The sequence below is a fragment of the Nycticebus coucang genome, chromosome 15 (assembly GCF_027406575.1).
Source record: "Nycticebus coucang isolate mNycCou1 chromosome 15, mNycCou1.pri, whole genome shotgun sequence".
NCBI classification, from domain to species: Eukaryota; Metazoa; Chordata; class Mammalia; order Primates; family Lorisidae; genus Nycticebus; species Nycticebus coucang.
The window spans coordinates 75,590,134-75,734,312 of record NC_069794.1 but is presented as its reverse complement, the minus strand read 5'-3'; the positions used below and the strand labels follow the sequence as shown (position 1 = coordinate 75,734,312).

Genomic DNA, 144,179 nt, shown 5'->3' with positions numbered 1-144,179 from the left:
GGAGGTGGGAGGTCAGGTTTATTAGGGATGGAGCAGCAATGAGGAAGAGAAGAAAATGCAAGGAGGCATGATGTGAATGGGTGGTGCCAAAGGGCACCGAGGAATCCTTGGCCTTTAGACCCATACTGCAACACAACAGTGTACTCTGTGCATCTTATTTTTGCCCTGTTCCCTGATCAACCACTGAGAATACACCTGTGACTGACTTTTTCTTACCTGCTTGCTCTGGAGTCACTCGTCCAGCACACACATTGTTGATTGAACCTAACGTTAACTTTGTAGATGTGTTGTACGAGAAACAACTCATCATTTCCCTACATTTTTTTTTACTGACAAAGTTGAACCAGACTGAACCATTGAACTGGTTCTGTGGTAACAAATGTCCACATTTTATTCTTCATTCCCCAGTCTGGAGGGAAGTGCTGCAAAGACCACTCTAAATACTCACTAGTGATTAGGGTCATGGATATCTGGAATGTACGAATTAAACGGTTCAGTGTTCAGGTACAGGACGTTTCTACTAATACAAGGTATTAGCTCTGATTAGTTGACACAACTGACTTGGGATAGATGACGTAGCTGAACGCACCCTGGCTGAGGTAGGTGAGCTCTGTTTCTTGGTTCAGCATACTCGTTGCAATCATGTGTTAAAATAGGCCTGAGCAATATTACGTTTTGGTGAAATATATAATAAAGTTTATTAATTAGAATATCTGCTAGTAAAGACTCATAAACTTTTAAATTCATATTCAGAATTTACTTTCAAATATATTTGTTTGCTTTTTTGTGTCTTACCTTTAATATTTTGAAAAAAGTTTTTTTTCAAAAAGTGTTATGTGGGTACGAATATGTTGTTTTACATGGATCATTGTTATAATGCCTGAATCACAGTTATCAGTGTGCCTGGCACCCCATTAGTCTTCCTTGCACCTTTCAGGTCTTAGTTACAAGAACATTTTAAGTCCGAACTGATGGTCCAGAGAAAAATAACTGTTAGCATGTTTTTTTTATGTACTGGAAACTTTTTCATTTGTTAGGATTAACCCATAGCTATATTGTAGCCTCTTCCCCCTTTTATGATAGAAGCGAGAGAAATATTTTTTTATTAGCAATTTCACTACCTTCTTCGAATAGTTCAGTGACCTTTGATTTCTCTCATACACACAACTCATAAAGGGCTACGAGTTCTATGTGTTTGAATAGAGCATTGGATGTACATGAAATTTTACGTGTTTACTGAAACAGCAGAGGAACTGCTTTGCATTTACCTGTGACTAAACTACGAACTGAATACTAAACTCCCAGTTTTCATCTACCTAGTAATTGCTCATACTTGCAGCTTAGAAATGCCTTATCTTGGACTTAAATTGTGAAGTGTGGTTGTACTTGTGGATAAGACACATTTATGTGCTATACGATTGAGTCAGTAGATGCTGTAAAGGCCTGTGTTAATTGACTCCCATGTCAGTAAGAGGCACTTTCAGAAGGAACAAGCACAGTGTTGTTACAGGGATCCTTGATCAGCTCTGCCCCTCAGGGGAAGCACATCTGAATGCTCAGGTAGTGTGTGTAGTGTTGGAACTTTCAGGCCAGTCCTCAGGGGTGGTGAGGCTGGTCAGGGCAATCTTTGGTTAGCTTGCGTGCAGGCTGGGACGATAAGCATCCACCACAATGCCTGGCTAGTTTTTTCTATTTAGTAGAGATGAGGTCCCACTCTTGCTCAGGCTGGTCTCAAACTTCTGAGCTCAGGCAACCCTTCCGCCTTGGCAGGAGGCTCTACAACAGCTTGTAAGGAATCTTTTATAGCTGGTGTCCAATGTGTGCTCCTAGTTTCTAGGAGAAACCGCCATGGAGAAGGTCTGGAAGGCCTCCAGCTCAAGAGCTTGCTGTTGGTGGGTGAGAACTGGGCATCTGTGATTCACAATGTGGCTGTCAAGAGAGCATTTGGGTCTTCCCCAACCCCACTCCCCTGTATCCCTCCAGTATCTCTCAAAATACCTCCAAAGTGGCCTGAATGTTAAATAAATTGAACGGCCAAAGAAAGGCTCTATAATGATAACTGTTATGCCTAACTCCCTTCCTCCTTCCTCCTTCCTTAACTTTCCACTCATCACACAAACACGTGCACAGCCCAGTCTCCCTCAGAAGTCTCTATGCCAAAACTGTTCCTTTAATTCCCAACACAATTCCTCATAATTTAACTTTTTGTGTCACCAAAGGATGTCAAGAAGAGCATCCTGATTGCCCTCCAAAATATCTGAGCTTATTTCCATACATATATTTTACTCTTTTATAGACTTGCAGAGGTCGTCGTCACGTCTCCAGTGACTCATGAAAATAATAATAGGTGAGTTGAATTGACTGAAATAATTGGTAAAAGGTTTTATGAGTATCCATGGCAATACCAGGTTTCTATCACAGTTAGAAGTTTCTCTCTGTAAATTTCATTTTTTTGGAGCAAAAGGAAAATAATAAGAACAGGTCAGTAGTTTATCCATAAACTGTTTATTCATAAACTGTTTGTAACCCTTGTACTAGTGGCCAAAATCCTGAGACGACTATCAGAATGAGTGCCTGTGTATGAGCCAAAAGCCTTAAGAGCCTATCCAAATGCGTATGTGGGAGGCAAGAGAGGAGAAAATCCTATTGGGAAGATGGGATGTGGTGGCATAGACTGAAAGCAGAGAAGCCCTCGGCACAAATAAAGGGGCTGAGAGACAGTACATCTGTGGCTCACGACCTAGAGTTCTATGTAATCATATGAGGTATTTTAATCCAAACCTGCCATCACTTTGGATGCAGCTCCTACCTCACTCTTGTAGTAACTTGATCCTATATGAGTGACAGGAGGATATCTATGACTTATCAAGAGCTGAAGAGTAAAGGAGGGACCAGAAATTAGGAAATTAAATGGGAAACAGAAATGATTATCTACAAACTGAACTTGAATTTGGACAACAATGAAGCTCAAAATTCCCTTATATGTGATGATTAGGTTGAGAAATTTTTAAAATAGTATTGAAATCTTGATCCATTCAACTTTTTTTATAGGACTGACAATTTTCATTACATATATAATAAGACTTAATTCTGGGGAAAAATGAAATATCAGGCTCTAAAAAACTGGTTTACTTCAGATGTTTTTTTCAGGGATGACAAATGTGTAATTTGTAGAGTAATGTTAGGCAGTTTGATTCAAAATAATTAAGCGTATGACTTACCATTATTCCTACTTATGTACAGATTAAAACTTTACCACATATCCAAATTAATTAGCTTCAGAAGTATCTGGAGTCAACAATGAAAAGTGATGTATATATAAATATGTATGAAAGGACCAAAGGGGTGGCAAGCCTGAGATTTATGGTACTAAGTCTCAGAATTATTCTTGCGAAAACAGATTCTTGGACACTGATTCTAATATTCATCTAAAATGGTAGACCTTCCAATGAGGTAAATCATGGTTACTGTCTCTTGTAGTCTCCATGCAAGTTACTGTCAAATACATTGTTCAGAATATGCCTTCCCGTGGAAAGTCTCTAAGGATATACTTTTGTATTTCTTCATGTTTATAGTGAAACAGAACAAGTCTCCACTTTTCAGAATCTTGATGAAGATATTCAACAACTTGCTTCCAATGAGTAAGTCAGTTTGAGGTTTTGGGGAAGAAGCTATTGATGTATCCTTCAACTTTGCAAAGACAGAGTTTGTGCTGAGGCAAGAAGGAACAAGGAGAACTGTAGGAAAATATCACAACGCACGGCAGGGAGAGTACACGATAATGACTCTAACTGAATTTGCACACAGGTGACATGTTTGCAAAAAGTGTCTCCATTTGTTACCCAGCAGTGGGTTCACTGTACAATTAGCACAGTTACCAATATTATAACCCCTCTTTCGGGAAAAGAAAAAAAACTTTTCTATTGACCAACTGGCAGAAAGAGGGCATCACTCAAATCTGTCTGTCCATGGAGGTGGGAGGTCAGGTTTATTAGGGATAGAGCAGCAATGAGGAAGAGAAGAAAATGCAAGGAGGCATGATGTGAATGGGTGGTGCCAAAGTGCACCCAGGAATCCATGGCTTTTACACCCATACTGCAACACAACAGTGTACTCTGTTCCTCTTATTTTTGCCCTGTTCCCTGATCAACCACTGAGATTACACCTGTGACTTTTTCTTACCTGCTTGCTCTGGAGTCACTCGTCCAGCACACACATTGTTGATGTGTGCACTGATTGAACCTAACTTGAACTTTGCGGATGTGTTGTACTGAGAAACAACTCATCATTTCCCTACATTTTTTTTTTTTTTTTTTTACTGACAAAGTTGAACCAGACTGAACTATTGAACTGGTTCTGTGGTAACAAATGTCCACATTTTGTTCTTCATTCCCCAGTCTGGAGGGAAGTGCTGCAAAGACACTCTAACTACTCCCTAGTGATTAGGGTCATGGATATCTGGAATGTAGGAATTAAACGGTTCAGTGTTCAGATACAGGCGTTTCTACTAATACAAGGTATTTAGCTCTGATTAGTTGACACAACTGACTTCTGATAGATGACGTAGCTGAACGCACCCCGGCTGAGGTAGGTGAGCTCTGTTTCTTGGTTCAGCACACTCTTTGCAGACATGTGTTAAAATAGGCCTGAGCAATTATACTTTTTGGTGAAATATATAATAAAGTTTATTAATTAGAATATCTGCCAGTAAAGACTCATAAATGTTTTAAATTCATATTCAGAATTTACTTTCAAATATATTTGTTTGTTTTTTTGTGTCTTACCTTTAATATTTTGAAAAAAATTTTTTTTCAAAAAGTGTTATGTGGGTACAAATATGATGGGTTACATGGATCATTGTTATAATGCCTGAATCACCAGTTATCAGTGTGCCTGGCACCCCAATAGTCTTCCTTGCACCTTTCAGGTCTCTGTTACAAGAACATTTTAAATCCTGTCTGATGGTCAACCGAAAAATAACTGTTAGCATGTTTTTTATGTACTGGAAACTTTTTCATTTGTTAGGTTAACTTATAGCTATATTGTAGTCTCTTCCCCCTTTTATGATAGAAGCGAAGAGAAATATTTTTTTATTAGCAATTTCACTACCTTCTCCGAATAGTTCAGTGACCTTTGATTTCTCTCATACATACATCTCATAAAGGGCTACGAGTTCTATGTATTTGAATAGTCCATTGGATGTACATGAAATTTTATGTGTTTACTGAAACAGCAGAGGAACTGCTTTGTATTTACCTGTGACTAAACGACGAACTGAATATTAAACTCCCAGTTTTCATCTGCCTAGTAATTGCTCATACTTGGACTTAAATTGTGAAGTGTGGTTGTACTTGTGGATAAGACACATTTATGTGCTATAGGATTGAGTCAGTAGATGCTGTAAAGGCCTGTGTTAATTCACTCCCATGTCAGTAAGAGGCACTTTCAGAAGGAACAAGCACAGTGTTGTTACAGGGATCCTTGGTCAGCTCTGCCCCTCAGGGGAAGCACATCTGAATGCCCAGGTCGTGTGTGTGGTGCTGGAACTTTCAGGCCAGTCCTCATTCTCTGTCCTAGCAGAAGTGAATGGGGTGGTGAGGCTAGGCAGAGCAATCTTTGGTGAGCTTGCCCACAGGTTGGGACTATAAGCATCCTCCACAATGCCTGGCTAGTTTTTTCTGTTTAGTAGAGATGAGGTCTCACTCTTGCTCAGGCTGGTCTCAAACTTCTGAGCTCAGGCAACCCTTCCGCCTTGGCAGGAGGCTCTACAACAGCTTGTAAGGAATCTTTTTTAGCTGGTGTCAAATGTGTGCTCCTAGTTTCTAGGAAAAACCGCCATGGAGAAGGTCTGGAAGGCTTCCAGCTCAAGAGCTTGCTGGTGGGGGGTGAGAACTGGGCATCTGTGATTCACAATGTGGCTGTCAAGAGACCATCTGGGTCTTCGCCAACCCCACTCCCCTGTATCCCTCCAGTGTCTCTCAAAATAACTCCAGAGTGGCCTGAATGTTAAATAAATTGAAAGGCCAAAGAAAGGCTCTATAATCATAACTGTTATGCCTAACTCCCTTCCTCCTTCCTCGTTCCTCACTTTTCCACTCATCACCAAACACGTGCACAGCCCAGTCTCCCTCAGAATTCTCTAAACCAAAACTGTTCCTTTAATTCCTAACACAATTCCTCATAATTTAATTTTTTGTGTCACCAAATGATGTCAAGAAGAGCATCCTGATTGCCTTCCAAAATATCTGAGCTTATTTCCATACATATATTTTACTCTTTTATAGACTTGCAGAGGTCGTCGTCACGTCTCCAGTGACTCATGAAAATAATAATAGGTGAGTTGAATTGACTGAAATAATTGGTAAAAGGTTTTATGAGTATCCATGGCAATACCAGGTTTCTATCACAGTTAGAAGTTTCTCTCTGTAAATTTCATTTTTTGGAGCAAAAGGAAAATAATAAGAACAGGTCAGTAGTTTATCCATAAACTGCTTATTCATAAACTGGTCAGAAGCTTATTATAAACTGTTTGTAACCCTTGTACTAGTGGCCAAAATCCTGAGACGACTATCAGAATGAGTGCCTGTGTATGAGCCAAAAGCCTTAAGAGCCTATCCAAATGCGTATGTGGGAGGCAAGAGAGGAGAAAATCCTATTGGGAAGATGGGATGTGGTGGCATAGACTGAAAGCAGAGAAGCCCTCAGCACAAATAAAGGGGCTGAGAGACAGTACGTCTGTGGCTCACGACCTAGAGTTCTATGTAATCATATGAGGTATCTTAATCCAAACCCGCCATCCCTTTGGATGGAGCTCCTACCTCACGCTTGTAGTAACTTGATCCTATATGAGTGACAGGAGGATATCTATGACTTATCAAGAGCTCAAGAGTAATGGAGGGACCAGAAATTAGGAAATTAAATGAGAAACAGAAATGATTATCTACAAACTGAACTTGAATTTGGACAATGAAGCTCAAAATTCTCTTATACGTGATGATTAGGTTGAGAAATTTTTAAAATAGTATTGAAATCTTGATCCATTCAACTTTTTTAATAGGACTGACAATTTTCATTAGATACATAATAAGACTTAATTCCAGGGAAAAATGAAATATCAGGCTCTAAAAAACTGGTTTACATCAGATGTTTTTTTCAGGGATGACAAATGTGTAATTTGTAGAGTAATGTTAGGCATTTTGATTCAAAATAATTAAGCGTATGAATTACCATTATTCCTAATTATGTACAGATTAAAACTTTACCACATATCCAAATAAATTGGTTTCAGAAGTATCTGGAGTCAACAATGAAAAGTGATGTATATATAAATATGTATGAAAGGACCAAAGGGGTGGCAAGCCTGAGATTTATGGTACTAAGTCTCAGAATTATTCTTGCGAAAACAGATTCTTGGACACTGATTCTAATATTCATCTAAAATGGTAGACCTTCCAATGAGGTAAATCATGGTTACTGTCTCTTGTAGTCTCCAAGCAAGTTACTGTTCAAATACATTGTTCAGAATATGCCTTCCCGTGGAAAGTCTCTAAGGATATACTTTTGTATTTCTTCATGTTTATAGTGAAACAGAACAAGTCTCCACTTTTCAGAATCTTGATGAAGATATTCAACATCTTGCTTCCAAGGAGTAAGTCAGTTTGACATTTGAGGGGAGGGAGCCATTGATTTATCCTTCAACTTTGCAAAGACAGAGTTTGTGCTGAGGCAAAAAGGAACAAAGAGAATTGTAGGAAAATATCACAACACACGGCAGGGAGAGTACACGATAATGACACTAACTGAATTTGCACACAGGTGACATGTTTGCAAAAAGGGTCTCCATCTATTTGTTACCCAGAAATAGGCTCAGTGTACGATTACCACAGACAGCAATATTATGGCACCTGTTCGGTGGTGGGGGGAGCTTTTTTGCTGGCCACGTGTTTGCTCTGAAATCACTTGTCCAGCCGGCATTGTTTGTATGGGTGCACTGATTTAACCTGATTTATACTTTGAGGGTGTGTTGTATTAAAAAACAACTCATCATTTCACTACATTTTTTTACTGACAAAGTTGAACCAGACTGAACTATTGAACTGGTTCTGTGGTAACAAATGTCCACATTTTGTTCTTCATTCTCCAGTCTGGAGGGAAGTGCCCCGAAGACCACTCTACTCCCTGCTGATTAGGGTCATGAATATCTAGGATATAGGAATTAAACTGTTCAGTATTCAGGTACAGGACTTTCCTACTAATACAAGATATTTAGCTCTGATTAATTACACAACTGAGTTCTGATAGGTGATATAGCTGAAAACTGATTGGCTGAGGTAGATGATCTCTGATTCTTGTTTCTGCACAATCTTTGAAGACATGGGTTAAAATAGGCCTGAGCAATTTTACTTTTTTGGGCCAGGTACAATAAGGTTTATTGATAAGTAATCCCTCCTAGTAAAGAGACCATAAAATCTTTTAAATTCACATTTTAGTTTTCCTTTTTTCTTTCTTTCTTTCTTTCTTTTCTTTTTGCAGTTTTTGGCTGGGGCTGCATGCCACCACCGGCATATGGGGCCAGCGTCCTACTCCTTTGAGCCACAAGAGCCACCCTTTATTTTCTAATATATTTATACTGAACATTAAACCTCCAGTATATACCTGCCTAATAATTGCTTATGCTTGCAGCTTAGAAATGGCTAATCTTGGGCTTAAATTGTGAAATGTTTTCTTCTTAATATTTGACACTAGTACTTAACAATTTGATCAAAACACAAATGATGACAATCTTGTAAGGTCAAGGAAAACATAGCATTTAAAAGTACCGACTGTTTTAAATTCCAGTTCAGCAAAGTCCACAACGTGACCTTGGGCATGGCACTTAACCTGCCTGAGCTTCCATGTCCTCATCTAAAATGGGGAATTAGTAATAGTAGCTATGTGAAAGGTTATAATAAGGACAAACTGAGGTCATATGTGTGAAGCATTTGGACAATGACTGGCATTAAATAAATACCATTTAAACATTATAGGAAATATCACTTCTGTGAAATAATTTAATTTTGAGAAATTAATTTTTATATTTTAAAACAGTCTCTCTTCTCCATTTTCATTTTTCACTTCTTAGAGTTCCATAATCCAGATGTTGGATTTCTTTTTCTATCGTTCACATCACTTAGTTTTTCTTTAATAGCTTCTCTCGTTATTCTGTTCAATTAGTTTGAAAGCACCATTTTTTGATAGCCAATTTGCATTATAGGAATCTGTGGAAAATTAGTCAGCTATAGTTGTGTGATGTTATTTCTTGGCTGTCTATTATTTTCCATTGATCTATGCACCTGCTTTTATCCTAGTACTATGCTGTTTTGAATACTGTAGCTTTGTAATATATTTAGAAATAAGGTAGTGTGATGTCTCTAGCTTTGCTCTCTCTGCTGAGGATTGCCTTGGCTATTTGAGGTATTTTGTGCTTCCATGTGAAATTCAGAATTGTTTTTTCAATTAATGTGAAAGGTGTCATTGGCTTTTGATAGGGATTGCAGTGAATTTATAGATCACTTTGGGTAGTATGGCCATTTTAATAATATTATCCTGTTTCCCCGAAAATAAGAGATCCTCTGAAAATAAGACCTACTTACAGGAAAGATAAGACGTCCCCTGAAAATAAGACCTAGCGTATCTTTGGGAGTACACCTTAAAATAAGACACTGTCTTATTTTTGGGGAAACAGGGTAATTCTTCTAACTCATGAACACTGCTACCCAAATTTTACTCTTGAACAAAACCTGGATAGTTGCTACTAATTTAAACTGAGAAAGACAATTATAAACTCTAATCCACTCCAAAGAAAATGAAGAACAGAACTTGAAAGTATTCCTTCAGGAGATACTGGCTTGGGTCACAAGAAGTCTTGATTTTGCATACTGTACCCAGATACATTTCTAAAAGTGCATATAGATAAAAGGAAAAAAAATCATCTTAACATACAGTCTACTTTGAGTTTACAAAGTCTTTGAAACATAATTCAGATGACCTTTGCTTACCTACTTGTTTCTTTACTACTGGGTGATGACCAGGAACTAGCCCTTAATATTAAAATATTCATTGTTTCAACATTTCAACATTTTCTTTCTATTTTTTGTACCCTTTCAGAAGATACTGCCTGGACCAGCTCCCCATATTTGTACTCTCTGGTCTCACTTGTTTTCTAAAAATTGATTCCTGAGTGGCCAGAGAGTAAATAAAATAAGAAAAAAGAAAGGCATTGTAATCATGAGTGTTATGTCTAACTTCCTTCCTTCTTCCTCACCTTTCCACTCATCTCCCCTAGCACATGCACTACCAGTCTGCCTCAGAAGTCATAATGCTGAACCTGTTTCTTTCATTTCATTCCCATCACAAATCCTCCTAATTTTACTTTTTGTATCATCAAATATTACCAAGAAAATCCTGATTGCTTTCTAAAATATCTGACCTTATTTCCTGTGTATATCTCTTACTCTTTTGTAGGCTTACGAAAGTAGTTGTCACCCCTCCTGTGACTCATGAAAGTAATGATAATAGGTGAGTTGACGTGACTGAAGTAAGTGGTAAAAGGTTTTATGAGTGTCCATGGCAATACCAGGTTTCTATCATATTTATAAGTTTCTCTGCGCAAATTTCTTTCTTCTTGGACCAAAGCGGAAAATAAGACCAGATCAGGTGAGGGACACATCTTACTCATATACTGTTTGTCACTAGTGAACCAAACCCTGATAAAATCAGAATGATTGCCTGTGTAGGAGCCAAAACCCTTAGGAACCTAACTAAACACCTATGTGGGACGCAAGAGAGGAGAAAATCCTACTAGGAAGACAGGATGTGGCAGCAGTAGACAGGGAGCAAAGAAGCCCTCAGAGCAAAGATAGGAGCTAAGAGACCCTATGTCTCTGGCTCACTACCCAGAGTTATTTCTCTGTGATCATATGAGTCTGGTATCCTAAACCCAAACCCACCATCACTTTAGATGGAACTCCTACCTCAAGCTTGCAATAACTTGATTCTATTTGAGTGGGAGGAAAGATATCTATGACTCATGAAGACCTTGAAGGTGAAAGAGGGACATGAGAATTAGGAAATTAAATGGAAAACAAATGATTATCTAAAAACTGAACTTGAATTTGGAGAACAATGAAGCTCAAAATGCTCTTATATGTTATAATTAGACATAATTAGGTTCAGAAATTTTTAAGTAATATTAAAATCATGATCTATTCAACTTTTTTACAGGACTGATATTTTTCATTACACATGTATAAAGACTTCTTTCGGGGGAAATATGAAATATCAGCTTCCAAATAACTGATTTATACAAGATGTTTTAAGGGAAAATAAATGTGTTATTTATAGATTAATGTTAGGCAGTTAGGCAGTCCAAAATAATTAAGTGTATGAATTTACATTATTCCTAATTATGTATATATTAAAACTTTAGCATGTATCCAAATAAATTGTTATCAGAAGTATCTGATGGAATCCACAATGAAAGGTGATGTATATATACACATGAATGAAAGGAGAGAAGGGGTGGCAAGACTGAGATTTATGATATTGAATCTCAGAATTATTCTTAGGAAAACAGATTCTTGGACACTGATTCTAACATTCATTTTAAAGAGGTAGAACTTCCAATGAGCTAAGTCATACTTACTGTCTCTTTTAGCCTCCAAACAAGTTACTGTTCAAATACATTGGTCAGAATATGCCTTCCTGTGGAAAATCTCTAAGGATATACTTTGTATTTCCTCATGTTTATAGTGAAACAGAACAAGTCTCCACTTTTGAGAATCTTGATGAAGATGTTCAACATCTTGCTTCAAATGAGTAAGTCAGTTTGAAGTTTGGGGGGAGGGAGCCATTGATGTATCCTTTAACTTTGCAAAGACAGAGTTTGTACTGAGGCAAGAAGGAACAAGGAAAACTGTAGGAAAATATCACAACACATGTCAGGGAGAGTACACAATAATGACTCTAACTGAATTTGCACACAGGTGACATGTTTGCAAAAAGTGTCTCCACCTATTTGTTACCCAGCAATGGGCTCACTGTACAATTGGCACAGATGCCAATATTATGACTCCTATTTGGGGAAAAGAAAAAGCTTTATTGCTAGCTAAGTGGCAAGGAGGCAGAAAACCATGCTCAAATCTGTCTGTCCAGGCAGGTGTGAGGTCAGTTTTTGTAGGGATAGGGCAGCAATGAGAGAGAGAAGAAAATGCAAGGAGGCATGATGTGAATGGGTAATGCCAAGATGCACCCGGGGATCTTTGGCTCTTACACCCATATTGCAAGTCAACAGTGTACTCTGCACATCTTAATTTTTCCCCTGTTCCCTGATCCAACCACTAACATCCACCTGTGATTCACTTTCTCTTACCTGCGTGCTCTGGAGTCACTTGTTCAGCAGGCATTGTTTATGTGTGTGTACTGATTTAACCTAACTTGTGTTTTGAGGGTGTGTAATACTTGAAAATAACTCATCATTTCCCTGCATTATTTACTGACAAAATTGAACCAGACTGAACTATTGAACTGGTTCTGTGGTAACAAATGTCCACTTTTTGTTCTTCATTCTCTATTCTGGAGGGAAAACGCAGCAGAGACCACTGCAACTACTCCCTACTTATTAGGATCATGGATATCTGGAATGTAGGAATTAAATTGTTCAGTGTTCATGTACAGGACTTTCCTGTTAATACAAGGTGTTAGCTCTGATTGATTACACAACTGACTTCTGAATGCTGATTGGCTGAGGTAGATGAGCTCTGATTCTTGGTTCAGCACAATCTTTGGAGACATGTGTTAAAACAGGCCTGAGCAATTTTACCTTTTTGGGCCAGGTACAATAAAGTTTATTAATAAGTAATCCCTCCTTGTAAAGAGCCATAAAATATTTTCGATTCATATTCTACTATTCATTTATGAATTTTTTATTTCCCTCTTCATTTAAATGCTTTTAAATTTCTATTTCTAAGTAATTATGGGGGTACAAGTATTTTGTGTTACATGGATCATTTATGTGTTGACTAAATCATTGTGTCATAAGTGTGCCTGGCACCCAGACAAGCTTCATTATATTTTTCTTGTCTTTCTGTCACAAGGACATTTTATTTATTTATTTTTCTATTTTTGTTTTAATTAAATCGTAGCTGTGTACATTAATGCAATCATGGAACACCATACACTGGTGTACATTTCATATACTATTTGAAATATTTTCATCAATCTGTTTAACCTCAGGTGCTTAATGGAGGCTGGGGCGGTTCACTCAATTCCAGCCCTGCCCCGATTGATGTTGCTGACAGAACGGAACAATTTTGCAGAATTTGTATCTGTCCCAGCTATATTTCCCTGTGGTTCAGATGCTGTTTGAGTTCACAGAAACTGTGACTCAGCCCCGGTCTGTGCTGTTGCCTGGAACTGGCATGTCTGTCTCGGCTGCAGTCTGTGTTGGGGTGGAGGTGGTTAGAGCTCCCACTCAGCTTTTGGTTTCCCACCTGCCTTTGTCTCAGCTATCATCCCCTGAGGGCTAGGTGCATCTTAGGCTCACTAAAGCAGTCCTTCTGCTTATCCCCACCCTGGGAGTATGCCATCTCTGTGCACACGTCTTGTATTCTCTGTTCCCACTGCACCTCACCCAGGTACCACCTCAGGCATACCCTTTACTCATGGGGCATGTTTCCATCCCAGATATGTTCCACCAGTGGCTGCCATCAGAGAAGATGCCCATCTTCCTCTGGGTACCCAGAGAGTCAGGGCAGTATCTCTTCAAAATATCCCCAGGGGTGTGAGCCCTATTGTTCCTTCTGCTGCTGCTGTTACTTTGTGCTGCAGGGCACTGCCTCTCCTTTTCCCATAGGGTTCCCTCAGCCTCAGTTCACCATCTTCTCCTTACTCCCGTGCCGTAGAATCAGCACAGACCAGCTACAGCCCATGCTCTGTACACACGTCTTGAGAAAATGCTCAAGAATTTGGACTCCATGGGGGCAGGCTTCCAGACCTCGGGGTGAGAGTGGAGGGGATTGCTGGGAGTTCAGAATTGCAGGTAGAGAATATATAGTTTTATACAGTGTTATACCTGGCAGAAGAGTGCCATGGCACATTTGTGTGTCCTCCCTAGGGAAGGAGTTCCAGTTTTTAGAGGGTCTCTCCCATGGGATAAAATAAGAGGGGATCTGAACTCTGCTCACTTATTTGTATAGAATATACTGTGAGCCATTCTCATGGGGGAGGGGACTCCTATCCCCTTGGCCTTGGATTTTTTACCTATTGTATGTTTCCTTGGGGTCACAGCTTGCCTCAGCAGGGTTGATGTGCATTCTTCAACCTTCTCTCTTGGCTCAGCTCCAAACTTCTGTCCTTTAAGTCTCCTTCTGGATGGGAGTCTCTGTGGAAAGCTGACTTCCATCAGCCAATTTGCCTCCGCGCACGCGCGCACACACACACACACACACCCCGAATCAGTTTTCATATACTTTGCAGTGTGTATTAGCTTCCTTGGGCTGCATAGCAAAACTGGGTGGCTTAAAATAGAAACTTCTTGTCTCTTTGGGTTGGAAATCTGAAATTAAGGGGTTGGCAGAGCCATGCTCCCTCAGAAACCTGCAAGGAAATTTTTCCTTGGCACTTCCTCACTTTAGCTGGTGGCTTACAATCCTTGGCCTTCCACAGCTTGTAGCTACATCACTCCTGTCTCTGTTTCCCTCATCACAGGTGTTCTCTGTGCACTGTGTATCACACATGTCCGTCTGCTCTCCCTAATATTTTTCTTTAGTCTTCTCACTAGCATCTTCAACTGGTTGAGTGGTCTTTGATTTGTCTCATACACACATCTTTATAAACTGCTAAGAGTTTTAAGTATTTTGAACAGTCTTTTAGATGCACATGTAATTTTATATTTTTACTAAAATCACTGGGGAGCTGTTTTTCACCTACCTATGAGAACCTAAAGACTGAATATTAAACTTCCAGTATATACCTGCCTAATAATTCCTTATACTTGTAGCTTAGAAATAGCCAGTCTTGGATGTGAATTGAGAAATGTTTTCTTCTTTATCAGTTTGCAGTAGTACCTAACAATTTGATTGAAGAGGAAATGAAGACATTTCCATAAGGTCAAGGAATAGCATAGTGGTTAAGAGTGCAGGCTGCTTCAAATTCCACTTTAGAATCAATGCAGTGTGACTTTGAACCAGGCACTTAACCTGCGTGTGCTTCAAAGTCCTCATCGTAACACAAGGAATTAATAACAGTAACTACCTCAAGGGTTGTAATGAGGACCAACTAAAGTCATATATGTGAAGTATTGCGATGTTTACTGGCACTAAGTAAATCTCATTTAAATGTTACAAGAAATATCAGTTCTATGAAATTCTTTAATTCTGAGAAATTAATCTTTATACATTAAAACAGATTTTGTCTTCCCCATTTTCACTTTTCATTTCTTATATTTTCATAACCTAGATGTTAGAGTTCTATTTCTAACCTTTGTATCACTAAGTATTTCTTTTTTTTTTTTCATTTTTTCTGCTTTTATTGATATGAAAGATGTTTTTATGCACATTCCTATACATGTCTTCTGATGCACACAAATTTAATAGTATACACATAAGAGTATCAGGTTCACAGAATATATGCATATATAAATTTACTGTGTAATGTCAAAGTATTTTCCAAAGCGATTATACCAACATAATTTCTCCACTTTTTAAAATTTATTTATTATTAAATCATAGTTGTGTACATTAATGCAATCACTAGGTATTTCTTTGATATGTACTCACTCTTTACTAATTTCAAGTATTTGGGGGGGTACAATTTATTGAAGACCCTGTCATTTCCCAATGTGTGTTTTTGACATCTCTGTGGATAATCAGTTAACTATAGGTATGCAACTTTATTTCGTGGTTGTGTATTGTTTTCCATTGATCTATGTGCCTCTTCTATGCTGGTACTATGCTGTTTTGATTACTATAGATTTGCAGTATATTGAGAAATCAAGTAGTGTTGTGTCTCCAGCTTTGCTCTCTCTGCTGATGACTGCCTTGGCTATTTAAGGTCTTTTGTGTTTCCATGTGAAATTTAAAATTGTTTTTTCTATTTCTGTGAAGGATGTCATTGGCTTTTGATAGGCATGGCAATGAATCTGTAGATTCACCCTGGGTATTATGGTCATTTTAATATTAATTCTTCTTGAAAACTGCTACTCCAATTTTACTCTAACAACACCTGACTAATTGCCACTAATTTAAACTGAGAGATGCAGTGATGGGCCCCAGTCCACTCCAGAGAAAAGGAATAACAGAACTCCTATCCCCCAGGAGATAGTGGTTTGGGTCACAGGAAGTCTTGATTTTGCACACTATACACAGATATCTTTCTAAAAGTAAATACAAATAAAACAAAAAAATTTTTCTTAATATATCATTTACTTTGAGTTTACAGAATCTTTGAAACTTCATTCAGACCACCCTTGCTTACCTACTTGTTTCTTTTCTACTGGTGATGACCAGAAACTAGCCCTTAATATTAAAATATTTATTGTTTTGACATTTCTTTATATTTTTTATACCCTTTCAGAAGCTACTACCTAGACCAACTCCCATACTTCTACTCTCAGGCCTTGCTTGTTTTCTCCAAATTGATTCCAGAGTGGCCAGAGAATAAATAAAAAGAGAAAAAGGAAAGGTGTTGTAATCATGAGTGTTATGCCTAACTTCCCTCCTCCTTCCTCACCTTTTCACTGATCACACAAACACATGCACAGCCAAGTCTCCCTCAGAAGTCTCTATGCCGAAACTGTTTCTTTAATTTCTTTAATTCCCAACACAATTCCTCATAATTTAACTTTTTGTGTCACCAAATGATGTCAAGAAGAGGATCCTTATTGCCTTCCAAAATATCTGAGCTTATTTCCATACATATTGTTTACTCTTTTGTAGACCTGCACAAGTCCTTGTCACGTCTCCAGTGACTCATGAAAATAATGACAATAGGTGAGTTGACTGAAATAAGTGGTAAAAGGTTTTATGAGAATCCATGGCAATACCAGGTTTCTATCACAGTTATAAGTTTCTCTCTGTAAATTTCATTTTTTATGGAGCAAAAGGGAAATAATAAGAACAGATCAGAAGAACAATATGTCTTATTCATAAATTGTTTATAACCCTAAGACAGCTGTCAGAATGATTGCTACTGCAGGAACCAAAACTCTTAGGAACCTGTCCGAATGCCTATGTGAGCGGCAAGAGAGGAAAACATCCTACTGGGCAGACAGGATTTAGTGGCACTGGACAGGGAGCAGAGAAACCCTCAGAGCAAAGACAGGAGCTGAGAGAACCTATATCTGTGGCTCAAAACCCAGAGTTCTGTGCGATCATATGAGGCTGGTACCCTAAACGCAAACCCACCATCACTTTGGATGGAGCCCCTATCTCAAGCTTGCAGTAACTTGATCCTTTATGAGTGGGAGGAAACATATCCATGACTCGTGGAGAGCTGGAAGGTGAAAGAGAGGCTTAAGAGTTAGGAAATTAAATGGGAAACAGAAATGATTATCTACAAACTGAACTTGAATTTGGAGAACAATTAAGCTCAAAATTCTCTTATATGTGATGATTAGGTTCAGAAATTTTTAAAATAGTATTGAAATCTTGATCCATTCAACTTTTTTACAGGACTGACAATTTTCATTACACACATAATAAGACTTAATTCCGGGGAAAAATGAAATATCAGGCTCTAAAAAACTGGTTTACATCAGATTTTTTTTCAGGGATGACAAATGTGTAATTTGTAGAGTAATGTTAGGCAGTTTGATTCAAAATAATTAAGCGTATGAATTACCATTATTCCTAATTATGTACAGATTAAAACTTTACCACATATCCAAATAAATTGGCTTCAGAAGTATCTGAAGGAGTCAACAATGAAAAGTCATGTATATATAAATATGTATGAAAGGACCAAAGGGGTGGCAAGCCTGAGATTTATGGTACTAAGTCTCAGAATTATTCTTGCGAAAACAGATTCTTGGACACTGATTCTAATATTCATCTAAAATGGTAGACCTTCCAATGAGCTAAGTCATGGTTACTGTCTATTTTAGTCTCCAAGCAAGTTACTGTTCAAATACATTGGTCAGAATATGCCTTCCCGTGGAAAGTCTCTAAGGATGTACTTTTGTATTTCTTCATGTTTATAGTGAAACAGCACAAGTCTCCACTATTCAGAATCTTGATGAAAATATTCAACATCTTGCTTCAAATGAGTAAGTCAGTTTGAAATTTAAGGGGAGGGAGCCATTGATGTATCCTTCAACTTTGCAAAGACAGAGTTTGTGCTGAGGCAAGAAGGAACAAGGAGAACTGTAGGAAAATATCACAACGCACGGCAGGGAGAGTACACGATAATGACTCTAACTGAATATGCACACAGGTGACATGTTTGCAAAAAGTGTCTCCATTTGTTACCCAGCAGTGGGTTCACTGTACAATTAGCACAGTTGCCAATATTATCACCCCTCTTTGGGGAAAAGAAAAAACTTTTCCACTGACCAACTGGCAGAAAGAGGGCATCACTCAAATCTGTCTGTCCATGGAGGTGGGAAGTCAGGTTTATTAGGGATAGAGCAGCAATGAGGAAGAGAAGAAAATGCAAGGAGGCATGATGTGAATGGGTGGTGCCAAAGTGCACCGAGGAATCCTTGGCCTTTAGACCCATACTGCAACACAACAGTGTACTCTGTGCATCTTATTTTTGCCCTGTTCCCTGATCAACCACTGAGATTACACGTGTAACTGACTTTTTCTTACCTGCTTGCTCTGGAGTCACTCGTCCAGCACACACATTGTTGATGTGTGTGCACTGATTGAACCTAACTTGAACTTTGCGGATGTGTTGTACTGAGAAACAACTCATCGTTTCACTACATTTTTTCTTACTGACAAAGTTGAACCAGACTGAACTATTGAACTGGTTCTGTGGTAACTAACGTCCACATTTTGTTCTTCATTCCCCAGTCTGGAGGGAAGTGCTGCAAAGACCACTCTAACTACTCCCTAGTGATTAGGGTCATGGATATCTGGAATGTAGGAATTAAACTGTTCAGTGTTCAGGTACAGGACTTTCCTAGTAATACAAGGTATTTAGCTCTGATTAGTTGACACAACTGACTTCTGATAGATGATGTAGCTGAACGCACCCCGGCTGAGGTAGGTGAGCTCTGTTTCTTGGTTCAGCACACTCTTTGCAGACATGTGTTAAAATAGGCCTGAGCAATTTTACTTTTTGGTGAAATGTATAATAAAGTTTATTAATTAGAATACCTGCCTGTAAAGACTTGTAAATCTTTTAAATTCATATTCAACTTTTAATTTCTCATATATTTGTTTCTTTTGTGTGTCTTACCATCAATATTTTAAAAAATAATTTTCAAAAAGTGTTGTGCGGGTACAAAAATCTTGGGTTACATAGATCGTTGTTATCATACCTGAATCACAGTTATCAGTGTGCCTGGCACCCCAATAGTCTTCCTTGCACCTTTCAGGTGTCTGTTACAAGAACATTTTAAATCCCGTCTGATGGTCAACAGAAAAATAACTGTTAGAGTGCTTTTTTATGTACTGGAAACTTTTTCATTTGTTAGTATTAACCCATAGCTATATTGTAGCCTCTTCCCCCTTTTATGATAGAAGCGAGAGAAATATTTTTTTATTAGCAATTTCACTACCTTCTTTGAATAGTTCAGTGACCTTTGATTTCTCTCATGCATACATCTCATAAAGGGCTACGAGTTCTATGTATTTGAATAGTCCATTGGATGTACATGAAATTTTATCTGTTTACTTAAACAGCTGAGGAACTGCTTTGTATTTACCTGTGACTAAACTACGAACTGAATATTAAACTTCCAGTTTTCATCTACCTAGTAATTGCTCATACTTGCCGCTTAGAAATGCCTTATCTTGGACTTAAATTGTGAAGTGTGGTTGTACTTGTGGATAAGACACATTTATGTGCTATAGGATTGAGTCAATATATGCTGTAAAGGCCTGTGTTAATTGACTCCCATGTCAGTAAGAGGCACTTTCAGAAGGAACAAGCACAATGTTGTTACAGGGATCCTTGGTCAGCTCTGCCCCTCAGGGGAAGCACATCTGAATGCCCAGGTAGTGTGTGTGGTGCTGGAACTTTCAGGCCAGTCCTCATTCTCTGTCCTAGCAGAGGTGAATGGGGTGGTGAGGCTGGGCAGGGCAATCTTTGGTGAGCTTGCCTGCAGGCTGGGACTATAAGCATCCACCACAATGCCTGGCTAGTTTTTTCTATTTTTAGTAGAGATGAGGTCTCACTCTTGCTCAGGCTGGTTTCAAACTTCTGAGCTCAGGCAACCCTTCTGCCTTGGCAGGAAGCTCTACAACAGCTTGTAAGGAATCTTTTTTAGCTGGTCTCAGATGTGTGCTCCTAGTTTCTAGGAAAAACCGCCATGGAGAAGGTCTGGAAGGCTTCCAGCTCAAGAGCTTGCTGTTGGTGGGTGAGAACTGGGCATCTGTGATTCACAATGTGGCTGTCAAGAGAGCATCTGGGTTTTCCCAACCCCACTCCCCTGTCTCTGTCCAGTGTCTCTCAGCAGGCAGGACCTCAAATAGACTGAGCTCCCCCACAATGGTCTTGTGGGATGAGTGTTTTCCTGTCCAAGTTCCCTTCCTGACTACGCATGGCCTTCCTGTGGGGGGAGAAGTGCTGTACGAGTGTCTTGTGGCCAGAAATCACACTGCACTCTTGTCCATTCAACACATGTGTGTTCCTTCATTTCCTGAGAGCAGTTCACCATTCTCACCTCAGTGCCCCGAAGCAACACTATCCAGTACCCGAGTGATGGGGTCTGGCCTGTGGGCCTGTCCCCAGGTCCCTGAAAATCAGTTCCTGACCTTGCCTGGGAGAAACATGCTGGTCCCACATGGGCCATGGGCTGGTCCCAAGCAGGCGTAAGCTTCCTCCACTCAGGGTGTGTCCTGCTCTGAATGAGCAGCTGGATAACAGTGCTGGGAGGGCTGGTGAACAGGGAGCTCACACTCCAAGCACCCCTCACTTCTCTACAGAACTTTAGGAGGAAGGTTTGAGCCCCCCCACCACAGAAGTCCTAGTGTGGGGTGTGCCCCAGCAGAGGAGAAGCTGCCGCTCCGAGAGCTCTGGCTCAGTTGCCTCTCTTGGCAGCCCTGGGAAGGATAGACAGAGGAAAGAGAAAGAGTCTGAATAGGGGAAATCTAGGACTCTGGTCATCTCTGTCCTTTTCTTCAGAAGGCAGCCTGCCCAGAAGTCCAGGCTCTTGGGTCATGCAGATACCCCCAAGCTTATGAGCCCCCTGTGGCTCCCACAGTCTGGGCTGGAGTCAGGAAATAATTATGTGAGAATGAGCAAGATGAAGACTGAAAACTGAGCTGAGGAAGCCCGTGGAGGGTGGGGACAAAGGTACACAGTGGGTGGACAGCCAATGGTGTCTGTCATCTAAACCAGAGTCTGTGGGAAGGAGGAGCATCCTGAGGGGAGCTGGCAGGCTTGTACTTTGTCCTCAAGCATCTCTCAGGTCACTCAGCGCAGCAGCTGTTTGGTCATGAGGGTAGAAAGAATGGCAGAGAACACTGGAGGGAAGGACCTTCATCATCGTTACTGCTTCTCCCTTGCTTCCTTCCTTTTATTTCTAGGGAACACATTCAACCACACTCACATACACATGCACATGTGCTCACACACACACACAAACACATGCACACACACACACAGAGACACATGCATTCCCCAGACGCTGGCTTACAAGTGTCACTACACTAACCTGCAGCTGTTCTTTAGCTCCCGTCATATCCTCTCAGGATTTGACATTTGTGACTTACATTTTGTGCCTTGAAATTCCTATCGGGAAAGATGATTTTGTCTACATTGTCTGACCGTATTCTTTGTGTATATTTTGTTTGTTGACAGAAATAAAAATGATTCATTAAACTTACCATCATCCTAGGAGGTCAACAATAGGGGAGTTGATTTTCTATCAACCGAGTTGAGAAACCCTTTTGGCGTGATCATGACAATACAGACTAACACAACAGCCTGGAATCCTCTGTATGTCTCCTATTTCAGCTTTGGATGTAGATGGGAAAAGGAGAAACAGGTCAAAAAACACTTATTCCTCATGGTCTGTTTGTGTACATTAGAGACCAGCAGCAACTGCCTGTAGGAAATTATCAAAGTACATGTGCATGAGACTCAGAGTGGGCCAAGGAGGGAGAGAGTCCTATGTGGAAGTAAACAGGTCATGACAGTGAGCAGGGAGTAGATGAGCCCTCAGCAGAAAGAAAGGAGTATCTGTATCTGTCCTGTATCTGTCCCTCACTCCGCAGAGCTCTGACATCATGTGAGCCTTGTGCCCCAAAGCCAAACCCACCATCACACTGGAAGGAGCACTCACTTCTAGCCTTCAGCTGCTTCAAGCTGTCTGGAAGGCAAGAAGGACAACCATGATGTGTGAATGTAAAGAGGTGACGGAGGGACTTATAAAGCAGGAAACCAGATGGGAAAACAGGGCTGGTCTGGCAAAAACATACTCAAATTCAACATGCTTTTTCTATTCTCTCAACAACAATCATGTCAGGAGACTTGTGTAAGCAAATCCATAGATGTTTCTCCCCACAAACCAAGCTAATAGTCACTTCTGCAGTGGACACCAGTACACATTCTCCAGTTCAATTCTGACACTACCTGGACATGGTGTCCAGATCTCACAGGGTGAGGGCTCAATTCCACAAGACTGTCTTCCAACCAGCTATAAGTTGGGTCTCCAGAAGTTCTGACTCAGCAGCTTCAAGTTGGGATTGCCATGATTCCAGTTTAGGTTTGGTAATTTACTAGAGTAGCTCACAGAACTCAGGTAACCACTTATTGTGCTTATCAATTTATTTTAAAGATATTCTTACAAAGGATACAGATGAAGAGATGTATAGGATGAGGTATGAGGAAAGGGACAGGATCTTGCATGAGTGCCATGCAGATGCCTCCCTGCAGGAACCTGCACAGCTTCAGCTACCCAGAAGCTCTCCAAACCACGTGCTCTGATGCCTTTTATAGAGATTTCATGGGATCGGCAATAATGAAGCATAGACAACCACGCCAAAATGTGATTGGATAAAAAAGACATCTCCTAATGTACTGAGTGGGAAACCAGTAGGGCCTGTCCATTCAGATTCTTCCTGGTCTCTCTGTGCTGCATTCTTTTGTCCAGGGTGTGGAGCAGGACCCTCTATGCAATGACCCTCCTGTGACCCACAATCAGATTAGAGTCCTGGATTGGGCAGGTGAAAGGAGGGCAGGAGAAGATCAGAAAGTGAGAGAGAGGTATTCTGATTGCCAAGGCCTGATTCTGAGACCTGAAGGACCCCAGTATAACAGAAGCTTATAAGAAGGGCAATGGGACTTATGTTTATGTGAACACATATGTCATATATATGTACTTATGGTATATATACACATGTATTTATATGTCATAATATCACAGATGGGTACCTACAAACTGAGGTGATTTAGAAATAAACTTCACCACAAAAGGCTGTTATACATTCAGGTTAGATTTAGTGGCAGAAATGTTCTTAAATCACGATTCATTTAGATTTTCTTTATAGGCCTGAGAAATTCATTTTTACAAAGAAGGTCATTTTGACAAAGTCTCATTTCTTTCTTTTTTCTTTTTTTTATTATTAAATCTTAGCTGTGTACATTAATGCGATCATCGGGGACCATACACTGGTTTTATAGACCATTTGACACATTTTCATCACACCGGTGAACATAGCCTTCCTGGCATTTTCTTACTTATTGTGTTAAGACATATACATTCTACATTTACTAAGTTTCACATATACCCTTGTAAGATGCACTGCAGGTGTAATCCCACCAATCACCCTCCATACACCCACCTCCCCCCACTCTCCCTCCCTTTCCCCCTTCCTCCTATTCTTAGGTTATAACTGGGTTATAGCTTTCATGTGAAAGCCATCAATTAGTTTCATACTAAGGTTGAGTACATTGGATACTTTTTCTTCCATTCTTGAGATACTTTACTAAGAAGAATATGTTCCAACTCCATCCATGTAAACATGAAAGAGGTAAAGTCTCCATCTTTCCTTAAGGCTGCATAATATTCCATGGTGTACGTATACCGCAGTTCATTAATCCATTCGTGGATCGATGGGCACTTGGGCTTTTTCCATGACTTAGCAATTATGAATTGGGCTGCAATAAACATTCTGGTACAAATATCTTTGTTATGATGTGACTTTTGGTCTTCTGGGTATATGCCTAGTAGAGGAATTATAGGATTCAATGGCAGATTTATTTTTAGATCTCTAAGTGTTCTCCAAACATCTTTCCAAAAAAAAAAGTATTAATTTGCATTCCCACTAACAGTGTAGAAGTGTTCTCTTTTCCATGCCAACATCTCTGGTCTTGGGATTTTGTGATATGGGCTAATCTTACTGGAGTTAGATGATATCTCAAAGTAGTTTTGATTTGCATTTCTCTGATGATTAAAGATGATGAGCATTTTTTCATATGTCTGAAGGCCGTGCGCCTGTCTTCTTCAGAGAAGTTTCTCTTCAAGTCCCTTGCCCATGCGATGGGATCCCTTGTTCTTTTCTTGCTTATATGTTTGAGTTCTCTATGGATTCTGGTTATAAAACCTTTGTCAGAGACATAACCTGCAAATATCTTCTCCCATTCTGAGGGCTGTCTGCTTGATTTACTTACTGTGTTCTTGGCTATGCAGAAGATTTCTAGTTTGATCAGGTCCCAGTAGTGTATTTTTGAAACTCCTTCAATTGCCCAGGGGGTCCGCCTCATAAAATACTTGCCCAGACTGATTTCTTCAGGGTTTTCAATGCACTCTCTTCTAGTATTTTATGGTTTCATGTCTTACATTTAAATCTTTAATCCAGTGAGAGTCTATCTTAGTTAATGGTGAAAGGTATGGGTCCAGTTTCACTCTTCTACAGGTTGCCAGCCAGTTCACCCAGCACCATTTGTTAAATAGGGAATCTTTTCCCCATAAATGTTTTTAGTTGACTTGTCAAAGATCAAATAATGGTAAGTACCTGGGTTCATCTCTTGGTTCTCTATTCTGTTCCAGACATCTACTTCTCTGTTTTTGTGCCAGTACCATGCTGTTTTGATCACTATCAATTTATAGTATACTCTGAGGTCTGGTACCATGATTCCTCCTGCTTTGCTTTTATTTCTGAGTAATGTCTTGGCTATTCGAGGTTTTCTCTGATTCCATATAAAACGAAGTATTAATTTTTCAAGATCTTTAAAGTATGACAGTGGAGCTTTAATAGGGATTGCATTAAAATTGTACATTGCTTTGGGTAGTATGGACATTTTAACAATGTTGATTCTTCCCAGCCATGAGCATGGTATGTTTTTCCACTTGTTAACATTGTCAGCTATTTCTTTTCTCAGAGTTTCATAGTTCTCTTTATAGAGATCTTTCACATCCTTTGTTAGATAAACTCCCAAATATTTCACGTTCTTTGGCACTACTGTGAATGGAATGGAGTCCTTAACTTTTTTTTCAGCTTGACTATTGTTGGTATATATAAAGGCTACCGATTTATGAATGTTGATTTTGTAACCTGAGACACTGCTATATTCCTTGATCACTTCTAAGAGTTTTGTAGTAGAAACCCTGGTGTTTTCCAGATATACAATCATATCATCTGTGAAGAGCGAAAGTTTGATCTCTTCTGACCCTATATGGATACCCTTCATCGTCTTTTCTTCCCTAATTGTGGTGGCTAAAATTTCCATTACAATGTTAAAGAGCAATGGAGACAATGGGCAGCCCTGTCTGGTTCCTGATCTGAGTGGAAATGATTTCAATTTAATTCCATTCAACATGATATTGGCTGTGGGTTTGCTATAGATGGCCTCTATCAGTTTAAGAACTGTCCCTTCTATACCAATTTTCTTAAGTGTTCTGATCATGAAGGGATGCTGGATATTATCAAAAGTGTTTTCTGCATCAATTGAGAGAATCATATCGTCTCTGGTTTCTAATTTGTTTATGTGCTGAATTATACTTATAGATTTACATATATTGAACCAGCCTTGAGACCTTGGGATAAAATGAACTTGGTCATGATGTACGGTGGTATGGCCTGAGAAACTGGGGGCCAGTTTGGTGTGGTGAGGCTAAGTGGTTCTGTCTTGTTTTCAGCTGGTCTCTGTTTGACCCTAGTGAAACTGTTACTCTTGATTGAAGTCTCAGCTATAGAGAAATACCAGCAATTAAGTCACCCAGCCCACCACAGGCAACAATTGGAAAAGGAAAATCAAACCTTCCTACAACCACACACCAGGGCACCCCCTGAATAGTCCTTGAGCGATTGGCACAGTTAAAAAGGTCCAAATCAATTCTCAGTCAGCACCTGTCTCAGGTGGGAGAGTTTTAAAGGTCTGGCAACTGGATCACAGGGGTCTGGTGACTACTCAGATATGGCTTGCTCTGGTGCTCCGTGGAGTCAGGAGGACCCACCCAGCAAATAGATCAGTCTGGGAAGGTTGATGCCTTTTTCCCCACCTTGCACCTCTGTCACACCCAGTTGCTGATAGCCCCGCAGGGCTGTGACCCTGTTGCCTGTAGTGAATAGATACTCCAGGGGTTTGCACCTGCCTGATTCACAAGGAAATCTATTCCTGCTCAGCCAGGCCATGGTACTCTGCCTCTATCTAGCAGGAGGAGGTGAGGCCTGACAACCTCGGGTGCTTGATGGAGGCTGGGGGGTGTTCACTCAGTTCCAGCCCCACCCCTGATTGATGTTACTGACAGGACAGGACAGAACAGAACAATTTTGCAGGAATTTGTTTCTGTCCCTGCTAAATTCCCCTGCAGAAGAGAAGCTGTTTTGAGTTCCCAGAGCCTGCACCTCAGGCCCTGTCTTTGCTCCTGCAGGTTTGTATTCGGTTACCTGTCAGTTCTAGCCTCCTGAATTCCTTTTCTATAGACTGACAATCCCCTGAGGGCTGGATGTATCTTAGGCTCAGTAAAGCAGTCCTCAGGGTCAGCCCCACCCTGGGAACTTCCTGGCTCTGCGCGTGCGTTTCTAGTCCCCACACTCCACCCAGGCCGGTACCGCCTCAGGGAAACCCTTTACTTACGGGGCCTGCGTTTTCATCCCAGGTCTGTTCCGTGGTGGTTGCCACCTGAGTTGATGCCCGGCCTCCTCTGGTTGCCAAGGAGACAGGGGGTGTGTCTTCGGAATATCCGGGTGTGAGCCCTATTGTTGCCAAAAGACAGCTGCTGATCTGCACCTCGGGGCACCGCCGCTCTGGTGTGGTTCCCTCTCAGCCGATGTCCTCTCTTCACTCCCGTCCCGCAGAGTGAGAACTGACCAGTTGCAGTTTAGGCCCTGTCCACACCCCTCGAGAAATCACTCAAGAATCTGGACTCCAGGGGGACAGGCCTCCATACCTCAGAGTGCAAGTGAAGGGGAGTGCTGGGAGCTCAGAGTTGCAGGTAGAGAATATATACAGTTTTATGCCTGGCAGGAGAATGCCGTGGCACGATAGTAGGGGAGGTAGGTCCAGTTTTTAGAGGGTCTCTCCCATGGAGTGTAGTGGGAGGAACTTTGAACTCTGCTCATTTGTTTGTGTGGCACTTTGAGCCGTTCTCATTGGGGAGGGGACTCCTCTCCGCTTGGTGATGGATTTTGTACCTTTAGTTTGTATCCTTGGGGCCACAGCTCGCCTCAGCAGAGTTGATGTGCGTTCTTCAACCTTCTCTCTTGTTGCAGCTCTAATCCACCAGGTTACTTGCTAAATTTCTGTCCTTTAACTCTCCTTCTGGATGGGAGCCTCTGTGGAAAGCTGGCTTCAGTCAGCCATCTTGTCCAAAGTCTCATTTCTAAGCAAAAAGTGAACTACCTGTTTTCAAATATCTAAATTACATGTGAAAGTTTTTTAGGATTCATCTACTCTATAAATTTCAGGGGTAATGTAGCTAATTTGAATGAAAAAGTCTGTGAATCAGAAAGTGTTTGACTATATACAATTTACTTCTTCAGGGATGAACAAATTAATATCACCCACCTATGATGGAAATACAGGCTTTAAATCCACCAGTTAATGCCTAGAGTAACTATGTATCCAAAAGAAGTAAATTTAGAATATTTAGAATTATGTCTCTTTTCTGACTGTATTCTTTTAGAATCTCTTGGTGAACATGACAATGATTTATAGAAAGTAATATCAGAAACATCCACAAAGGAAAGGTGAGATATATAGATCAATATGTACACATACACACACACTTATATAAATACAGTATATAAATATCTATACACCTTTATAAATATAAGTATATATGTAAATATATAATGATATGTACAAATTAGAATAGCCTTTCTTGGGGACTCTTTCTAAAGTATTGGCAACATAAACTTCTGAATGTGACATCCTTTCCTTTGTGGATCTAATTGATTAAAAGAGGTACAACAGTTCTGATGAAGCAGACCATTTTGTCCTATGCAAATGACAAGTAGCCAAAACTTTTAGAAAACTGTCAGATTTCCTCTTCATGTGGCTCACCTTGACGGGGCTGTAATGATTTCTAGGGCTGCTGTAACAAAGTGTCTCAAAGTGAGTGGCTTTAACACCAGAAATTTATGATCTCACAGCCCTCAAAGCAGGAAGCCTGAAATCAAAGTATCATCAGGGCTGGCTTTTTATGAGGGCTGTAGGGAAGAGCTGGTCCATGCTAGCTTTCACTGGTTGCTGGCAATCTTTGGTATTCCGTGGCATGTTGACATATAACTCTGCCTCCTTCTTACCATGACATTTTCCTAGGTGTGCCTCTGTGTTTACATTTTCCCTTTCTATGAGAATACTAATCATATTGGATTAGAGGCGCACACTTGACCAGTGTGACCTCAATCTCAACTACACATTTACACTTACTCTATTTCAGAATAAGGTCACATCATGAGTAACTGGGATTAGAACTTCAATAATTGAATTTGGGGGAACTGTATTCAATCTTTAATAAGGACTAAGTGAGGAGAAATCCTATTTGGAATTGAGAAAGCCTCAGATGGCTGAAGCAACATGAACATTGTAATCAACTTGCCCAAAGTCCAAATGAAGGCGAAAATTCACAAGCGTTAATCATAAGCAGAAGCTCTCCTATGAGGATTTTCGGGTGACAATGGAGCTTTCAGTGAAGACACTATAAGCCAGAAGAGAATGGGCATCCATATTTAATCTCAAACAAAACAACTGCTAGTGGAGGATTCTGTATCTATCACTTTCATTGATTTAAGACAATTTTGGGCTTCTTTTACCACTTTTTCCTCAATTCTATTCTTCTTATTTGCCATCCATATTCTGAATTCCATTTCTGACATTTCAGTAACTTAATGGGTGCAACTTTCTTCTGTAGCTTCACCTTGGGGGAGTTGATCTGCACTGATTTTTTATGTTGCCATGTTTTTCTTTTTTGCTGGTTCCACGCCATGTGTATTTTCTATTTATTTTTTTACTCTAAACTATAGTGTTAGGGTATCCCTAAATTGTTGTCAAGAGATATTCTGGTTGGGTTTGATTAGCCATTTCCCAAGAGGCAATGGAGGGCAGAGTCTTGGGCAAGCAAATGACACTCTGTTCTGTTTGATTTACTGACATTCAGCAGGGTCTAGGGCCATTTGGATGCTCCATCAAGTGGGATGGGATGCTGTGGGCACCAGCTTCTCCAGAATGCAGAGCTCTTTACACCCTTTCTAGGAGCTGCCAAAGTGAAGTGTCACCTTCTCGTTCCACCTGCTGCCCAGCAGAAGTTAAGGCTTCTTAACAGCCAGATCCATTAGGTTGATGTCAGTTTCAGAGGCCCCAGAGACACCAGAGTCCACCATGCCCCTTCCCCACCTGAAAATGCAAAGTAGAAGTTCACTGTTCTCTCGGCCCATCCAATGGGCTTTAGGACCAGCCAGATGCCAGTCCCATGGGCCAGTGTTAGTTGTACAGGTCCTGAGGACACAGAGTTCACCAGCCCCTTTCTAGACCTGCCAAGAACAAAGCAGTACTTCACTGCTCTGCCAGCTGCCAGTGGTCTTCAGGATCCTTCTGCTGCCAAGGCTGGTGGGCTGGTGTCAGTTTCAGAGGTCCACTTCATCTTTGGCAGTATTTCTAGTCTGCTCACTGTAGCAGCTGTAGTTGACTTTTCACCTTTTACATTCTGTTGGATGTAAGAGAAATAGATTATAGATGAATGCTTCCTCTTATTAGTGTGCTTCCACCCTTAGTTACTAGCAGAAAATACTTAGTACACACAGATTTTCTGTGTGCAAGACTCTACTATCATGGAACAGGAAAGACAGAATCCTATTTGGAGCAACGAAGAGGCAGCAGTAGAGTCCTCAGCAGGGAAAAATGGAGCCGATAGCCCTGAAAGTGTCCCTAACCCCCAGAGTTCTGCCACCATGAGACGCTGGTGCCCTAAACCCAAACTCTTATCACTTTGGATGGAGCCCCTGCCTCAGGCCTGCTGTTACTTGACTATACGTAAAAGCAGGGAAGACATTTACAATTATGAAAGTAAGGAGTTGATGGAGAGACTTGAGAATCCAGAAACTAGATTGAGTAAAAGGAAATTGTGCCCAGAAACTGCAGTTGAATTTAAAATAAATCCCAAATTGTGTTCACATTGTGGTTACCTTCAATAGTAAAAACCTGATATTAAATATTTAGTCATTAAATGTTTTCACAGGCTTAAGACATTCATTACAAACATGCAAAGATGCATTGCTATGGAGAAGGACATGTAAGTTTCCAGATAACTGATTGCATGTGAATTAAGGATAAACCATTTTATAAGTTGCATGGTAATTTAAGCTACTATGAACAATAAAGTTATGTCTAGGGAGTAACATGTTGTCTTCCTGTGGCCCTTTTAATTCTTTAGAGCTATTCAAAGTAAATTGAAAGGCATATCCACTAAAACAAGGTAAGATATTTGAAAATAAGCATATAATGTATATCCACATCTATAAACCCATGCATTCATTCACACATGAATGCATACACATATACACCACAGAGAAATTTTGATGGGGTGATATTCCCTCTGAGCAGTATTCATGGGAATACAGAGTTCCCTCAGTGAGTGTTTCTTACGTTCTCTCATGGTAAGCTTCTGTATGGAGTATTATTTGTCTTTTAAATAGAGGTAGGAAAAGGAAGTCAAGGTAGGAAAAGGAAGTCAAGGAAAAGGAAAACAAGTCATAGAGGAGGAAGTCTTTTATACCTAGTGTGTGACACCCTAGGTTACTGTGTATGAGACTATACCAATGTGGGCCCCAGAAAGAGAATCCTATCTGAAGGAAAGAAGAGCCAGCAGTGGACAATGAGCAAAGGGGCTTTCAGCAGACAAGAAAGGAGCTAGCAGACCCTAGAATTGTCCCTCGCACTCCAGAGCTCTGCAGCCATGTGAGGCTGGTGCCCTAAAATCACACCCGCATCACCTTGGATGGAACTCTGTGTCAGGCCTGCAGTTACCTGACCATATGTGAAAGCAGGGAACGCCTTTACATTGTGACACTGAGGAGTTGATGAGGGACTAGAGCAGGGGTTCTCAACCTGTGGGTCGCCACCCACAGGAACTGTATTAAAGGGTTGTGGCATTAGGAAGGTTGAGAACCCCTAGACTAGAGAATCAGGTAAAAAAGGATTTGTACCTACAAAATACAGCTGAATTTGAAATAAATTAAAATGCAAATGTGTTGGCATTGTGTTAGCTTCAATAGTCAAACCCTGAACTTACATCATGAGTACTTAAACACTTTTTTTACAGACTTAAGATATTCATTACAAACATGTAAAGATACATTTCTTGGGCAAAGACATACCAGTTTCTTAATAACAGATTCCATGTAAATTAAGGGTTAACTACTTTGTAACTTACACGGAAGTTTTAGCTGATTTGAGCCAAAAACTTAAGTGTGGGGAGTAACATGCTATCTTATTCTGTATCATTTTCATTCTTTAGTACTGTCTCAAATGAATTAAAAACAATATCCTGGGGTGGATTCACCAATGTAACACAGGATAGGAATAAACATACAAAATATATAACAAGTAAGGAGTTGATGGAAGGACTTGAGAATCAGGAATTTATTTAGATATACTTGTTAATACTTGTACTGTATAATATTTAATATATAACAAGTAAGGAGATGATGGAAGGACTTGAGAATCAGGAATTTATTTAGATATGCTTGTTAATACTTGTACTGTATAATATTTAATATATAACAAGTAAGGAGATGATGGAAGGACTTGAGAATCAGGAGTTTATTTAGATGAGCTAAAAAGGGTCTGTACCTATCAATTACATTTGAATTTGAAATTCATTTACCAAATCCTTTCATATGTGATTAGGTTAAATAAAAACTGAATTTAAATCTTCAGTCTTTAAATCAATCACAGGCCTAAGATTTTCATTACAAACATAGAATCATTTCTGTGGATAAACTTTATAAAAGTTTCCCAAAAGCTTTGAGTGCCTGTGGCTCAAAGGAGTAGGGTGCCGGCCCCATATACTGGAGGTGGTGGGTTCAAACCCAGCCCCGGCCAAAAACTGCAAAAAAAAAAGTTCCCCAAAACTAACTTCCATATGATTAAAGATCAACCAGTTTAGAAGATGTTAAATAATTATACGTAATTTGAGGCAGAAAGTTAAATCTAGAAAGTAACATGTTGCTGATTTTTATTCTTAATTCCTATAGCTCTGCCTCCCATGAATATACACCAGCACCCCTTGAGGAATCTATTTTGTCAGAGAACTATGAGATACTATTAAACCAATATAGATATATTAGTAGATTATATAGGCATCTATATCAATAGGTATACTATTTTATAGATGTGTTCACACTCATATGTGAATCAACTTGTGCACACACACAATTAAACACAGAGAAAGAAAAAGATTGAGACTTAGAAGTTCATCATCAGGAGTATCCATGGCAATGCAGACTGTCTTTAACGCTCTTTCTTTGGTGTGACACTGTAGAATGTATAACTGCCTTTCTATTTTTCATGGATCTCTTTTGTAAAAGAGAACCAGATAATTAGAGGAATGCTTCCTCCTCTTAGTATGTGTTGGACACCCTGAGTAACCAGCAGCCAAAATCCTTGGGAAAATTTCAGAATACCTGTATATGAGACTTTACTAGAGTGAGCGGAGGCAGGAGATAATTCTATCTGAAGCAAGGAGGAGGAAGCAGGAGGCAGAGAATAGGTGAGACGTCAGCAGAATTTAACATAGCTAACAGAGATTGGATATGTCCCACACCTCGCAGATCTCTGCCACCATGGAAGTTGTTGCCCCAAACCCAAAAGCAACATCATATTGGAGGGAGCACTGATGTAGACCTACAGCTACTTGACCCTATCTGAGGGATAGGAAAGACAACCATGTTGGACAAAAGAAAAGAGAATATGGAGAGACTTAAGAAAGAAGAAGCTGGATGGAATAAGAGGAATGGGTTCCTATGAGCTGAAGTTAGATTTAAAATAAATTTCACCATAAAAGCCTTTCATGCATTGGTTCAGGTTCATTACTAAGAAACTATTTCAAATCTTGAGTCATTAACTCCTTGGAGAGGTATAAAATACTTTGTACAAACATATGAATTATCATTTCTTGGGACTACGACATAGACTGACTTACATGTGAAACTTTTAAGAGTCAGTATACAAGATGAAGAATAACTAAAACTAATTTGAATTAAAACAGGAAGTCATGTGATGTCTCATTATATATCTTCTTAATCCTTTAGTAACCTCTCTTATGAAATAACGTCAGAGAGCTCGAGTGAAATCACCACTATAAGGTAAGATATAAATGAACTAATACATGTGTATGTCTTCTTTTTTTTTTTTTTGACAATTTAGCTCAATTTTAATAAAAATGTTTCCCAAGCATTATTTTGACCAGATACCCAGGTTTAAGTTAACATTGACAGTGTCCATTTATATAACCACACTTGAAGTTGTTAAGTACTTAACCATTTTCTAATATTAGCCTATGTTCTATACTGCTTATTCACATATATGCCCATTGACAAATGGAATGTCTGTTTACATTTATTGGTTTGTGAGTGTTTCTGGAAAACTGCAGTATGTGTGAAGACCAATTTCCATGCTGGCATTGCATGCATCCAAATATTAATAATGCACAGAGGCACAGAATTAGAGCAACAAGAGAGCATATTCAAACACTAGCACACCCCATTCCCCTTTTTATTGCTTGTTTTGCTTAGTACTTTTTAAAACAAAAGAATCCCGAATTCAACGTTCAACTGCCAAAGGAAGAGTAACAGCAGGGCACATACTTAGGGCTGGAATGAAATTGTAAGCACTAGCTGGCGCAAAACAGTAGACATTGGTTTATATATATATTTATATATGTATGTATATTATGATCTTAACTCTTCTCAACCAGGAACTTTCAAACAAATTGATAACTCACATCAACATGATTTAGATTGAAATACACACAAGAAAAACAATGTGTTCTTTGGGAATTTAAGAACTCAAGAATACCCAAATTTGAATTCAGGTCTTTAAGTGAGAAGCTTGTACTAAGCAACTATGCTACATTTCTGCTGCAGTAATTTATTTTAAACGATTATACCTGGACTATTCTTGGTTTCCTCCAGCAAAATGTATAGGGTACAAACCGGAAGCATGCCAGCCAGTTAAGGGTATTATTAATAATGCATGACTTTTATACTCTGAGTGCATGTATTAAAAAAATCGAACCAAGGAAAATAAGATATTAAGGGCCTCTTGTGCTTTTAAATTAAAGAAAAAAAGGTACCCACTAATTTCCTGAGATATAGCAGGCTTAGTGGTCCTCTATTATGTAAGATTTTTAACAATGGAGAGAGAAGGGAAAAATTATCCACTACTCCTTTCCAGAATTTAAATAGATGGCAGCAGACATTCTTTAACCCCAAAACTATGGCAGCAGTTCAAATGTGACCAAGGTGAGTGTAGAATGAAGATGTTCTAAACACAGCTAGGGCTCAGCAATTCTAACACACTAAAATCATGATTACATTTTGGAAGAAAATGCACAAAAACCAAATAGGAATTTTGAGATTTTCATTTGATGGTAATCTTAAAGCTATTAAATTCACAAATACGCTAATTTAAATACCAATCCTATTTATCTAAAACACACATTGCAAACATACAAATATCTATTCTCTCCACATGTTAGCGCCCATTCATATGGTTTGGAAACGGAGAGAATAGGTTCCCCTTAAGTTGCAAGTCAGCAGGTGTTTCTTTACAGTTAACTTTAGCAAAATTCATACAAAATAGTAATTAACAATGATCTTCTTAACTCACAAGGAAACACCTTCAAAACTGCATTTTGTTAAAGTTTCTGTACTAAAATGTAGAAAAACTGAACTACACAAATATTGAAAAGTTAAAAATTCCTTAATTTTTTATTCCTGGTACCACTACCACAATTCACAGGGCAATATACCTGATGTAATGAAAAGAAAAAGAAAAAGACAAAGCTACAACAGATAAAAGACCTCAGGAATGTATCTAATTGACACTACATTGCATTAATCAATAGCTGCACTTTTTGCAAACTGTGGCTATGACAGTCCTGAACAAGAAGGGTTTCCTGTTTAAGCTGCAGTAATTTTTCTGACTATGGATCATCGTTCCTTCTGTGGCAGATTTTTACAGTTCCTCTAATGCATTTGGGACGACTGTCTCAAAGTAACCTGCAGCTTTCCTGACAACTCCTCGCTCTCTCTCCTGCTAAGAACTGTAGCCCTTTTATGTTGTTTTTAGAACCTTCTGCTACCCTAGCCACCACTTCCACCACCAGATCCATAACTACCACCATATGGACTGCCCGAGCTTCTTCCACCAAAACTGCCCCCTTTCATGGGTCCATAATTTGATTGCTGTTGTCCACTATAATTTCCAAAATCATTATAGTTCCCACCACCATAGTTACCACCTCCAAAATCTCCTCCTTCATTGTAACCATCATATCCTCCTCTACCACCATATCCACCACTTTGGTTTCCATATCCTGGTCCACCACCACCATAGCCCCCTCTACTACTGTAACCAGGACCACCGCCATAGTTCCCACCGTCACCTCCAAATCCATTGTATCCACCATCACCTCCTCCACAACTACCTCTGCTGCCACCACCTCCACCACCATGTCCTCCTCTTCCACCAAAGTTTCCACCACGGCCAAAATTACCTCCACCACCTCCAAAGTTTCCTCCCCGACCCATAAAGTTGCCAGATCCACCTCCACGACCTCTTTGCCATCCAGCAGACTGCATCTCTTGTTTAGAAAGGGCCTTTTTCACTTCACAATTATGCCCATTAATAGTGTGGTATTTCTGAACAACAATTTTATCGACAGTATCATGATCATCAAAAGTTACAAAAGCAAATCCTCTCTTTTTTCCACTCTGCCTGTCTTCCATAACTTCTATGGTTTCAATCTTGCCATACTTTTCAAAGTAGTCTCTCAAATTATATTCTTCTGTATCTTCTTTAATACCACCAACAAAAATTTTCTTCACTGTGAGATGGGCACCAGGCTTTACAGAATCCTCTCTAGAAACAGGTGTCTTTGGTTCCACAACAGCCCATCAACCTTGTGTGGTCGAGCACGCATTGCTGCATCCACCTCTTCCACACAAGAGTAAGTCACAAAACCAAGGCCCCCGGGACGTTTTGTTTGGGGATCTCTCATTACCACACAATCTGTGAGTCTGCCCCATTTCTCAAAATGTTCTCTTAAACGATCGTCTGTAGTTTCAAAGCTCAGACCACCAATAAACAGTTTTCTCAACTGCTCTGGTTCCTTTGGATCATGGCCCTCCTCCCCCGGCGGCGGCGGCGGCGGCCGGAGTCGGGCTGGGCGCGACCGGGCGGCGGTTTTACCTCCGTTTTGAGACCGGACTCGCCTCTTCCAACTCGAGTTCAATATGGGACGGATAGGAAGAGCACATGTGTATGTCTTCTATATGCCCATATATCCTTGCGTTCATACACACACAACCTACAAGAGATTGAGATTTGGGATGTTCACTGTTAGAAACATTGAAATACAGTGTTTCTTGCTAGCTGTTTCTAGTGTCCTGTCACGGTAAACTTCTGTGTCTTTCAAATCTTGATATGAAGATTCTCTGTCTTTTGAATCTTGGTCTAAAGAAGAATAAGCAGTCAAAGAGGGAGCCTTCTTACTCCTAGTCTTCATCCTCAGTTACCAGCAACCAAAACCCTTAGAAAAGTATCCGAATGTCAGTGTATGACACCCTAGGAGAGCTAAGGGTGGGGAGAAATCCATTTGGAGAAGAGAAGAAGGTTCAAGTACATAGGGGACAGGGAGAGTCCTAAGAAGCAAAGATTGAAGCTAATAGACCCTGGATGCATCCACCACTCAGTAAAGCTCTTGCTGGTGACCCCAACCCAAGCCCACTAGCACACTGGATGGAACCCTTATCTCAGGTGTGTAGTTACTTCGCCCTCCCTGAAGGGTAGGAAAGACATCCATGGTTTGTGAAGATGTAGATATGGTGGATCCCCTGGAGACATGAAATTAGATGGCTCAGGAGAAATGAGTATCTACAGACTGAAGTTCAGTTGTGAAATACTGTTACACATTGAGATTAGATTAGATTGTGTCGTAAAGGAGTGTACCTGAAGTATGAGTCATTAACTTTTAGATAAGTCTAAATTTTTCAGTGAATTCTTAAAAATTTAGTTAGTCCACTAGTTTATTAGTTAAAGAGTAATCGTAGTTGATTTGAACCAAGAATTATATCTGGGAAATCATGTGACGTGCATATACCATTTAATTATGTTAGCATTGCCTTCAATGAAATGACCCCAATAACTTAACAAAACCATTTGGGAAAGAGGACATGTAAATAAACAAATACAGATACAGTGAAACATCCCTAGTTGAGCACTTACCTACATTGACCACCTCCTTAAGGTGACCTAATTTTCATAGACCAGACATGCACCACATGTACACATCAGTACAGAAGGCCACGTTTCTTATGTTGGCCGCATCCATGTATTGAAGAGTTGGTTATAGTCCCTGGGGTAGTCAACTTACAGAGGTTCTACTGTATGTATAAACACATGTATCCATGTAAATGCACATATAGACACACACGAAGTCTTCATGAAGAAAAAAGAGATTCATATTTGTGAAATTCATTGCCAGGAACATCCATAACAATACACAGTGTCTTAGAAAATGTTTCCTAACATCAACTTACATCAGAGAATAGTATAAACATAATTTTTATATATACAGGGACCAAAACAATTGTGTGACTTGCTTTATTGTGATGTTAGCTTCACTGTGGTGGTCTGGATCCAAACCCACAACATCTATAAGGGTTTCCAATATTTTCTCATAGCAGCCGAATTAACTGAAGAGAAATCACCTTTCTTTTTCTTTTCCTTTTCAAGTATAGTGTAAATACAATTATTTCAAGGTCTGCCTCCTGATTTATACATTATTTTTAAATTTTAATTCATTGTTTAGGCAAAGCGCCATCCGTAACCTATAACAATTCTATGTCTTAAAAGATTTAGAAATTTTCTAATAACTCATTTATATATAAATTTAGGATCACCAGTTAGAAATGGTAGAATAATTTGAACCTGAAAGTTAAGCCTAGGAAGCCACATTGTGTGTGATTGCATTTATTCCCAAGTCCTGTAGCACTGTCATGTATGAAAGTCACATTGTGTTTAACTGTATTTTTTTGATTTAAATCCTATAGCACTTTCACATATGACACCATATCAACAATGTATGATGGAACAACCAGTGAAACGTGAGCTATATTTTATTAAATAATTATAGATGTATGAATAAATAGATTATATAGGTAGATAACTCAATAGATGTACTAGGTATAAACATATTTACACTCTTATCAACACATGCACATGTACATTTAAACACAGACAAAGAGGAACATTGAGATGAAACAGTTGTCTGGAGCCTCCATGGCAATACAGAGTGTCTTTGACACTGTTTCTTAGGTGTCACCCTGTAGAATGTATAACTGCCTTTCTATATTCCACGGATGGATTTGGTAAAAGAGGACCCAATAACAAAAGGAGTGCTTCTTCCTAGTGTGTGCCTGATACACTGAGTAACCACCAGCCAAAATCCTTGGGAAATTTTCAGAATGGTTGTATATGAGACTTTACTAGATTGGGTCAAGGGCAGAGATAATCCTATTTGGGGCTTAGTGGAAGTAGCAGAAGACAGAGTATAGTTGAGACTTCAGCAGAACTTAACATAGCTTATAGAGCCTGGATGTGTCCCACAACCCCCAGATCTCTGCCACGAGGGAAGCTGTTGCCCCAAACCCAAAATCAAAATCATTTTGGAGAGTACCCAGACACCCTACAGCTTCTTGACTATAGCTGAGTGGCAGGAAAGACAACTGTGGTAGGAAAAGAAAAGAGATGACGGAGGGAGTTAGGAAAAAAGAAACTGGATGGAAGAAGAGTTATGGGGTCCTATGAGCTGAAGTTAAATTTAAAATGAATTTCACCATAAAATCCTTTCATACTTTGGCTCAGGTTCCTTACTAAAAACTATATTTAAATCTTTAGTCATTAAATTAACACTTTGGAGAGGTTATTACTTATTATAAACATGTGAAGTATCATTTCTGGGGAATATGACATAGTAGATTCCAAATACCTGACTTACATATGAAGCTTTTAAGGATTGTGGAAATCAGGAAATCATGGGATGTCTTACTGTATACCTTTTTAATTCTTCAGCACTGGTGATTGTCAGTGGAAATCAGATCCAAGCAAATTCATCGAAGCAAGGTAAGATATCAGTGAATTAATACATGTATATTTGTTCTATATACCCACACACACATGCATTCATACACCCAATTTAAGAGATTGACATTTGGGATGTTGACTTGGATGAAGCATTGAGGATACAAAGTGTTTTTATCTGTTTCTAATGGTAGCTTTTTTTGGTGTAATATTCTTTGTCTTTTGAACCTTGGTATAAAGAAAAAGAAGAGGTCAAAGAGGAAGTCTGCTTACTCCTGGTCTTCATCTTTTAGTTGCCAGCAACCAAAACCCTTTGGAAAGTGTCAGAATGTCTGTTTATGACACTCTAGCAGAGCAAGCCACGGGCAGTGGAGAAAATCCATTAGGTTGAGTAAGAAACAACTATACTGACATCGGAAAACTTTGATAAGTTTTTTGATAACTCTAAAGTTTTAGATTAAATTCCTTTTTTGTTAAAGCCTCTTTCTCTTGCCCAGACTGGAGCTCAGTGGTACAATCATAGCTCATAGTAACCTCAGACTCCTGGGCTTAAGCAAATGCTCCTGTTTCAGTCTCTCAGGTAGCTGGGGCTAGAGGTACATGCTACCACATCTAGCCATTTCCTTTTTTAAAATTTTTTAGAGCCAGGGTCTTGCTATAAAAGCCAGAATGGTCTTGAACTCCTGGTCTCAAGTCATCCTTCTATTGTAGCCTTCCAAGAAGCTAGGATTCCAGCCAAGAGCCACTGTGCCCTACTTTTATACATTGAATTTTTAAAGGCCAGTTTATAAGTTAAAGAGTGATTGTAGCTGGTTTGAACCAAAATCTAATGTAGGAAATCATGCAATACACACACACACACACATATATATACATTTTACTTCATTAGCACTGCCTTCAGTGAAATGACATTAGCAAATCAAAGGAAACACCTATGAAATGTGAGATCTAAATAAAAAAGTATAAACAGATATATCCATGTAAATAAACACACACACAAAGCATACATATACACACAGAAAAGAGAGATCAAGATTTGGGGAATTCATTGTCAGGAGCAGCCACAACAACACAGAGTATCTTAGACCCTGTTTTTTAAAGTCTTCTTTTGTGCTATACTATCTATAAATATCTTTCTATCTTTTTTGGATATAGTCGGATAAAAAAGATACAGGTTATAAGAAGGATGCTTCTCATTCATAATTTGTTGGTCACCATTAGTCACCAGTAGCCAGGAACCTTGGGAAAGTATGAGAATGATGCCCTGAGAGAGGGGGCCAAGACAGAGGAGAGTCCTGTGTGTAGCAAGGAGAAACAAGCAGTAGACAGGGAGCACAGGAGACCTCTGCAGAAAGGAAAGGGAATAGTAGACCCTGGAACTGTCTCTCTGCCACCATGTGAGGCTGCTGCCCCAAAGGCAAAACCACCGTTACATTCTATGGAGCCCCTGTCTCAGGTCTGCAGTTACTGGGCTCTATCGGAGGGACAGGGAAGATGCCCACCACAGGTGAGGGACTGATTAATGGTAGGTGGTGTTGGGATTTGGGAAGGCACCAGGCAGGCAAGATGTGTTCCCACAAACTGAAGTTGAATTAGGTATAAATATTATCACAAATGGTGTTACAATTGGGGTTAGGGTAAAGAGTAAAGACATGTATGTCAACTTGAATCACAAAGATTTTCACAAGCCTGAGATTTTATCAGTCATATAAAGCTTCATTTCTGGAAAAAAAAATACCAAGTTTCAAAAACTAATATTAATTTTAAGGCAACTAAATTATAAATTATATGATGGTTATAGCTACTTTGTATTAGAAAAATAAGTCTAAGAAGACATGTGGAAGTCATTTTGTAACCTGTTAGCTATGACCCAATTGAATTATAAAAGAGTAATCTGCGGTAGAGTCATCAGTGATGGGTGAATATCAATATATTTATAGAGGGAGAGGAAGGGAAGATAATGAGATTTATAAAATTTATTTACAAATGACATACTAATTAACCACAGTAATAAAGAATTGAAATTCAATTTTTATTTTTATTCACTAGGCTCTTTTGCAAGTCCTGAGATAATCTTTGCATAATACATATGAGGGTTAATGTTAATTTGGAAACCAGTATATCATAAAAATTATGTAATTAATTGACATACATATTTAGAATTCAGCCACTTTTTAGAGAAGTAGGTCTTTGAAAGTGCTTGGCTCTGACATGTTTTTAAGTTTGTTTTGGGTTTGTTTGTTTTTGTTTGTTTGTTTGTTTGAGACGGAGTCTTGCTCTGTTGCCTGGGCTAGAGTGCACTGGTGTCACCATAGGTCATAGCAACCTCAAACTCCTGGTTGCCTGGGCTAGAATGCACTGGTGTCACCATAGGTCATAGCAACCTCAAACTCCTGGTTCAAGCAATCCTTCTGCCTCAGCTTCCTGAGTTGGTATAAGCATGGACCACCATGCTCAGCTAATTTTATTCTTCCTTTTTTTGTTTAGAGACTGGGTCTCACTATGTTATTCGAGCTGGTATGGAACTCCTGCCCTCAGGTGACCTTTCTGTGTTGGCTTCGCAATGTGCTAGGATTACAGTCCATGAGCCACCATGCCCAGCCTCACATGTACCTTTCTTTTTTTTTTTTTCATTTCCTTCTCAAGGGAGGTGATGACATGTATATTTTTGAATCTGTATAAACAAATAAGGCATTTCAAAAGAACACAAAATTATTAAAGCTGTAAGTAGAGCAATAAAACTATATTTTAATTGGTTGAAGCACAGTAAAATATAAAGAAAATGAAAGAAATAAAAAACAGACTCTAAGTGATCTTTGGTCACTCAGCAATCAACCTGTCTCATATTTGTGCACTTGGGAGTTCTTATGCAAAAGGAGTGTATGGAAATAGAAAAAAGTAATGAAATAATGGGCTGAAAATATTCGTCATTTGATTAAAGTTATAAATGTATGAGTGAAAATAAGGGGTTCGCTCAGTGCCCACAGCACAGCGGTTACAGCGCCAGCCATATGCACAGAGGCTGGAGGGTTCGAGCTGGGCACCTAGGCCAGATAACCAACAATGACAACTGCAACCAAAAAAATAGCTGGGCATTGTGGTGGATGCCTGTAGTCCCAGCTAATTTGGAGGCTGAAGCAAGAGAGTCACTTAAGTCCAAGAGTTTGAGGTTGCTGTGAGCTGTGACACTACAGCACTCTATTGAGGGCAACATAGTGAGACTCTGTCTCAAAAAAATAAATAAATAAGGGGTTGATAAACCCCAAGCTGCATAAGTCAAACACCAAACAAATAAAAACACATCAGGGTATAGTATACTCAAATTACTTAAAACAGCTCATAAAGAGAAACTTAAAAGCAACCAGAGTGGGAAAAGGCATATGACATAAAAATATAAGCAGGCATGAGATTTCCCTTTAGAATCTATGAAATGCAGAAGATAGTGATGAAACACCTTTAAGGTGCTGAAAGAAAAAAAGGGTTAACCTAGAAATCTTTTATACATGAAGCTCAAATGAAACTTTATTTTTTAGATGAAGCAAAGAGAAAATTTGTCACTGGGAAGCCTGCATTGTAAAAAATATATATAAAAGGAAAGTTTTATTTTTAAGTTCACATTGATATGAGAGTACAAATAATAGGTGCCTAATTTGTATTTCTTAGGTCAAGTTCACGTTGTATTTGAGCTCTTCACCCAGGGGGTGTGCTGTAATACCATTACATTGTGCACCGTAGGTGACAGCCTACCAATCCACCTCTCTCCTCCCCTTTCACTTTACTATTGAATACACTGGAAACCTGCTTTTCCCTTCTTGTGATACCTTACTAAGACAAATGTACTTCAACTCCACGTAGATAATTACAAAAGATGTAAAATCTCCATCTTTTTATGACTAAATAATATTTCATGGTATACATATACCAGTTTATCAATCTGTTCATGGGTTGATGGGCAGTTGGCTTGATTCCACATCTTAGTGATTATGAATTGAGCTGCAATAGACAATCTAAATGTTTATCTATAAATGTCCTTTTGATTAAATGATTTTTTTTCTTCTGGGTGGTTACCAGTAATGGATTGATCCTGCAATCCCATTACTAAGGATCAGGCGTCCTCAGACTTTTTAAACAGGGGGTCAATTCACTGTCCCTCAGACCGTTGGAGGGCCGGACTATAGTTTAAAAAAAAAAAAAAAAACCATGAACAAATTCCTACGCACACTGCACATATCTTATTTTGAAGTAAAAAACAAAATGGGAACAAATACAATTCACACCGCTTCATGTGGCCCACGGGCCACAGTTTGAGGACCCCTGATCTAGATATACTTTTAGCTCTTTGAGGATTCTACATACTTCTTTCCATGCAGGTATATTAGTTTGCAATCCTACCAGCAGGGTAAAAGTGTTCCATTCTCTCCACACCAGCATCTGCAGCTTTTGGATTTGTGTCATGGGCTATTTTCACTGGAGTTAGGTGATATTTCAGAGTGGCATTGATTTGCATTTCTCTAATGATTAGGGGCAATGTTTTTCATGTGTTTTATTGTGCTGGTTAGCCACATATAGAAGACTGAAACTGGACCTGGACCTCTCACCACTTACACAAATTGACTCTCACTGGATAAAAGATTTAAATGTAATACATGAAACAATAAAAATTCTAGAAGAAAGTGTGGGACAAACTCTTGACAAAATAAGCCTGGAAAAAGATTTTGTGAAGACCCCCTTGGCAATTGCAGCAATACCAAAAATAAATAAATAGGATATGATTAAGCTAAAAAGCTTCTACACAGCCAATGGTACAAGAAGTAAAGCAAACAGACAGCCTTCAGAATGGGAGAATATATTTTCATGCTAGTAATCTGACAAAGATCTAATAACCAGAATCTACAGAAAACTCAAACTAATCAACAAGAAAAAAGCAAACAATCCCATTTAGAAGTTGGCAAGAGACATGTACATTTTTAATCCTACCACTGACTTGAATAAAATGACATCAGTGGTGCAACTACTTTGATATATCTTTGATCTATCTCACCTTTAAGTGATAGTGTTATAAAGGACTAGTGATGTCATTTACTTGGGTCAGTGCTAAAGGATGACTATTCATGATATATAAAAAGATAGATAGATAATAGACAGATAACAATATACAGAGTATATGTACAGGCAATCCTTGCTTTGTTTGCTCTTTCACTTTGCAGATCTTATGTTTTCTATAGATAGGCTTTTTGGCAATCCTGTATTGAACAAATCCCTTAGTGCCATTTTTTCCAACAGCGTGTACTCACTTGGGGTCCCTGTGTCACTTTCTGGTAATTCTCATACTATTTTAATCTTTATCATTTTTATGTCTATTATGGTGATCTGTGTTAAGTGATTTTTATAATTGTTTCTATTGTAATTGTTTTGGAGCACCGTGAACCATGCCAGGATAAGATGGTGAACTTAATCGATCCATGTTGTGTGGGTTCTGACTGTTCCACTGACCAGCTGTCCCCTTGTATCTCCAATTCTCCTTGGAACTCTGTATTTGAACATTGTAATTAGGCCATGTAATAAGCCTATGATGTCCTGTAGGTTTTCAAGGGAAAACAGTCACACGTCTCTGACTTTAAGCCAAAACCAATAAGTGATTGTGACGAAGGCATGTCAAAAGCCAAGATAGGCCAAAATCTAGACCTCTTGTGCCAGTCAGCTAATTTGTGTATACAAAAGAAAAGTCCTTTAAGGAAATTAAAAGTGTTACTCCAGTGAATATATAAATGATAATAAAGCAAAATGGCCTTATTGCTGATATGAGGAAAGTTTTAGCAGTGTGGAGAGATGATCCAATGAGCCATAAGGTTTCCTGAAGCCAAAGCTTGATCCAGGACAAAATCCTAACTCTAATTTTATTAAGGCTGAAAGTGGTGAGGAAACGTCAGAAGAAAAGCTTGGAGCTAGCAAAGGTTGGTTCATGAGGTTTAAGGGGAGAAGCTCTCTCCCATAGCATAAAAGTATGAAGTGAAGTGAAACAACTAGCACTGGTGGAGAGGTAGCAGTAAGTAATCCAGAAAATATAGTGAAGATAATTGATGAAGGTGGCTACATAAAACAACAGATTTTCAATGTAACTGAAATGACCTTCTACTGAAAGAGGACTACATCTTTCCTGGCCAGAGAGGAGACGTTAATGTCAGGCTTCAAAACTTCAAAAAATATGCTGACACTTTTTGTTAGGGTCTAATGTAGCTGGTGACATTAAGTGGAAGCCAATGCTTTTTGACCATTCAGAAAACCCTAGTACCCTTAAGAATTATGCCCAAACTCTTCTGTTTCAGCTCTTTAATGGAAAATCAAATACTTAAAATGGTTTACTGAACATTTTAAGCCCACTATTGAAACTTACTGCTCACAAAAAAAGTTTCCTTTCAAAATGTCAAAATATCACTGTTCATTGCATCTTGTCCCCAGCGGCCCTCAGGGAGATGTACAAGGAGATTAATGTTGATTTCGTGGCTATTAATACAATATCCACTGTGTAGCCTATGGATCAAAAAGTGGTTTTGACTTTTGTGAAATACATTTTCTAAGGCTGTAACTGTCAAGGTAATGATTCCTCTGATTGATCAGGGCAAAATTTAAAAATTTACTATGAAGATTTTATTTAAAAATTTACTGTGAAGATTTTCAAATTTATTCTATTTGAATATTGAAAATCTGTTGTACAGTTTACCATGGTAGATGCCATTAAGAACATTGGTGATCCATAGGAGGAGGTCAAAATATCAACATTAAGAGGAGTTCAGAAGAAATTGATTGCAGTCCTCATGTAGAACTCCAGAGGATTCGAGATTTCAGTAGGGGAAATCACTGCAAATGTGGTAGAAGTAACAGAACATGATTAGAAGTGGAGCCTGAAGATGTGACTTAATGGCAGCATTGTCCTGATAAAACTTGAGCAGAGGCAGAGAAATGAAACCAGTGCTGGTGGAGAGGTAGCAGTTGCTCTTGCTGCTTCTGGATGAGCAAAGAAAGTGTTTTCTTGAGATGGAATCTACTCTTGGTGAAGATGCTGTGAACGGTTTTGAAATGACAACAAAGACTGTAGGATATTTCATAAACTGTGCTGATAACGCAGCAGCAGGGCTTGAGAGGACTAATTCCAATTTGGATAGAGGTTCTACTGTGGACAAAATGCTACCAAACAGCATCACATCACATACTACAGAGAAATCTTTTATGATGTGAAGAGTCAATCAGTGAAGCATACTTTATTGTTTGTCTTCAGCAAATACCACCCTGATCAGTTAATAACCAACCATTAACATCAAATCAGTGCTCTCCACCAGCTAAAAGATTATGGCTCACTAAATTGTCAAATGATCCTTAGCCGTTTTTTAGCAATAAATTACTTTTTGTTGTTGCAGTTCCACTGGGGCCGAGTTTGAACCCACCACCCTCGGTATATGGGGCCAGCGCCCTGCTCACGGAGCCACAGGTGCTGCCCTGAATTCCTTTTTTTTGAGACAGAGTCTCACTCTGTTGCCCCAGGATAGAGTGCTGTGGTATCATAACTCACAGCAACCTCAAACTCTTGGCCTCAAGCAATCCTCTTGCCTCAGCCTCTCTGGGTAGGTGGGACTGAAGGGGTGTGCCACCACATCCAGCTACTTTTTCTATTTTTAGTAGAGACAGGGTCTTGCTCTTGCTCAGACTGGTATCAAACTCCTGAGCTCAAGCAATACACCCTCCTTGGCCTCCCAGAGTGCTAGGATTACAGGCATGAGCCACTGTGCCCAGCCTATAAAATCCTTTAAATTAAAGTATATACATTATTTCCTTAGACGTAATCCTGTTGTACTCTTAATAAACTGTTGTATTGCTTAAATTTAACTTTTGTATGCACGGGTAAAAAAAAATTTTGTGGGACTCTCTTAATGTGATATTTATCTGTGTTCTGTAATTGAACCTCCAGTATCTTGAGATATGCCCGCATATGCATTCTTTATATATTCCTTATATATAATTTTACATTATATTCTCTCTCTCACACACACACAGAAGGAGAGATTAAGAAGAAGAGAGAAATATAAAAATTCAGTGTTGAAATTATCCATGAGGAAAGAGTTTTCTGGTTAATAATTCTAAAATTCTCTCTTAAAAAAATAGATTTTCTAGGGAGCTAAGTTATGTATTTTATATTTTTTAGATTCAGGGAGTTCCTGTTGCTCAAATAAATTGATCACATCACTATTTCAGGTAGCAAACATCTAATGATATATTTTTGCATTTGTTTGTGGTTAAAGTATATCAGAGGGACTCACCGGACCCGATGAGAATGAAGCTGGTAGCCAAGACAAGGCAGATGAGTAAGTCAATTTGAAATTTGCAAACAGAGAACCTTTGATAGATCTCTTTGGGATGCCAGGACTCATATTAAGACAAGAAGGAAAAAAGACTATGGAAAGATATCAAAATTTATGGGAGGGTGGGCACACAATATTTACTTCAATTGAATTTTCAGACAATTGCTATGTTGAAAAAAATGTTCCATCATTTCAGAAGTCAATGTTCTACTTGAAAATTTGAAAAAGGTCCATAAAATAGAGTAATTTTATTGAACGTTTCTTTCTTAACAGATGAATGTAGAATGCTACTTACTCTTAATTCATACTGGTCTTTTCTCATTTTCCCTGGATAGCCTCTGATTCCCTGTAGATTTGTAGATTTTGCTATGAGCACATGAGACTCAGAGAAAAGGTGAAAATGTTTAGCTAACTAAAAGCCTCTTCATGCTCATTGGGAATTTGTTAATGTTGATTGGTTTCTAAGTATTCTTACCTGAAGTAATTCCTGCTGCACTGTTCTGAAGGCATTTTAGCATAGATTCATTATAGTGAAACAATTCATTCTTAAAATCACTTGCATCTGAACTGCACAAATATTCAGGAGATTTTTCTTCTCCCTCTCTCTTGTCCCATTCCATAACCATTCATCAGCTTTGCCAATGTTGGAGAGAGAGAGCACTACCAAAGGGGAAATTAACTGGAACACTGTTGCAATTTGTTGGTGTCTACACAAAGATGACATAGGAAACAAAGGGGGGCAACTTAGTGAATACAAACAGTTCTTCAAATGACCCTGAATTTCCATTTTCTAGAACATTTTCATCATGAATAATCAATGAATAGTTCATTCTGCTACTTAATTAAATTTTATGACTGAATATTAGCTGAATAGTTCTGTAACAGAGCTGCCCGGGGATAGGACAAAATTTAGACAGATTGAGAAAGGGAACAATTACTTTCCTCTTCCTCTACTCCAAAAAAAAATAAAATAGGTTTTCTTATGTTTTATTTCCTATTCAAATTACAAAACTTCATTGCATGGATCTAGGACACATTTGCAGTAGTCCCCATGAGAAATGTTGGTGTTTCAGCCCAGGGGGATGATCTTGGCTTTGGCATCTGATCGTCTCTTGACACTCCGCAAGTCAAGTTTAAACCTCTTTAAACTTCAGATGATTCAACTGTAAACTGGCGATAATTCTAGCTATGATGTCCGTTTGCTGGGTGTTGTTTTGTAACAAATTCATAAGACAAGTAAAATTAACATCTGTATAAAATATAATAACAAAGCATAAAGTGCTTTGAAAATCATCTAAAACTTAGTGTTTTATTCACATATATTCTAGATAGAAAAGTGAAAAGAACCTTATGAAACAAAAAGGTAAAAATAATAGTTATTGGTGAAAAGTATTTTTAAATACACTTTTGAAGAATTTTTTGTTAAAATTATATTGACGAAGACCTTAGTGTTCTGTATTCCTATATGTGTTAGAGGAAATCTGTGATGAATTTTATTTTTATTTCTTTTTGCAGGGGGAAGATGAAGAAACTCTTGCGATTAATTATGTCATCTTACGCATTTGGGTATGTGAGACTCTAGAAAAGGACATATGTTAAACACATAGGGCATTTAATGTCAGTATTATTAGTGAGAAAGGATTTGAAAACAATAAAGCCGAAAGCATTTCCTCTGGTAGTATGTTGCCAAATGACCCATGTGCCCCGTTTAAGGTAATTTCATTTATCTTGGAATTTTGTTTTAAGTGGGACATTAAGACTTGCAAAGATATGGCATTTGCCTAAGACTAATAGTCACATATTAATGTGGGGTTTTTTTGCCTCTTAAAGTAAAACTAATGAAGCAATCGGGGTTCAAATTCTGTAAGTGTTTTATTAAATATTCACCTGGAATCACTTAAATTCTAGAAACATTGTATTCAAACTTCTTCTCAACATGAGAGTAAGATTTCATGCCACGCTGCAGATTTGCACAGTATAATCACTTTCTTTTGAATTCATAATATTTTTTATTAAATCATAGCTGTGTACAATAATGCAATCATGAGGTACAATGTGATAATTTTATATACAGTTTGAAATATTTTTATCGACTGGTTAACATAGCCTTCATGGCTTTTTCTTAAATATTGTGTTCAGACTTTTATATTCTACATTTAGTAAATTTCACCTTTACCCTTCTGAGATGCACCATAGGTGTGGACCCATTAATTACCCTTCATCCACCCATCCTCCCCTCTCCCCTCGCCTCCCTTGCCCCTTTCCCCATATTCTTGTGCTGAGATTGGGTTATAGTTTTCATATGAAAGCCATAAATTAGTTTCATATTAAGGCTGAGTACATTGGGTACTTTTTCTTCCATTCTTGAGATACCTTGCTAAGAAGAATATTTTCCAGCTCCATCCATGTAAACATGAAAGTGGTATAGTCCCCATCTTTCTTTACGGCTACGTAATATTCCATGGTGTACATATACCACAATTTATTAATCCATTCATGAATAGATGGGCACTTGGGCTTTTTCCATGACTTAGCAATTATGAATTGGGCTGCAATAAAACATTCTAATACAAATATCTTTGTTATACTTTGATTTTTGGTCTTCTGGATATATACCTAGTAGAGGAATTATAGGATCAAATGGCAGGTCTATTTTTAGATCTCTAAGTATTCTCCAAATCTCTTTCCAAAAGGAACGTATGAGTTTGTATTCCCACCAGCAATGTAGAAGTGTTCCCTTTTCTCCACATCTATGCTAACATCTCTGGTTTGGGGATTTTGTGATATGGGCTAATCTTACTGCAGTTAGATGATATCTCAAAGTAGTTTTGATTTGCATTTCTCTGATGATTAAGGATGATGAGCATTTTTTCATATGTCTGTAGGCCCTGCGCCTGTCTTCAGAGAAGTTTCTCTTCAAGTTCCTTGCCCAGCCTGAGATGGGATCACTTGCTCTATTCTTGCTAATACGTTTGAGTTCTCTGTGGATTCTGTTTATTAAAGCTTTGTCGGAGACATATCCTGCAAATATCGTCTCCCATTCTGAGGCCTGTCTGCTTGCTTTACTTACTGTGTTCTTGGCTGTGCAGAAGCTTTTTAGTTTGATCAGGTCCCAGTAGTGTATTTTTGATGCTGCTTCAATTGCATGGAGGTCCTCCTCATGAAATATTTGGCAGATCACTTCAAGATTTTTCCCTGAACTTTATTCTGGTATTTTGAGAGTTTCATGTCTTAAGTTGAAATCTTTGATCCAGTGAGAGTCTATCACAGTTAATGATGGAAGGTGTGGGTCCAGTGTCAGTCTTCTACAGGTTGCCCGCCAGTTCACCCAACACCATTTGTTAAATAGGGAATCTTTTCCCCATTGAATGTTTTTAACTGGCTTGTCAAAGATCAGATAACGGTAAGTAGCTGGGTTTATTTCTTGGTTCTCTATTCTGTTCCATACGTCTACCTCTCTGTTTTTGTGCCAATACCATGCTGTTTTGATCACTATCAAATTATAGTATACTGTGAGGTCTGGTAGCGTGATTCCTCCTGCTTTGTTTTTATTTCTGAGTGATGTCCTGGCTATTCGAGGTTTTTTTCTGACTCCATATAAAACAATGTATTATTTTTTTGAGATCTTTAAAGTATGACAAAGGATATTCCATAGGGATTGCATTAAAGTTGTATATTGCTTTGGGTAGTATAGACATTTTGACAATGTAGATTGTTCCCTGCTATGAGCATGGTATGTTTTCCCATTTCTTAACATCTTCAGCTATCTCTTTTCTTTGATTTTCATAGTTGTCTTTATAGAGATCTTTCACGTCCTTTGTCAGGTAAACTTCCAAATATTTCATCTTTGGTGCTACTGTGAATGGAATAGAGTCCTTGACTGTTTTTTTTGTTTGTTCGTTTTTGTTTTTGTAGAGACAGAGTCTCACTTTATGGCCCTCGGTAGAGTGCCGTGGCCTCACACAGCTCACAGCAACCTCCAACTCCTGGGCTTAAGCGATTCTCTTGCCTCAGCCTCCCGAGTAGCTGGGACTACAGGCGCTCGCCACAATGCCCGGCTATTTTTTGGTTACAGTTTGACCAGGGCCGGGCTTGAACCTGCCACCTTCAGTATATGGGGCCGGCGCCCTACCGACCGAGCCACAGGCACTGCCCCCTTGACTGTTTTTTCAGGTTGGCTATTGTTGCTATATATAAAGGCTACAGATTTTTGAGTGTTGATTTTGTAACCTGAGACATTGCTGTATTCCTTGATCACTTCTAAGAGTTTTGTAGTAGAATCCCTGGTATATTCCAGATATACAATCATATCATCTGCGAAGAGTGAAAGTTTGATCTCTTCTGACCCTCTATGGATACCCTTGATTGCCTTTTCTTCCCTAATTGCAATGGCTAAAACTTCCATCATAATGTTAAAGAGCAGTGAAGACAATGGACAACATTGCCTGGGTCCTGATCTGAATGGAAATTATTTCAGTTTAACTCCATTCAATACCATATTAGCTGTGGGTTTGCTGTAGATGGCCTCTATCAACTTAAGAAATGTCCCTTCTATACCAATTTTCTTAAGAGTTCTGATCATGAAGGGATGCTGGATATTATCAAAAGCTTTTTCTGCATCAATTGAGAGAATCGTATGGTCATTGCTTTTTGTTTATGTGCTGAATTATATTTATAGATTTACGTATATTGAACCAGCCTTGAGACTGTGGGATAAAACCCACTTGGTCATGGTGTATTATTTGTTTCACTCTGGATTCTGTTTGCTAGGATCTTGTTGAATATTTTGCATCAATATTCATTAGTGATATTGGTCTATAATTTTCTTTTCTTGTTGGGTCTTTTCCTGGTTTAGGGATCAAGGTGATGTTTGCTTCATAGAATGTGTTGGGTAGTATTCCTTCTTTTTCTGTATTTTGGAAAAGTTTGAGCAATATAGGTACTCATTCCTCTTTAAAGGTTTGGTAGAATTCTGATGTGAAGCCATCTGGTCCCGGGCTCCTCTTTATAGGGAGATTTTGTATGGTTGATGCTATTTCAGAACTTGATATAGATCTGTTCAACATTTCCACTTTATTCTGGCTAAGTGTTGGGAGGTGGCATGCTTCCAGTTATTCATTGATTTCCTTTAGATTTTCTTATTTCTGAGAACAAAATTTCTTGTAGTATTCATTAGGGATTTTTTGAATTTCTGAGGAGTCTGTTGTTATTTTGTCTTTACCATTTGTGATTGATGAAATTAGAGATTTTACTCTTTTTTTTTTTCCTGGTTAGGTTAGCCAAAGGTTTATCTATTTTATTGACCTTTTCAAAAAACCAACTTTTTGATTTATTGATCTGTTGTATAATTCTTATGTTTTCAATTTTATTTAATTCTGCTCTGATTTTGGTCATTTCTTTTCTTGTACTGGGTTTGGGATTGGCATGTTCTTCCTTTTCATTTGCTTGAGATGTCCCATTAAGTTGTTAACTTCCTCTCTTTCCATTCTCTTAAGGAAGGCTTGCAGTACTATAAATTTCCCTCTTAGGACTGCCTTTGTGGTATCCCAGAGGTTCTGATAATTCATGTCTTCATTGTCGTTTTCTTCCAAAAATTTGTTAATTTCATTCTTAATCTCATCTATGACCTAGCTATCATTCAGCATGAGGTTATTTAGTTTCCATGTTTTTGTATGAGTATACAGATTCTTCTTGTTTCTGAGTTCCACTTTTATTCCATGATGGTCCAAGAAGATGTAAGGAATAATTTCTACTCTTTTAAATTTGCTGAGGTTAGATTTGTGACCTAAAATGTGATTGATTTTGGAGTATGTTCCATAGGCTGATGAGAAGAATGTGTATTCAGTTTTGTTAGGATGAATTATTCTGTAGATGTCTGTTAAATCCAAACATTGAATAGTTAAATTTAGATCTAAAATTTCTTTGCTTAGCTTCTTATTGGAGGATCTATCCAAAACCACTAAAGGGGTTTTAAAATCTCTGACTACTATGGAGCTTATAGGGATGGAGCTGGATGGAAATCAACGAGCTGGATGGAGCTCATGTCCGTTAGAGTTTCTCTTATAAATTGAGGTGCATTTTGGTCGGGTGGATAAATATTAATAATTGAAATCTCATCATATTGAGTATTGCCCTTAACAAATATGTAGTGACTCTCCTTATCTTTCCTTACTTTTGTTGGTTTAAAGACTATTGTATCTGCAAATACAATTGCAACACCTGCCTTTTTCTGTTTTCCATCTGCCTGGAATATAGATGACCATCCCTTCACCCTGAGTCTATATTTATCTTTTAAGATAAGAGGAGATTCTTGTATGCAGCAGATATCTGGTCTGAGTTAATGTATCCAGTCAGCCAACCTGTGCCTCTTTAGAGGACAATTTAAGCCATTCACATTAATTGAGAGTATCGATAGGCCTGGTAGAATTTTGGGTATCAAGTTTTTCGAAAGACCAGTGGACATTTTTAATCCTTTTGCCACTGTGGAAGTTGGAATTTGATCAGAAGTTTCAGAGTGAGTTTACTTTTATGGTGGAGAATGGTGCTGGTCATTATGGAGGATATGTCTGAAGATATCCTGGAGAGCTGGTTTAGTTATGGCAAATTGCTTCAACATGTGAATGTCACTAAAATATTTAATTTCTCCATCGTAAATGAAACTCAGTTTAGCTGGATTCAGGATCCTGAGTTTGTTTTAGGAGATTAAAATTTGATGACCACCCTCTTCTAGCTTGAAAGGTTTCAGCAGAGAGATCTGCAGTCATTCTAATATTCTTCCCCTTGTAGGTTATTGTACTTTTATGTCTGGCTGCCTTCAGGATTTTCTCCTTCCTATTAACTTTAGTGAAGTTAATTATGCTGTGCCTGGGGGATGTCTTATTCGGGTAGAGTCATGCTGGGTTCTGAAACTGCCTGCTATCTGGATTTCAGGATCTCTTGGCATGTCTGGAAAGTTCTCTTTCATAATCTCCTGAGGAAGAGCCTCTGTGCTTTGTGAAGCTACTTCATCACCTTCAGGGATCCCTATAAGGCAAATATTAGTTGTCTTTGAATTATCCCAGAGCTCTCTGAGAGAATGATCTGTTTTTGCTGTCCACTTCTCTTCCTCTTTGAGCATTTGGGATTGTTCAAAAGCTTTGTGTTCAATGTTGGAAATCCTTTCTTCTGCCTGTTCCATTCTGTTCCTGAGGGATTCTACCATATTTCTCATATCATGTAAGGCTGCAACTTCTTTTCTCAATGTGTCTAAATCTTTGATAATTTTGTCTTTGAATTCATTGAATTCTTGGGACATCTTCTGAATTAATCCTACAATTTCTAAATCCATATTTACTTCCATTCTGTTGATCTTATTTGCAATCCAAATTCTAAATTTGATTTTGGACATCTCAGCCATTTGTTTGTGAGTGGGATCCTCTGGTTTGGCTGGTTTGTCATTCCTTCGGGGAGTTGTACTGTTCTGGTTATTCATGTTGCCAGAGGTTTTTTGCTGATTCTGCCGCATGATTGTTTTTCAGTGTTTACCTAGATAAGCAGGTAAGGTGAAATTGGATTGGAGACTTCTGGGGTGGTGGTTGACCAGCCCTTCACCAAGGAACTGGGACTGTTCACTGCAGCTTTTCCTCTATAACTTTGCAAAAGGCTTGTACAGTACTACAGTCTGTGACTTTAGAGGCCTGCTTCGTGTGGTGGGGGTAGGTGGTTCTGTCTTGTATTCAGCCGATCTCTGTCCAGTCCTAGTGAATAAATGACTCTGGATTGCAGTCTCAGATTTGGAGAAACACAAGCAACTAGGTCATCACTTCCCCCACCAGTAATACCTGGAAGAGGACAATAAAACCTTCCCACTACAGAAAAACTGGGTACCACCTTGGCGGGTCCTCAGGTGATTTGTCCAGTTCAAGAATTCCAAACCAATTGTCCCAAACAGCACCCACTCTCTAGCTGGAGAGTTCAAAGATCTCCAGCAACTAGACATTAGGTGAGTACTGGTAGCTCAAGTGTGGTTTGAGTGCCTCTGGTGCTCCAAGGAGTCAGAAAGGTCCGTCCAGTAGGAGATTTGGAGCAAGGGGGTTGATGCCTCTTTCCCCACCTTGCTCACCCTTCACCACCAGACTCTGGTCACCCCAGTCTCTGGTAGCCCCACCAGTAGTCTCTGTTAACCCAGTTTTGATGGCCCAGTTTTGTCCAAAAAGCAAATGTGCCAAGGCTATGTGCCTGCCAGAGTCAAAATAAGGACACTGCCTCCTCCTTCTCATGGATACCACAGTCTGTCACCATACAGCAGGGGAAACTGAGGTCTGCCTGCCTCAGATGCTCAATGGCAGCTGAAGAAAGTTCCACCTGAGCTCAATCTAAACTTGAGGATATCCAGACAGCAAAAGAATTTCTCCCTCAGCAAGTGCATCTTTGTTGCCACTGTTCTGCAGCTCTGGTATCCCTACAGGGTGAAGTCTGGTTCCCTCTGGCAGGCAATAGAGTTGGGGAGATGACTTTCCAGAATTATACCCCAGCAGGATCACTCTATTAATGCTGATGTTGGGTGGGAGGTGTCTACTCTTGGGTTCATGCACCTCAGGAGTTTCCGAGCCTCCACCGGCAGTGCAGAAACCCAAGCCTCTGTCTGCTGCTGAGATACACTTTACCTGGGCCAAGTCAGTCACCTTTCCCTCTATGTCTTTCTGTACAGTTACTGGATTCACAGATGCAGCACAGCTGTACTGCTTCTGTCTATGCAATGCCCGATCCTAGCCAAGAAGTGCAGACAATCTGTTTTCTGCAGGGGTTGGACTTCTAGACTGCCAGGCCAGTGGGGAGGGGTAGGCAGGAAGTTCAAGGTGGCAGGGAAAATATTTGTTCAAACTTCCTACCAGACAAGGGAATTTCTGGGCTTACAGCAGGGGCTCGCTGGACAAGGAGTCCCAACTTCCAGCAATTCCCTCCTGTGGGGTGAGGAAGTAGAGCCTCAGTTCATCGCTCATTAGCAGAAATCACACAGCAAGCAAGCAACTCTCTTAGGTGACGGGATAGCCACACAACCTCTTTGGGATAAGATCTGTACCCGAAATTAGTTTCTTTGGAGTTGAGACTTGCCCCAGCAGGGAAGATGAGCAATTATCTATCTCATCTCTCAGCTTGGCTCCCTTCCTTCAGCTTTGTTGGGTTCTTTCTGGCAGTTATCTCTCCCTCTGGACTGGAGCTTCTGTTGAGAGATGGCTCCAGCCAGCCATCACCCCCATTCTCCCTTGTTCTTATTGAATGTGAAAATTGGAGTTAGGGAAAGTAGCTGACCTGAAGATTTAGCAAAACCCAAAACACACTGAAACCAAATGAGCAAATAAACAGATAAAAAGGCTACCATACACACAAGCCCACAGATGCATGAACAATCAGAAACACAAACATACAGACAAAAACTACAACAAAAATAATGATATAAAATAATTGGAAAAAAACTCTAAAAATATGATCTAGCACTCTAAGCAACTATTAGAAGATAAGAATAGGAAGAGAAAAAGGAAAGAAATAGTATTAATAAAAAATTTTAAAAAGAGGAAAAAAATTAACAATAATTCCTCCAATAAAAGGATGAAAAAAAGAGAGAAAAAAAAAAGAAATAAAAAGGCACCAACTAAAAAAATATTATTCTTGTGTGTATATATATGTATGGTGTAGGGGTCAAGTTTAGTAGGAATGTATTTATATTGCAATATATTTTCTGGACATCAGGTAGTGCGGTGAGTGGTTCCCAGGCTTATACCTGATTCATAGTTTACATTGTTACCACGGTAACCACCATACCTGGCCTGTAGCCATTTTTTAAGTTTCAATATATGTCTGTTTCCTAACTGTTGCCTAACTTCAGCTGTTCTGTTCCAGATGGCCCCCCATCTGACCTCAAAACTCTGTGCAGGATTCCATGCTTCACAAATCTTTCCACTCAGCTCCCAGATTCTCCGGGAACTGGGAACTGGTATTGTCTGTGTGGGAGGGGCTGTTTGCCAATGGCTGCCACTTCAGTGGCGCTAGTGCTGAGACCTTTCAGTATGTTTCCGTGGCTCAGAATCTCATTTTTGAGTCCAGCAACCCGCCAGTTCACTGCACACCCCGAACTGCTAATCCACACCAATATTCCCTGCCTGGAATGGTCCGGTCTATTCAATCACACCTGTTGTTCCTAGAAAAGGTGTCCGCCATTTCTGACATTCAAAATGTATGTTTCCTGTGGGATCCTTTCCCCTTAATTTTCTATCAGGCTCCCTAGCCCCTGCAGCTCTGAACGGCTCCCCTTTCTGGTCACCAAACTCCGCTCAGAAATCCACACTGCATTGAAATTTTCATCAAATACCTAGGTTTCCCCACGAAATGGGAACTGCAGACCTCTGTGGGAGAGGGGCTGGCTGCCACCACCAGCCGCTGGCACAGTAGGGGAAATTTCTACAGCAGAGTCCATGGCCTTGGATTAGACCTCAAAAACAGCAATCCACCAATTCGCTGCACAACTCTAGCTGCCTATCCGCATGAATATTCCACAAGGGTAAAATATCTAGAGCCGCCTCGCTCTCACCTGATGATTTGAGAGAGATAGGCTAAGCATCCATCCTGTCTGCCATCATGCTCTGTCTCCGATTCACAATATTTTAATTTCAGTTGCAATTATAAAAAAGTACTTGGAAGACTGATACATCTTTATAGATTATGCAAAGAGATAAGCAATTTATGAAGAATGTGTTTAGACTATGTAAGAGAAAGCCTCAGGAGGCACTTTAGAGTTTAATAATGTAACTATTTAAGACACTGAGGTCTTTCTCATGTGCCCATGACTTTGCCAGACACACCTATGAATTTGCTCACATACTTGTTGAAAATCTCACTCATGAAAAGATCTTACTGATCAAAGTGGTCTTTTAAGGGCTTATGTTAGTCATGCCCTCTTTTCTTTCTTATTATTAAATTGTTAAGAATTATCCAGATTAATGAGGTTTTCTTTATTATGAGAAATTGGTATAAACTCCTCCTGAAATTCTCAAATCTTAAGAAGCATTTACAAACAGGCATATGAAATTCTAATTCAGATTTCCTGTTCTATCTTGGAGTGTTAGTCAGATGTGACTACTATTAAAGAGTATGATAACGTATTTGAAAGTGGTTTGATGGGACTTTGATTTGCTAACAACTGCTGCTTCTGTTGGGTGAAAACTGAATGATTTTTCTGTGATTCTAAGGCAATACAGTTTTTTCCAGCCACTGAAAAGTTTAATGCTAAATGACATTTTGGTAGCTGCTCATTGGCCTAAATATATTCTAACAATAGGGGCAAAAGCACCTTTATCTTTATTCTCACTCTTTATTTATTGCAGACTATTTGGAGCTCTGCTTATCTTATTGGATGTGGCTCTCGTACTTACAGACCTAATGTTTAAGAATCAAGTTTCCATCCCTATGGAATGTCGCTTTGTTTCTATGGGCATTGCTGTATTTTTTTTTGTCGACTTATTAGCTCGAACATTCGTAGAAGGGTAAGTTTGAATACTTTCCAACACACAAAGACATTTTGTACTGTTATAAAAAGCATCTCAAAATGACCTGCTAATTGCAGGTCAACCCAGCCAAATGTGTCCCTCTATCAAAATAATTTTCTGTGGTTGGGCACAGTGGCTCATGCCTGTAATCCCAGCACTCTGGGAGGCCGAGGCAGGTGAATTGCCTGAGCTTATGAGCTTGAGACCAGATCTAAGCTAGAGCAAGACCTTGTCTCTAAAAGTAGCTGGGCCTTGTGGTGGGCACCTGTAGTCCCAGTTACTCGGGTGGCTGAAGCAAGAGAATCACTTGAGCCCAAGAGTCTGAGGTTGCTGTGAACTATGACACCATGACACTCGACCAGGGGCAACAAAGTGAAACTCTGTCTCAAAATAAATAAATGTTCCTCAAAAGTGTGGTCCACGGTAAGCAATAATTCAAATCCCAATTTTTCCTAGACTGTGCTTTCATAGTATAATTGTTGCAAATGTCCCTCAAGTCTCTAACAGTGTATGTGTATTCTTGGTGGTTCCTCTGATACATAAAGTTTCAAGGGATTTCACAAAGAGGCCAGGATGCCGATGTGTCTACACGCACATCATGATGAGGAACATGCATGAATTAATTACTTGATGAATTAATACGTTCACTAAGAATAATCATCCCCTCCTCAGTGCAAATTGAAACTTGCATTAAGGAGCAGACATCTGAGGCAAGCTCACACCATCAGTGAGACTTGACAAGGAGGCAGCAGCTGATTTCCTCTGCTTGCCAACTTTCTGAGAAAGTGGGGGGTGGCAAACCCTGGGGCTGGACAGCTGTGGGAGTCAGGAGCTAGGTTCCCCAGCCTCACTTCCTCCAAGGCACCTCAGAAGGCAGTTTGTTTCCTTTCCTACTGATTTTCTGTCCTCTTGCCATGAGCCAAGGACAGTTACCCACTGTCAGCTCACAGCCTGAAAGGGGTTGCTCTAGACTTGGAAGCAGCATTTCCTGAAGGCCTAGTGCCTATATCTAAAGGAGCCAGTGTTGGAGGAGGGCATGGTGGATAAAAGTCCACCTCTGCCCAGGGAAGGCTATATCAAACTATCAGAATTCCATTATGGGTACAAAGCCAAACCGTGAATTTGCTGGCCAAAATAGTGGTCCTTTCTCCCTCTCATAAACTCCCTTAAACAATGCTCTGCTCCAGCTGCTGTAGGGCTGTGACATAGTTGGCTTCCATTACCCAGTAGTACTGCCCAACATCCCATCTACATGAGGACAAGATCTGCCTCTTGCTCAGTGGTTTGGCTGTATGTCTTACTATAATTTCTAGATGGATGCTTTTGTCATTAACTATATGTATCAAATGATGAATACAAATTTACTATTTGAAAACTTTCTGTTAATGTTACATTATTTCTTTTAGCTTAATCTGGAAAATGCATTTTTAATTATTCATTAAAGTAGAATTCTTACTGGAGATGAGTCGAGTAATTAATGGTCTTAAAAATATTTCTATTTCTTCTTGGGGGGGATGAACTTATATTTACTTTTTATGTTACAGAAAACAGCGTTATTTTACTGACCTCTTTAAAATCTTGGATGGTTTCATTATAGTCACGATTCTCGTAATTGACATCTTTTACATTGCTCAGGACACCAAATCCATCAGATACATCCCCAGGTATGAAACATGTAACTTAACTCTCCACGTTTTTCTCTTTTTTGCATTTGCCATGGCTTTTATTCTACAGAATATTTTTAATCGAATATTCTCATTCTGATTCTATACCAGATAGGCTACTTTTTCATGGCTTTTATTCTATAGAATCTTTTTGGTTGAATATTCCAATTATGTACCAAATAGGCTACTTAAAAACAAAATGTTTGGATCAATTTCCACATACTTTGAAACTAAAAGACTGTGGTGTTTAAGGGGCAGTGGGGAATTTATATAAAAGTTATGGTTAGTTGGATAGAAAATGAAGTATACAAAGAAGTATACAAAGGGGCACTTCACCTCTTCTACTAACTTATACAAAATTTCCATTGGTGATTCAATCACAAATTCCTTACACATGAAGTTCTATCTGAGTGTTTCCTGTAGCCAAGAGAGTATTAATTTGAGCATATACAAAATTTCAGTGATTCAATCATGATTTTCAAAAACATACCAAATAGAAAACCAGGTGGTGACATGGATATCAATGTAGCAGTAGAGTTTTACAGTCTACTTGTGGTAAAATTGAAGAAAGTCAAGGCAAAGTTAGAACTCTTAGGGATCAGGAAACTAAAAGGTGTAGGAGAGAGTGATGGCATTCTCTCCCTCTCTTATTCTTTTTTACTATGAAAATGAGGAAAACTGAAGACAAAACCAAAACTGGGATATAAATGTTGGGTGGCTCATTGACCTTATTCATGAGTCAAATAGCTGGATTCTCTGTACCTTCATTTCCCAGGACCACAATTCAGGTCCTCAACTAAACATTTTAGGTAATAAGTTTGGGGGGTTGTTTGAAAATAACTTAAGCCAATATAGTATGCTGACCAGCAACCTCAGCATTACTTGAAAGTTTTCTAAAAATGTAACAAGAAAAATACCCCAGGTTCAACCCCAGACCCACTGAATCAATATCTCTGAGACCTAGCAATCTAGAGTGTATTAACCTTTTCCAGATGACTCTTATTTTGGCATGCTGAAGTTAGAGAAGCACTAGTCCAGTCCATCAGTTCTCTGCTGTGGAATATCTGATGGTAGGACAGACACCAGCTAGCCCACTTGGGAAGTATCTCAATCTGCTGCCTACCTGAAATGCATTAGCAGCTGTAGTGACCCTGTTACTAATCATTGTAAAGCTGAACAAGGACCTTCCATTTATTTTGATGGGGACAAATTACAAATGCTGGTCTTACACCAGAAAAGGCAGATTTATACATTCCAAGTGTCTATTGTATTACTATTTCTCTAGACTAGAACTTTTCAATTTTAGCATTATTGACATTTTAGGCCAGATAATTCTTTCTTATGAAGTTGTGTGGAAGAGGACTATTCATTGTATGTTGTTTAGCAGCATTCCTGGCTACTGTCCTCTAGATGTAAATAGCACCACCCTCCTCATACACCCAGACAGCAGTTGTGATAACCAACATGCCTCTGGATGTTGCCATATATCCCCTAGTCAGAAGAAGCAGGGATCATTGCCCCTGGTTAGCAACCACTGCTTTAGACTTAGTCCATATTGAAAAAAATCTCATTTCTCAAGCAAAAACAGATCTCTTAAATTTTCTGTTAGGTGGCCAGTTCTATTACGACCACTGTGGATTGTAGTTATGATACGAGCATTTTATCAAACTTGGAAAAAGAAACGTGAAGAGAAGGTGGTCAAAAGGACAGTAAGTAGTCAAAATATGTTTATAGTTCAGAAAAATGTTTTATGTTTTGTAACATACTGTCAAGTGTTGATATATATGCCAAATATTTTTTTTTATTTTTATCTTGATTTATGTTTTACAAATAAATGTTTTTAACTGTCAGATATCAGGAAACAAAACTCAACATACAAAAGAAGAATTCGACCTCGATCTGACTTATATTACTGGTATGTGAAGCTAAATACTCATTTACTTATATCAACTTCATTTTTTACTTGTAATTATATTTTGACTTCATTTTTTAACTTGTATAAGCAATGTTCTTTCAAGGTATGTTTTATGCCAGAAGATATATATATGTATAGATATATAGATATAGATATAGATATAGAAATATACCACTATGGCAGTGAGACATATTTTAGCTTAACTGTTGCAATGGAAAATCTTCATGTCATCTCAAATCAGGGGTACTTGGTCTTAGCACCGGAAGTAGAATGGATTTTTGGCTGATCATTTGAGTTCAGAAAGTATTACCTTCTTCCAGTACTGATCCTGCATCACAAGGATATCGGAGAGATCTCTTCTCTTATTACAAGCCCAGAGAATGAGGTTACCACTTTGCAGATTGCAGATTCCCTGAGTCAGGGGTCCTGTGTTGAGTCAGAGTGCTGAGAAGCACCCTGGATGTGCCCACCATCATTTGTGCTTAAAACTCTCAGATGCTGTTTGGCATTTAAGATATGAAATAAAGGGCGGCGCTTGTGGCTGAAAGGAGTAGGGTGCTGGCCCCATATGCTAGAGGTGGTGGGTTCAAACCCAACACTGGCCAAAAATTGTAAAAAAAAAAAAAAAAGAAAAGAAAAAGATATGAAATAAATTACAACCACAGGAGATATTTATACTGATGCCAACCTTATACTGATGCCAACCCAATTATGTGGCACATGGCTGCAAACAATTGAGTCTTTAAAACATCATAATGAGGGTGGGCAGAGGCAAGATGGCCAACTAGAGCCAGTTTTCCACAGAGGCTCCCATCCAGAAAGAGAATTAAAGGACAGATGTTTAGCAAGTAAGCTGATGGTTTGGAGCTGAGCCAAGAGAGAAGGTTGAAGAATGCACATCGACCCTGCTGAGGCAAGCTGCAACCCCAAGGATACAACCAATACAAAATCTATCTCCAAGTGACGGGTGTCCCTTCCCCTGAGAACAGCTCACAGTATACTTTCTACAAACAAACAAGCAGCAAAAATCCTCCCATTTTATCCCATGGGAGAGACCCTCTAAAAACTGGACCTCCTTCCCCGACTAGGGTGCCATGGCCCTCTCCTTCCAGGCATAAAACTATATAAAACTGTACATATTCTCTATCTGCAATTCTGAACTCTCAGTACTCCCCTCCACTCTCACCCGGAGGTCTGGAAGCCTGTCCCCAATGGAGTCTGGAATTTTGGGAATTTTCTCCAGAGGTGTGGACAGGGCATAGGCTGTTGCAGGTGTGTGCTGATTCTGTGGGATGGGTTGAGGAGAAGATGGACTGAAGGAACTGTGTGGGACAGGAAGAGGTGGTGCCCCATGGCACAGAGCAGCAGCAGCAGGAACAATAGGGCTCACAACCCTGGTGATATTTTGGAGAAACACTCCCTGTCTCTCTGGGCAACCAGAGAAAGCCAAGCATCTTCTTTGGTGGCAGACACTGGTGAAATAGATCTAGTATGGTAATGCAGGCCCCATGAGTAAAGGGTATGCCTGAGGCAGTACCGGCCTGGGTGGGGTATGGTGGGGACAGAGAATAGAAGATGTGTGCGCAGAGATGGCATACTCCCAGGTTGGGGCTGAGCCAAGACTGTTTAAGTGAGCCTAAGAAGGACCTGGCCCTCAGGGGATCAGAGATGAGACAAAGGGAGGTGGGCAGAAGCTGGAACTCAGAGCTGAGTGTGAGCTCTAACTGCACCAGCCCCAACACAGACTGAAGCAGAGACAGACACACCAGCTCCAGGGACTGGCACACACTGGGGCTAAGTTGCAGTTTCAGTGAACTCAAACAGCACCTGGTCCACAGGGGAATATAGCCAGGACAGAATCATAAATTTGGCAAAAATATAAGTTTCAGCAACATCATTCAGAAGTGGGGCTGGAACTGAGTGAAGTGCCCCAGCTTCCATTAACCACCTGAGGTCGTCAGGCCTCCGTTCCCCCTGTCAGATGGTGGCAGAGTGTGGAGGCCTGGCCAAGAAGACATAGATCTCCCTGTAACTCAGCGGGTGTAAACGCCTGGAGCATCTGCTCTTTGGAAGGAACTGGGTCACAGCCATGCAGGGCTACCAGTGACTGGGTGTGACAGAGCTGCAAGGTGGGAAAAGAGGCATTAAACTTCCCAGATTAATACACTTGCCATGGGTCCTTCTGACTCCATGGAGCACCATAATGAATCATGCTTGAGCTGCCAGCAGATGCCTGCTATCTAGCTGCCGGAGACATTTTGAACTCTCCCACTTGAGACGGAGTGCTGACTGGACCAATCACCCAAGAACTATGCAAAGTTGTACCCTGGGTGTGTGGTTGTGGGAAGGTTTGATTTTCCTTTTCCAGTTGTTGCCCATGGGAGGCAGGATGACTTAATTGCTGATATTTCTCCACAGTTGAGACTTCAACCCAGAGTAACTGATTCACTAGGGTAGTACAGAGACCAGCTGAAAAAAAGACAGAGCCACTTAGCCCCACCATACCAAATTATGTCCCCAGTGTCTCAGGCCGTAGCACTGTATGGGTCTTTTGCAAAGTTCTAGGGAAAGATGTACAGACACCAGTCCTAGCTCTGGGGAAAATGGCTGGTTAATCACTACTCCAGGAGCCCATCAACCCAACATCACCTTATCTGCTCATCTAGCCAAATGGTGTAAAATAATCATGGGGTGGAATCAGCAGAAAAACTCCAGTAACATGAATAGCCAGGGTAGATCAACACCCCCAAGAAATTATACAACTGAAGATCCCATTCATAAACAAATGGCTGAGATGTCAGAAATCAAATTCAGAATCTGGGTTGCAAATAAGATTACTAGAATGGAGGTAAAGTTGGAATTAGAAATTCAAGGAACATTTCAAAAGTTGTCTCAAGAATTCAATGAATTCAAGGACAAAATCACCAAAGATTTTGCACATTGAGACAAGAATTTGCAGCATGGAAGAAAAAATACCCAATGTACACTGCTCTACTATGAAACTAATTTGGAACTCTCACATGAAAGCTATAACCCAGCTACAACTTAACAATAGGGGGAAGTGGGAAAGGGGGTGGGTGGATAGAGGGAGGGGAATCGGTGGGATCACACCTGTGGTGCATATTACAGGGGTATTTACGAAACTTGGTAAATGTAGAATGTAAATGTTTTGGCACAGTAACTGAGATAACGCTGGAAAGGCTATGTTAACCACTGTGATAAAAATGTGTCAAATGGTTTATGAAGTGAGTGTATGATGCCCCATAATCATATCATTGTATACAGTTATGATTTAATAAAAAAAAAAGAAATTAATAAAAAAAAAAAAAGAATTTGCAGCCCTCAAAGATCTGAGAAATACAGTGGAATCCCTCAGAAACAGAATGGAGCAAGCAAAAGAAAGGATTTCTGACACTGAAGACAAAGCTTCTGAACACTCCGGATCATCCTCTCAGAGAGCTCTGGGATGATTTGAAGAAAACTAATATTCACCTTATAGAAATCCCCGAAGGTGACTAAGTTGCTTCATAAGGCACAGAGTCTCTTCTTTATGAGATTATGAAGGAGAACTTTCCAGATAGGCCAAGAGATTCTGAAATTCAGATAGCAGACTGTTTCAGAATACTGGCACAATTCAACTGAAATAAGACACCATCCAGGCACATCATAATTAACTTCACTAAAGTTAACATGAAGGAGAAAATTCTGAAAACAGCAAGATGTAAGAAGACCATTAACTACAAGGGGAAGAATACTAGAATGACTGCAGATCTCTCTGCTGAAACCTTTTCAAGCTAGAAGAGGGTGGTCATCAACTTTTAATCTCCCTAAAACAAAAAAACACTTTCAACCCAGGATCCTGTACCCTGAAAAACTGAGTCATTTATGATGGAGAAATTACTTTAATGAAATTCACATGTTGAAGAAATTTGACATGACTAAACCAGCTCTCCAGGATATTCTCAGACCTATACTCCATAATAACCAGCACAATCTTCCACCACAAAAGTAAACTCACTCAGAAATTTTTGATCAAATTTCAACTTCCACAATGGCAAAAGGATTAAAAATGTCCACTGGACTTTCAAAAAACTCGATACCCCAAATTCTACCAGGCTTATCAATATTCTCAATTAATATGAATGGCTTAAATTGCCTTCTAAGAGGCACAGGTTGGCTGACTGAATACACAAATAGGCCAGATATCTGCTGCATACAAGAATCTCCTCTTATCTTAAAAGATAAATATAGACTTAGGGTGAAGGGATGGTCATCTATATTTCAGGCAAATGTAAAGCAGGAAAAAGCAGTGTTGCAATTTTCTTTGCAGATACAAGAGGCTTTAAACCAACAAAAGTAAGGAAAGATAAGGATGGTCACTTCCTATTTGATAAGGGTAGAACTTAACATGATGAGACTTCAATTATTAACATTTATGCACCCAAACAAGATGTGTCTCAATTTATAAGACTCTAACAAACATGAACAACTTGATTTTCCCCATCATCATAATAGTCAGAGATTTTAACAATTCCTTGGCAGTGTTGGAAAGAGCCTCCAAAACGAAGCTAAGCAAAGAAATTTTGTACTTAAACTTAACCGTTCAAAATTTGGATTTAACAGACATCTACAGAACATTTCATCCTAATAAAACTGAGTACACATTCTTCTAATCAGCCCACAGAATGTACTCCAAAATTGATCACATCTTAGGTCACAAATCTAACCTCAGCAAATTTAAAGGAATACAAATTATTCCTAGTATCATCTCAGACCATCATGGAACAAAAGTTGAACTAAATAACAAAAGGAATCAGCATACTCATACAAAAATATGGAAGCTAAATAACCTTATGCTGAATGATAGCTTGGTTGTAGATGAGAATAAGAAGGAAATTACCAAAATTTTGGAAGAAAAACGATAATGAATACATAAATTATCAGAACCTCAGGGGTACTGCAAAGGCAGTCCTAAGAGGGAAATTTATATTACTGCAAGCCTTCCTCAAGAGAATGGACAGAGAGGAGGTTAACAACTTAATGGGACATCTCAGGCAACTGGAAAAGGAAGAATATTCCAATCCCAAACACAGCAGAAGAAAAGAAATCACCAAAATTAGAGGAGAATTAAATGAAATTGAAAACAAAAGGATTATACAACAGATCAATAAATTGAAAAGTTGGTTTTTTGAAAAGGTCAATAAAATAGATAAACCTTTGGCTAACCTCACCAGGAAAAAAGTGTAAAATCTCTAATTTCATCAATCACAAATGGTAAAGACGAAATAACAACAGACTCCTGAGAAATTCAAAAAATCCTTAATATTACAAAAAGCTCTATTTTCAGAAATACAAAAATCTGAATGAAAGAGACAAATACTTGGAAGCATGCCTAGACTTAGCCAGAATGAAGTGCAAATGTTGAACAGGCCTATATCAAGTTCTGAAATAGCATCGACCATACAAAATCTCCCTAAAAAGAGGAGCCCGGGACCACATGGCTTCACATCAGAATTCTACCAAACCTTTAAAGAGGAATTAGTACCTATATTACACAACCTTTTCCAAAATATGGAAAAATAAGGAATATTACCCAACACATTCTATGAAGCAAACATCACCTTGATCCCCAAACCAGGAAAAGACCCAACAAGAAAAGAAAATCACAAACCAATATCACTAAAGAATATTGATGCGAAAATATTCAACAAGATCCTAGCAAACAGAATCCAGAGTGAAACAAATAATGCACCATGACCAAGTGAGTTTTATTTCACAGTCTCAAGGCTGGTTCAATATACGTAAATCTATAAATATAATTCAGCACATAAACAAAAAGCAATGACCATATGATTCTCTCAATTGATGCAGAAAAAGCTTTTGATAACATCCAGCATCCTTTCATGATCAGAACACTTGAGAAAATTGGTATAGAAGGGACATTTCTTAAACTGATAGAGGCCATCTACAGCAAACCCATAGCCAATATCATATTGAATTGAGTTAAATTGAAATAATTTCCACTCAGATCAGGAACCAGGCAAGGTTGCCCATTGTCTCCACTGCTTTTTAACATATATGGAATATATATGGTATATATTTTAACATATAATGGAAGTCTTAGCCATCACAATTAGGCGAGAAAATGTGATCAAGGGTATTCATATAGGGTCACTCTTTGCAGATGATATGATTGTATATCTGGAAAACACCAGGAATTCTACTATAAAACTCGTAGAAGTGATTAACGAATATAGCAGTGTCTCAAGTTACAAAATCAACACTCATAAATATGTAGCCTTTATTATATGCCAACAATAGTCAAGCTGAAAAAACAGTCAAAGACTCTATTCCATTCACAGAAGTGCCAAAGAAGATGAAATATTTGGGAGTTTCTATAACGAAGAATGTGAAAGATTTTTATAAGGAGAACTATGAAACTCTATGAAATGAAATAGCTAAAGATGTTAACAAATGGGAAAACATACCATGCCCATGACTGGGAAGAATTAACATTGTTAAAATGTTCATATTACTCAAAGCAATATACAATTTTAATGCAATCCCTATTAAGGGTCCACTGTCATACTTTAAAGATATTGAAAAAATAATACTTCATTTTATATGAAATCAGAAAAAAAAACCTCAAATAACCAAGATAGTACTCAGAAACAAAAACAAAGCAAGAGGAATTATGGTACCAGAATTCAGACTATACTATAAATCGATAGTGATCGAAACAGCATGGTATTGGCACAAAAACAGAAAGGGAGATGTATGAAATAGAATAGAGAACCAAGAGATGAACCCAGCTGCTTACCATTATTTGATCTTTGACAAGCCAATTAAAAACATTCAGTGGAGAAAAGATTCCCTATTTAACAAATGGTGCTGGGTGAACTGGCTGGCAACCTGTAGAAGACTGAAACTGGACCCACACATTTCACCATTGACTAAGATAGACTCTGACTGGATTAAAGATTTAAACTTAAGACATAAAACTATAAAAATACTAGAAGAAAGTGCAGGGGAAACCCTTGAAGAAATCAGTCTGGGCAAATATTTTCTGAGGAGGACTCTACCCCCCACCCCCGCCAACCCGGCAATTGAAGCAGCATTAAAAATGCACTACTGGGATCTGATCAAACTAAAATACTTATGCACAGCCAAGAACACAGTAAGTAAAGCAGGCAGACAGCTCTCAGAATGGGAGAAGATATTTGTAGGTTATGTCTCTGACAAAGGTTTAATAACCAGAATCCACAGAGAACTCAAACATATTATCAAAAAAAGAACAAGTGATCCCATCTCAGGCTGGGCAAGGGACTTGAAGGGAAACTTCTCTGAAGACAGGCGCAGGGCCTACAGACATGAAAAAATGCTCATCATCCTTAATCATCAGACAAATGCAAATCAAAACTACTTTGAGATATCTTCTCACTCCACTAAGGTTAGCCCACATCACAAAATCCCAAAACCAGAGATGTAGGCATGGATTTGGAGAAAAGGGAACACTTCTGCATTGCTGGTGGAAATGCAAACTAATCTGTTCCTTTTGGAAAGATGTTTGGAAAACACTTAGGGATCTTAAAATAACCTGCCATTCAACCCTACAATTCCTCTACTAGGTATATATCCAGAAGACCAGAAATCATATTATAACAAAGATATTTGTACCAGAATGTTTATTATAGCCCAGTTCATAATTGCTAAGTCATGGAAGAAGCCCAAGTGCCTATCAACTCATGAATGGATTAATAAATTTTGGTATATGTACACCATGGAATATTATGCCACCTTAAAGAAAGATGGAGACTTTACCTCTTATATGTTTACATGGATGGAGCTGGAACCTAGTCTTCTTAGCAAAGTGTCTCAAGAATGGAAGAAAAAGTATCCAATGTATTCCACCCTACTATGAATCTAATTTATAAGCACCCATACTTCCATATGAAAGCTATAACCCAACTACAGCCCAAGATGAAGGGGAAAGAGGAAGAGCAATGAAGGGGAGGAGTGAGGATGGGTGGAGACAGGGTAATTGGTGAGACCACATCTACGATGCATCTTACAGTGGTACATGTGCAATTTACTAGGTGTAGAATATAAATGTCTTAATACAATAACTAAGAAAATGCCGTGAAGGCTATGTTTAACCAGTTTGATGAAAATATTTCAAATTGTATATAAAAACCAGCACATTCTACCCCATGATTGCATTAATGTACACAGCTATAATTTAATATAATTAATTCATTAAATATTTTTAAAAACAACATGCAAGGTTTCTGGTCAAATATTAAACAACTTAATATTTGATCTTGATTATCCTGAATGTGTATTAACTGGGTTTCTGTCAACTTCAATTTTTAAAGTTCTTTTCTATGAAAAAAGAGATTGATTATATATCAATTTTATGTTTCTATATTGTTTTACCTCTAATGACATTTGTGACAGTGTTAGCTTTGACTTTCAGATCATATTATTGCCATGTCGTACCCAGCCGCAGGAAAGCATTCTTTATACAGGAATAAAATGACGGTAAGGATATTTATTTCTAAGTGAATGCACACTATTTAGTTTAAGGTGTTTTTTGTTTTAGCCAGAATCTTGTTCTGTTGACCAGGTTTGAGGGTACTGAGGTTGTTATAGCTCACTGCAACCTCAAACTCCTGAGCTCAGGTGATTATCTTGCATAAGCACTGAAGGCCAGACTGCCTGGCACCCACTTCTGCCTTTGATCCCATACATTAACCAGCAAAGTTGCCACTTGCCACACATACTTCTGCGGATCTGAAGACCAGCCTACCTGGTTCTCACTTAGCCAGTGACGCTACCCCCGTGACTAGTGGAGACACCACACTCAGTATATGACCCCAGCCTGAAATCCAGCTGACATGGTATCTGTGGCCCTCAGCTAAGCCACACCACTGCCTCCATGAACATCCACAGTTTAGGACACTGATACTTATAGAAACTGATAATGTTAATTACAACTGAAGAAATCACATGAACACTGTACGCACCTACAGCCAAGGCAAAGGCACCCTACCCATATAGGACAAAACTGAAGGCAAAAAAATCCTCATCTATGAAAACTAATTGATAAAATTGGAGGAGGCAACTGTTTCACCAGATGTGCGAAATCAATGGGGATACAAGGAACATGAAATGCAATGAAATATTACACCTCCAAAGAAACACAATACTTCCCCTATAATAGATTCATAGTAACAAACTAAATTGCCTGAGAAGGAATTTTTAAAAGTGACTTTAAGGAAACTCACTGACATATAGGAGAATACAGATAGATAATATATTACAAAATTAGGGAAACAATTCATGATCTGAATAACAAATTCAACAAAGATATAGATATTATTGAAAAAGAACCAAACAAATGTTGGCACTGAATAATTCAAGGAATTAAATAAAAAAAACAAAATTAACATCAAGAGCTTCAAAATCAGCTATACCAAGCAGCAAGAAGAAGTTCAAAACATCAAGACATGTCTTTAAAATAACCTAGGTATCACAAAAACAGAAAAGAATAAGAAAGAATGAAGAAAGCCAATGGGAATTATGGTACACTATTAGTCAAACAAATATTTGCCTTTGGGGGAATTCAGAAGGACAAGAAATGAGAAAAGAGATAGAAAATTCTCTCCAATAAAATAATAACCAAAATATCCCAAGTCTTGGGAGACATATTGACATCCAGATTCAGGAAGCACAAAGTTTCCCAAATAGATGCAACCCCACAAGTTCCTTTCTGAGGCACACAATAGTCAAATAGTCAAAATCAAAGACAAAGATTTCTAAAAAAAAAAAAAGCAAGACAAAAGCTTCAAGTTGGGCGGCACCTGTGGCTCAGTGAGTACGGTGCCGGCCCCATATGCCGAAGGTGGCGGGTTCAAACCCAGCCCCAGTCAAACTGCAACAAAAAAATAGCCGGTTGTTGTGGCAGGCGCCTGTAGTCCCAGCTGCTCGGGAGGCTGAGGCAAGAGAATCGCGTAAGCCCAAGAGTTAGAGGTTGCTGTGAGCCACGTGACGCCACGGCACTCTACCAAGGGCGGTACAGTGAGACTCTGTCTCTACAAAAAAAAAAGAAAAAAGAAAAAAAAAGCGTCAAGTCATATATAAGGGAATATCTATTGGACCAACAGTAGATGAATCACAGGAAACCTTACAGGCCAGGAGAAAATAGAATAATGCAAAGTACTGACAGAAAAAAACATCTAGCCATAATCCAGAAAATACTATTTCCAGGAAAGCCATCCTTCAGTAATGAAGAAAGAAAGTATTTTCCAGAGAAGGAAAAACTGAGGGAACTTATCACCATTGGACTATTTAATGGTGTCCTACATCTGGAAACAAAAGAATGATTACCATCATGAAAACATGTAAAAGTATAAAACTCACTGAGCAGATATACAAATGAGAAAAAGAAAGGAATCAAACTTTATCACTACAGAAACCCAATAAACTGCAAAGATAAATGATAGTAATTGAAGAAAGAAATAAAGGATATACAATACAACCACAAAGCCAAGGAATGACAGGAGTAAGTCTTTACCTATCAGTAATAACTGTTTTTTTTTTTTTATTGTTGGGGATTCATTGAGGGTACAATAAGCCAGGTTACACTGAGTGCAATTGTTAGGTAAAGTCCCTCTTGCAATCATGTCTTGCCTCCATAAAGTGTGACACACACCAAGGCCCCACCCCCCATCCCTCTTTCTGCTTCCCCCCCATAAACTTAATTGTTATTAATTGTCCTCACATCAAATTGAGTACATAGGATTCATGCTTCTCCATTCTCGTGATGCTTTACTAAGAATAATGTCTTCCACTTCCATCCAGGTTAATACGAAGGATGTAAAGTCTCCATTTTTTTTTAATGGCTGAATAGTATTCCATGGTATACATATACCACAGCTTGTTAATCCATTCCTGGGTTGGTGGGCATTTAGGCTGTTTCCACATTTTGGCGATTGTAAATTGAGCTGCAATAAACAGTCTAGTACAAGTGTCCTTAAGATAAAAGGATTTTTTTCCTTCTGGGTAGATCCCCAGTAATGGGATTGCAGGATCAAATGGGAGGTCTAGCTTGAGTGCTTTGAGGTTTCTCCATACTTCCTTCCAGAAAGGTTGTACTAGTTTGCAGTCCCACCAGCAGTGTAAAAGTGTACCCTTCTCTCCACATCCATGCCAGCATCTGCAGTTTTGAGATTTTGTGATGTGGGCCATTCTCACTGGGGTTAGATGATATCTCAGGGTTGTTTTGATTTGCATTTCTCTAATATATAGAGATGATGAACATTTTTTCATGTGTTTGTTAGCCATTCGTCTGTCATCTTTAGAGAAAGTTCTATTCATGTCTCTTGCCCATTTATATATGGGATTGTTGGCTTTTTTCATGTGGATTAATTTGAGTTCTCTATAGATCCTAGTTATCAAGCTTTTGTCTGATTGAAAATATGCAAATATCCTTTCCCATTGTGTAGGTTGTCTCTTTGCTTTGGTTATTGTCTCCTTAGCTGTACAGAAGCTTTTCAGTTTAATGAAGTCCCATTTGTTTATTTTTGTTGTTATTGCAATTGCCATGGCAGTCTTCTTCATAAAGTTTTCCCCAGGCCAATATCTTCCAGTATTTTTCCTATGCTTTCTTTGAGGACTTTTATTGTTTCACACCTTAAATTTAAGTCATTTATCCATCTTGGATCAATTTTTGTGAGTGGGGAAAGATGTGGGTCCAGTTTCAGTCTTTTACATGTAGACATCCAGTTCTCCCAACACCATTTGTTGAATAGGGAGTCTTTCCCCCAAGGTATGTTCTTGTTTGGTTTATCGAAGATTAGGTGGTTATAAGATGTTAGTTTCATTTCTTGGTATTCAATTCGATTCTAAGTGTCTATGTCTCTGTTTTTGTGCCTGTACCATGCTGTCTTGACCACAATGGCTGTGTAGTACAGACTAAAATCTGGTATGCTGATGCCTCCAGCTTTATTTTTATTCCTATGAACTGCCTTAGCTAACCGTTTTTTTCCGGTTCCATACAAAACGCAGAATGATTTTTTCCAAATCTTGAAAGTGCAATGTTGGTATTTTGATAGGAATGGCATTGAATAGGTAGATTGCTTTGGGAAGTATAGACATTTTAACAATGATGATTCTTCCCATCCATGAGCATGGTATGCTCTTCCATTTGTTAATATCCTCTGCTATTTCCTTTCTGAGGATTTCATAGTTTTCTTTATAGAGGTCCTTCACCTCCTTCGTTAGGTATATTCCTAGGTATTTAATTTTCTTTGAAACTATGGTTAAGGGAGTTGTGTCCTTAATTAGCTTCTCATCTTGACTGTTATTTCTGTATACAAAGGCTACTGACTTGCGGACATTAATTTTATATCCTGAAACATTACTGTATTTTTTGATGACTTCCAGGAGTCTTGTGGTTGAGTCTTTGGGGTTCTCTAAGTATAAGATCATCTTGTCAGCAAAGAGGGAGAGTTTGACCTCCTCTGCTCCCATTTGGATTCCCTTTATTTCCTTGTCTTGCCTATTTGTATTGGCTAGAACTTCCAGCACTATGTTGAATAGTAAAGGAGTAATCACTTTTAATGGAAGCAGACTAAATTCCCAATTAGAAGACCTAGGCTTGGCTGAAAGTATTTTTTTCAATGACCCAACTATATGTTGCCTACAAGAAACTCATCTGACATGTAAAGACAAACATAGATGGAAAAAGATATTCCAAGCAAACATGAAGCAAAAGTAAGCAGTAGCAGCCATACTTACATAAGATAAAATAGATTCTAAGTCAAAAACTGTAAAACGTGACAAAGAAGGTTATTGTATAATGTTAAGGGGAAAACTTAGCAAGAAAATATACTAATTGTGAATACTGGGTGGTGCCTGTGGCTCAAAGGAGTAGGGCACTGGCCCCATATGTTGGAGGTGGCAGGTTCAAACCCAGCCCCAGCCAAAACTGAAAAAAGTAAATAAATAAAATAAAATAAAATAATTGTGAATACTATGTATATATGGCTCCAACACTAGAGTAGCCAGATATATAATAAAACAAACATTATTAGATGAAGAGGAAAGAGATATTTCATTCAAGAGTAGTTGAGGCTTTTAACACTCATTCTCAGCATTGGGAAGATGATCTAGGCAGAAAATCAACAGAGACACAACAGATTTATTTACAGTGTAGACCAAATGGACCTAACAGACATACAGAACATTTCATCCAATAGCTACAGAGTGCATGTTCTTCTCATCAGCATACGGAACATTCTCCAAGATAAACCATGTGTTAGGTAATAAGACAAGTATCAACAATTTTTTACAAATTTGATTCATATCAGTTATCTTTCCTGACCATGATGAAATAAAACCACATGTAGAAATAATAATGAAAGGAACTTTGGAAGTTATACAGATACATGAAAATTAAGCAATATGCTCCTGAATAACCGATAGGTGAATGAAGAAATGAAGAAAGAAATTTAAAAACTCAAATTAATCAACAAAAAGAGCAAACAATCACATTTATAAGTGGACAAGAGGCTTGAAAAGAAATTTCTCTAAAGAAGACAGGAAAATAGCCAAAAAACAAATGAAAAAATTGCTCCTCATCCCTAATCATCAGAGAAATGCAAATCAAAACCACTCTGAGATGTTACCTAACCCCAGTGAGAATAGCCCTGATCACAAAATCCCAAAGCTGGGTGGTGCCCGTGGCTCAGTGGGTAAGGCACCAGCCCCATATACCGAGGGTAACGGATTCAAACCCAGCCCCAGCCGAACTGCAACAAAAAAAATTGCTGGGCATTGTCGCAGGCACCTGTAGTCCCAGCTACTTGGGAGGCTGAGGTAAGAGAATTGCCTAAACCCAGAAGTTGGAGGTTGTTGTGAGCTGTGTGGTGCCATGGCACTCTACTGAGGGCAATAAAATGAGACTCTGTCTCTACAAAAAAACAAACAAACAAAAAAATCCCAAAGCTGCAGATGCTAGCATAGATATGGAGAGAAGTGAACACTTTAACACTGCCGGTGGGATCACAAACTAATACAACCTCTATGGAAAGAAGTATGGGCAATCCTCAAAGAGCTTAAAAGTAGACCTTCTATTTGATCCCACAATACCATTACTAAGTATCTACCCAGAAGAAAAAATATCATTTCCTACAAGGACATTTGCACCAGAGTGTTACTGCAGTTCAATTCACAGTTGCTAAGACATAGAAGAAACCCATGTGCCCATCAACCCGTGAATGGATTAATAAACTGAGCTATACATATACCATGAAATATTATCCAGCCATAAAAAGATAGTTACTCTAAATCTTTTTTATTAACCTTGATAGAGTTGGAGCACATCCTTCTTAGTAAAGTATCACAAGAATAGAAAAGCAAGTATCCAGTGTACTAACTCCTAATATTAAACCAAAAGAAAAATAACTACACACCCATACAAGAGAAAAACACAAGTATATTCATGTGTGGGGAAGGAGGGAAGAGGAAAAGGGGAAAGGAGAGGAGAGCGGGGATGGGTAAGATCTCACCTAATGTGCAAAATGTGAGGGACTACAGCATACCCCCTGGATAAAGGGTTTAATTACAACTTGAACTTTTCCCTGGAAATGCTAACAATGGACCCTAATTATTTGCACCCTCATATTAATGTGAAACAAACAAACGAAAAATAAATAAAAATAGAAACTCATGGGCGGCGCCTGTGGCTCAGTGGGTAGGGCGCCGGCCCCATATGCCGAGGGTGGCGGGTTCAAACCCAGCCCCGGCCAAAGTGCAGCAAAGAAAATAGCTGGACGTTGTGGTGGGCGCCTGTAGTCCCAGCTGCTCGGGAGGCTGAGGCAGGAGAATCACCTAAACCCAAGAGTTAGAGGTTGCTGTGAGCCGTGTGACGCCACAGCACTCTAACCGAGGGCAGTACAGTGAGACTCTGTCTCTAAAAAAAAAAAAAAAAAAATAGAAACTCATGATGCCGTGGAATGCAGCAAAAGCTGTACTAAGAGGTGTTTTTTTTTTTTTTTTTTTTGTAGAGACTGAGTCTCACTTTATGGCCCTCGGTAGAGTGCCATGGCATCACACAGCTCACAGCAACCTCCAACTCCTGGGCTTAGGCGATTCTCTTGCCTCAGTCTCCCGAGTAGCTGGGACTACAGGCGCCTGCCACAACGCCCAGCTATTTTTTGGTTGCAGTTCAGCTGGGGCCGGGTTTGAACCCGCCACCCTCGGTATATGGGGCCAGCGCCTTACCGACTGAGCTACAGGCGCCGCCCCTAAGAGGTGTTTATAGCACTAAACACCTACACCAAAAAAGTAGAAAAATTAAATAAACAACCTTACAATGCACTTCGTGGAACTAGAAAACAAGAACAAACAAAACTAAAATTAATGGAGAAAAGAAATAGGAAAGATTAGAGCAAAAATAAGTGAAATTGAGATTAAAACAATACAAAAGATGAACAAAATGAAAAATTTGTTTCTTGAAAAGTTAAACAACATAGATAAACCAATGTTTAGACTAAGAAGGAAAAAAAAGATAAGACCCAAATCAATAAAATCAGAAATGAAAAATGAGGTCTTTCAGCTGATAATACAGAAATATAAAGGATCAGGCCAGGCACAGTGGCTCATGCCTATAATCCCAGCACTCTGGGAGGCCAAAGTAGGTGGATTGCCTGAGATCACGGGTTCAAGACCAGCCTGAGCAAGAGCGAGACCCTGTCTCTAAAAATAGCCAGGCACTGTGGCAGGTGCCTGTAGTCCCAGCTACTCAGGAGGCTGATGACAAGAGAATCACTTTAGCCCAGGATTTTGAGGTTGCTATTAACTATGATGCAATGGCACTCTACCAAGGGTAATAAAGTGAGACTATCTCTCTCTCTCTCTCTCTCTATATATATATATATACACATATATGTACTCTATATATATATATTTAGAGTACATATGTGTATGTTTATCCACATATATACACATATACATACACACACATATATAAAGAATTATTAAAGACTATTATAAACAACTACAGGAAAACAAATTGGACAACCTAGAGGAAATGGATAAATTTCCTACCAAGACTGAACCAAGCAAAAAGAGAATATCTGAACAGGCCAATAATGAGTAACAAGATTGAATCAGTAATAAAATCTTTTATAAGCAAAGAGGAGCCCAGGACTAGATGGCTTCACCACTAAATTCTGCCAAACTTTTAAAGAAGAACTAACACTGATTCTTTTCAAACTAACCGCCCCCCCCCAAAAAAAAAAAAAGTCAAAGGGCAGGTAATTCTTCCAAACTCAAATCTACAAGTTTACCATTAATCTGATTCCACAACCAATGAAAAACACAACAAAAAAAGAGAGACTAGAGGTCAGTATCACTGATGAACATGGATGCAGTAATTCTCAATAAAATACTAAGAAACCAAATCCAACAGCACATCAAAAAGCATGATTAAATGTTATTTATCCCAAGGATGCAAGGGTGATATGATATATTCAAATCAATAAATGTGATACACTGCATCATCAGAATGAAGGACAAACACCACATGATCACCTCCATAGATGCAGAAATGGCACTAGGTAAAATTCAGTATCCATTCATGATAAAAGCCATCAACAAATTAGGTATAGAAGGAACATACTTTGATTGATACAGTAAAAGCCTTATATGCAAACCCACCAGTAGCATCACACTGAATGGAGAAAAGCTGAAAGCTTTTCATCTAAGAACTGGAACAAGACAGGACGGGCACTTCCTCCAATTTTTTTTTTTTTTTCAATGTAGTACTGAAAGTTCTACCAGAGAAATCAGGCAACAGAAATAAATAAAGAACATCCAAGTTGGAGGTAAAATAGTCTCTGTTTGCAGATGATATAATCCTCTGCATAGTAAAACCTGAAGATGCCACCAAAACAAAACAAATGATCAACTTAAAATGTTTACGCACATCTAAGGATGCAATCAACAAAGCAAAGAGACAAACTTCAGAATAGGAGAAGATATCTGCAGCATGTTACAACTCCCAGAAATCACTAACAAGCAGAATCTCAAATCATTAATTTATCAGATACTTTTTCTGCATCTATGAAGAATATCAAAATGTTTTTCTCCGGCTACCCTGGCTGTGTTTCAAGCCTATGGCAAAAGGCAAAGTCTAGAATAGAATCTCACAGGTGTTTTTGCAACCTCTGCTTTGTGTCATCCCATTGAACAATTCAACTCACATGCTGGAGCTCAAAATGAGAGAGGGAAAAATAAGGTGAAGAGCAAGGGCTTGGGTGTAGGGAAAAGTGAAGAACTGAAACTATTGATGGAATCATTCTCCCTTATTCTCAGGAAGGGACATATTTCTATTCATGAAACGACTTTACAAACTATAACTAATATACAGAGACTCAGGAGTTGAGCAGCTGTATAAAAATCCATTTGCAATTTGACTGAGGTCCATTAGATGGATCATTCTACTTCAGGGCAGCCATCCCCAAATTTCCAGAATCCATCTTTTATGAGTTAAGCATTTTTTGATTGCTAATATTGGTTTTTAGTAGACTGAGATGTCAGTTAATGACAGCTTATCTAAATTGAGCGAATTTTCTTTGGTTAGGTTTTGTGGTGACAATTATCAATTTAGCAACAACACTTGATATTAGATGGGATGTTTTGTTAAAAGCCAAAAAATGTCATGTGTATGTAAATCAAAATGAAGACATTCGTCTTGGCTTCTGGGGTGAGGGAGTACTACTTAAGTTGTTGCTAATGAGTTATTTTGTTTCTTATACTATCCATAGTTCTTATTTAGTTAACTTTACTGACAATTATTTTCCCCTTTTGGTCAATTGTTGAGGCATTTTATAAACAGAAATTTCAAATTTTTAGGAAGTCAAATCCAAACCTATTGTCTGTATCTTGATTCAACACTTCTTCCTCATCTAAAAGCTTCAGTCATGTTCACTTAACTTTCTTAGAGATATTTATAGTTCTAATACTTGATTTTTAAATACATATGAATGCTGTGTAAGAGATTCCATGAATTTTTGAATTGTATAAGACTTTTTATCCTTTCCCCACTCCACATGCTATGTACAGGCAGTGTTCATCTTTTTTACTTTCCTCGTGATAGGGATAACCACTTTAACAAATTGATCACTTTAATACCTTAAATTTTTCTCAATAGTAAGCCAGTAATCATTGCTGTGATGGTACTATACTAATCAGTTTTTAAATTTTGTAAGTCACTTTTGTGGTTGTACTGAGGTATATATGTATGTGTGCGTATTTCATATGGATAAATTTTCTGAAAATATTGTTGGATGAGTATGGCGATACTTACTGTATTTTAAATAATAATCACTATTTCTCATTTTGAAGAGATATAAAGAGATATATCTTTGCATATATGTTCTTTGCACAGATATATGTGTATACATATACAGAGACAGGTATACATTCATTTTAGAAAATGAGAAAACACAGATGAGCCAAAAGACTCTCCATATTGTTAACACTTATCTAAAATTTGATGCTTATCTTTTTCTATCATGCATACACGCACACATAATCATACCAATATTTTTTGCATTTATGTATTTGCATAATGTTTAGATATACCGTAATATCCAGATTGTTACATAAAAGACATATCTGTGCAGACTTAGATTTAAGTAAGAACCATATCTTACTGTGAATTAATAATTCCAAACAAATTTACTTAAATTTGCTAGTTGACCACCCAATTTCCTTCTCTGGTAACGTTAAAACAGTGCATCTTGAGAGTACAGGCTAATCTAAGTAGCCAAGCACACTTTGTGGTCTGAAAAACACTGTGGGTTAGGTATGACTTGGAAATAACATAACTTCATAGTCCTTGAATCTCCTCTAGAAGATGCCAATGAGAGACAAATGAGTAGAAAGTAATAATCATTTTAGATTATTCCTAGGAAATGTCTTCTGTTGGTGCCATGTGGATATGTAAGATATGCATCCATCTTTTTTAGGAAGTTGTGCGGTTCCTGGACATGAAGCATCCAAATCACTATCAAGTCTACAATCTGTGTAGTATGTACCTGACTTGATGTTTTGCCACTGTAGATAGAAAACAGGTTGCTGCCTGTAAGAAGATATTATTTTTCCATTGCTTTTAATCATAAGTATTTGGTGCTGTTGGCAAGTGAGTTCAAATATTCCCATCTTGCACAAGCCCCATTTAGAAGGAAGAGTTGGCCCAATAGCACCAAGTACCCTATGAGGGAGGGAGGCCTTGTGGGACCAAAGAGTCTGAAGGGGAGGTGAACCATTTTAGGGAAGATCTACTCTAGTGATATTAGGCTTAGGAAAATCTTGCTGTTGTTCCCGTCAGATTTCTTTATGAGGACATAGAGAATTTAACAAATGTGTACCCTAACCCAGTAGAAGTGGACTGTGATGAGAGACTCTGGATGGCAGAAAAATACGAAAAAACAAAAAGCCCAGTAGAAAACAGATTGCCTCCTAGTTTACCACTCTGTCTCTCATGATTTTTTCCCTCTACCTGTATATTATTACTACATAGACATTTTCAGGGTGGTGGGGGTGGGGCAGCAATTTTGGTCAGCTATCCTGGCTTCTTTCCTTGGTTTCTAATTACCTGTGGAGTGAGTAGTATGCTGGAAAATTAAAAGTAAGTCCTATTAAGAAAACAAGTTGGACTTAGGTAACCTGAGACAAACTACTACTATTCTTATGTTTTTGAGGTCTTTGTATTTGTTTTAGAGCAGCAGAAACCACTCAGAAATTTCCTTTCAAGGTAGATAAGAAATTTCTAATAAAAAAATTTTAAGTATTCGTAACTTCTTCATTTACTATTTTATTAGGTATGGAGATACAACATCACATATGTATTATTTATTTTAGGTGAACGAGGTTATAACCCTAAACACTTCCATCATAGGGTTTGTAGACTCATGATCGACGACCATAATGTCCCCACTCTGCGGTAAGTGCTAAGTCAAATTGACTATCAGAAGAGGGCTAAATACACTGGGCTTGACTTTGTGGAAATATTTTAACTTACCTAAAAATCTTCTATTTGAAATCAGTGAGATGTTGGTGTTCTCCCAGGAAGTTGAGAAGTGGTTGGCCCAAGATGAAGAAAATGTTATCGTGCTCCATAGTAAAAAAGGCAAAGGTAATATTTTTTTTCATCTCTGTCTTTCTAAAGACATTAAAGAGCTATATTAAAGTACAAAAATGAGGAACATATTACTATTAATAAGTGTTAATAGTTTTAGCATTTGAAAATATTAGTGTCATTATGAAAGGAAAGGAAAGAGAAAGGAAAGGAAAGAGAGAGAAGGGACGGGAGGAGGAAAGGAGGAAGAAAGGAACAGTGTGAGGAAGGGAAGATGGTAGAAAAGGATAAAAGGAACCAAAGAAAGTTTAGCATATTTTCTCTTGTTGATCAACTATTTGGGTTTCCTATTTATTGATTTTCAAGTTCATATCACTAAAAATGCAAATTGTATTTAAGTGTCAATGCAGATTATTTTAGTTAAGGTTCTTTGATTTTTCATTAATAAAATTGTATGTATTTATAGCATACAACATGGTGTGTTGATGCATGTATACATTGTGGAATGGCTAAGAAAGCTAATTTACATACACTGATTATTTTTTTGTGGTGAAAACATTTAAAGCAAATTTTTTCTTAAAAGTTTTCAAGTATATAATACATCAACTATGGTTACCCTATCGTACCATCAATTTACGGAATATATATGCTTCTTGTCTAGCTGAAAATTTGTATCCTTTAACCAATATCTCCATAATTCTCCATTTTACCCCCAGCCACTAGTAATCACCATTCTTTTTTCTGCTTCTATAAATTAGGTTTTTTAGATTCCACACACAAGTGAGAGCATGCAGCATTTGTCTTTCTGTGCCTAGCTTAGTTCACTCAGCATAATGTCCTTCAGGTTGATCCGTGTTGTCTCAAATGACAGAATTTCCTCCCCTAAGATTGAATAATATTTTCTTGTATATATGCACCTCATTTTCTTCATCCATTCACCCATTGATGGACACTTAGGCTGATTCCATATCTAGCTATGGTGACTAATTCTGCAGTGAACATGGGAGTGCAGATGTCTCTTCAACATGCTGATTTCATTTCCTTTGGATATATACCCAGAAGTGGAATTTCTGAATTGTATAGTTGCAGGCAGGATGGAGACCAAAGACTCCATTTTTGGCAAGGGAAAACACCCCCAGAAAAAGGCAAAAACAGAGAAATAAGCTGAGCAAGGAGGAATAAAAACAGGTCTGCTAAACCAGCTGCTAAATTCTGAGCAATTTCCTGCTTTTCCTAGAAGCCTGGCCTACAGGGGGATACAGCTTGCAAACACTCCTCCTGAATCTGTGAACACTCTAAAGAAACGATGGCCACAGAGGAAGCTGCATGCAAGTCCTGGCAAGAAACATTCACCAGGCCATCTTCTGCCCAGTCAGTAGCCAAACCAAATACACATTGTAGGGATTTGATCTCTGCCAGGCAGAGATCAAGGGAACAGCTTGAGCCCTGAAATATGGGTAGGAGAGCTTATATTCCTTGTCACAGAGGAAGATGCCTCTGGGTGAAGAACAAAAAAATTCTTCTGTCCCATGGATTCTTCAGAGGAGACAGATGCCACTGGTGGCGTTTTACTTCACAGTGAACTAGTAGGGATTAACCCCCCACCCCCCAAGGAATCTGTGTGTGTGACCACAGACAGGAGGCTGCCCCCACACAAAGGCTCAGGTTTCGGATTTCTCAAGTCTGCTCAGACCCTTAAAGTTAATGTTTGTAGAAACAATAGGAGCTGATGTATTTATTCAGAGAAAATGCTGCTGTTTTTGTTCTCTTCCTCAGTTTACCTTCTGGGCTAATGAGGAAATGGCCTTCTATAAAAACTGAGCGAAGCAAACACTGAAGACCATTTGCTGCAACCCCACTAACAGGCGATCCCCCCGCCGTGTCTCCCACCTTTAAAAATTCTATTTTGTATGGCCTGTCTTTGTCTCTTGCTGCAAACATCCACTTATGTACAACTTGCAATAATGAGTGGAGGCTATTACAGACAATAGAAAAATATACCTATTCTGACTTACATACAAATTCAACTTAAGAGCAAACCTACAAGACCTATCTTGTAAATAACCTGGGGACTGACTGCATAAGTGTTCCTTTTTCTCTGCATCTATTGTTTTTTGGACTTTTCAATAAAAGCCATTCTAACTGGCATAAGGTGATAACACATTTTGATTTGCATTTGCATTTCTCTGATGATTACTGATTGAACATTGGACATTTTCCATATGTTTATTTGCCACATGTCTATCTTCTTTTGAAAAGCTTCTATTCATGTCTTCATGCACTTTTTAAAGGGATTGTTTTTTTCCTTGCTGATTAGCTTGAATTTTTTGTAGATCCTGGTTATTAGCCCTTGATTTGATGTATAGATTCCAAATACTTTTTCCCATTCTGTAGGTGGTCTATTTGTTTGGTTGATTATTTCTTTGGCTGTGCAGAGGCTTTTCTTTTCTCTCCCACCCACCCCTGCCCCCAGTGGTAAGAATTATATTTGACAGAAAGGAGTACAGAAGGAGTGAAAAGTACCAGAGCTTCTGGCAAAGGGGAAGACCCAAGTCAGAAGTCTTCCATGCAGAAACTTTTTAATTTAATGAAGTCTCATTGGATTGCTTTTGTTGTTGCTGTGATTGCCTTTGGGGCCTTCTTCATAAATTCTTTGCCTAGGCTAATATTTAGAAGAGTATTTCCAATATTTTCTTCTAGAATTCTTGTGGTTTCATGCCTCACATTTTATTTATCCTGAATTAATCTTTGTGAGTGGTGAGAGATATGGATCCTGTTTCATTATTCTGCAGTGGCTATCCAATTTTCCCAGAACCATTTATTGAATAGAGTTTCTTTTCCCCAGCTGCCTTGTTATCTGCCCTGTTAAAGATGTTGCAGTATGTAAATGGTTTCACATCTTGGTTCTCTGTTCTGTTCCACTGGTCTATGTCTCTGTTTTGTACTAATTCCATGGTGTTTTGGTTAGACCCTTAAAGTTAATGTTTGTAGAACAGTTTGAAACCTGGTCATGTGATGCCTCCAGATTTGGTCTTTTTGCATAAGATTGCTTTGGCTCTTCGGGCTCTTTTGGGCTCTTTTGGGCTCTTTTCTATTTCCAAAATCACAATGTTGACATTTTGATGGGAATTGCAGTGAATTTGTAAATTATTTGGGGTAGTGTGGACATTTTCACAATTTTGATTCTACCAATTCTTGAGCATGATATGTTTTTCCATTTGTTTGTGTGATATCCAATTGTTTTCTTTGGTGTTTTAGAATTGTCTTTGTAGAGAACTTCATTTCCTTGGTTAAGTAGATTCTTAGGTATTTTATTTCCTTTGTGACTATGATGAATAGTATTGAGTCTTTGATTTGATTCTCAGCATGACTGTTATTGGTGTATAGAAGTACTAATGATTTATATATACTAACTTTGTAAGCTGAGACTTTGCTGAATTTATCAATTTCGGAGCCTCTTATTGGAGTAAGATCTTATTGACCATAAGATCATATGGTCAGCTGTTCTTTGCAATTCATTATTTTTTTATCCACCCTAGCACTAGCTAGAAACTTTGATATGGTGCAGAATTAGAAATGGCAATAGCAGGCATGTATATTCATGCTGTTCTGTTCTCCAAGGAAAAGCTATCATTGTCTCTTCAGCTGTTTTAGGTTGTGCTTGTCTGCACACACATGCTACCCTTTTCTTTCAGTGTGCTGCGGTTTTTTAATTACAAGTAAGTGTTGACTGCTATAAGAAGATTTTTCTAAATCTTTGTGATAAAACAATTTTTCTTCTTTTTTCTATTGATATAGTTAATTTCATTGATTGACAATTAAGGGGTAAGCCAACTTACATTCCTGGAATGAATGCAGTTTATTATTTACTTATTTACTAGAATTAGTAAATACTGAACTCTTATTTATTTTAGTATTAATTGTTATATATTTGTTATATTTTCCTTTTAATAAATGGCTGGATTCTGTTAATATTTTGGTTAGGATTTTTTATTTATGACATCAGTGTGATTGGCTATGATTTTCATTCCTCATAATTTTAAATTTTGGCTTCCTAAAATGAGTTATATTATTTCCTCACTTTTAATTCTCTGGCTGAGTTAGCATATGTTGATTTTTCTTTCTAGTCTCATTTGTTTGTTTATTTATTTCTTTTTATTAAATCATAGCTGTGTACATTAATACGATCATGGGGCACCATACACTGGTTTTATATACCATTTGACATATTTTCATCACACTGGTTAACATAGCCTTCCTGGCATTTTCTTAGTTATTGTGTTAAGACATTTATATTCTACATTTACTAAGTTTCACATGTACTCTTGTAAGATGGACTGCAGGTGTAGCCCCACCAATCACTCACCCTCAGCCTATCCTCCCTCTTCCCCATATTCTTAGGTTATAATGGGGTTATAGCTTTCATATGAAAGCCATAAATTAGTTTCGTAGTAGGTCTGAGTACATTGGATGCTTTTTCCTCCATTCTTGAGATGCTTCACTTAGAAGAATATGTTCCAGCTCCATCCATGTAAACATGAAAGAGGTAAAGTCTGTATCTTTCTTTAAGGCTGCATAATATTCCATGGTGTACATATATCACAATTTATCATTCCATTTGTGGGCACTTGGGCTTTTTCCATGACTTAGCAATTATGAATTGGGCTGCAATAAACATTCCGGTACAAATATCTTTGGTATAATGTGATTTTTGTTCTTCTAAAACATTCAGTGGGAAAAAGATTCCCTATTTAACAAATGGTGCTGGGTAAACTAGCTGGCAACCTGTAGAAGACTGAAACCGGACCCACACCTTTCACCATTAACAAAGATAGACTCTCCCTGGATTAAAGATTTAAACTTAAGACATGAAACTATAAAAATACTAGAAGAAAGTACAGGGAAAACTCTTGAAGAAATTGGTCTGGGTGAATATTTTATGAGGAGGATATCCCGGGCAATTGGTCTGGGTGAATATTTTATGAGGAGGATATCCCGGGCAATTGAAACAGCTTCAAAAATACACTACTGGGACGTGATCAAACTAAAAAACTTCTGCACAGCCAACAGCACAGTAAGTAAAGCAAGCAGATGGCCCTCAGAATGGGAGAAGATATTTTCAGGTTATGTCTGTGACAAAAGTTTAATAACCAGAATCCACAGAGAACTCAAACATATAAGCAAGATAAGAATAAGTGATCCCATCGCAGGCTGGGCAAGGTACTCGAAGAGAAACTTCTCTGAAAAAGACAGGCGCACGGCCTACAGACATATGAAAAAATGCTCATCATCCTTAATCATCAGAGAAATGCAAATCAAAACTACTTTGAGATATCCTCTAACTCCAGTAAGATTAGCCCGTATCACAAAATCCCAAGACCAGAGATGTTGGTGTGGATGTGGAGAAAAGGGAACACTTCTGCACTGCTGGTAGGAACACTTCTGCACTGCTGGTGGGAATGCAAATGAATACATTCCTTTGAAAAGATGTTTGGAGAACACTTAGACATCTAAAAATAGACCTGCCATTCAATCCTATAATTCTTCTCATTTGTTTATTTTTATTTGGTCACCTCTGTCTCTGAGGTTTTATTCATAAAGTCTTTTCCCAGACCAATATCTAGAAACATCACTCCTATTGTTTTTTTCAAGGAATTTTATAGTTTCAAGTCTTTGATCAGTTTGATTTGATTTTTGTGCAGGGTGAGAGGTGTGGGTCTAGTTTCATTCCTCTGTACGTGGATATTCCATTTTCCCAGCATCATTTATTAAAGATACTGTCTTTCCCCCAGTAAGCATTTTGGCACTGTGTCAAACATCAGCTGGCTGTAGATCTATGGACTTATTTCTGAGTCACTTATTCTGTTCCATTGGTCTGTGTCTGTCTTTATGCCAGTGCCACACTGTTTTATTCAATATTACGTTGTTATGTATTTTGAAGTCTGTATCTTAGTCTATTTCTGTTACTGTAAAGAAATACTTGAGGCTGGGTAATTTATAAAGAAAAGATGTTTACTCGACTCGTGGTTCTGCAGAGTATACTAGAAGTATAGTGCTGGCATTTGTATCTGGTGAGGGCCACAGCTGCTTCCACTTATGCCAGAATGAGAAGGGAAACCAGCATAGCCAAACATCATGTGAGAATGGGGGGCAAGAGCCAGGGGAAGCTTTCAGGCTCCTTAATAGCCAGATCTCTGGGAAACCCTTGTGGGAACTAACAAAATGTGAAATGTGATCTAACTCAGTTCCTCCTACCTGCCAGGAGGCTATTAAACTAGTCATGAGGGATCCACCCTTACGATGCAAATACCTCCCATTATGGCAAACTTCCAACACTGGGGGAAAATTTTCAATATAAAATTTGGAGAGGATGAATAAACCAAACTATAGAGGTCTGGTCATGTGATGCCTCCAGCTTTGTTCTTTTTTGTTCAGGACTGCTGTAGCTATTGAGGGTGTTTTGTGGTTCCATACAAATTTTAAGATTTTTTTATTTCTATGAAGAATATCATGGAATTTTGATAAGGATTGCAGTAGTGTATCTGTAGATTTCTTTGAGAAGTTTGTAAATGTAATTTTAATTCAATTTTCTGGACTTATTAAAGCTTTCTCTTTAATCTTTTTTATCTTTTTTAATTTAATATTTTCCATTTAAGTTTTTATAAATTATTGACTACAGTTATTGTCACCTTGTTTTAAAATGTCTACTATTTTGGTCATTTTCTCCCCCTTTTTATTCTGAATATTTGTGCTTCTCCTTTTAAAAGTCAATATTAAGCTTTTACACAGTGAGTACAACAAAGGGACCCAGAAGCAGCAAAGGGGATGCCATTGGCAATGTTTAAGCAAGGCTGTTCTGTCCAGCACACATGGAGATATATCAAGAAGTGAAGTGAAAAAGAGTGAAAGGAGTGGTTCTAGGACTGGACATCATGAAGGATTGAAAGGGCAGATATATTCCTTCATTCATGCATTGATCACCAGATACGGTCTAGTTCCAAGAGTTGTAACACTATGCAGAGAAGTTTACTTCCCCCATGAAAAACACAGTTTATTGCTTATGAAGAAAAAATAATGCATATTTTGGGTGTATACACATACACACACACACACACATATAGTGTATGTGTGTCTTTCTAAAAAATAAGACAGTAAGGAGACCATACAGTCAGAAGGGGGTTGCTAATTAATCTGTAGATGGTTAAGGAAGGTATCAGCAGTAAAGTGACATTTGCACTGAGATATAATACAAAAATTATAATGAGAATGTATGTGTATTGAGACTAGAGAAAATAAAGGGTATTATAAGTACCATACCAAAGAAATGCAGGAAAGAATCTACCATGAAATAGAAAATTCATGTTGGACCTGAATGATTATGCTTCTTCATCTGTGTGCACGTGACCAATCTTTTTAATTATATCTCTGTTGTATTTTCTCCTTTAATTAACCCCCAGGGTAGTGGCTTATAGTTGGGGGCATCTACCACTTCCTAACTTTCAGAGTTAGAAATTACATTATTTCTAGGCTATCAGAACCTCTCATGTTCTCCACCAAGGGGAATAACCAATGACATTGAGTTATCCTTTTTAGAATTTTGTCCTGCTAGGGATTGTAAATTGGGGGGATTATAAGAGGAATCTTAAAAAAAGAAACATTGAATGTTAATTCCACTAAGTTGAGAAGCAAATGCCTTGAGCATCCCAAATAGTGTTCTTGACATTGGTTCTTCACCAGTCCAGTTTTGCTTTGACTGGATCACTTACACCCTTTGGTAGCCATATCTTTGATTGCAATTTGTCTTCAATATTGCAGTGGTAGAGTTATGCCTCATCTCATTTTATAATTCTTTTTAAAAAATGCTTCAATGCCTTTATTCCACTTGTTCAAAATTTCTTCTGAAAGGTTTGCTCTTCTCTGCAGCTGCTAAGGGTGCAATAATATTGGTACCCACTGAGCAACAAGCTTGCTCAATATTAGTATTTTTGTCAGACTCATGAATCTAGAGTATACGTTCTGAATTGTGGATGAGTTATGGACACAGCTTGATTAATAGAGTACTTTAAAATTGTTCATATAACCCGGTATAGGAGAGGTGAAATTTTACCTTTACCCTTTTAGAGATTTTGGGTGAGCTTTAGAATTAAATTCACATAAGACAAATCAATAGCAGAAAACCACATTCGGCAGTGGCTACCCCACCTCTGACAGAGCACCTGTAACAATAAGGCTGCCTAAATCTCTTTCTGACAGGGGGCCATTTCAAAGGGGACCATTAGGCCAGGGCACCTAGGAGCAGCTGCCCTGCCTTAGACAGAGAATCTACCCCACCCAGGCTTCCATGGAGCATAGGGACTCACTTCCTTTCTACTAAAACAACCAAGTAAGAAAGATCCTCAAGAACAAAAGCTACTTCTGCCCTGATGGAAGGTGAAACTAGCAGTCATCTCTCCAAGCTGCAAGCTGCCTGTCAATTCTTATAGAAACCTACTTTCCATGGAGGGAACACCCTGACAAAATCATACCTCCCCTACTATAGCCAGTCATCCACAGCCCACACCAGTCTGGTGGCTCAACATACAGCAGATTTCACTGCCTCCACCACATCTGCTGCAGCTAGGACAGGGTGGAATCTAAAAATTTAGTTTATTTTATACTCCTGAAGTACAGAGACAAATGCCATTGCCAAGCAAGGGAAGAGTGAGCAGCTCATATGTCCCACAGCTGCCCACCTATGTTAAACTCATCAAGACAACCCAATCCCTACTATCACATGCTCATAGAACATCTGCTCTTATCCTTCCTGAGCATTCTTCTGGAGCAGGAGAGCACCCCACCTCACACCATCACAGCCAACACATGAACACAGAGAGGCTTAAAAGCAAGTATTCTAGCTTGGTCTCAGTCTGGTGTCCCTAGTTCTCAAACACACCATTCGGAGGACTGGAAACTGGGAATTTCCTAGCCTTATTCACCACTACTGGGGCTCTCACAGGGTCTGAGGTGCAACTAACTCAAACTGCAAGAAATACCATAGTGGACACCTACCTGCAGGCACTGAAAGGCAGCATACCTCTATCTGTCTACACTGCACAGCAGAGTTCCTAGGAAAACAGACTAGTTGAACTGCAAAGGTATCTCTTTTGAGCTAAGGGTAGAGATTCCAGATGAGAAGAAACCAGCATAACTCTGGAAATATGAAAACAGCAGGCTATTTCATCACTCCAAAAGTTTCATACCAACTTTCTAGCAATGGACTCCACCCCCCCCCAAATGATTTAAATTTGAATGTGTAATTCACAATATGGATTGCAAGTAAGATCAATGAGATAGATGAGAAAGTTGAAAACCAACACAAACTGAAGAGACATAGATAGTTTAAGAAAAACCTAATAGACTTCTGGAAATTAAAGAATCATTTAGGGAAGTGCAAAATCCCAGGGAAAGTTTTAACAATAGAACAGACCAGGGACAAGAAAGAATTTTAGAGCTTGAAAAGAAGACATATGAATTAACCCAGTCAGTGAAAGATGAAGAAAAAAGTCAGGAAGACTGAACAAAGTCTTCAAGAATTATGAGACTGTGTAAGACACCCAAACATAGCAATTATAGGTGTCCCTAAGGGAGAAGAGGAAAAAAAAAATGCACAAAAAACCTATTTAAGGGAATAAGAAGGAAAACATCCTTGACTTCCCAGAGATTTAGACATCCAAATATAAGTAGACCATCAAACTCCTGGAAGATTCACTGTGAACAGGAATTCTATAAAGCACCGAGTCATCAGACTGGCAAAAGTCATAGCAAGGAGAAAATGCTACAAGCTTTCAGGTGAAAGCATTAACTAACTTGAAAGGAAAACCCATCAGAACAAAAAAAGATTTCTCAGAAGAAATCTTACAAGCAAAAAGGGCATTGGGTTCTATTTTCAGTTTCCTCTAACAGAATAGTTGTTAGCCAATAATTTTGTATCCTGCAAAACAACAACAACAAAGCTTCATAAATGAAGGAAAAATAATGTCTTTCCCAGACAAACAAAGACTATGGGATTTGTTACCACTAGACTTAACCTATAAGTGACCCTTAAAAATGCCCTGTTCATCAACCAGAACCATCAATATCCCCCAGTGTAAAAACAACCCAAAGCAAAAATGCACAGTTGTTATAAAACAGTAACACAAAGGAGAAAACAAAGAAATTAGGTACTAATCAACATAAATAGTACAGTATGTCACATATTAATGTTAACATTGGCTGTAAATGGTTTAGATGTCCTAATTAATAAATAATGATTGGCAGAATGGATAAAAAACATGTCTCAAATATATCATGTCTCCAAGAAACCCACTTATATTCTGTTCATTCACATACATGCAAAATAAAAGGGCAAAAGAATATTCCATGCAAATGAAACAAAACAAGCAGTAAAAGTTATTCTTATATCTGATAAAATAGATTTAAATCAACAAAAGTAAAAAAAAAAAAAGACAAATATAGCCAATATATAATGATAAAGGTAGCAATTCAACAAGAAGATGTAACAATCCTAAAAATACGCACACCTAACCTGGGAGCTCCCAGATTCATAAAACAAAAGCTGCTAGACTTAGGGAAAAAAAGAAACAGCAGCATCCTAATATCTGGGCACTATAACACAACATTGATGGAACTAGAAAGATGATGGAGACAGAAAATCAACAAAGAAACACTGGAGTTAAACGGGACCCGATGACAAATGGATATAACAGACGTTTATAGAACATTCTAACAAAAAACATAGAATATACATTCTGCTTATCAGGACCTGGGACATATCCCAAGATAGATCGTATGTTAGTCTCAGCAAATGTTAAAAAATCTAAATCATACTATGCATCATTAAAGACCACAGCAGAATGACATTAGAAATCCCTCAAGAGGAATTCCCAAAATGACACAAACACATGGAAATGAAACAACTTGTTGCTGAACAATCCTTGGATCGGTGACAAAATAAAGATTGATAGCAAAAGTTTTTGAATCAAAGGATGAAAGTGACACATATGAACAAAATCTCTGGGATACAAAAAAATAGTGCTAAGCAGGAAGATCATAGCATTAAATGCCTACACCAAAAGATGGAAGGATCACAGATTAACACCCTAATTTTAGTTATCAAGGAACTAGAAAAAGAACAAACTCAACTTAAAGTTAGAAAAGAAAGAGAAGTAACAAAACTCAGAGGAGAACCAAATGAAACTGAAACTAAAATAGCAAGACAAAGGGTCACTAAAACAAAAAGTTGCTTTTTGAAAAGATAAAAAAGATAAAATAGGTTCAGCACTAGGTAGATTAACCAGGAAAAGAAGAGAAAGTATTCAAATATGATTAGTTAGAAATGAAGGAGTCGTCATAACTACTGATACCACAGAAATACAAAGCACTATCCAAGACCACTATGAAAAGCTCTATGCCTACAAACTAGAAAATCTGTAGGAAATTGATGAATTTTTAGAAACGTGTACAATCTCTAAAGCTTGAATCAGGATGAAAAATAGAAATCCTGAACAGATACATATCAAGTAGGAGCTGAAATAGTAATAGAAAATCTCCCAACATAAAAAAGCACATGACTAGTCTAATTCACAGCTGAATTCTATGAGACCTACAAAGAAGAATTGCTACCCATCTACTGAAACTATTCCATAACATTGAGAAGGAGGGCGTCCTCCCTAACTCATTCTAAGAAGCCACTATCACCTGTAACCAAAGCCAGAAAAGATCACATACAAAAAAGAAAACTATGGACCAAAAACATTTATGAATGCAGAAGGAAAAATCAACAAAATGCTAGCCAATCAAATCCAACAGCACTCCCAAAACATAATTCACAACAATCAAGTGGGTTTCAACCCAGGGATGCAAGGATTGCTTGTTGACATAGCAAATTCATAAATGTGATTCACAATAAGAACAGAATTAAAAACAAAAACCTGGGGATCATCTCAATTGATGTAGAAAAAGCATTTGATAAAATCCACCACTTCTTTCTGATAAAAATCCAGAAGAAACTACACATAGGAGGAATATTACTCAAAATATCAAAAGCCATATATGATGCATCAACAGCCAACATCACAGTGAATGCAGAAAAGTCAAAAGCATCTCTCCTAAGAACTGGAACAAGACAACGATGCCCACTGTCACCACTATCATTGAAGTCCTAGCCAGAGCAATTAGGCAAGAGAAAGAAACAGGGTCCATATTGGAAAAGAGGAGGTCAAATTATCTGTTTGCCTCTGACATGATCTTATATCTAGAAAATCCTAAAGATCACTTTGAAATAATCCTAGAACTGATAAATAAATCCAGCAAACCCTCACATTATACAATTAATGTACAGAAATCAGTGGCATTGATATATACTAATAACAGTCTTTGGTACTCAAAGAACTCAGTACCATTAACAATTGCTTCAAGAAATGAAATGAAATGCCTAAGGATATACTTCACTAACGAGGCCAAAAAATCTCTGCAATGAAAACTATGAAACACTGATGAAAGGAATTATTGACGACATAAACAAATGAAAGAACATCTCATATTTATGGATTAGAAGAATCAGTATTAAAATTTCATGGGGGAGGGGCAAGATGGTCAACTGGAGCCAACCTCTGACAGAAGCTCCCATCCAGAGAGACGGATAATGTCCAGAAAGTACCCAAGTAAGCTAAAGACTAGGAGCTGAGCTGAGAGAGAAGAGTTATAACTGTAGGTCACCTCTGCTGAGGCAAGCCGTGACTCCAAGAAAGCAAACTTCAGGTACAAAATTCATCCCAAAGGAAAAGTGGCCATCCCCTCTCACAAGAAAGCTGTGTGGTTGGTTGGTTTGTTTTTCTTTTACTCTTTGTTTTTTCCTGTAGGTTTTCTACAGGTGAGCAGTGAACTGAGGACCTCTTCTCTCACCCCACATGTGAGAGCTGTAGGAAGTGGGGTCTACTTCCCCAGACAGAGCATGTTGTGACCCTGAGCACTCTCTTGCCAGGCAGCAAAATTGAACTAATATTTTCCCTGCCATTCTGAAATTCCAGTCCACCTTCCCCCCTTGTCTGATGAACCAGAAGCCTAACCCCTGCAGATTGCAGGAGGAGGCTCATGAGGAGTGGCCCCCGCCCTGCTAGACCAAGTAACCTTCCCCCACCTGGCCAGAGCCCCCCTTCAGCCCTGCTAGATCTGTGTATCCTGTGCCCCGCCCCCCCCCCCCCCAGCCTTTATGAGCCTCCTGGTCACATCCTGCCTGGCCAGAGTCATGAGCCCACCACTCTCCTTGCCAAAGTCACCAGGAGCCAGGAACTGCCAGAACTGTGTGCAGCATCCCCTGCCCTGCTACTGGATCTGTGTGTCCCATGCTCCCAGAGATGTCCCTACAACCAGAAATCCCTGGCTGTGGCAGTTGCCTGGGAGCTGTGCAGGGTCACTTTCCACAAAGATCCAGCAACAATAGAGTGATTCTGCTGGGGTCTAATCTTGGAGTGACACCTCCCCAACTCTGAGGACTACCAGAGGAAACCAGAACTCGCTCTATAGGGATACTGGTGCTGCAGAGTGGCAGGGGCAAAGGCGTGGTGGCTGAAGGAGAAAAGCATTTGCTGACTTGTTACACTCAAGATTAGACTGAGTACAAGTGGAACACATGCCAGTGGCTATTGAGTACCCGAGACAGGTAGGCCTCAGATTCCCCAGCCGGCTGGTGGCAGAGATAGTGGCCAGGCCATGGAGGCATTGACCTTCCTTTGACTCTGACAGGCAAAGCCCTGGCACATCTGCTTAGTAGAGGGAGCAGGACCTCAGCCCTGTGGGGTCACCAGTGACTGGGCATGAAAAAGGAGCAAAGTGGAGAAAGAGATACAGCCCCCTGGTCCAACTCTGCTACTGGGCAGGCTTTTCTGACTCCACAGAGCACTGGAGTGAGCCAAATTTGAGCAGCTAGTAGACCTTCGCTATCTAGTTCATGGAGACCTTTTGAACTCTCCCACCTGAGAGTTTGTACTGACTGGGTCAATTGGTTTGGAACTCCTAAGCTGGGCCAATCACCCAAAGACCCTCTTAGGTGTTACTCTGTGTGGTAATGAGAAGGGTTGATTTTCCTCTTCCAGTTGTTGTCCATGGACAGTGGGTTGTCTTAGTTGCTTGTATTTCTCCACAGTTAAGATTTCATCAGAGTCACTGATCCACTAGGGTCAGACAAGAACCAGCTGAATGCAAGACAGAGCCACCTGGGTGGCGCCTGTGGCTCAGTGAGTAGGGCGCCGGCCCCATATACAAAGGGTGGTGGGTTCAAACCAAGCCCCGGCCAATCTGCAACCAAAAAATAGCCAGGTGTTGTGGCGGGTGCCTGTAGTCCCAGCTACTCGGGGGTGCTGAGGCAAGAGAATCACATAAGCCCAATAGCTGGAGGTTGCTGTGAGCCGTGTGATGCCACGGCACTCTACCGAGGGCAGTAAAGTGAGACTCTGTCTCTACAAAAAAAAAAAAAAAAAAAAGACAGAGCCACCTAACCCCACCACACCAAGCAGGTTTCCTCCGTCTCAGGCTGTAATACTGTACGGGTCCTTTGCAAAGCTATAGGGGAAAAAGCTGCTGCAGTCATCAGTCCAAGATACTTGACAAAGGTCTGGTTAACCACAACTCTGGGAACTCCCAATCCAATTTCACCTTACCTACCCATCTAGCCAACCGTGAAAAACAATCATGAGGAAGAATCAGAGGAAAAACTCTGGCAATGTGAATAATCAGAGTAGATCAACTCCCTAGGAACCATGTGGCAGACACACCACAAGATCCCATTCATAAACAAAGGGCTGAGATGTCAGAAATTGAGTTCAGAATTTGGATAGCAAATAAGATCAACAGAATGGAGATAAAGATGGAATTACAATTTCAAGGAGTAATTCAAAAGATGTCTGAAGAATTCAATGAATTCACAGACAAAATCAACAAAGATTTTGACACATTGAGGCAAAAGCTTTCAGCCTCTAAGTACTGAGAAATACAGTAAAATCCCTCAGTAACAGAATGGAGCAGGCAGAAGAAAGGATCTTGAAATTGAAGACAAAGCTTTTGAATGCTCCCAAATGCTCAAAGAAGAAAAAAAGTGGAGAACAAAAACGGATCATTCTCTCAGTGAGCTCTAGGATAATTCAAAGAGATCTAATATTCACCTCATGGGAATACTTGAAGGTGATAAGGTTGCTGTGAAGGATACAGATGCTTTACTTTGTGAAATAATCAAAGATAATTTTCCAGACATGCTAAGAGATTCTGAAATTCAGATAGCAGACAGTTTCAGAACACCAGCATGACTCAATCCAAATAAAAATTCTCATAGACACATTATAACTAGCTTCACCAAAGTTAATATGAAGGAGAAAGTTCTGCAAGCAGCCAGATGTAAGAAAACCATAGCCTACAAGGGGAAGAACATTGGAATGACTGCAGATCTCTCTGCTGAAATCTTTCAAGCTAGAAGAGGATGGTCATCAATCTTTCATCACCTTAAACAAAATAACTTTCAACCCAGGATCCTGTATCTGGCTAAACTGAGTTTCATCTATGATGGAGAAATTAATACTTTAATGACATTCACATGTTGAAGAAATTTGCCATAACTAAACCAGTTCTCCAGGATATTCACAGGCCTATCCTCCATTATAACCAGCACAATCCTCCACCACAAAAGTAAACTCATTCAGAAACATTTGATCAAATTCCAACTTACACAGTGGTGAAAGAATTAAAAATGACCACTGGACTTTAAAAAATCTCAGTACCCAAAATACTATCTGGCTTATCAATACTCCCAATTAATGTGAATGGCTTAAATTGCCTTCTAAAGAGGCACAGGTTGGATGACTGGATACAAAAACTCAGGCCAGACCTTTGCTGCATTCAAGAATCTCACCTTACCTTAAAAGATAAACATAGACTCAGGGGTGAAGGGATGGTCATCTATATTTCAGGCAAATAGAAATCAGAAAAAAAGCAGGTGATGCAATTTTATTGGCAGATACAATAGGTTTTAAACCAACAAAAGTAAGGAAAGATAAAAATGATCACTTCATATTCATTAATGGAAACACTCAACATGATGAGATTTCAATTATTAACATTTATACACCCAAGCAAAATGTGCCTCAATTTATAAGAGAGACTCTAACAGACATCAGATTGATTGATTTCTGCTTGATTTCTTCCAGCACCATAATAGTTGGAGATTTTAATACTCCTTTGGCAGTGTTGGATAGATCCTCCAAAAAGAAGCTAAGCAAATGAATTTTAGACTTAAACTTAACCATTCGACATTTGGATTTAACACACATCTACGGAACATTTCATCCTAACAAACCTGAGTACACATTCTTTTCATCAGCCCTGGATCATCCTCCAAAATTGATCATATCTTAGGTCATAAGTCTAACCTCAGCAAATTTAAAAGAATAGAAATCATTCATTGTATTTTCTTGGACCATCATGGAATAAAAGTTGAAATCAGTAACAACAGGAATCTGCATACCCATACAAAAACGGACACTAAATAACCTCATGCTGAATGATAGCTGGGTCATAGATGAGATTAAGAAGAAAATTACCAAATTTTTGGGACAAAAGGATAATGAAGACATGAACTAGCAGAACCTCTGGGATACCAAAAAGAAAGGCAGTCTTAAGAGGAAAATTTATAGTGTTGCAAGATGAAACCCGCACGTTGTACCCCTTGATTTCACTATGTACACAGTGAAAAAATAAAAAAAAAATAAAAAAAAAGAATGGAAAGAGAGGAAGTCAACAACTTACTGGGACATGTCAAGAAACTGGAAAAGGAAGAACATTCCAACCCTAAACTCAGCAGAAGAAAAGAAATAACTAAAATTAAGCAGAACTATATGAAATTGAAAACAAAAGGATCATCAACAGATCAACCAATCAAAAAGCTGTTTTTTTGAAAAGGTCAATAATATATAAACCTTTGGTTAACCTAACCAGAAGTAGAAGAGTAAAATCCCTAATTTCATTAATCGGAAATGATAAAGGCCAAATAACAGACTCCTCAGAAATTCAACAAATCCTTAATGAATATTACATAAAATTCTATTCTCAGAAGTATGAAAATATGAAGGAAACAGATCAATACTTGGAAACATACCATCCTCCTAGACGTATCCAGAAAGAAGTGGAAGTGTTGTACAAGCCTATAACATGTTCTGAAATAGCATCAACTATAAGAAATCTCCCCAAAAAGAAAAGCCCAGGACCAGATGGCTTCACATCAGAATTCTACCAAACCTTTAAAGAGGAACTAATACCTATATTACTTAACCTTTTCCAAAACATAGAAAAAGAAGGAATATTTCCCAACACGTTCTATGAAGCAAATATCATTCTCATACCCAATGCAGGAAAAGACCCAAGTGGAAAAGAAAATTATACATCAATATCTCTAATGAATATTGATGTAAAAATATTCAATAAGATCCTAGCAAACAGAATCCAACAACACATCAAACAAATTATACATGACAACCAGGTGGGTTTCATCCCAGGGTCCCAAGGACAGTTCAATATACATAAATCCATAAATATAATATATCACATAAACAAATTAAAAAAACAAACCATATGATTCTCTCAATAGATGCAGAAAAAGCATTTGATAATATCCAGCATCCTTTCTTGATCAGAATGCTTAAGAAAATAGGTATAGATGGCACATTTCTTAAACTGATAGAGGGCATCTACAGCAAACCCATCTCCAGCAAATCCATTAAATATCGTATTTAATGGAATAAATGTGAAATCATTTCCACTCAGATCAGGAACCAGGCATGGATGCCCACTGTCTCCGCTGCTTTTTAACATTGTAATGGAAGTGTTAGACACCACAATCAGGCAAGAGAAGGCAATCAAGAGGATTCAAATAGGACCAGAGGAGATCGAACTGTCACTCTTCACAGACGATATGATTATATATCTAGAAAACCCCAGAGAATCAACTGCAAAACTCCTAGAAGTTATCAAGGAATACAGCAACATCCCCGGATACAAAATTAACACTCACAAATCTGTAGCCTTTATATATACAAACAATATTCAAGGGGAGAAAACAATCAAGGACTCTATTCCCTTTACAATAGTGCAAAAGAAGATGAAATATCTGGGAGTGTACCTAATTAAAAATGTGAAAGATCTCTATAAAGAGAACTATGAAACTCTGAGGAAAGAAATAGCTGAAGATGTTAACAAATGGAAAAATATACCATGCTCATGGCTGGGAAGAATCAACATTGTTAAAATGTCTTTACTACCTAAAGCAATCTACAGAGTTAAGGCAATCCCTATTAAAGTACCTCTGTCATACTTTAAAGACCTGGAAAAATTAGTACTTCATTTATATGGAAACAGAAAAAAACCTCAAATAGCCAAGACATTACTCAGAAATAAAAACAAATTGGGAGGAATCATGTTTCCAGACTTCAGACTATACTACAAATCGATAGTGATCAAAATAGCATGGTACTGGCACAAAAACAGAGAGGCAGATGTATGGAACAGAATTGAAGACCAAGAGGTGAACCCACTCACTTATCATCACTTGATTTTTGATAAGTCTATGAAAAATATAAATTTGGGGAAAGATTTCCTATTTAATAAATGGTGCTGGGTGAATTGGCTGGCAACTTGTAGAAGACTGAAACTGGACCCACACCTTTCTCCTCTAACAAAAATGAACTCTCACTGGTTAAAGGACTTAAACTTAAGACATGAAGCTATAAAATTTCTTATAGAGAGTGCAGGGGAAACACTCGAAAAAATTGGCCTGAGAGAATACTCTATGAGGAGGACACTCCAGGCAATTGAAGCAACATCAAAAATACATTACTGGGATCTGATCAAATTAAAAAGCTTCTGCACTGCCAAGAATACACTAAGTAAAGCAAATAGACAGCCCTCAGAATGGGAGAGGAGTTTTGCAAGTTGTATTTCTGACAAAGGTCTAATAACCAATATCCACAGAGAACTCAAAGTAAAAAAAAAACAAGTGATCCCATTTTATTGTGGGCAAGAGACATGAACAGAAGCATGCATGGTCTCTAGACACATGAAAAAATGCTCATCATCTTTAATCATCAGAGAAATGCAAACCAAAACCACTCTGAGATACCATCTAACTCCAGTAAGAGTAGCCCACATCACAAAATCCCAAAACTACAGATGCTGGCATGGATGTGGAGAAAAGGGAACACTTCTGCCCTGCTGGTGGGAACGCAAACTAGTGCATTCCTTTTGTAAGGAAATTTGGAGAACACTCAGGGATCTAAATGAAGACCTGCCATTTGATCCTGCAATTCCCCTTCTAGGTGTATATACAAAGGACCAAAAATCATTTGGCAATAAAGATATTTGCATCAGATTATTCATTGCAGCTCAACTCATAATTGCCAAGGCATGGAAGAAGCCCAAGTGCCCATTGACCCATAAATGGATTAATAAATTGTGGTATATGTATACCATGCAGCATTAAAAAAAAAAAAATGGAGACTTTGCCTCTATTTTTTTTCATTTTTTTTTTTTTTTTTTTTTTTTGGCTGGGGCTGAACCCACCACCTCCAGCATATGGGGCTGGCGCCTTACTCCTTTGAGCCACAGGGCCGCCTGAGACTTTACCTCTTTTGTGTTTACATGTATGGAGCTGGAAAATATTCTTCTTAGTAAAGTATCTCAGGAATGGAAAAATATATATCCAATGTACTCAGTAATAATATGAAACCAATTTATAATCACTCATACTTGCATATGAAAAATGAAACACAACTACAGCCTAGGATGAAGGGGGAAGGGGAGGATAAGGAGAATGGAGGGGGATAGGTTGATAGAGGGAGGGTTAGTAGGGGGACCACACCCATGGAGCATATTGCAAGTACAAGTTGGATCTATCAGGTATAGAACACAAAGTCTTAATGCTGTAATTGGGTAAATGAGGTGAAGGCTATGTTGATTAGTAGGATGTAAGCACTCCAATTTTTACAAATAATCAACACATTGAATCCCATAATAACATAAATGTATTCATGATCTATGTACAAATGACTTAATAAAAATAAATAAAATAATCCTACCAAAAAAAAATTTCATACTGCTCTAAGTGACTTATACATCCAACATAATTCCATCATAATACCAATGTCATTTGTCACAAAACTAGACAAAGAAATTCTACATTTCATTTGGAATGAGAAAAGAGCCCAAATATTGCATGTAATGAATCTGACAAAGGGTTCATAACCAGAATCTACATAGAACTCAAATTAATCAATAGAACCTTCCCTGAAGAAGACAGATGGATGGCTAAACAAGCATGTTAAAAAATGCTCATCATCCCCATGCATCAGAGAAATGCAAATCAAAGCCAACCTAACTCCAGAAGAATAGACCATATCACAAGGTCCCAAAGCTGCAGATGTTTCTGTGCATGTGGAGACAAGGGAACATTCTTATACTATTGGTGAGAGTGCAGACTAATATAACCTCTATGGAAGTATGGAGAATCCTCAAAGAACCAAAAACAGACCTTTCATTTGATCCTGCAATCCCATTCATAGGCATCTATTCCAGAAGAAAAAGAATCATTTTATCATTAGGACATTTGTACGAGATTATTTATTGCAACTAAATTTACAATTGCCAAGATGTGGAATCAGCCCATGTGTCCATTGACCCATGAATGGATTGGCAAACTGTGGTATATGTATACCATGGGATACTATTCAGCCATAAAAAGAATGGAAATTTTACCTGGATAGAGTTGGAGAACACTCTCTTTAGTAAAGTATCACAAGAATGAAAAAGCAAGTATCCAATGTATGCAATACTAATATAAAGGCAGCAGACAAACAAATACTTACCCACATGATAAAAACTCAATTTTATTCAAGTCGATGGGTGCAGCAAGGAGGGAAGGGGCAGAGGGGAGGTTGGAGGGGGATTGGTGTTCTCCCAACTACTGGACACAGTGTAAGGTTATATGGCGCACCTCCTGGACACAACTATAACAGGGACCTTACCTGACAAATGCAAACATTGTCACTTCATCATTTCTTGGTTCCTCATAGTATTCTAGAAAAGCAATTGGGTACTTAAAATTTTTAAAAGAGCCCAAATAGCCCAAGCAGTCCTAATCAGAAGAAGCAATCCGAAGACATCACATGACACAACTTCAAATCATACTAAAATACCATAGTGACTAAAGCATACGGCACAGACATAAAGATAAACATAGAGATCAGTGAAACACACTAGAGACCCAAAAAGAACCATATAGCTACAACCATCTGATTTTTAATAATACAGACAACAACACGCTTGGAGGACGGGTTGGCCCAGTCAATAAATGGTGCAGAGAATATTAGGGATCCACATACAGAAGAATGAAACTTGATCCCTATTTCTCACCATACACAAAAATTAACTCAAAGCAGATTAAAGACTTAATGTAAGAACTGACACACAAAAATTCTAGAGGAGAACACAGGAAGAACTCTCCTGGACATTGGCTGAGGCAAGGAATGTATAAGGTAAATCCCAAAAGCAAGAATAGCAACAACAAAAATAAATAAATGGACTTAATTAAATTAACAAAGTTTGTGCATGGCAAAGAAATGATCAACAGAGTAAATACACAACCTGGAGAATGAGAGAAAATATTTGCAAAGTATCCATCCAACAAAGGATTAATATTCAGAATCTACAAAAAGTCAAATCAGCAACAAAATATAAACAACCCATCCAAATGTGGGCAAAAGACATGAATAGAATGTCATCAAAAGCAAATACATAAATGGCCAGCAAACATGAAAAAATGCTCCACATTCCTAATCATCGGGAAAAGACAAATCAAAACCAACTACAATGAGATACCACCTTTCCCCTGGCAGTGCCCATTATTGATGTCGAAAAACAACAGACTTGGTGCAGATGCCGTGAAAAGGGAACACTTACATGCTGTTAGTGAGAACGTAAACTATTACAAGCTCTATGGAAAAGTGTTTGTTAATGAACCCACAAAGGGGGTTTTGCTAGGCTCAATTGCTCATGAAACAGAAAGCCAATTACTAAGACAAGAAAGATTGTCAAGAAGGAAGAAAGGAAATTTATTGTGGAGGAGTGGGAGGTTGGGGGAGTGGACTGCCTCAAATCCTCCCCAACTGACAGGGTCAGGGTTTTTTTCTAGAGGTGAAATGAATAATGCATGAAGTGAATGAGCATCAGTACATGTTGGTGGCGGTGTGCAGTTTACCCCAGTGCACTGAAAAATCATACTGGCACATGTTATATCCCATGGTCAAAAAATGGCAGAAAAGTCCCTCCCTGGGTGGAGATTTTAGTAATCTGATAAGCTAGGGGTTACTAATAGTCATTCTTGTGTGCAGATGGGATGGGGCTAGGTTGCTCAGCACATCCTTGGACAAGATTTGGGGTGGGCTGTTGCTTCTCTTGTCTTGTCTGGACAAATAAGTAGTGTAACACCTTCTAGTTGTCATGTGGCTGCAAGGAGGTATTACCATTTCTAGAAAATGAGAACTCAAAGGGGATGGATTTGGGAAAGGGCAAGTTACAAAGTTCTTATCAGTAAATCACTGGCCTGGAAACTGGAAACATAAGAGAACTGCAACAATCATGGATCTGGTTCTATATGTAGCCTCCTCAAATAACTAAACACAGACCTGCTATTCAATCCAGCAGTCCCACTACTGGGTCTCTCCCATGATTTAAAAAGACACCTACATCTGAGTATTCATCACAGCACAATTCACAGTTGCAAAGATAAGGAATCAACCTAAGTGCCCATCAACTGATGAGTGAAGAAAGAACAAGTGGTATATAGATACCAGGGAGTACTACCCAGACATAAACAGGATTGAAATGATGTCTTGCAGCAATTTGGATGGAATTAGAGAACTGGAGACCAGCAACCTAAATGAAGTGTCTCAGGAATGGAAAAACAAATACCACATGTTCTCACTTAGAAGCGGCAGCTAAACAATGGGTACATACAGTCGTAAAGTGTGTAATAGACACTGGAAACTAAAGGGAGGGTGGGAGTCGGGGGGAGCAATAAACAATTACCCATCAGGCACCACGTACACTATCCTGGTGCTGGGTATGCTAAAAGCCCTGACTTCAGCATCGTGCAATTCATCTGTGTAACAAAAAACAATTTGTACCCCTTACATCAATTGAAATAAAAAGTAAATAACAGTTTATAAAAAGAGAAAGAAAAGCATTCAAATAGATTTGATACAAGTTTTATGTAACGTGGAAGTTCTTATAAGGAAATGAAGACCAAAGACACAGTTAGAGATGAACATTTATATACGAAAGTAGAAAAGTTTAGTGAATTATGGAAATGTGACAAGTGAAAGGGGCTTGGGCTAAAGTAGTTAATTAGGTGAAGCAGAAGCCAGGAGAAGGTTTTATTTGGCCTTGACTGTCTGTCCTTGATGGTAAGAATGGTACTTTCCTTCTAGTATGGGTTGCCTTTCTCACAGGAACTGCATCTCCTGCTTGTAAGAAAGCGGATGAGAAAGGTCAGAGCAATCTTGAACCTGATGTTTTTCATGTGCCTTTAACTTAAAATAATCAGTATGCTAGAGTGGCATGTTTTTACCTTCTTCACTGGCATTAAGATATCTTGCTGTATTTTAACTATGTGAAAATCAATGAAATTCACTGAAGCTCAGTTTCCTCTTCCTTACATAGTTATTCTCCTCACAGAGTTGTTGTAAAGATTATTTTAGACCCAGAAAGCATTACCCAAATATCAGTTATTATCATTATGAAGGCTAAGAATTCAATTGTATTTAGAGATGTAAGATAGACTTAACTAGAATCATTTAATATCTAATGTTCTCCATTTCCTTTATAAACACAGTGTCCATGGCATGTTGAAAATTGGTAGCTAGTATACTTCTCTGCAGTATGCCTATGTATTTCTGCTTCCACCTCTCTTTCTGTTCTCTTGTTATTAAAATATATCATATAATAAAATATTTTCTAAATCTGTCACATGTTAAAGTGAATAAAAAGTTATAATTTCATGAAGAATAAATTAAAAGTATCAGGAAGATTCAATGAAGTTGAGTGGCTACAACCAAATTGCAGCTAAAGTAAGTGCAAACAAGACTAAAATACTGAGAGAAAACTCTAGAGAAAAATCTAGAAAGAATATGCACCTAGATTTCAATAAAGAAAATGAGAGATCATAGGTGATGCAATGATTTATGAAATTGGTAAGGATTTTTCAAAAAAGAACTCCATTTGGGGGAATATAAACATAAAAAGTCAAAGCCTTTGTTGAATGTCTGAAGGTTAGAGAATGAATGTTTACGTTTGATGTTACAATAAAATATTTAAGGTGTGTGTATATAATGTTTACGATTCCCTGCTTGAAAGGATGAGAAGGCTTCTACTATGTCAACAGTACAATTATCCCACAGCCACAAGAATCTACTCATGATATGCCCTTAATTGATAAAGAAACTTTTCAGAAGTTTCTTCCAACTGGGAAAAGAGACTCAGAGATGTCCTCCAAAATCCAAATGTTAACAGTAAATGGATCACTTGAACCCAGGAGGGTGAAGTTCCTGTGATTGAGGCTAATGCCATGGTACATGAGCCTGGGCAGCAGAGTGAGACACTATCTGGAAAAAAAAAAAAGTAGCTTTTCTATATTACAGCGAGGGATGGTACAAACTCCTTTCTGCAGTTCATTAAAGATTTTTAAAAGGATAGAACATAAAATTTTTTGTACATCTGGTAAAAAGTGTAAGTTTGGAATTATATAAAATGATTAAGTCCATTGTGTACTGGCTAAGACAAAACCTACAGATCATTGTAGAAATAAAAACGACAATGTTATTCTTCTTTATTGTTGGGGATTCATTGAGGGTACAATAAACCAGGTTACACTGATTGCATTTGTTAGGCAAAGTCCCTCTTGCAATCTTGTCTTGCCCCCAAAAGGTGTGGCACGCACCAAGGTCCCACCCCCCACCCTCCTTCCCTCTCTCTATTTTTCCTTTCTCCACCCCTCCCTCCTTCTTTCTCTCTCTGCTCTTCCCTTCCCCCATCCCCACCATGATCTTAATTGTCATTAATTGTTCTCTTATCAAAATTGAGTACATAGGATTCATGCTTCTCCATTCTTGTGGAGAATTCTAAGAATAATGTGTTCCACTTCCATCCAGGTTAATACAAAAGATGTAAAGTCTCCATTTTTTTTTAATGGTTAATAGTAGTCCATGGTGTACATATACCACAGCTTGTTAATCCATTCCTGGGTTGGTGGGCATTTAGGCCATTTCCACATTTTGGCGATTGTAAATTGAGCTGCAATAAACAGTGTAGTGTAAGGGTCCTTATGATAAAAGGATTTTTTTCCTTCTGGGTATATGCCCAGTAATGGGATTGCAGGATAAAATGGGAGGTCTAGCTTGAGTGCTTTGAGGTTACCCCATACTTCCTTCCAAAATGGTTGTGCTAGTTTCTAGTCCCACCAGCAGTGCAAAAGTGTTCCCTTGCCTCCACATCCACACCAGCATCTGTAGTTTTGAGATTTTGTGATGTGGGCCATTCTTGCTAGGGATAGATGATATTTCAGGGTGGTTTTGATTTGAATTTCTCTGATAGGGATGATGAACATTTTTTCATATGTTTGTTAGCCATTCATCTGTCTTCTTTAGAGAAGGTTCTATTCATGTCTCTTGCCCATTGATATATGGGATTGTTGGCTTTTTTCATGTGGAGTAATTTGAGTTCTCTATAGATCCTAGTTATCAAGCTTTTGTCTGATTCAAAATATGCAAATATCCTTTCCCACTGTGTAGGTTGTCTATTTTCTTTGGTTGTTGTCTCCTTAGCTATACAGAAGCTTTTCAATTTAATTAAGTCCCATTTGTTTATTTTTTTTGTTGTTGCAATTGCCATGGCAGTCTTCTTCATGAAGTCTTTCCCCAGGCCAGTATCTTCCAGTGTTTTTCCTATGCTTTCTTTGAGGATTTTTATTGTTTCATGCCTTAATTTAAGTCTTTTATCCATCTTGAATCAATTTTTGTGAGTGGAGAAAAGTGTGGGTCCAGTTTCAGTCTTTTACATATGGATATCCAGTTCTCCCAACATCATTTATTGAATAGGGAGTCTTTCCCCCAAGGTATGTTCTTGTTTGGTTTAACAAAGATAAGCTGGTTGTAAGTTATTGGTTTCATTTCCTGGTTTTCCATTTGATTCCAAGTGTCTATGTCTCTATTTTTGTGCCAGTTACCATGCTGTCTTGACCACTATGGCTTTGTAGTACAGCCTAAAATCTGGTATGGTGATGCCCCAGCTTTATTTTTATTACTAAGAACTGCCTTAGCTATACAGGGTTTTTTTCTGGTTCCATACAGAACGCAGAATCATTTTTTCCAAGTCTTGAAAGTACGATGTTGGTATTTTAATAGGAATGGCATTGAATAGGTAGATTGCTTTGGGAAGTATAGACATTTTAACAATGTTGATTCCTCCCAGACATGAGCATGGGATGTTCTTCCATTTGTTAATATCCTCTGCTATTTCCTTTCTGAGGATTTCATAATTTTCTTTTCTTTTTTCTTTTTTTTTTTGTAGAGACATAGTTTCACTTTATGGCCCTAGGTAGAGTGCCATGGCATCACATAGCTCACAGCAACCTCCAACTCTTGAGCTTGAGCGATTCTCTTGCCTCAGACTCCCAAGTAGCTGGGACTACAGGTGCCCGCCACAACACCCGGCTACATAATTTTCTTTATAGAGGTCCTTCACCTCCTTTGTTAGGTATATTCCTAGGTATTTCATTTTCCTTGAAACTATGGTGAAGGGAGTTGTGTCCTTAATTAGCTTCTCATCTTGACTGTTATTGGCATATACAAAGGCTACTGACTTGTGGACATTGATTTTATATCCTGAAACATTACTGTATTTTTTGATGACTTCCAGGATTCTTATAGTTGAGTCTTTGGGATTCTCTAAGTGTAAGATCATGTTGTCAGCAAAGAGGGAGAGTTTGACCTCCTTTGCTCCCATTTGGATTACCTTTGTTTCCTTGTCTTGCCTAATTGTATTGGCTAGAACTTCCAGCACTATGTTGAATAGTAAAGGTGACAGAGGACAACCTTGTCTGGTTCCAGTTCTAAGAAGAAAAGCTTTCAGTTTTACTCCATTCAGTAAAATATTAGCTGTAGGTTTGTCATAGATAGCTTTGGCCAGCTTAAGAAATATGCCACCTATGCCTATACTCTTCAGTGTTCTAATTAGAAAAGGATGCTGGATTTTATTGAATGCTTTTTCTGCATCTGTTGAGAGGATCATGTGGTCTTTATTTTTGCTCTGTTAATATGGTGGATAACATTTATGGACTTGTGTATGTTAAACCAGTCTTGCATCCCTGGGATGAAACCTACTTGATCATGATGTATGACTTTTTTGGTGATAAGCTGTGATCTATTGGCTAGGATTTTGTTGATAATTTTGTGTCTATATTCATGAGTGAAATTGGTCTGAAATTCTCCTTTTTAGTTGGGTCTTTTCCTGGTTTTGGTATCAGTGTGATGTTTGCTTTGTAGAATGTGTTAGGGAAGATTCCTTCCTCATCAATTTTTTGGAATAATTTCTGCAGTACAGAAATAATCTCTTCCTTGAAGGTTTGATAGAATTCTGGTGTGAAGCCATCTGGACCAGGGCATTTTTTGATCGGAAGCTTTTTTATTGTTTCTTTAATCTCAGTGCTTAAAATTGGTCTGTTCAGGAGCTCTATTTCTTCCCAGCTAAGTCTAGGGAGAGGGTGTGATTCCAAATATTGATCCATTTTCTTCACATTGTCAAATTTCTGGGCATAGAGTTTCTGATAGTATTCAGAGATGATCTCTTGTATCTCTGTACGATCAGTTGTTATTTCCCCTTTATCATTTCTGACTGAGGTTACTAGAGATTTTACTTTTCTATTTCTAGTTAGTCTGGCCAAAGGTTTATCTATTTTATTTATTTTTTCAAAGAAACCAACTCCTTGTTTCATTAATTTTCTGAATGATTCTTTTGCTTTCAATGTCATTGATCTCTGATTTAATTTTGGATATTTCTTTTCTTCTACTGGTTTAGGCTTAGATTGTTCTTCTTTTTCCAATTCCATCAGATGGCTTGTGAGTTTGTCGAGGTGCTCTCTTTCTGTTTTTTGAATGTAGGCAACTAAAGTGATAAATTTTCCTCTCAAAACTGCTTTTGCAGTATCCCACAGGTTTTGGTAGCTTGTGCCTTGATTGTTGTTGTGGAAATGTTATTTTTCAAAAACTCAAATTTTGTAATGCAGGACAAAAGATGAATTATATTTGAGGATGGAATGACATGAAGCAGGAAATCAAGGGTTTGCTTTCAAACACTACAATGGAAAAGAAAGAAAGAGAGAGAGTGCAAAGAAAGGAGTGAAAAGAAGAGAGAAATTCAATACATAAAGCACAATCCTGATAATTATAGACTCTGAGGAATAGATATATGAGAATTAATATATTGTTCTCTACTTTCATATGTTTGGAAACTTTTGTAACACAATTAAAAACTCAGAAGTGGGAGGAATGAGGGTTATTGAAAATCCGAGATGGTGTTTGGAGCTCCAATCCTGTGTTATCTTCCATAGGTACTACTTTTATTTCTATTATTTAGAAAAATAGGGTGTATAATTAGTGTTTAATAAGTAGTGATTTAGCTATACAGTCCTAGAACAAAGCTGATTGCGTTTTCCCATTATTGTAATCTTTAGCAATAGAGAATCAAGAGAAATGCAACAAAGTGAAACTCTGTCTCAAAAAAGAAAGAAAGAAAGATACACACATGCACACATATATCATGCCAATAGTTAAAACACCAGATTCCACAAATGACCACAAAGTAGTGAATCTTGGGCATTTCTGAATTGAAATATTTTGGACTAGTACTTTCAAGGTGAAAGAATATGGATCTAAAATGCACTCATTGAATATGTCTGAGTGTATTTTTATACCAAGTAGTATCATGAACAATGGTTCCTTGACCCAACTTCTTTGTTTTCTAGGAAGAACTGGAATTATGGCTTGTGCCTACCTCATTGCAAGAGGAATATGTGTAAATGAAGAGGTATGAAGGATGTTACTGCACTCTGTGCCTTATGCTGTTTGAATTTGTCAGTTCTGAAACATCACTGGTAGGATGTTAAGATGTTTTCTTTAAGTCACGGTGCTTAAGTGAAATAGTAGCTGGGAAAGCAGTTTTGGAAAAGTCTGCTTTTGATACTTCCCTGTTAGCATGCACTAGTTCTCAATAGTAACTCTCTTGCTTTGGGCCAGGACTAAGGTGTGATTGGTGAGGCAGAACATTAAAGGGAATGTCAAAATTCGTAACAATTAAGATAAATAATATTTTAGTGTAATATTGTAAATATAAAAATTAATGCCAAAAACCCCTCTTATGTCTACAGTGTTAACACTTTAAATAAGGACAGCTCTCAGTAGGGCAGGATTATGGTGAAATGAAGAAAGCCACGTTATGCAAGTAAAAAAAAAAAAAAAAAAACGCATCTTGGTAGTCAAGATGCTTCACTTGCCTCACCCTAGTCCTAGTCTGCTCTTACTGCCAGTAAATTGACTTTTTCTTCCTCCTGAGAATAACACCAAGATCATTAGAACAAAGTCTCTCCTGAATTAGCTTTGCATAGTCAACATACATGGGATCTGTGATCTTTGGAAATTTCTGAAAGGACAAGGTGGGCTATTTCTTCTTCTTAAATCAGGGTTTCAGTCCTCTTTCTGCCATTAGCTTGCTGAGAAGTTACCACTTCCAGGACACACCACTAGCAGCTCTGTTCAAGTTGCTTGACCTCAGTTATGGAGATGAGGAGAAGATTTGGTGTGATGCCCAGCACTCTAATTCCACCTCCTTCAGCTCTTCTAATCAGAGACACAGGGGCCTTTAAATTGGGTGTTTTTCAAACTATTGATCATGATCTATCAGAGAGTTGTAAAATTAACTCACTAGGTTGCAGCTACCATATTTTAAGTAAAATGGAATAGAGAAGAATAGGAAATATTAAAAAGTACATGTGGATGTGTGTGTGTTCTAGGTTATTTATCTTTTAGAACTGCAGCTGAAAAAAAACACAAAGAGTTCCAAAGCCACTGATCCAGAACCCTAGCTCCCTCTAACGGCTGTGCCGTCTTCACGACAAGCTGCTTGGTTATCATTAGGTCTCAGTCTTCGTGTCCATAAGATGGAAAGATGGGAAGAAGGGTTGGAGCAGATGATCTCTAAAGTTTTTAGAGATCTCCAAGTACCATGTTTTATGCCTGTTTGAATGAGAGAATCCCTGGATGTAATTTTGCTTTGTTATTTTGGGCAGCCTCTGCCCAGAGACCACTATTTAAGGAAATCATGTGCCCTTAGAAACTTTAAGAATGCCTAATATAGAGGAAAAAAGAGTCACATTGAACCATGGTTGAATTGTCCCCTTTTATTACAGGACAGCCTTCGTTTTTTTCAAGAACGACGAACAAGTGCATCAAACACCAGTAAATCTGGGAGCTTCGAAACCCCTTCACAGGTAAGTTTTCTTTTTAAAAATGTAGGTTTTGTTAAGGGCATGGACTAAGAATTGCACCTGTTACTTGGTTTTGTTTTGGACTCTTCTTCTGTGGTGATCAGCAGTAGCTCTTAGGCCTCCATCTGTCCCAGGTGCCAAGACCTGCACCTCAGGTGCTGCCCAAGCCTTGCACTCTGGGTTCTCAGGGCGTCCCATTTATTATTTTTTACTGATGATTGTTTACAGAGTTCAGGAGTTGATTCCCTTCCCAAAGAAGGAAGGCCCAATACCTAAGGCTCCAGACCCCTCAGGATTATCTAAAGTCACCAGCCCTGGGTTTCTCTGTAAAGAGGAATTGCGGCTTTCACAAACCCTTCCAGGGCAAGTCATCCTTGGAGAGCATCACAAGGACTGTTTGGGGATGCTTCCCTTGTGTGTTTGTGTATGTGTTGGAGAGAGGTTGCATTTTTGAAAGAGAATGAAAAAGAGAAACAAGCACTTTTCAAAAACTCTATTATACCTTCTGAACATGTTTTTTAAAAATCTATTATACCAGATAATGTTGTACTTTATAAATACTTCATTTAATATTCATAACAGCTTTGTAAAATATATGCTGTTCCCCTAAGTTTTCTTATTGAAATATTTTATTGTGAAGTTTAAAAACATATGCAATGGTCAAGAGAATCATTAATAAACTCCTTGAAGTCATCACACCTCTTGAACAATCAGTCTGGCCTGCAACCAGCCACATTTCATCCATTCCTGTCCCACTCCACTCACACCCCCTAACCTTACCCTCCACGCTTTCATTCCTTAAACCTGGATTATTTGGAAATAATTTCCATCATCAGATCACTTTATCCCAAAAGTATTTTACTGTGACATTTAACATACATATAAATACTCTTAAAAAACCCCAAACTTTAATAAATAGTATACCTGAAAAATATTTTAGTAATAGCAAATTTCTGGTCCATGATTTTCTGACATGAAAATTTAACTTGTTATGTCTTGAAGTCTTTTGAAATGTAGTTTTTTTCAATCAGGATCAAAACAAGGTCCACATATTTCACCTGGTTGCTATGTCTTGTATCTCTTCTAGTTTATGGATTTCCTACCTCTGTTTCATTCCTTGTGATTTTTTTATTGAGGAAACCAGGACATTTATCCTATAGACTCTACCACATTGTAGACTTTGTCAAATCATTCTCGGGGTTATTTTATTTATTATCTCATTTAGATTCTCAGTAACTCTGTAAGTACTCCACTATGATTTACATTTACAAACTGGGAAACTGAGGTTCATAGAAATTAATTTCTTGAACTAAGCACTCAAATCCAAATCTGTCAGACTCTGAAGCCCTTGATTTCCCATGCTGTTCTCAGCTTCTCCTCTGTACTGCACCTGAAATCAAAATGAGAACTGGTTGGGAATTCTTAAGTAGATTTGGAAATAGCTGTGAATGAGTTTTTCTTGAAGTGAAGTGTTGGGAGATAAATAAGCCCCTTAGCCCTGTTAGAATAACACTGTAATTACTTGCCATAGACCTTTAAAAATAAGTCCACTTTTCTCCCCCACCCACGACAAAAGTAACACAAAGATAGCTGTAGACCCTAAGCTAAAAGTATCACATGAAGTTACAAAAGCATAGCTTGGATAGTGCCATTTCCATGCTCCAAATCCATAATGTCTCCCAACTACCAATGGCAACTAAATATCTCAACCTGGCTCTGAACATCTTCTACAGTGTGATGATTCCAACCTTTCTTCCACTTTGTGCATTGATGTTTCCCATACTCTGACATGTCTAGACTGTTTGCTGTTTCCTAGCCTCTGGACACTTTGCACCCTGATGCCGTTGCTCACATGGGCCTTTCTCCTGGATTCTCTTTCCCTTCCCAGTCTGAAATACTCTCTTGCTATTTTTTTTCTTTAGTTCCTATAGCCCTTCGTGTTTCTTTTAGGGACTAAGTCACTTTACCCTCTTTTGTAGATATTTGCTGTGGTGACTTCTGTATCCCCTTTAAAATCCAGGCCCCATATCTATCCCCTTTTCCACTTGCATCCCAAAGTGCCTTGCCACTGTTCATAATATTGTTTGTAGTGAGTGCTTACTATCTGTCAATTGTATTAATTTTTGTTAAGAGCCCTTGTTGTCTTGAGCTATAAGAGAAAGCAGTGTGGGAGCTAAAGCAGCTGGAGGTCCTCGGGGCATCTGGTGGCCACCACGGGCGTGTTAGATGTAGCTCACCCAGCACTTCTCCCTTTCTCTGTTTTTATGCAGTTGTGCATACTTTCCATAACTTTAGGCCAGAACTGGAACACCATCGGCTGCAATTGAATCTCTTCTGACCCACTGAGTTAGTATTGCAAGGACTGCATTGCTGCAGGTTGGAGAGCTATGTTAGCAGGGCCCAGGACACAGTGCCCTCTGTGGCAGGGGGTGATTCTCAGCTGTCACCACATTCAGACCCTGCATTGTGTGTGTCCTACTGATCACTGTTTATCCATCTCTAAGTTAAGAACTTACATGAGTCTTCCTCTGGACTGGCCCTTGCTAGGGGAAAGTATGGCAGTTAATTTTATTAACACTTCTCAGTGGGTAGGGAAGACTCTCTGAACTTCTGAGCCCAGTTGATTCAGTACCAGGACTCTTCAACTCCTTTAAGAAAGATTCAAAGGCAGCCATTGTCAACATTCAGCCACGGGAAAAAGCCAAGGCTAAAAGAATTCCAGGGCTTCCTTGTGAAAACAGAATTGAGGAAATGGCAAGTGAAGAAAGTCTAGCTAGCATGAACAAAAGGAGAATGACCTGAGAATGCTGAGTTTTCACATGTATCATTCTCCCAGGTCCAGAGAGCTACTCTCCACAGAACCACAGACCTTCTCTATCTTGACACAGCTAAGCTCCTACCCCATACGGGTAATGCTGTGGCTGAATTCTTGCTGACTCTGATCAGTTGCCCTTTCAGTCATGAGCAGCCTGTAAGCCAAACGTGGCTCCGTCATTGTTACTTCCGCACAGTACTGACCTTTTTGGGTTTTAGCCCCCAAGTTCCATCATCACTCATGAGGCAGCCTCCATAAAAATCCTGACTTCTATAATGGTACCCAGTAAATGTTTCCTTAACTACTTACTGCCTTTACAAAAAGAAAAAAGTTAGGAATGGTGACTTCAGACTTTTCATCTACACTGACACTGAGGCCTCTTTTTCTTTGCAGCGTAGATACATTGCATATTTTGCACAACTGAAAAATATTTACCAACTTAATCTGCCACCACAAAAAACGCTACGTATTAAAAAAATCATCATTTATTCCATTCATGGTAAGTGCTTTTATGCATAATTGAAGAATTGAGTGGGAGGGCCAATGTTTCCACTACCTGGAGGGTTTTGCTCATAGTTGTATATACAGATGATCCTCAGTCACAGGTGTTTTTTGGTATATCTTCACACGGCAATCCTTGCCCATATTGCTAACTCTTAGATGTCCTTTGTCTTCCTTTTTCCATCACCAAATTTGGGGGCTTGATTTCTGTTCTGTCTTCATTGCTCAGGCCAGGCTGGACCTTTCAGGGTGTAGCCTCTGATGGAGGAGAGGGGAAGGGCCTAGGTGCCCTTCAGACTCCTTGTTTCTCATAACCACCTCCAGGTCAGGGTTCCTCTTGGTGGAGGTGTCCCCTATCATTTTCTTACCCACTCCTTTCATCACCCTGGGCTTCCCCTTCCCTCTCTCCTCCATCTGTAACCCTCTCACACACCCCCACCACCAACTCCATCAAGATGTGTTGAATGCCCAAATAGCAAATTAACTTTATTCTATTTGTTGCCACATAAACCATTTTATTCTATTGTTTGCCTCATACAAATGCTTGCTTTGGGCCAGGCCCTGTGCTGGTCTTTCCCTGCAGAGAGGAGAACTAGGGACATAGATAAAAACCCATGGCAGCAAGCTGGGATCCACAGTGCTGGGATCAAGGAAAGCCTCCTAAGAGGCAGCACTTAGTTTCTCTGAGCCTGACTCTACACAAATGGAAAGACTCTACACCCCCTTCCGCGCTCACCAGGCCCAGCAAAAAGAGGTAGGAGGGGGCTCTATGGAGGTGTCTCTCAGCCCCCTAGTGGTTACCAAGTTTTACCAGTAGTAACATTTTCAGTAAACTTCTAAAGAGCTAACTATTCGCCTGCTTCCAGTCAGGAGGCAAGAAACTTAGTCAAGTTATTTAACCCTGGGCCTTGGGTGAGCAGAGAGAGGGACTGTCCCTCCAGCCCCACATCTACTTCCCCTTCACCTGCCTCACTGACCCTGCACATCCACTCTCTGGGGAGGTGAGAGAGCAGGGACGTCTCCGTCCGTGTGGAGAGGATGGGGCTTCGCCACTCTCACTGCCAGCAAGGGACTAAGGGGGCTATACTTTTGAACCCTTCAAAGCAAACTTCTTGGAACAGCCGGACTGTGGACAATGAAGAAGTACCAGGACACTGGAGTCCACCCAGACAGCCCAGTACTTTTAGCCTTCTATGAGGGCTAAAATGTGTAGTAAGATCCACACATATTTTCTTAACATTTTGTCCAACTATTCAGAAATAAAAGAAGTTTCTGTTTTTTGTTTTTTGAAGTTTTTGGCCAGGGCTGGGTTTGAACCTGCCACCTCCGGCATATGGGGCCGGCGCCCTACCCCTTTCAGCCACAGGTGCCACCCCTGAATAAAAGAAGCTTTTAAATGATAAATTAAAACTTCTTTGTCAAAAAAACGCACTTGTTCATTAAAATGTAAAATGCTTTCAAAAATAATTAAATATGTTTATTTTCCCCACACAACTGCCATGACTTCTGGATGTAGTGAGGAATTTTATTGGATTCCACAAACAGATTGCATCGGTTTCTGACTTCTAAGATCAACTTCACCCAGTAGCATTGTTTCTGTGGGATATTTTGGTCTGGAACTCCCAAGCGGCATCTGTGCAGGAAGACCCTTGAAAATCAGCCTGCTCTGGCAGGAGACTGCCTGGGTATATAAATGAGCAGCTATTCTTGAAAAGGTTTTGCAGACTGGAACGTCCTGTGCAAAGTCCATTAGGACAGCTTTATGGGAAATGGATGGATTCTGATGTATAGGGTCATAGTAGAGCCTAGTGGCTGACCTCACTGGGAATCCCAACTGTTGTTGGACCTCCCAAGGGTAGAGGTGCCGGACTTATGCAACAGGTGGTAGAAAGTGGGGACAGCAGAACTTGCACCCCTCCCCTTCCACACCCTTCTGCAGTGTGAGTGGCAACACAGTCTGCTGTTGGAGCAGCTTCTCCCATGAAGAAACTGTAACCCAACTATAAAGCCAACTTGGAGGCATGACATCCTGTATGTACCTGACTATATACTCTGCCTCTTTCCTCTTGGTTAATGATAGGAGTGACAGTATCTAAACAAACCTTTGTGAATATTAAACTATTCTATGCAGGCAAAAAGGCATTTAAACTAGAGAAGTTTTAATGCCTTTCTCTAATATGAACAATGAGAATAGAATTAGTGTTTCAAAATTTCAACCTTAAAAATGTGCTTAATGAGTTCTACAATTATATACGTTGTCTCAGTTTGATATTATATCCTAAGACTGTGATGTTTCTCTTAATGGTATTGTGAATTTTATTTAAATCCTGTAGAGACATTGTTCATTCAAAAACACTAAGGTGCAGACCTGAAGAACAGAGGAACTAACCCAAATTTACAAGTAGTCCAGATGAAATCCAGTAGAGGGTTGCACGGACTTGATTTCTCAGCCTCAGGCTAATGTAAAATAGAAGATTGTAATAGTCCAATCTGACATTCCTCAGGAAAACTTCCAGACAGAACATTGAGCTTGTGGCCTTAGCTGTTCAGTACTGTGCAGGTCTTGTCTTACAGAGACTTCATAAGGCATATACAGCAAGTTAAAATTCCTCGTGCACCCATACAGATAATCAGGCCAAACCTAATGAGACTAGTCTTACTTGGAAATAAAAATACTCTTCCTTTGACATTGTCATCACAACTCAGAGAGAACGTGAAGACCACCAGGCAAAAGTGTGAAGGACTCGGAAGTGGGTGGTATCTCGTTTAGTGCAGCCTTCCAGGTTGGTCCCCGGTTTCCACCTTTAATTGTCTTTGAGCTGTGTAATAATTCTGGAAGTTGTACGAAACTGATATATGATAGTCCTTCCACATCTGATGTTTTGCTTTCTGGGGCTTCAGTTACTCATGGTCAAGTACAATCCCAAAATAGATGAGTACACACAACACTAAGATATTTTTTGAGAGAGATCACATTCATATAACTTTTATATCATTATAATTTTGCTTTTCTATTGAATATTGTTGCTAATTTCTAAATGTACCTTATTTATACATTAAGCTTTATCATAGACATGTCTACATAAGAAAAAATATAGCATACAGAGGATTCAATACTGTCTATGGTTTTAGGTATTCACAGGGGATCATAAAATGTATTCCCTGTAGATAAAGGAGGCTTCCATAATTTTCATTAGTAGAAATACCAATTATATATGTCCAGTGGAATACAATTGATTATAGACCCATTTTTAGCACATGCTTTAAAAATGCAAGCTACAAGGCAATGCTATGGCATGCAACTATGTCTATAAAACAAAAGGGGAATTATATGTATTTATTGTGTTTTTACAGATGTAAACCTCTTGGAGGATATATATACATATTTGATTACACACATAAATACAAAGAGAAAATCGGCTATATATTCAGAGCTGAGGAACTAAACAGGTGGAAAGCTAGGGAGATGGAGCCTTTTTGCTTCATGGTTTTTAGTTTTTTAGTTTTGAATCATGTAAATATATTTAAATGATTTTAAAATGCTGACATGTGTAGAAATTTAAGCTTATAAATCAAAGCTCTTTTCCTGTCATGTGGTAAGTGTTCAGGTAGGTGAGATCTGCATCTCACTGCTCTCATGTAGAGCTCGGCAGTAAATAGTTTTGCACCTGGAGTGGGACAGAGGGAACTGAGGAGGCAGGAGACTGTGATTCCCAATAGTGAATTAATAACATAGCATTAGAGAAAACAAAATGAAATAAAAAGAACATGAGCAGGACATGAGACTCACAACCAAGATTGATCAATATACTATGTTATTAGAATATTTTTTAAAAGCCTTAGTTTTGTGAATTAAGTGAAATGTACAGAGTTGAAAGGAAAGCAATAAAAATTCATTGGAGGCTTGAGAGATCGGTTCATTGAGGAAATGCTAAAGGATCATTTGAATTGAAAAAAAGGACAACAGACCATTTTTCTGGAAATACAGACTGACCACCACAAAAATACTTGGAGATAACAATTCCATATTTGGGTAGAGATTGCATTAGGATCCAAACATAAAGTAGGGCAAGAAGAATTTAGACCACTGCATTTATTATTAAGAATCATCATGGTTAGGCCAGATGTAGTGGCTCGCTCCTATAATCCTAACTGTCTCGGAGGCTGAGGTGGGAGGATCACTGTTGGGCCCTGCCATATGCCTGAGGCCTAGTGCAACTTCCTGATCTTGTCTAGAAGTAGATCCATCCAGCTACTTCCGCATAGCAATGACTCAGCAAGGCCCAGCCTGAAACTGCCTCTACCTAGATACAGCCAACGTGGCATCATGCCATTGGTCCAACCCTGTTACCACCCATCACACCACCTCAGTCCCCGCCTCCTTTCCCTGCCCCTTCCACATGCCCTATATAAGCAGCTGCTTGTCGCAATAAAGTTGAGTTCCTGTTTCGACAGAGCCCCGGCTCTGTGTGTTCCGTCGTGGCTCACCATCCCGCTCAGCCCCGGGGACTAGATTGGGCTGGCCCAGATCTTCCCTCAACTGCGACTGCCGGAGGATCCGGCAGATCACTTGAACTCAAGAGTTGGAGACCAGCCGCATCAAGAGTAAGACCACATCTTGACAAGAACAAAAAATTTGACAACAAATTGGCCGGGTTTGGTGGTACACACCCGTAGTCCCAGCTACTCAGGAAGCTGAGCCAAGAGATTTGCGTGGACCCTGGAGTTTCAGGTCTTGATGAGCTAAGATGATGCTACTGCACTCTAGCCTGGGTGACAGAAAGAGATTCTGACTCAAAAACAAAGAAACAAAAAAAAAATGAAGAATCATCATGACTAAAAGTCTTAAGAAAGTAGCACATTAGCAAGAAAGAGTGCAAGTCACCTTCTCTCTATTTTTTTTTTCTAGAAGGGTGAAGGGATGCCATTTTTTTTCTTCTCTCTCTAGTCTTATCAATTCACCTTTAGGAGACAGGATTGATTTTTGAAGTCTGTGTCTTAAAGAGAAAAATCTACAGAAGATCAAATGATTAAATATTAACACACTAATAGCTGTGATAATGTTTCTCTCTTTATTTCATAATGTTAGTTGTTGAGACGTTTTGATCTTTTTTCTAACCAGCCTAACTGTGAATTCATTTAGGTGTTGGACAAGGCAATGGCAATGATTTAAAATTGCAAATACTAATGCAGAGGAAGATCGTCTTAGCATCAAAAAACTATAAGGTAAGAGAAAACATGAGCTAAAAATTCTGGTGTTTGTTTTAAAGCTCTTTGCCAAATCAGTATTTTGACCTCCACACCCCATTACTCATCATAATGAGATGCCCTGTTGCTTCCTGGTTACCATCAACTTAGTGTCACTGGGGTTTGTATGCAAACCAGAGATATATCAACCTCATTGCTCAAAACAGTTTTGTCAGGGTATTTTCCAAAAGTATGTTTCAGGTCAGACTTTCGCCTTGCCTTTTACTTTCTTAAAAATGCTGAGCGTGTTCCCAGGAGACCATCAAGGTTTTAAATTCACACGTCTGGCCACTTTTAGGCATATTCTCTTCTGGGTCATTTTATATTTTTTTATATATAGCACGCACTCTAAAATTCCACTGTGCGTGACCACCACTTAGGAGCTTGTAAAGATGCACATCCCTAGGTCGTACCACCAAAGTGTGATTCAGAAAACTAGAATGGGGCCCCGCGACCTGTAGACTTAGAAATGTCCCAGGTGATTCTGACTCAGGTTCTCTGGGACGGCACTATGAGAAACAATGCGGGGTGGGGTGGGGGGTGCGGGGGAGGGTCTCTTTCTTCAAAGCAATGTTTTGCTAAAATGAACAAATGCCTAAAACTATAGATGTTTTCTGAAACAAAAAGAAAGCTTCCTTCTTAGGTCTAAGAAGCACAGACATTTATAATTTCTTCCTAGGCTTTTTGCCTCAAATTCTCCCCTGACCAACCCTATTCTCTCCCCTTCCTTTCTTGGCCTCTGCATATTGAAAGCATTCACCCAGGCCAGATCCTGGGTTTTCTTTTCTTATTGTAGCAAACACTCCATTCTTGCCTATTCTCACCCATCTCACTCGTCTAAATTATTTGCTCTCTCATTTTCTGAGCAGTCATTTATGAATACCCACTGAGTTGTAGATGCAGGAGCTACATGGACAGTGTCCATTCCAACAATTTAGACACATTACATGATCCAAATGTATCAAATGAGCCTTTCCTCTGATTCTGTAAACGGCACCAGCATTCCTTCAATGGGGTCTTAAAATTTTTTGGTACCTTTGATTCTCTCTTTGGCCCCTAATATGTAGTTAGTCACCAATTCTTGTTGAATATATTTTTGAAATTTTTCTTCACTCTCCCTACCTTTCTGTTCCCACTGCCACTACCTAGCCCAAGACCTCATTTTCTCAGGCCTAGTTTTCTTTGAAACATGCATCCTGAAATGTTGCTTACATTGTGAAAAGCTGTAGGTAGAGCAAAAGACACACTGTGTGCTGTGGTCAAAGAACCAGCACATCTCAAGAGTTATGAGAATAAATTAGATAATATGTATGAATTTGCTTTATGAACTATCAATCAATAAATAAACATTGTATGTGATAAACATCAGGCCACTTTGTCACATAAGAAATGCCCCAGTATGTTCTTCACCAACTTCACTCTTACTTCCCTGGCTTTCGAGCTCTCCAGATATAATAGCCCTATGATTCTTCTGATTATTTTCATCAGTAACTTGACCTGCAGACTCCATTCCAAATGGACTGGCTCATCCTGAGTGTTGGAACGCAACTCTTGAATTTTCTTTGGGCTTCTTTGTTTGTTTGTTTTGGTCTTTTCCTCTCTTTTAACTAGACTCTATTTTCAGGGCTCCTCTTTCATGCCCAACTCAACTTCTATCTCCCTGATGAAGCTTTCAGATTGAACACTTCCTATTAATCACACACACACACACGCACACACACCACTACATAACAGCACACCCAGTCTTGAACATATAACTTGCCAATTGTACGCCACTCTACTATTGTTCCTTATGTGCACAGCTCCCTGAAGGGACCAACTAACTAAGTCTGCACCTTCTTATATGTTTTTCACAGGGCCTAGCATGGACCTTCCTCACTGTAGGTGCCATTATTATTTAATCAATATTTTCCCAAATTAGGCCTCAACATACAAAAAGTAGGTGACATTTATAATAACAGCACTAAGCCATAATATTTAATTGGCTAAACTCTAGTAGAATATTAAATACTTAACTTTTCAAAAGAGTCTTCAGATTATTTTCATCAGTAACCATTAAACATGTTGGCCTTTACAAATTATGAACAATAGTATTTCAACTTTATAGAAAAGATTATTAATAATTATTTATACATGTAGTAAATGGGCTGTGAGATCAAAAGTACTTGATAAGTATAGGTAAATGATAAGTGAAAATGGACTTCACTGATACCATCAGTAGGTTTATACTTCTGAATTCTATGATTTTATTCACAGATACTTTATGACATGGAATCCAACAGAGTAGTAATACATTTATTCCACTGTCCACCTCTCTCTGATGATGTTAAAGTTCAGTTTTTCTCCTCTTCTGTGAGTAATCAAGAAACAGCCTTTGCCTTTGTTGTTGTCTGATGTTTTGACTGATTTGGGTTTGGGATTTCCTTTGCTACAGTTTCCAAAAAGGGAAATAACAGATGTCAACCCCTTGCCAGGGAGGGGTAGTAAAAAAACAAATTAGATCCAGAACAAAATTTTTATAAAGAAGAATGTATTTAATTAGAAAAATCAATTTATGTGTGTTAATATCCAAAAAGAAAAAATACAAAATTCATCTTTATAACAACTTGCTACCCATAATTTATAAACTACTTTAAAGTAAGAGAGATTTGACTATCCTCTTAGTTGATATGACAGTGTTGTAAGTAGTATTAATTAATGCCATTTTTACTCTATGAAAAATGAGAATGTCTTTGATTGTCATTACTCTGAATATAATTGTATAATATATACTCACCAGTCATAAAATTTATACCTGAACATTCTTCTGTATATAACAGATTTCTAAGCCTTAAGAGTTTAATTTCTTTGCTATCTGTATTAAAATGTCAGCCAGAACTGCCAACAGGTAACTATGTTGATCAATTTAAAATGGATTTCCAATGCCTTCCTTCATCCTCTGCATGGTGGCTGCTGAAGGATAATCTATCATGTATGAAGTGGTCAGCATAGTGAAGCAAGTGACCTGGATGGTTCCCACATCACACGTTTCCCTTGAAGATTGCAGTCACTGAATTGTTGCTTGAACAGTGGCCTCTTAGCAAAAGCAATGGCGTAAAGGTCACTGGCCCCGAGGACCTTGGTCATATTCAGGCTTTGTGATTATCAAGGGCTGTGAGGTGAAAGCACTTTAAAATTTTTTTAGGTGTTTCTGTCATCACCAATAATGTTGGTTAATTATTAGGTGTAACGGCTCCTTGTAGAAATAGATGATAAGTATTGTGTGTTCTTCTAATTTGGTCATGAGGTCTCTCTCTGGACAATGACTCTACGATCTTGCCCTGTTCAATGTGGCTCCTGGTCAGGTAGTCGTGGGTGTTCACAGTATGCTTTTCATGGGATACATTTTATCCTGGCGGGAGGTTCACTGCCTAAGTGTCTGGCCCTTAACCACGTGTCCCTCTCACAGAAATTTGTTTATGAAAGCCACCCTGCGGCTCTCGGTCTGGCTCATGTTCAGTTTAGTCCTACCGAGACAGCCACTGACTAGGAGGAGAGTTGGGTGTAGGTGTGTGGGTCAGATGAAACAGCAGGCAGCACAACAAAAGACGTGAACTAACAGAAGCGGTTTTTATTACTTACAGACCCCAGAGAGAAGAAGGCTGCACACCTTCCAGGGCCAACTAGCAGGGTGGAGCCATCCAGGACAGCTGAGCTTGGCTAGTGCACAGGGGGCAATGGAGAGAGAGGGACCTGAGTGGTGAAGCCTTTATTGGGGTCTAAGATGTTACCTGAGCGGGTTTCCTGTGTGGAAGGGTCTAATTGGTGGGTTTAAGGCAGGCAGGCCCAATTACGTGGAGTCACACTGTGACTGAGAGGGGCTCACTGTGACACATCCACATAGCCCATGTGGAGTCTTGGGGGTCTGTGGGGTAGGGCAAGTAGGTTGTACTAGTTCTCCCACAGGGAGGTGATCACCAGGACGTGGATGTATAAGGCAAATATCTTGATAAATCCCATTGAGGAAATGGGATAAGGTAGAGATCAAGGGCAACTGACCCTGGCTTCTACTATGAGAAACTTGGATAGATTTAAAATAGATGCTGAGGCAACCAAAATCAGAAGAATTTGAAACAATTATGTTGTGGCATATAGAGAGAGACATATTGTAGATTCTGTTTAGCACTATCTGAACCAGATTAAAAGATGAATGTCTAGATGTATAAATATCTATCATAGAAAACTACATTTCCTTGAAAATGTTGATAAAAAAAGAGAAATCAACCGCTTGTCTTAAAGCTATATTTGTGACTTGATTGTATTGTTATAAGCTGCAGAGTGTTCCATATATAATTGCTATAATTGTTTGACAAATTTATGAAGGAATAAAGAATGTAATTTTAATCCTTTTAGAATGGTTAGTTCTCAGTATTGATGTTCTTATGAAAATAACCGTTCTTAATCACATCTTTCTAGAATCTTCCTAAATGCTACGACAATTGTGCATTCTTCTTTTGGTTCCACACATCTTTCATAAAAAAGAACAGGTATGGATATAATATAATTCAGTAGACACAATCTCATCTTGAATATCTGTGTATAAGGCATAAGGGCATGTCTTTGGCTGGTGGTCATAAGCTCAATTCATAGAAAAGGTCAAATCCTTGAGTTCCCACTCTCCATTGCCTTACTCCTCTTACTCGAGTTATTTTAAAATACAATTGTTCTGACTGAGGCAAGAGAATCGCTGAAGCCCAAGAGTTGGAGGTTGCTGTGAGCCGTATGAAGTCATGGCACTCTACCGAAGGCGGTAAAGTGAGACTCTGTCTCTACAAAAAAAAGAAAAAAATACAATTGTTCTGAAACCAAGATAGGCTGCATTGTCCTCAGGGTCCATAGCATAGTATTATAATCAGGCTGGGCATGGTGGCTCATGCCTATAATCCCAGCACTCTGTGGAGCCAAGGCAGGAGGATCACTGGAGCTCAGGAGTTCCACACCAGCCTGAGCAAGAGCAAGAGCCGGTAAAGTGAAAACAGAAAAATTAGTCAGGAGGGGCAGTGCTTGCCTGTAGTTTCAGCTACTGGGAAGGCAGAGGTAAGAGGATCATTTGAGCCCAGAGTTTGTGTTATTTGAGCTTTAGCCTAAGCAAGAGAGTGAGACTCTGTCCTAAAAAAATAAATAAAATAAAAATATATATATGTAAAAAACATATATGTTTATATATGTTAATAAATATATGTAATATATAACATATGTTTATATGTGTGTTACTAAATATATATAATATTAAACATATATGTTTATGTATGTTAATAAATATATATATACACACATACATACATACGCACACACACACATATGTATAATAATCAGATCTCAAGTGTGATAAATTCTTCCCATGAAAGTTTAATATGAGTCTGCTTAGTACCTTGAATGTGGCAAGCCCCCAGTAGGTGTTGAGTTACTGATGACTGACCACCACCAAACTCTATGCTGAAGTAAGGCAGGATCTAGGGAGACTTCAGCTTTCTTAAAAGCTCATCTGAGGCAGAAGTTACAAGACACACTAGGCATTAAGGATGACTGCAGAAAAAATCATTAAGTGATGGTCTCCCACTTAAACATGATTTTCTAATAATTATATTATGAAACCTTTTTTTTTTTTAAGTACTCACTAGGAGCAGTGGCTCCTGCCTATATTCTTAGCACTTTTGGAGGCTGAAGTAAGAGGACTGCTTGAGGCTAGGAGTTCGAGATGACAATATAGTAAGACCCTATTTGTACAAAATGTAAAAAACTTGGCTAAGCATGATGGTGTGTGCCTGTAGTCCCAACTACTCAGGAGGCTGAGGTGGGAAGATTGCCTGAGCCCAGCTGTTGGAGGTTGCATGACTGTGCCAGTGATCTGGGTAGAAGCGCAAGACCCTCTCTCTAAAACGAACAAACAAAAACTAATTATCAATTGTATTTGAAGAGTTCTTTCCAAAGGACCTTCTGCCACATCTGGAAACTCATTCCTAAGTCTGCAAGTTCTCTACTTTAAAGAGCATTTGTACTGTGATGGTGAAAATTGAGATTTTTGGCATCACCACACAATCTGATGCAAAAGGAAAAAAAATTAAAGTTTAAAAATTATTTACTTGAAGAAGTGGCTGTGATTGTATGTGGCATGAATTAATGGTTGTTGTTACATCCAAACCTGGTTATTTTCTTCAAGTCTGATTTTGATTTAATAACCTCCTGCATCAATTGAGGCAACAGTAAATTACATCTGGGCTCCCTACATGAAAATCACATACACTTAATGGACTTTTATAGAGTAACTTTTGTATTTCATGACAAATTTTGACTAATTTTGTTCCTGGATGCATGTAACAATAAACTTTGACTTATAACATGAGCAAAGCTCAGCAAATCCAGAGTGAGAGTAGATTTGTTGCTGCACTTTAAAAGTGGTCCTTACTAAAGTATACTTTTTTTTTTTCCTTTAAAATTCTATGGTCATGATTATGGATGTAGAGGCTCACCCCTTTAATCCCACAACTTTGGGAGGCTGAGGCAGAAAGATCACTTGATCCAAGGAATTTGAGGATGCAGTGAGCTATGATGAGGTCACTGTGCTCTAGCCTGGGCAAGAGTGAGATTCTGTCTCAAAGCAAACAAAAAAATAAAACACCATGTCCCTGGCTCAGCGCCTGCAGCATGGTAGTTATAGCACCAGCCGGTGCCACATACACTGAGGGTGGCAGATTCGAACCCAGCCTGGGTCAGCTAAACAACTGCAACCAAAAAATAGTTGGGCGTTGTGGCAGCACCTATAGTCCCAGCTACCTGGGAGGCTGAGACAAGAGAATCGCTTAAGCCCAAGAGTTGGGGGTTGCTGTGAGCTGTGACGCCATGGTGTTTAACCAGGGTGACATAGTGAGATTCTATCTCAAAAAGAAAAAAACATGTTCCTATTGGGGAAGCAACAAGTTAGATCATTTTTATATGAGTTTCTAAATTTATATTCTACTTGGTAAAACTGTATTTGTTAGTCATGAGATTGTTGTTTAACCAAAACTGCCAACTTCCATCATTTAAAAGTGATACAGTATTTTATTCCTGGGTTTTAATACACATCTACTTTCTGAATGACTTCTGTCACATATAGAAATTTAGATATTTTATTAAACCAAAATGTCCTTAATTTCATAAAAGACAATGTTAAAAGAATCCATAACATGTGTTACTGACCATAAGATACTGTGCATCTCACCAGAAAGGTGGAAGGCGCCAACTGGGACACCAAAAAAATGGGGCTGCGGCTCTCTGGTCATGGCGAACAAGTCCTTTTTTTAAAGCTGTAACAAGGGTGTCCCACTGTATGGCTTTTCAGTTAGCCTAAAATAGAATGTGTAATTTCTTTTTTCTATCCATAGGCTTTATCTACCAAGAGAGCAACTGGATAACCCACACAAACCAAGAACATGGAGTGTTTACCAGCCGAACTTTGCGGTTGAAGTATATTTTGAGGACGTCTGATGCAAAGTTATATTCTATGGATTATATTTTAGTTAAATATTCTAAACAAATTTCTATAAATTCTTAGGCCAATTTTTCCTGATGTTTACAATAGAATATATACATTAAATAATTTCTCTTCCCTTCTAGAAATTGTTATACTGGTCTTTTCATAAATCTTTTTGTTTATAATTATGTTTACTTCGATCAGTGGTTTGGGAAAGAATTCTTAATAATTTTACATGTAGGAAGGTTACAAAGATAGAAAAAAAATCACTGAGTTCATATTTTCACACCATTGCAAGATTAATGTGATTATGTTCAGAGAATTCTAAGGGAGTGAGGTTGCATGTTTATTAATGGTTATGTGAAAGAGGGGCTACAAAAATGCAAAGCTACAACAGTGACATTAGAAATCACTGAAATATGAACATTCAAGCAAGGGATAGGCATTTCCATTGCTTTCCAAGCCTCAGAGGCAGTAGTACTTTTGCTGCTAGGCTGCCAGATATAATGGGTGCATCTGTGCTGGAGCCAGGCCTTGCTGTGCCATCCTCTCTCTGTCTTCTGTTGCCTAAGGTAGATTACTCTTGGAAAGTAAGATAGCCTGTGTGTCTCAGTTTTCTCATGGGTAAGGTGGGGATTATGATGTTGTGACTGAAGTAGGTTAAGGCACATAAAAGTGTGGAACAGCATAGGACACACAGTAAGCATTCACTGGGCGTTGGCTGTTGCTATTTTGATGATAGTTATGTTGCTAGAATTAGACTGGAGAAAAAAATATATAATAGCAACTAATTGTCTCCATCCACCAGGTAAGTGCCTGATATAATAAGAAAAGTTCTAGATGAAGAACAAGGACATCTGGGATCCAGTCCACATTTGACTTTTATTAGACTTGTGACCTTACTGTGTATCCTGAAATTTGGTTTCCTGTCACTAAAACAAGGGGCTGTACAGGAAGCTCCCTGCCCCCATTCACTTTTCAGTCTATGGTCTTGCCCGAGTGGCTCACAAATCCCTAATAGCCTAGTTTTTGTTTTGTTTTGTTTTAATGCAATACTATAGTATTACATTACCTAGTTTTTGTTTTGTTTTGTTTTTTTGATGCTTTATAGGAAACTATTTTTTGAAAAAGCCATTTTCCTACCCCAAGACACACTGGATGTGTTTTCCCTGATTCTAACAGGACAAGGAATGTAGCTGAGAGATTGGGTGGACTGGGCTCGGGCGCCCTCTTCCCTGCCCAGGCCACCCTCTCCTCGTTCCCATAGCACCTTGTCTGCCTGACTGCCCGCCCACTTGCCCACCCACAAGCATTTTGCAGCCCACTCTGGCCTCCACCTAGGGGCTGAGACCACCTTCTTCCTGCCTTAAGAACGCCTTTTTAGTATCATCATCCCAGTCTGAGGGTGTGCTGGAGTGGGGAAGGGAGTCTTACCCCACAGAACATGGAAGACTCTGAGAGATCATCTAGTGCAGCCTCCTGATGTTACAGAGCAGAAGACAGATGCCCAAAGAGGGACTTGCTCAAAGTCATACACCCAAAGAGGGGACTTGTCTGAGGTCATACAGCTGCGGCAAAACTGGGACTGCAGCCCTGTCCTCAGCATGCCTCACTGCCACTCGCAGGGCAGGGGGCCCCATAAAAACACAGGTCATATCTTATGTGTGCATCTGGCTCCCTGACCAGCAATCACCTTTGGGGGCCACCATGTAGGAGGAGAACTTCTGCCTGACTCCATGCCTTAGGACGACAAACACCCTGCCCACACACAATGGCCCCATTCAAGGATGGAGGTCCTTTACTGGCCCCTGACCCCTTCCTGGCCTGGGAGCCTGGGAAAGGGGTGGCCTTGGGAGGAGCTATAAGAGCATCACCTCTTTCTGCTGCTTCCCCCCACCTCTTTTTAATGTATTACCTTTTTTAATGTAATACTATAGTATTACATGTTAATACAATACCAAAAAGAAAAAAGTCATCTAGAATCCAACTAAAGTGAAAGCTGGAAGTTTTCTAAAAGAATTCTTTCAGAGATACTTCACAAGGATTTTCTTAGGCAAAATTCTGATCAACAAAAAGCTGGGAAAATATGACTACATTTACCAAGCTAAAGAAAAGAACTGCAAGAGAATAGTGATATCAGCTCTTCTAATGTTTGGCTTTGCTTCTAGGAATTATTAGATGAAAAACAGGGCAAAGGAGGGAGGAGGAGGCAGTGGAAGGGGACAAGACAAAAAAAGTACAACTTGTATGTTATGTGTGGTTGTTATTAAAATAAAAGGAAATGTAATCACCAGCTTTATTGAAGGAATAATCCAACAAATACCCAGAAGAAATCTGCTCCAAGATTTTTTTTTATTTCCAATATAGACTTAATCAAAATAATCATGTTGTATCAAAAAAGTTTCCAGTGAGATGGCTGCCTCTATATCCTCCACTGTTAGTGTTAGATATTAGCCCCTCTGATCTGCACGGTCCCCTGGCCTGGTAATGTTAACTAAATATTAATACTGTACACTTTTCCCTTGAGAAAATGAAAGGGAGAGAGCACATAAGAAAAGATGTCACAAGTGTTTGTCAGCCCTACTGTAAATATTTTATGAATGAATCAGAGAAATTGAAGATGAAAGATGATCCAGTTTGCCAGTACCCTGATGTCTACTGCTATATACCTTCGAGCGGTTTATCTAGTCTAGTATTTCATGACTCATATTGTAAGGAATTTATCACTTCTGTCAAAGCTACTTTCCTGATGGAGACTCTTAGCTGCTAGGAAAATTTGTCAAATTCCTCTTGCTTCGTTTAATTTTCTCATTGGTCTCACTTGATTTCACTTATTTAATTGCTTATCTTTACTGTCTTTTGATATTTTATTGATTTACTGTCTTCGGATTCTTCATTGATTTCTATGTGTCTTTCCTATTTTTTTCTGTTCAACCAGCTCTTCTTTCTTTAGTTGTTGCTGGGAAGAAAACAAAAAACAAACAAAAAACTCCACCAATTTTGACTCATGGATAGGTAAGAAGTGACCATTTGTTTTGACCAAATTAACAACGGCAGCAGCAACAAAGGCATGAAGTGAACACTTACTCTGTCAGGTGTTGTGCTGTGTACTTTCCATTATCTCATGTAGTAAGCACCTACTGTTTGCCAGACAGTGGAGATACAAGTTAAATATGATCCTGCAGTTGGTGTCAAGGAGCTTACAATGGACTGGGAGAGATAATGTCAACACAGCATACCTCACACAGAGAGCCGTCTTCAGAGTCGTACCAGAGTGTGAAGGATGGGGGTCCACCCCAGCAGTGAATAGAAAGGGCAGGGAAGTGGTCATTGGCAGGGAGGGTGATACCCCCAATGAGATGACCTCTAGGCTGAATCCTATAAGAGTTAACAAGGTTAAAAGGAGTGTAGAGCTGGACGGATGGTTACTCAGGAAACTACATAAAGTCTAGTATTTCTAAGTTGAAAATTATGAGAATTGTTGGGAGATGAGGTAGACAGGACAGAAACTGGAAAGTTTGACATTACCTGGTAGAAAACTGGAAATTTGTTCTGGATTTTAAGCAGTGGATAACAAGATTGCTGTGTGGAGAGCACATGGGAGTGGGGACAGAGGGACTGTGATGTCTTACCTGCGGAGAGGATTAGTGATGGAATTCCAGGATCACATTACCTCTTCTTGGCTGCAATATCTTTAAGGCCATCTGTCTCCTGTGGTCCTAAGTTATTAGGAAATTACTCACAAACTATCTTCTGAATCTCTGAGTAGATTTTCCAGTTACCTTGATACAAAAGTGGGTAGCAAGGAATGTAGGTTTGCTGCAGCCCAGTGGTGTTATATTCAGTGATGGAAGTGATGGTTACTTATTGACAACTACTACATTTGGGGGCAAGGCTTATATGCTCCTAACTGCATATGTGGGAGAGAAATAAGAACTACCGTTTACTGAACCTCCACCCTGTGCAAATCCCAGGGCATTAACGTTCATTGTATCTACAAGATGGCAGCAGAGAGTCGACCTTCTGTGACTTAGGCAATACCAATGTCCCAATCAACATCCAACAGCAAATAACCACTTGCAGAAGTGATCCTATCTGAGAAAAGAATTATTTATATTTTCCCACCCAACCTAAAAGTAATACAAAATAAAAGAGGGTTAAACCTGAGGTCAGTTCTGGCTCAGGTCTATCAGGTGGTGATTGTCACCTGAAGTCTCAACTGAGTCAGGAGGCCCCATTGCTGGTGAGGCTCACTCACAACAGCCGGTATGTTGGTCTGGCCATTGGTCCTTCGCTGTGGGCCTCTGCACGGCCCCTCAGAGCCCTGTGACACTGAGAGCACTTGCCATGTAATGCCTGACTTCCTCAGGAGAGTGCAATCCAAGAGAAAACCAGGAGCGGGGCAATGTCTTTTACCCTCCTAGGAAGCACATGGTAGCACTTTCACCCCACTTCGTTCATTAGAATTGAGTCTCTAAGTCTGATTCAAATTAAGGGAATAGGGAAAGTTTACTCACTTTTTGAAGAGAGGAGTTTCCAAAAATTTTGCATGAAAATTTAAATCAGTGGTTCTCAATCTTCCTAAATGCCTTTAATATAGTTCCTCATGTTGTGGTGACCCCCCAACCATAAAATTATTTTCATTGCTTTCATAACTGTAGTTTTGCTACTGTTATGAATCATAATGTAAATATATGATACGCAGGATGTATTTTCATTGGTTGCAACCCACAGGGTGAGAACTGCTGCTTTAAATCATCATACCATGAACTGGAGCAACTTATTTAAAGTCCTTGTGATCCAGGTTCTTCATCAATAAAATAGAAATCTTATTAGTATGTGCCTAATAGAATAAGATGAATTTAACATAGAGACCTTAAAATAGTGCAGGGTATATGGTATGTGCTTAAAAAATATTAGCAATCATGATGCTGATTAATACTGTACTGTATTTTGCTGTATAAAATGTGCTCCCAATTATAATGTGCACCCATGTTGTTGATGTAAACTTTAGGAAAACTTTCCTCAAGAAAGGAGCCAGCTCTCACCTGGGAGAGACACATCTGAGGAGGGCTGTTATTAGTTTACATTTCAGTTGCCCAAACTAGACTCTGTGATTCTTAAGATCCAAGACTATGTCTTAGTTTTCTTTCATTCTCAGCATCAACCCTAGTGCTGGGCATATAGAAAGCATTCAATAAATAGTATCTTAACCTGTGCAGGCCACTCTAACAAAATACCATAGACTGATGCTTAATAAACAGAAATTTATCTCCTCATTATTCCAGAGGCTAGAAGTCTAATATCAAGGTACCTGCATGGTCAGTTTGTAGTGAGGACTCCCTTCCTGGTTTGTAGGTGGCCACCTTACTGCTATATCTTCACAGGGCAGATGGGGGTGGAGGCCTTGAAGAGAGAGCAGCTCTGTGGTGTTTCTTCTCATCAGGGTGCTAATCCCATCATGAGAGCACCACCTCATTGTCTAATCTAACACTAATTACCTTCCACAGGTCCCATTCCCAAATTCTGTCACACTGGAGGTTAGGGAATCAACATGTCAATTTGGGGAGGACATAAAAAATTAGTCCATAACAAATGGGTATTGAATACAGGAAAAACACTGTATGTGTCTAGAGGCAAAACATACAATAACTAAATTGAAATATTCACTAGAGAGATTTGACAGTGGACTCAAACAGGCAGAAGAAGAAATCAACAAACATGAAGACAAATCATTTGAAATTATTGAGTTTGAGGAGCAAAAAGAAAAAAAAGAATGAAGAAAAATGAACAGAGCCAGAGAGACTAAGGGGTACCATGAAATAAGTCAATATATGCATTATAAGAATTGCAGAAGGAGAAAGAGAGAAAGGGCCAGAGAGATTATTCACAGAAGTAATGGCTGAAAACTTCTCAAATTAGAAGAAAGGTATGAATATATTATACAAATCCAAGAAGCTCAGTGTACACTAAGTGGGATAAACAAATAGAACCACATTGAAACACATCATAATCAAATCGTCAAAAGCCAAATACAGAGTACCTTGAAAGCATCAAGAGAAAAGTGACTCATCCTATGCAAGAAAGCCTCAATAAGTAGATTTCCTAGCCACAAGGAAGGAGGTGATATATTTAAAGTGCAAAGAAAGAAAGAAAGAAAGAAAGAAAGAAAGAAAGAAAGAAAGAAAGAAAGAAAGAAAGAAAGAAAGAAAGAAAGAAACTATCAAACAGCAAATTTTTATATGACAAAACTGTCTTTTGAAATGGAAAAATCAACAGATTCCTAAACAAAAACTGAGGGAGTTCATTACCATAGAATTTTGCAACAAGAAAAGCTAATATGAGCTCTTTAAGTTGAAGTGAAAACACACTAGACAGAAACTCTAAGCCATTTATAAATATAAAGTTACCTAATAAATAAATATACGGATAAATACAAAAAACATATTAAAATTTTGATTTGTAACTCCCCTTTTAATTTTTACAGAATTCAAAAGACATACACATACTAAGTCGTTATAAATCTGTTAATCAGCAAAGAGTATTATTATAAAAATGGAATTTGTGCTATCAAGTAACAAAGTGAGAGGTAGAGCTATAAATTAGTAGAGTTTTTGTGTGTGGTTAAATTTATATCAGTTAGCATTCTCCAGAGAAACAGAACCAAGAGAAGATTATAGATTAGATAGGTAGATGATAGAGATAAATATTTTAAAAGGAGATGTATTATGAGGAATTGGCTCTCATGATAATAGAGGCTGAGAAGTACCACAACCTGCCATCTGAAAACTTGTGGTATAATACTGGCCCATGTCCAAAGGCCTGAGAATCAGGGGAGTTGATGGTGTAAACCTCAGTCTGAGCTCAAAAGAAGACTGATGTCCAAACTCAAGCAAGCAGACAGGAAGAAAAGGGAGCAAATTCAACCTTCCTCCACCTTTTGTGCTATTCAAGTCCTCAACAGATGAGATGATGCCCACCCACACTAAGGAAGGCAGTCTACTTTGCTGAGTTTACCAATTCAAGTGTTGATCTTACCCAGAAATATCCGCACAGACACACCCAGAGATAATGGTGTTGGTCTCCTTGGGACTTCCCCTGTTTGCTTTTCTGGGTCTGCTCTTTCTCATTTTCCTCCCACCCTTAGGAAAAGACACAGGCAGGAAGGAAGACCTTAAAGAGTAATTTCCTGCATACCCATACAAAAACATGGAAGCTAAACAACCTTATGCTGAAGGATACATGGGTTATAGATGAGATTAAGAAGGAAATCACCATATTTTTGGAACAAAACAACAATCAAGACATGAAAAAAAAAAAACAATCAAGACATGAACTATCAGAACCTCTGGGATACTGCAAAGGCAGTCCTAAGAGGGAAATTTATAGCAATGCAAGCCTTCTTCAAGAAAACGGAAAGAGAGGAAGTCAATAACTTAATGGAACATCTCAAGCAACTGGAGAAAGAAGAACACTTCAACCCCAAACGCAGCAGAAGAAAAGAAATAACCAAAATCAGAGCAGAATTAAATGAAATTGAAAACAAAAGAACTATACAACAGATCAATAAATCCAAAAGCTGGTTTTTTGAAAAGATCAATAACATAGATAAACCTTTGGCCAACCTAACCAGGAAAAAAAGAGTAAAATCTCTAATTTCATCAATCAGAAATGGTAATGATGAAATAACAACAGACCCCTCAGAAATTCAAAAAATCCTTAAAGAATACTACAAGAAACTCTACTCTCACAAATATGAAAATCTGAAAGAAATCGACCAATACCTGGAAGCACACCACTTACCAAGACTTAGCCAGAACGAAGTGGAAATGTTGAACAGTCCTATATCAAGTTCTGAAATAGCATCAACTATACAAAATCTCCCTAAAAAGAAAAGCCTGGGACCAGATGGCTTTACGTCAGAATTCTACCAAACATTTAAAAAAGAACTAGTACCCATACTACTAAACCTCTTCCAAAATATAGAAAAAGAAGGAATATTACCCAGCACATTCTATGAAGCAAACATCACCTTGATCCCCAAACCAGGGAAACACCCAACAAGAGAAGAAAAATATAGACCAATATCACTAATGAATATAGATGCTAAAATACTCAATAAGATCCTAACAAACAGAATCCAACAACACATCAAAAAAATTATACACCATGACCAAGTCGGACTTTTCCTGGGTCTCAAGGCTGGTTCAATATACATAAATCTATAAATGTAATTCAACACATAAACAAACTTAAAAATAAAGACCATATGATTCTTTCAATTGATACCGAAAAAGCTTTTGATAATATCCAGCATCCCTTCATGATCAGAACACTTAAGAAAATTGGTATAGAAGGGACATTTCTTAAACTAATAGAGGCCATCTACACCAAACCCACAGCCAATATCGTATTGAATGGAGTTCAACTGAAATCATTTCCACTCAGATCAGGAACCAGGCAAGGTTGCCCATTGTCTCCATTGCTCTTTAACATTGTAATGGAAGTTTTAGCCATTGCAATTAGGGAAGAAAAGGCAATCAAGGGGATCCACATAGGGTCAGAAGAGATCAAACTTTCACTCTTCGCAGATGATATGATCGTATATCTGGAAAACACTAGGGATTCTACTACAAAACTCTTAGAAGTGATCAAGGAATATAGCAATGTCTCAGGCTACAAAATCAACACCAATAAATCTGTAGCCTTTATATATACCAAGAATAACCAAGCCGAACAAACAGTCAAGGACTCTATTCCTTTCACAGTAGTGCCAAAGAAGATGAAATATTTGGGAGTGTACCTAACAAAGGACGTGAAAGATCTCTACAAAGAGAACTATGAAACTCTAAGAAAAGAAATAGCCGAAGACGTTAACAGATGAAAAAACATACCATGCTCATGGCTGGGAAGAATCAACATTGTTAAAATGGCCATACTGCCCAAAGCAATATATAACTTCAATGCAATTTCTATTAAAGCTCCATTGTCATACTTTAAAGATCTTGAAAAAACACTTCATTTTATATGGAATCAGAAAAAACCTCGAATAGCCAAAACATTACTGAGCAATAAAAACAAAGCAGGAGGAATCATGCTACCAGACCTGAGACTGTACTATAAATCCATAGTGATCAAAACAGCATGGTACTGGCACAAAAGCAGAGAAGTAGATGTCTGGAACAGAATAGAGAACCAAGAGATGGATCCAGCTACTTACCGTTATTTGATCTTTGACAAGCCAATTAAAAACATTCAGTGGGGAAATGATTCCCTATTTAACAAATGGTGCTGGGTAAACTGGCTGGCAACCTGTAGAAGATTGAAACTGGACCCACACTTTTCACCATTAACTAAGATAGACTCTCACTGGATTAAAGATTTAAACATAAGACATGAAACTATAAAAATACTTGAAGAAAGTGCAGGGAAAACTCTTGAAGGAATCGGCCTGGGTGAATATTTTATGAGGAGGACTCCCCAGGCAATTGAAGCAGTATCAAAAATACACTACTGGGACCTGATCAAACTAAAAAGCTTCTGCACAGCCAAGAACATAGTGAGTAAAGCAAGCAGACAGCCCTCAGAATGGGAGAAAATATTTGTAGGTTATACCTCTGAGAAAGGTCTAATAACCAGAATCCACAGAGAACTCAAACATATTAACAAGAAAAGAACATGTGACCCCATCTCAGGGTGGGCAAGGGACTTCAAGAGAAACTTCTCTAAAGAAGACCGACGCAAGATCTACAAACACATGAAGAAAAGCTCATCATCCTTAATCATCAGAGAAATGCAAATCAAAACTACTCTGAGATATCACCTAACCCCAGTAAGAGTAGCCCACATAACAAAATCCCCAAACCAGAAATGTTGGCATGGATGTGGAGGAAAGGGCACACTTCTACACTGCTGGTGGGAATGCCCACTAATACATTCCTTCTGGAAGGATGTTTGGAGAATACTTAGAGACCTAAAAATAGACCTGCCGTTCGATCCTATAATTCCTTTATTAGGTTTATACCCAGAAGACCAAAAGTCACAATATAACAAAGACATCTGTACCAGAATGTTTACTGCAGCCCTATTCATAATTGCTAAGTCATGGAAGAAGCCCAAGTGCCCATCGACCCATGAATGGACTAGCAAATTGTGGTACATGTATACCATGGAATATTATGCAGCCTTAAAGAAAGATGGAGACTTTACCTCTTTCATGTTTACATGGATGGAGCTGGAATACATTCTTCTTAGCAAAGTATCTCAGGAATGGATGAAAAAGTATCCAATGTACTCAGCCCTACTCTGAAGCTAAATTATAGCTTTCACATGAAGACTATAACCCAACTATAGCACAAGAGTATGGGGAAAGGGCCAAGGAAGGGGAAGGGAGGGTGGAGGTTTCGGTGGAGGGAGGGTAATGGGTGGGGCCACATCTATGGTGCATCTTAGAATGGGTACAGGCGATTGTACTAATGTACACAGCTATGATTTAACAATAAAAAAAAAAAAGAAAAAGAAAAGAGTAGTTTAAGAGACCCTGTTGGGCTTTGAAGAAGCTCTTGACAAGTGGTCAAATAAATGGGGCAGACTCACCAACCCAGGAATTGATTAACAAGCTGTAGTATATGTATACCATGGAATACTATTCAGCCATTAAAAAAAATGGAGACTTTACATCCTTCGTATTAACCTGGATGGACGTGGAAGCCATTATTCTTAGTAAAGCATCACAAGAATGGAGAAGCATGAATCCTATGTACTCAATTTTGATATGAGGACAATTAATGACAATTAAGGTTATGGAGGGGGAGGAAAAGCAGAAAGAGGGACAGAGGAAGGGGGGTGGGGCCTTGGGGTGTGTCACACTTTATGGGAGCAAGACATGATGGCAAGAGGGACTTTGCCTAACAATTGCAATCAGTGTAACCTGGCTTATTGTACCCTCAATGAATCCCCAACAATAAAAAATAAATAAATAAAAAATAAATGGGGCAGACTGCAAAACTGATGGCAAGGAGGGATGGAAAGAAAAGAAGGGAGGCAGCAGCCAGAGAAAAGAAAAGAGAGAGAGAGGAGGGAAGGAGGCAGGGGAAGAGCAAGAGCGAGGCAGAGAGAGAGACCTTGAAAAAGGTTTCCAAAGAAGGCGTCTCTATTTGATGTCTTTTCTGAGAAAAAACTGGTTTTGATTTTGCCTCTGGAGTTGATGTCATTTTTTTTTTCTGACTTTAGCACTAGTCCCTTTGGCAGTTTAGAGCTGGATTCCGTACATGGTTGCGGGAGTATCAACTGAAGGCACTATTTTAAGAGGCAGGCCGTCTGGGAATAACAGTTTTTGAAGTAAGATGCTTTCCCAGATACAGATTTTGTAGTGTGCATTTTTAGAGTAGCTGAAAGTAATAAATGGGTAGGTACATATTTTACACTAAATTTTCAAATTGCGCATTTTAATGAGTCACGTGATGGCTTACCATTTTTTGCACAACCTTAGCTGGAGATGTTTTTCCATTATCAATCTGAAAGACATTTAGGGATTTGTTCTAACTCTCTGAGATCATAGACCTTTTCAAGAATATAATAAAATTGACGCGCCTACCAGGAAAAATAAATGCACAGACATCCTGTGTACCAGGCATTATCACAGTGGTTCTCAAGGAGAAGAGAGAATATGCCCCCAGGAGACATTTGGCAAGGTCTGGAGATACTTTTCACTATCATAACCCATGACTGGGAGACATTACTGGCATCTAGTGAGGACACATCAGGGATCCTGCTGAACACAGTGCACAGGACCATCCCCAGAATGATCTGGCCCCAAATATCAAGAGTGCCAAGGTCAAGAAAATCTGTTTCAATGAAATGACAGGTGGTTTTCTATATCCCGAAGCCCATTCATAAATCTCACATTCAGAATCCCCAATTTAAAAGTTTTTTTGTTTTTTAACTTCAGTTGTTTTAGTTTTTCTTGTATAAATCACTGGTTATTGGGCTCCATGGAAGCAATAATGACTGGTCTGACTTCCATTTAGATGCCACACCCTTAGTGCCACACAAACCCATCATATCTTTATAATGTGACAGTAGAAGATATCATATAAAGACAAAATGATAGTAGTGTGATTTAACCTCACTTCCACACATCCAACTCTGGACATTGGTCTAGAACACTTTCTCAAGTTTAGAGGAGCTGTAAGCACTAGAGAAAGATGACTGGAGAGACATTAATGACCAACATGGGTACCACAGAGAGAACCCTTGCTGTGTACTAGGACACAGAAGTTTCTAAATAGATTACCTATATAGTCTCAAAAAAGGAAAAAGAAAGCTATGAAGAAGATACAGTTATTATTTTACAGAGAGATTAAGTAGTTCTCCGAAGAATTTAGCTCTTGTATTATCTTCAGATTTTCTCCTGGACTAAGACTGATAACCCTTCCCTGTGTAAGTCACTGTAATTACCTGCCAAACTATTCCTACTAAGTATTCTTTTGCCATCAAGGAGTGAGACCCACAGCAAAACAGATCTCAGAGACCTTATGCAGAGCTGAGGGGAATCCATTCTCAAGTAGACTGTGGATGTGCAGGCTTGCATTGTCTAAACGGTGTATTATAGAAGATGGACCATCCTTCAGTGTGGCAATAGAGACAGGAAGACCTACGAAAATAGATTATGAAAACTCTCTTCTTAAAGCGTTTTGTTAGTTTTGTTTTAGAGACAAGGTCTTACTCTGTTGCACAGGCTAGAGGACAGTGGTGCAAATATAGCTCACTGCAACCTCCAACTGCTGGACTTAAGTGATCCTTCTGTCTTGGCCTCCCTGATCTTTGGAATTACAGGTGTGAGCCATGCACTGAGTCTTCTTTTTTAAAGTCTAAACTTTGAGCAATTCAAAGAGACAGAAATTCTCAGTATTATAAAATGGACTGGTAGAAAAACATTCCCCTTCTATGTACAAACCAGTAAGAGTGATATAAAAAGGTGGGAAATAACAGCAGAGAACTAGTAGACAACAAAAGCAGACTCTAAACGGGGCCAGGGAAGAGATATTTCCCTTAACTTCTGGCTGTGGAACTCATCAGTCCTTTATCAAGAAAAGAATATATCATTTGTTCCTTTAAAAAATGCTGTGGGGTGGCACCCGTGGCTCAGTGGGTGGGGTGCTGGCCCCATATACCAAGGTGGATTCAAACCCGGCCCGGGCCAAGCTGCAACAAAAAAATAGCTGGGTGTTGTGGGGGGTGCCTGTAGTCCCAGCTACTAGAGAGACTGAGGCAAGAGAATCGCCTAAGCCCAGGAATTGGAGGTTGCTGTGAGCTGTGTGATGCCACGGCACTCTACCAAGAGTGTTAAAGTGAGACTCTGTCTCTACAAAAAAAAAAAAAAAATGCTTTGAAAATCTCAAGAAATGCTTGACCAGCTGAAAAGCTATAATCACAGTTTTCGATATAGATGCAGTGGTAAAGGTTTAAAATAAGTAGTTGGAGAGTTGCAGCTCATGGTAAATTCCTCTTTATTGGCCATTTTCTTCCTTCCTTCATTCCTAAACTCCCCTTTCCCTTCACAAATCCTATCCTAGAACTACTTTAAAAAGACATTGCTCTGATATTTTACTGTGTTGTGTGCATTTTATACATAAGTAAAAAATAAATCTCTGGGGACAAATGATCTCTCAGGAGTCCCAGTCTTCATTTCAAGTAGTCTAAAAAAAATGTCGTCTTGCCAAAGGGATTTGGATATGTGTCTTTTTCAAGGATTCACTGGCTCAAATTTCAGTCTGCTCTTTAAAAATATAAAATGAGACCGGCACGATGGCTCATGCCAATAATCCTAGCTCTCTGGGAGACTGATGCAAAGGATCCCCTCAGGAGTTTGAGCCCAGCCTAAGCAAGAGC

At 38.8% G+C, this 144,179-nt stretch overlaps 1 protein-coding gene and 1 pseudogene across 1 annotated transcript; one reads left to right on the top strand and one right to left on the bottom strand.

The window, feature by feature from the left end:
* Nucleotides 1-30,673: 30,673 nt before the first annotated feature.
* Nucleotides 30,674-130,300, top strand: LOC128566490 (phosphatidylinositol 3,4,5-trisphosphate 3-phosphatase TPTE2-like). Its single transcript, XM_053563332.1, has 21 exons — nt 30,674-31,069; nt 33,906-33,959; nt 38,931-38,984; nt 39,952-40,002; nt 48,255-48,317; nt 49,830-49,880; nt 59,675-59,833; nt 61,381-61,500; nt 63,110-63,209; nt 63,352-63,415; nt 71,892-71,956; nt 82,456-82,516; nt 83,351-83,432; nt 83,536-83,624; nt 112,714-112,775; nt 114,154-114,234; nt 117,440-117,545; nt 122,691-122,773; nt 125,051-125,146; nt 127,250-127,320; nt 130,198-130,300. Exons 3-21 carry the CDS (start codon nt 38,959-38,961, stop codon nt 130,298-130,300), a joined length of 1,533 nt encoding a protein of 510 aa, XP_053419307.1. The 5' UTR covers nt 30,674-31,069; nt 33,906-33,959; nt 38,931-38,958.
* Nucleotides 35,696-37,100, bottom strand: LOC128566402 (heterogeneous nuclear ribonucleoprotein A3-like; annotated as a pseudogene).
* Nucleotides 130,301-144,179: the final 13,879 nt, after the last annotated feature.

Bases quoted from the DNA above. Each gene is read 5' to 3' on its own strand.
- LOC128566490 (XM_053563332.1), top strand. From the start codon at position 38,959: ATGTATGATGGAACAACCAGTGAAAC. The intron at 71,957-82,455 runs GTAAGGATATTT...CATCTTTTTTAG, and splicing joins TATACAGGAATAAAATGACG to GAAGTTGTGCGGTTCCTGGA. The intron at 83,433-83,535 runs GTAAGTGCTAAG...ATTTGAAATCAG, and splicing joins CATAATGTCCCCACTCTGCG to TGAGATGTTGGTGTTCTCCC.